Raw genomic sequence first — 144,179 nt, 5'->3', positions numbered from 1 at the left:
GGCTTAGATTCGCTACAATAGCAACAAATGGAAAATTTTCGCCGCTAAAAAGAGTATCCCACCATTTTAATATACACTTACTAGTAGTTGATCAATTGTGCATTGCAAAACACAAAGTTCAGATCAAATGTGCAACATACCAACAGAAAGTTAACTAGCAGTTTTACGAGCACATGGCGATATTAAGGTGATGAAGCAGTTAACTAGCAGAACAAGATCTCCTACTCAGGGATGCTCTTGGTGGACGCCGAGATATAGGTCGCTAGCTGTGCACGGAGATCCTCCTTCTCCTTGATAATCGCCTTAAGGACGGCGGTTTGTCCGCGCATTAGCACCCTCGAGATCTGCCTCTTGAGCTTTAATTTCAACTTCTGTTCCATGAGATACTTGATGAGGTTGCTTCCAGTATCCATCCATGTGACGCTCTTGTTGTTCAGTTCCACCCAGTAGGCGTTCTGCTGCTTAAGCTTGTCGACGCATTGCGCAAGATGAAAGGAGATCTCCTTCTCAGACGCCAAAACTCTGTGAAGACGATCACACTCCAGGGTGAGGGAGTGTTCATTCTCCAGCTGGCTGCCTATGTGGGCCTTGTTCTCCTCCTTTGCTACAACAATCATTGTATGAAAAAAAAAGAAATCAACCCATTCATATATGAGTATTAATTACCCGCAAACAATAGGAATACTAATTTCTAGCATGGATATTGATAAAGGAATGGACAACACTCGGACGCTCCACAAATACCACAGGGTTCATCAACACATAATAATCGGAAAGCAGTGATTACATAAACTATAAAAAAACAAGTGGACAGAGGCATATAGCCTACCTGGCTTGGCCGGGAAACGGGGCCGAACTTAGCTTCGGACGGCCGGACTTGGGGCACCACCATCGTTGTGGTTACCGGGGAGACATTTGAACCGCCGGCCCTGTGAGATGTAAATAAATGTAAAAACGGTTAGAAAATAAGAATCAACTGAAGGACACCCCGCTAGAAACTTACCCGGATGAACCCTCGCCCTTGATGGTGGTGTTTGCATCATCATCATTCATCAATGTGACGCTCTGGTTATGCAGTTCCACACAAACGCGGTTCTGCTCATTAAGCCTGTCGAGCTCGGCAGTAAAGGTATTGATGCCTTGCTGAAGATTATGGCAGATCTTGTTCTCGGACGCCAAATCTACGTGAACAGGCTCAAACTCTGGGGTGAGGGAGAGTTCATTCCCCAGCTGGCTGCCTATGTGGGCCATGTTCACCTCCATTTGCTGGCACGATCATTGTATGGAACAAAAAAGAATCCAACCAATTCATATATGAGTAATTACACGCAAAAAAATAGGAGTACTACTAATTTCTAGCACAGATCTTGATACAGGAATGGACATCACTTGGACGCTCCACAAATATCACAGTGTTCATCAACACATAATTAAAAGGAAAGCCGTGATTACATAAACTACTCCATCCTATCCCTTTTAGTAGTAGTAGTAAAACGGATTTAGTAAAGTTGTATTCTCCCTATGATCCCTTTTAGTTGACTCGGATTTAGTACAAAGTTGTACTAAATTTGAGTCAAATAAAATGGATCGGAGGGAGTACTAAATCTGAGTCTATTAAAATGGATTGGAGGGAGTATAAAAAAAAAGTGGATAGAGGCATACAGCCTACCTGGCTTGGCCGTGAAACGGGGCCGAACTCAGCTTCCGACGACCGGACTTGGGGCGCCACCGTCGTGGGGGTTACCGGGTAGACGTTTGAACCGCCGGCCCTGTGAGATGTAAATAAATGGAAAAAACAGTTATTAGAAAATAAGAATGAACTGGAGGACACGCCACTAGAAACCTACCCGGACGAACCCTCGCCCACTGGCTCGCTCTCCATCGAATAGAGGATAGACTGCTCTGCGAGAATGCTCAGGCGATCATAAGTGGCCATACAACGACGCGCTAGCTGGCTAGATGAGTTTTTCTCGGCGGTCCTAGTCCTCATCGTCTTCCCTAGGATATCCTGCCGCCGGGCCGCCCGGCTCAATGGAGCCATGGCTTGCGAGGTACGTAGTACTTTACTACTCAGTAGTTAGGGTGGAGGGCTGGTGAAGGCTAGTTACTAGCTACCAGCAGAACAGAAAGAGAAGAAGGGCGGAGGGCTGGTCAAGGCTAAAATCTTACATACACCCAGAAAAGACCATCGTGCCCTCGCGGGGCTTCTGAGCAATTATAGGGACGTGTGTTCTCAAATGGGCAAGATAGGGTACCTTCCCGAGGAAGCATCTAGCACCCAAGCCGATGGACTGCGCATTGAACAATGGTTACAGTATGTGTAAAAAGAAAAGATAACAAGGGAAATGCCTGGCAGGGTCCAGAGGTGCATTTAATCGGACATGGGATTCCATAGTATTTTACACCATAGAGTATGTGAACATAAACACAGAATACAATCAAGCGCTTAGTGTTTACATAAAGGGCCCTAACTGAAGATAGGAAACGCAAGCAAGTCCCTCTCCGCCAAATAAGATCATATATCGTCGTTAGGGCCGCCCTGGTGAATCCTCTGAATGAAAAAAACCCATAGTTGGCAACCTAAACCCGCCGCTCCGAATAGGAACTTCCGTCCGACGAGAACTTTCTGACAACAAAAATTAATTAATTCAGTACTGCATAAACCGCAATTTCAATTAGATAAACACGAAGATTAAGATAGGCGCATGTATCACCTGTCGATGCGAACCCAGATAGTCAGCTCCGTGCACGGTTGATACCATTGCAACGACCGCTCTAGTTCCGACCATTTGGCGGCGCCCGGCGTGGTCGTGCTGTTCGCCAGAATAGTGGCCGTATAGTTGGGGAGCATTAAACCAATCTCAGAGCGATTAAGTAATGGCTTGCCGTGCGACGACATACTCACCTTGTACTCCGGCCACACGCACGCCGCCGACCTAACGCACTCAACGGATAGGCTGGCCAGCACGCATCCATTTTTCGGCTGGACTTGCGTATATGTGTGCCAGACGAACACGGTACCATCGTTCCCGTAGAAGATGACCGGACGTCTTGGCTCTAGCGGTGCCAGCACCGTGATGAACGCCATCGCGGTGCCGTACGGGATCATGTCCACACAAATCGAATGGATTTCTCTGAGGTGGGCGATGAGCGCTGCTGGCGAGGCGGAGAAGTCGCAGCCGGCCTCTGTGCAGTCGCACGGGCCGTGCGGGCACGCGAGCTCGTGGTCGTGGAGCTCGTTGTAGGCGACCACGCTCCCGCACCCGTCGTGGGGGCACTCCATCCTCTTTAATCTGCTTTGAAGAGGATATTGATGGGGAGGGGAGGGGAGGGGCGAGTGGAGAAGAAGGATGGTGGTGGCTTTATTAATTTGGGCCTCACCGTCCCACCAGCTTGGCTAAGGGCCCTTTTGTTGTGGCTTTTTTTGGCTTTTTGGCTTTGGCAAAAGCTAGGTGCTTTTTTGGCTTTTGGATTTTGGAAGCCAAAAAAATAGGATCTTTGTTTTTGGCTTCCAAAATCCAAAATCCAAAAAAGCACCTATTTAGGTGCTTTTTTTGGGTGCTTTTTTGGCTTTTGCCAAAGCCAAAAAGCCAAAAAAAAACCACAACAAAAGGGCCCTAAAAAAGGTGACACTGAAAGTTTCACTGTCTATGTTTTCACACGCAGTACACCTTATATGATGGCCAAAAATGGGATATGAAGATTTTCTCGAAATATCAAAAAAAATAGATTGATGTTTGACATATGTGTGATGTTACTCAAAATTGAACTACATGTTACGAATGGACGGTCGGCAATTTTGAGGGAAGAAAATGAATTTTAAAATATTGAAATACTTTGAGTGTCTCTGTGTGAAGCCTTGCACTAAGATCATAGAAATTTCCATTACCCTTGTACGGATGGTGGGTCCTAAAAGTTGAAGTAATTTGAGTGCAACAAAAAGAACTTCAATGAAATTAAAAATGTGGACTAGCTTGTGTCGTCATATGAGATATAGATGGTATAAAAATAACAAACTACAATCCTAAGAGTGATTTATATAAATCAAGTTTGATTTCTTGCTTTTATGTATGAGTTAATTTATTAACATGGCTTTCTACCCCACCCCCCCTCCCCCCCCCCCACACACACACTCTCTCTCTCTCAAATGGGGGTGAGAGGAGAAGAAGGATGTTCGTAACTCATGCCTCACCATCCTACCAGACTTTGGTCGATGCCCAAGACATTCATGACCTAAAAAGGTGGCGTTGACTATTTCATAGTCTACATTTTCACAAGCATTATACAATGTATATTGGCCAAAATGTGATGTGTAGATTTTCTCGAATTGTACCTTATTTGGATTCATGTTTGATGTATGAGCGGTTTTACTCAAAATTCAACTACATGTTCAAATTGCCAGGTCGGAAAATTTGAATGAAGAAAATATAGTTTAAATATTGAAATAAGTGAGCATATGTGTGCGTGTGTGTGTGTGTGTGTGTGTGTGTGTGTGTGTGTGTGTCTTTTGTGCACTACGATACGTAAAATTGGCACTACCATTTTACGAATGTGGTGGGTCCTAGAATATTGAAGCAAATTCAAAAAAAAATGTGCTAGCTTGAGTCATCGTATGAGATAAAATTGCTATACAAATAACAAACTTACAACCTTAAGGTAATTTAAGAAAGATTTATTTTCTTGCTTACACATGTGTGGTCATGTTGATTGCATTGTATATTAGTATGAACTTACTAATAATTATCCCAAATATTGGCAGCAATGTGCATCTTACCGTTCACATATATTTTATTCAACTTCATTTCACACAAAAATACATTCTACTTTATTAGTGTAAAATAAGAGCTTTATGTGAGCTTTATTGTGAAGTGTCTGAATGAGATAAGGGCCAAATTTTCAAGGTAACAATTTCGAAACATGGCATACTTCATAAGATGACCATTTAGGTGATATATATGTTGATTATTTCTCGAGTTTGTAATATATGTGGACTTATGTTGGGTTTTAACCAATTTTAGTCAATTTAAAATTGCATGTTCTTTAAAGTTCGGCACGAGTTTTGGTAGAAAATATGCAGATTTTACCATGGTAAGGTGTTATGCTTCATGCATGAAAAAAATACAAAGAAAAGATGAACAATTTGTACGAATGGTGAAGCCGGTGAATTTGAAGCAAATTGAATGCAACCAAAGGAAATTCATTAAAACCAAAAAAAGATGAAGAGTTCACGAGGAAATGGTATGGCGATTTGAAAAGAAAATGAATCACTACATATGTGAATCTGGTCATAGTAAACGAAAATGCCAAGTAGAGTTTCCAATTTTGTTCATAAAAATAGATCAAATTTGAACTAGATTTGTGATGTAGATTGGTCATAGAAATCGTTATAAGCCATCGCAATGTACGGAAGTGAATAATTCTAGGCATCCATATTTTAATTACTTCATGTAATGTAATTGAACAAGCTAGATTGGGTATTGCCCCATGAAATTGTACCACACATGCCAACAATAGTAAACCTGATTGCTTACAAGTACGCCAACATTATGTGGCTTGATTAAATGTGCATTAAACTTAAAATGCCTATTTATTTATTTTGTTTTAGTAGTCGTATGACAGTGAAGGATCCAGAGTTGCATTAATCGGTGAATTGGGTTACATATTACATAGACTAATTCATGGTAAACATAAAATACATCCAATCCCTCAACATTTTTAGATAAAGGTCTAAGTAGTCCTTCCCCACCGAAGTAGATGACCACCTCCAACACTACGGCCGTCCTGACAAGAACCATCAGCAAAACGTCTCTTTTAGTCCTTGTACTGAGTACTTTGAAGCAGGAAGCCCCATACACACCCTTCCTTTTACGGTGATGAAGCAATATAAGAGCAGGTCTAACAGACCCCTTAAAAGGGCCAAACCCGTATAATAACTGCCGAAATAAGGGGTTGGACGCTACCCGGCCGTCTAGCAGACCCCGTAAAACAAGCCCCCGCATCGATTTTTTACAGTTTTGGCTACGGGGCGGCTCTTCGCCCCTTACTTGTAAGGGGCGGGAGGCTGAATACAGGTCCAACCCCTCATCCCATTTCACTATGGCGCGCGGACATTTCAGAAATCCCAACCGTTTTCCCCGCGCCGCCGCCATAGCCACCCGCGCGCCGCCACTGAAAACAGAATATTCCGTAGGATTCTGTTTTACGGGGTGAGGATACGGGGTCTGCTAGCTCGGACGAGTTTTTGGCCAGCGAAAATTGAATACAGGGCCCTCTACTCGTGTTTTAAGGGATAGAAAAATAAGGGGTCTGTTAGACATGCTCTAAACATCAAAAGAAGAGGCAGAACAAGATCTCCTACTCAGGGACACTTGGTGGACACCGAGATATAGGTCGCTAGCTGTGCACGGAGATCCTCTTCTCCTTGCTAATCGCCCTGTCACAAGAAAAACAAATTAATTCAGCATTACTTAAATCCGCATTAGCATCGTCCCAATAAGATTGAGGGTAGTGTTATGTTCACTCACTCCTTATCGATGCGCAAATAGATAGTTAGCTGCTTCGATGATTCATTGCCGCACAGGTACCGCGGCGGCACCGAGCGGAAGGAAGTGACATCTCCCAAAGAAACTGTGCCCGGAGTCGGGCTGCTCGTCGGCTCTAATACCGCCTTCACCACGTCAAACAAGTGTTCCCCGGTAAGCTTACGCGGCCCCGGCATCGGCGGGCCGTTCGCCCACATTGTCACCCTATACCGGGGCAAGTTGCACGCCGCCGGCCTGACGCACACGAAGGATACCGTGGTGTCCATGCCGCAAGGGTGGATGTGCAAGGCGAACACTGCGCCATCCGTCCCGTAGCCGATGAGCTGTCGTTTTGGCGAGCCCGGTGCCGGCACCTTCAGATGAACAAATCCGAAGTCCTCGTCGTACGGGAACCTATCCACAGCGGTCAAGTGGGCTTCTCTGAGGTGTAGGATGAACGGTACCTTCGAATCGGCGAATTCGCAGCCGGGGTGCGTGCAGAAGCAATAGCCGTGCGGGCACGCCATCATGTGCTTGTCTTCCTCGTTGTAAGGGATCTCCCTCCCGCACCAGTCGTTGATACACTGGATCGTCGGCTTCAGAGGCTGCTTCTTCGGCACAGGCAACTCCATAGTCTAAGGTCTGATGAGGGATCGGAAAGGGGCGCGGGGGGTTGTGGCGGCGGCGGCGCGAGCGAGGGGGGAGCAGTGAGAAGCTGAGAACTGAGAAGGGAGATTGATGTTTATGGAGATTGATGTTTCTTTATACGAGTAATAATATAGAGGGCTCTTCTTTTAACGGGAGCCTCTAGACTGGTGGACACATGACCTGTGCTCACTGAAGTGTGGGACCTCACGCATGGGAACCACACGTAAGTGACAGACCAATTGGTGTACTCGGGTGATTATTATAATGTATTAGTACTCCATAGTTTCCTATAGATCCAAGGGTAGGAAAGCCAAGTTATCTCATTTACAAGGGAGGTGGCGTTTTGGCACACGCGTGCATATGCACCCATTATAGAAAAATAAAAAAAAACAATTTTAAAAATGTCAAAAAAAACTGACATAATTTTTTTGGTATACATCGTGACATCGTATGTTCGTTCACAAGTTTTCGTGGAAAAACAACATTTTGTGTGATGTGTACAAAAAAGACAAAAAAATATCCTGTACGTAGTCGTGTTACAACATCAAAATTTGTCTTTTTCTACATGAGCCACAGAAAAATGTTTTTTTATTTTGAAAACTTGTGTACCAACGTTAAATGTCTAGATGTACATGTAAAAAATTAGTTTAGAATTTTTTAATACTTTAAAATGTGGGTTCACATAATGAGAGCATATGCTCCTATGAGCCAAAGTGCATTTCCCATTTACAAGACATTATTTTTTCCATGAAGCCAAGTTAACTCATCAATCAATTGGTATATTTTGGTTATATTCAAACTTTTACTTGAAACTAGTTGGTCATGCCATTCTACTACTCGCCTAAAACTTTTACTGGGGGGGTGGGGGGGTGGGGGTGATGCTACCCTGAATTTGTGGGACCCAAAAAAAACTCGGAAATACGAGCTAGCGATGCATCAAAAAAAAACACATTCATCCCCCTCCCCCAGTGATTTGACCTAGATTTGAAATCAAGGCACACGTGATTCAAAAAAGGCAATCTAAAAACATGGAGTATTCATCATTTTGTAGTACATATATCTAGGGAAAATACCAAACATGCCATACCAGTGTTTTAGAGAAGAACCCTCAAGTAGATTGGCACCATGTTGGAGTCCGTCCAGCTAAATTTCCTCCCACATGCATGTGAGCTTGGTACCACTACACAAGAACCATGCCAAACTTTTGAATCATGGCCCAATTTTATGTATATATTTGCAACTTTTCATCATGCACGCATGAATACTTTGCAAAATATGTGCATTTTGGGTTGTCGCCCATAAATGTGTTTTTGCTTGTCTGCCACCAATCAAGTTTTCATTCGCGGGGAAACATGCATGACAGGATGACCATTTCCAAGGTTTCATGAATTATCTCAATGTGCATCCATATATATACAATTTCTTGGGCTAAATCCGATAAAATGCAAATTTGACACAGTGTGTTGATGAAGTACAGATCAAACAAATAATTTAAAAAATACATGGGTGTGTGGCCTGAATGTGTGGATCGAGCCAAGTACATTTTATATAATAATGGCCAAACACATGCACCGCACCCTCCTACTAGAACAAATTAAAACAAGCAGGGTGAGAGCATCGTGAGATTGCTCGACCTAGCTAAATTTTAAAACAAGCCGAATTAATAAGTTATTGTGGGGATTGATAGAAAAGATCGAAACAAAGCATGCATAGTCATATCATTTGTGGTTTACATAATACCTCTATGAACAGTACCAAATAAACATGGCATATATACACTTCTATGTTTAGACAAGAACCCTGCATATTTTTTTGCACCATGTGTTTGAGGCCTCGCTTCCCCAGAAGTGTGTGTGAGAGCATTTTGCATGCTACGAGAAAACAATGCCAAACATTTGAATCGCATGACTCATTTTTTGGTAGTGATATATAGGTTTATGGTTTATATATATACAAGGTTTAGTGTTAGGGTCTAGGGGTTTAATATAATTAGGGTTTAGGGTTTATAGAGATTCACATCATCTGTTTCATTTCACATTTGTGATGTACAATACTACATACCTAAGTAAAATCGATCCTTCTTAGTCACTCCAAAATGGAGCTCGTGGCCGGGAGGTTTTTGGAATTTACATGTTTGAAACCCAATACCACTTCTCTTCATGCTTGACTTCATAATTAAGACAGAGTTTAGGGTTAGGGGTAGAGCCATTTGGATGAGGTCGAAAAAATTCTTGGATTAGAATCGTGTTGTTCGAACCCCGTAGTTGGATTTTTTTGAACCCTTGATCTGTAGAACTGGGCAAAACCCGAGTTTAGAGTGACTAAGAAGGATACATGCTTCCCTTTTCATTTTCATGTTTTAAACTTGTTTAAATTATCTTGGTCAAACCTAGGATTAGACAAGATTCAAATGGGCATCAAAATTGAAAAAAAAATCAGCAAAAAGAAAAACCAAAGCAAATAGTTTTCTTATGTCATACAGTAAGCATTAAAGTTGATAAACAAGGTCTAGACATATTCAAACCAGACAAATCATGTAGCTATACCCCCTAACCCCTAAACTCTGTCTTATGAAGTCAATCATGTGAAGAGAAGTGGTTTTGGGTTTCAAACATGGAAATTTCAAAAACCTCCCAAAAGCTTCATTTTAGAGTGACTAAGAAGGATCCATGCTTCCCTTTTCATTTTCATGTTTTAAACTTGTTTAAGTTATCTTGGTCGTCAAACCTAGGATTTGACAAGATTCAAATGGGCATCAAAATTGAAAAAAAAATCAGAAAAAAGAAAAAACCAAAAAAGCAAATAGTTTTCTTATGTCATATAGTAAGCATTGAAGTTGATAAACAAGGTCCATACATATTCAAACCACACAAATCATGTATCTATACCCCCTAACCCCTAAATTAATTAACTATGTCTTAATTATGAAGTCAAGCATGTGAAGAGAAGTGGTTTTGGGTTTCAAACATGGAAATTTCAAAAACCTCCCAAAAGCTTCATTTTAGAGTGACTAAGAAGGATCCATGCTTACATTTGCATTTTCATATTTTAAACTTGTTTAAATCATTATCAAACCTAGGATTTGACCAAGATACAAATGGGTGGGCACAAAATTCAAAAAAATCAGAAAAATGAAAAACAAAAGCACATAGTCTTCTTATATATGTCATATCGTAAGCATTCAAGTTGATAAACGAGGTCTAGGTATATCCAAACCCAGACAAATCATGTATCTACCCCCTGTCGATCTTATGAAGTCTAGCATGAAGAGATCGAAGTCGTTTTGGGTTTCAAACATGGAAATTTCAAGAACATCCCAAAAGCTTCATTTTAGAGTGACTAAGAAGGATCCATGCTTCCCTTTTCATTTTCATGTTTTAAACTTGTTTAAATTATCTTGGTCGTCAAACCTAGGATTTGACAAGATTCAAATGGGCATCAAAATTGAAAAAAACAGAAAAAATAAAAACCAAAGCAAATAGTTTTCGTATGTCATATAGTAAGCATTGAAGTTGATAAACAAGGTCCATACATATTCAAACCACACAAATCATGTATCTATACCCCCTAACCCCTAAATTAATGAACTATGTCTTATGAAGTCAAGCATGTGAAGAGAAGTGGTTTTGGGTTTCAAACATGGAAATTTCAAAAACCTCCCAAAAGCTTCATTTTAGAGTGACTAAGAAGGATCCATGCTTACATTTGCATTTTCATATTTTAAACTTGTTTAAATCATTATCAAACCTAGGATTTGACCAAGATACAAATGGGTGGGCACAAAATTCAAAAAAATCAGAAAAATGAAAAACAAAAGCACATAGTCTTCTTATATATGTCATATCGTAAGCATTCGAGTTGATAAACGAGGTCTAGGTATATCCAAACCAGACAAATCATGTATCTACCCCCCGTCGATCTTATGAAGTCTAGCATGAAGAGAAGTCATTTTGGGTTTCAAACATGGAAATTTCAAGAACATCCCAAAAGCTTCATTTTAGAGTGACTAAGAAGGATACATGCTTAACTTTTAATTTCCATGTTTTAAACTTGTTTAAATCTTGGTTGAACCTAGGATTTGACCAAGATTCAAATATATGGGCATAAAATTCAAAAAAAACAGAAAAATGAAAAACCAAACCACATAGTCTTCTTATGTCTATAGTTAGCATTAAAGTTGATAAACAGGTCTAGACATATTCAAACTAGAAAATCATGTATATATCTACACCCCTAACCCTAAACTCTGTCTTATGAAGTCAAGCATGCATGAAGAGAAGTGATTATTTTGTTTCAAACATGGAAATTTCAAAAACCCTCCCAAGAGCTACATTTCGGGGTGACTAAGAAGGATAGATGCTTATTTTTTCATATCCATGATTTAAACTTGTTTAAACCACATGGTCAAACCTAGGATTTTACCAAGATTCAAATGGGCATAATTTTTTAAAAAAAATCAGAAAATGAAAAACCAAGGCACATAGTCTTCTTATGTCATATAGTAAGCATTCAATTAAGTTGATAAACAAGGTCTAGACATATATTCAAACCAGGAAAATCATGTATCTACCCCCGAACCCTAGCTAAACTCTGTCTTATGAAGTCAAGCATGCATGAAGAGAAGTGGTTTTGGTTTCAAACGTTTAAGCCAAAAGCCCCTTTTCAAATATTTCAAACTTAATCAAATTTGGTTCAAATTTGAAAGACATACAATTTATAGCACACATAGTGCATACATTTTCACACATACTGCACTAGATACTAACCCTATAGTTTGAGGCCATTTGGATGAGGTCGAAACAATTCTTGGATTAGAATCGTGTTGTTCGAACCCCGTAGTTGGAATTTTTTTGAACCCTTGATCTGTAGAACTGGGCAAAACCCGAGTTTAACCTATTTAATTATAGATTCGTATATCGATTTTTCTACTACCTTTTTATTATTACTATGCAGCACATGGGTGTTTGCCCGTCGAGTGAAACTCGGAGGAAGAGGGATCACTCGGAAGGAGAGAAGAAGGGAGAGCATTATGGTGTCTCCCCTTTTTCGGGTGATGATGTTGACTTTTGTGTTGGGTTTGTCAGTGAGCAGGAGGTGCGAGCGAGCGAGCGAGCGAGTCGAGCGAGGCCGAGAATGAGGGAGATTTGTTTTTTTTGTGAGAGGGACAACCGAAGGATCCAGAAGGACCCACAGACTTCCAATACGCATCCTGATGCGTCTTCTCTTGACAAAGAAGATGGCTGGGAGTTTGCGTACCTATTGCACGTGACTTGTGCTCACTGAAGTGTGGGACCTCAAGCGTGGGCACCACACGTAAGTGACAGACCTGTTGGTGTAAAAACTCGAATGATTATTATAGTGCATTAGAACAAAGTTTCCTATGGATTCAAGCGTAGGAAATCCAAGTTAACTCATTTACGTGTTAAACTTGTCTAAATCTTGGTGAAACCTAGGATTTGACCAAGATTCAAATGGGCAGAAAAATAAAAACACAGAAAAATGAAAAACCAAATCACATAGTCTTCTTATGTCATATAGTAAGCATTAAAGTTGATAAACAAGGTCTAGACATATCAAACCATACAAATCATGTATCTACCCCCTAACCCCTAAACTCCGTCTTATGAAGTCAAGCATGAAGATAAGTGGCTTTGGGTTTCAAACATGGAAATTTCAAAATCCTCCCAAAAGCCCCTTTTCAAATATTTCAAACTTATTCAAATTTGGTTCAAATTTGAAAGACATACAAGTTATAGCACACATAGTGCATACATTTTCACACAAACTGCACTACATGCTAACCCTATAGCTTGAGGCCATTTGGATGAGGTCGAAAAAATTCTTGGATTAGAATCGTGTTGTTCGAACCCTTGATCTATAGAACTGGGCAAAACCCGAGTTTAGAGTGACTAAGAAGGATACATGCTTCCCTTTTCATTTTCATGTTTTAAACTTGTTTAAATTATCTTGGTCAAACCTAGGATTAGACAAGATTCAAATGGGCATCAAAATTGAAAAAAAAATCAGCAAAAAGAAAAACCAAAGCAAATAGTTTTCTTATGTCATATAGTAAGCATTAAAGTTGATAAACAAGGTCTAGACATATTCAAACCAGACAAATCATGTAGCTATACCCCTAACCCCTAAACTCTGTCTTATGAAGTCAAGCATGTGAAGAGAAGTGGTTTTGGGTTTCAAACATGGAAATTTGAAAAACCTCCCAAAAGCTTCATTTTAGAGTGACTAATTAAGAAGGATCCATGCTTCCCTTTTCATTTTCATGTTTTAAACTTGTTTAAATTATCTTGGTCAAACCTAGGATTTGACAAGATTCAAATGGGCATCAAAATTGAAAAAAAAATCTGAAAAAAGAAAAACCAAAGCAAATAGTTTTCTTATGTCATATAGTAAGCATTAAAGTTGATAAACAAGGTCCATACATATTCAAACCACAAAAATCATTTATCTATACCCCCTAACCCCTAAAATAATTAACTCTCTCTTATGAAGTCAAGCATGTGAAGAGAAGTGGTTTTGGGTTTCAAACATGGAAATTTCAAAAACCTCCCGGCCAAAAGCTTCATTTTAGAGTGACTAAGAAGGATCCATGCTTACATTTGCATTTTCATATTTTAAACATGTTTAAATCATTATCAAACCTAGGATTTCACCAAGATACAAATGGGTGGGCACAAAATTCAAAAAAATTAGAAAAATGAAAAACAAAAGCACATAGTCTTCTTATATATGTCATATCGTAAGCATTCAAGTTGATAAACGAGGTCTAGGTATATCCAAACCAGACAAATCATGTATCTACCCCCTGTCGATCTTATGAAGTCTACATGAAGAGAAGTCGTTTTGGGTTTCAAACATGGAAATTTCAAGAACATCCCAAAAGCATCATTTTAGAGTGACTAAGAAGGATACATGCTTACCTTTTAATTTTCATGTTTTAAACTTGTTTAAATCTTGGTTAAACCTAGGATTTGACCAAGATTCAAATATATGGGCATAAAATTCAAAAAAAAAACAGAAAAATGAAAACCAAAGCACATGGTCTTCTTATGTCTATAGTTAGCATTAAAGTTGATAAACAGGGTCTAGACATATTCAAACTAGAAAATCATGTATATATCTACACCCCTAACCCTAAACTCTGTCTTATGAAGTCAAGCATGCATGAAGAGAAGTGATTTTTTTTGTTTCAAACATGGAAATTTCAAAAACCCTCCCAAGAGCTACATTTCGGGGTGACTAAGAAGGATAGATGCTTATTTTTTCATATCCATGATTTAAACTTGTTTAAACCATGGTCAAACCTAGGATTTTACCAAGATTCAAATGGGCATAATTTTTTTTAAAAAATCAGAAAATGAAAAACCAAGGCACATAGTCTTCTTATGTCATATAGTAAGCATTCAATTAAGTTGATAAACAAGGTCTAGACATATATTCAAACCAGGAAAATCATGTATCTACCCCCGAACCCTAGCTAAACTCTGTCTTATGAAGTCAAGCATGCATGAAGAGAAGTGGTTTTGGTTTCAAACGTTTAAGCCAAAAGCCCCTTTTCAAATATTTCAAACTTAACAAATTTGGTTCAAATTTGAAAGACATACAATTTATAGCACACATAGTGCATACATTTTCACACATACTGCACTAGATACTAACCCTATAGTTTGAGGCCATTTGGATGAGGTCGAAAAAATTCTTGGATTAGAATCGTGTTGTTCGAACCCCGTAGTTGGAATTTTTTTGAACCCTTGATCTGTAGAACTGGGCAAAACCCGAGTTTAACCTATTTAATTATAGATTCGTATATCGATTTTTCTACTACCTTTTTATTATTACTATGCAGCACATGGGTGTTTGCCCGTCGAGTGAAACTCGGAGGAAGAGGGATCACTCGGAAGGAGAGAAGAAGGGAGAGCATTATGGTGTCTCCCCTTTTTCGGGTGATGATGTTGACTTTTGTGCAGGGTTTGTCGGTGAGCGGGAGGTGCGAGCGGCGACGGCAAAGTCGAGCGAGGCCGAGAATGAGGGAGATTTGTATTTAGTGTGAGAGGGACAACCGAAGGATCCAGAAGGACCCACAGACTTCCAATACGCATCCTGATGCGTCTTCTCTTGACAAAGAAGATGGCTGGGAGTCTGCGTACCTATTGCACGTGACTTGTGCTCACTGAAGTGTGGGACCTCAAGCGTGGGCACCACACGTAAGTGACAGACCTGTTGGTGTAAAAACTCGATTGATTATTATAGTGCATTAGAACAAAGTTTCCTATGGATTCAAGGGTAGGAAATCCAAGTTAACTCATTTACGTGTTAAACTTGTCTAAATCTTGGTGAAACCTAGGATTTGACCAAGATTCAACTGGGCAGAAAAATAAAAACACAGAAAAATGAAAAACCAAATCACATAGTCTTCTTATGTCGTATAGTAAGCATTAAAGTTGATAAACAAGGTCTAGACATATCAAACCATACAAATCATGTATCTACCCCCTAACCCCTAAACTCCGTCTTATGAAGTCAAGCATGAAGATAAGTGGCTTTGGGTTTCAAACATGGAAATTTCAAAATCCTCCCAAAAGCCCCTTTTCAAATATTTCAAACTTATTCAAATTTGGTTCAAATTTGAAAGACATACAAGTTATAGCACACACATAGTGCATACATTTTCACACAAACTGCACTACATGCTAACCCTATAGCTTGAGGCCATTTGGATGAGGTCGAAAAAATTCTTGGATTAGAATCGTGTTGTTCGAACCCCGTAGTTGGATTTTTTTGAACCCTTGATCTGTAGATCTGGGCAAAACCCTAGTTTAGAGTGACTAAGAAGGATACATGCTTCCCTTTTCATTTTCATGTTTTAAACTTGTTTAAATTATCTTGGTCAAACCTAGGATTTGACAAGATTCAAATGGGCATCAAAATTGAAAAAAAAATCAGAAAAAAGAGAAACCAAAGCAAATAGTTTTCTTATGTCATATAGTAAGCATTGAAGTTGATAAACAAGGTCCATACATATTCAAACCACACAAATCATGTATCTATACCCCCTAACCCCTAAATTAATTAACTATGTCTTAATTATGAAGTCAAGCACGTGAAGAGAAGTGGTTTTGGGTTTCAAACATGGAAATTTCAAAAACCTTCCAAAAGCTTCATTTTAGAGTGACTAAGAAGGATCCATGCTTACATTTGCATTTTCATATTTTAAACTTGTTTAAATCATTATCAAACCTAGGATTTGACCAAGATACAAATGGGTGGGCACAAAATTCAAAAAAATCAGAAAAATGAAAAACAAAAGCACATAGTCTTCTTATATATGTCATATCGTAAGCATTCGAGTTGATAAACGAGGTCTAGGTATATCCAAACCAGAAAAATCATGTATCTACCCCCCGTCGATCTTATGAAGTCTAGCATGAAGAGAAGTCGTTTTGGGTTTCAAACATGGAAATTTCAAGAACATCCCAAAAGCTTCATTTTATAGTGACTAACAAGGAAACATGCTTAACTTTTAATTTCCATGTTTTAAACTTGTTTAAATCTGGGTTGAACCTAGGATTTGACCAAGATTCAAATATATGGGCATAAAATTCAAAAAAAAAACAGAAAAATGAAAAACCAAAGCACATAGTCTTCTTATGTCTATAGTTAGCATTAAAGTTGATAAACAGGTCTAGACATATTCAAACTAGAAAATCATGTATATATCTACACCCCTAACCCTAAACTCTGTCTTATGAAGTCAAGCATGCATGAAGAGAAGTGGTTTTTTTTTTTCAAACATGGAAATTTCAAAAACCCTCCAAAGAGCTACATTTTGGGGTGAGTAAGAAGGATAGATGCTTATTTTTTCATATTCATGATTTAAACTTGTTTAAACCATGGTCAAACCTAGGATTTGACCAAGATTCAAATGGGCATCAAAATTGAAAAAAAATCAGCAAAAAGAAAAACCAAAGCAAATAGTTTTCTTATGTCATATCGTAAGCATTCGAGTTGATAAACGAGGTCTAGGTATATCCAAACCAGACAAATCATGTATCTACCCCCTGTCGATCTTATGAAGTCGAGCATGAAGAGATCGAAGTCGTTTTGGGTTTCAAACATGGAAATTTCAAGAACATCCCAAAAGCTTCATTTTAGAGTGACTAAGAAGGATACATGCTTACCTTTTAATTTTCATGTTTTAAACTTGTTTAAATCTTGGTTAAACCTAGGATTTGACCAAGATTCAAATATATGGGCATAAAATAAAAAAAAACAGAAAAATGAAAACCAAAGCACATGGTCTTCTTATGTCTATAGTTAGCATTAAGTTGATAAACAGGGTCTAGACATATTCAAACTAGAAAATCATGTATATATCTACACCCCTAACCCTAAACTCTGTCTTATGAAGTCAAGCATGCATGAAGAGAAGTGATTTTTTTTGTTTCAAACATGGAAATTTCAAAAACCCTCCCAAGAGCTACATTTCGGGGTGACTAAGAAGGATAGATGCTTATTTTTTCATATCCATGATTTAAACTTGTTTAAACCATGGTCAAACCTAGGATTTTACCAAGATTCAAATGGGCATAATTTTTTTAAAAAAATCAGAAAATGAAAAACCAAGGCATATAGTCTTCTTATGTCATATAGTAAGCATTCAATTAAGTTGATAAACAAGGTCTAGACATATATTCAAACCAAGAAAATCATGTATCTACCCCCGAACCCTAGCTAAACTCTGTCTTATGAAGTCAAGCATGCATGAAGAGAAGTGGTTTTGGTTTCTAACGTTTAAGCCAAAAGCCCCTTTTCAAATATTTCAAACTTATTCAAATTTGGTTCAAATTTGAAAGACATACAATTTATAGCACACATAGTGCATACATTTTCACACATACTGCACTAGATACTAACCCTATAGTTTGAGGCCATTTGGATGAGGTCGAAAAAATTCTTGGATTAGAATCGTGTTGTTCGAACCCCGTAGTTGGAATTTTTTTGAACCCTTGATCTGTAGAACTGGGCAAAACCTGAGTTTAACCTATTTAATTATAGATTCGTATATCGATTTTTCTACTACCTTTTTATTATTACTATGCAACACATGGGTGTTTGCCCGTCGAGTGAAACTTGGAGGAAGAGGGATCACTCGGAAGGAGAGAAGAAGGGAGAGCATTATGGTGTCTCCCCTTTTTCGGGTGATGATGTTGACTTTTGTGCAGGGTTTGTCAGTGAGCAGGAGGTGCGAGCGAGCGAGCGAGTCGAGCGAGGCCGAGAATGAGGGAGATTTGTTTTTTTGTGAGAGGGACAACCGAAGGATCCAGAAGGACCCACAGACTTCCAATACGCATCCTGATGCGTCTTCTCTTGACAAAGAAGATGGCTAGGAGTCTGCGTACCTATTGCACGTGACTTGTGCTCACTGAAGTGTGGGACCTCAAGCGTGGGCACCACACGTAAGTGACAGACCTGTTGGTGTAAAAACTCGATTGATTATTATAGTGCATTAGAACAAAGTTTCCTATGGATTCAAGCGTAGGAAATCCAAGTTAACTCATTTACGTGTTAAACTTGTCTAAATCTTGGTGAAACCTAGGATTTGACCAAGATTCAAATGGGCAGAAAAATAAAAACACAGAAAAATGAAAAACCAAATCACATAGTCTTCTTATGTCATATAGTAAGCATTAAAGTTGATAAACAAGGTCTAGACATATCAAACCATACAAATCATGTATCTACCCCCTAACCCCTAAACTCCATCTTATGAAGTCAAGCATGAAGATAAGTGGCTTTGGGTTTCAAACATGGAAATTTCAAAATCCTCCCAAAAGCCCCTTTTCAAATATTTCAAACTTATTCAAATTTGGTTCAAATTTGAAAGACATACAAGTTATAGCACACATAGTTCATACATTTTCACACAAACTGCACTACATGCTAACCCTATAGCTTGGGGCCATTTGGATGAGGTCGAAAAAATTCTTGGATTAGAATCGTGTTGTTCGAACCCTTGATCCATAGAACTGGGCAAAACCCGAGTTTAGAGTGACTAAGAAGGATACATGCTTCCCTTTTCATTTTCATGTTTTAAACTTGTTTAAATTATCTTGGTCAAACCTAGGATTAGACAAGATTCAAATGGGCATCAAAATTGAAAAAAAAATCAGCAAAAAGAAAAACCAAAGCAAATAGTTTTCTTATGTCATATAGTAAGCATTAAAGTTGATAAACAAGGTCTAGACATATTCAAACCAGACAAATCATGTAGCTATACCCCCTAACCCCTAAACTCTGTCTTATGAAGTCAAGCATGTGAAGGGAAGTGGTTTTGGGTTTCAAACATGGAAATTTGAAAAACCTCCCAAAAGCTTCATTTTAGAGTGACTAAGAAGGATCCATGCTTCCCTTTTCATTTTCATGTTTTAAACTTGTTTAAATTATCTTGGTCAAACCTAGGATTTGACAAGATTCAAATGGGCATCAAAATTGAAAAAAAAATCAGAAAAAAGAAAAACCAAAGCAAATAGTTTTCTTATGTCATATAGTAAGCATTAAAGTTGATAAACAAGGTCCATACATATTCAAACCACAAAAATCATGTATCTATACCCCCTAACCCCTAAAATAATTAACTCTCTCTTATGAAGTCAAGCATGTGAAGAGAAGTGGTTTTGGGTTTCAAACATGGAAATTTCAAAAACCTCCCGGCCAAAAGATTCATTTTAGAGTGACTAAGAAGGATCCATGCTTACATTTGCATTTTCATATTTTAAACATGTTTAAATCATTATCAAACCTAGGATTTCACCAAGATACAAATGGGTGGGCACAAAATTCAAAAAAATCAGAAAAATGAAAAACAAAAGCACATAGTCTTCTTATATATGTCATATCGTAAGCATTCAAGTTGATAAACGAGGTCTAGGTATATCCAAACCAGACAAATCATGTATCTACCCCCTGTCGATCTTATGAAGTCTACATGAAGAGAAGTCGTTTTGGGTTTCAAACATGGAAATTTCAAGAACATCCCAAAAGCATCATTTTAGAGTGACTAAGAAGGATACATGCTTACCTTTTAATTTTCATGTTTTAAACTTGTTTAAATCTTGGTTAAACCTAGGATTTGACCAAGATTCAAATATATGGGCATAAAATTCAAAAAAAAACAGAAAAATGAAAACCAAAGCACATGGTCTTCTTATGTCTATAGTTAGCAAAGTTGATAAACAGGGTCTAGACATATTCAAACTAGAAAATCATGTATATATCTACACCCCTAACCCTAAACTCTGTCTTATGAAGTCAAGCATGCATGAAGAGAAGTGATTTTTTTTTGTTTCAAACATGGAAATTTCAAAAACCCTCCCAAGAGCTACATTTCGGGGTGACTAAGAAGGATAGATGCTTATTTTTTCATATCCATGATTTAAACCTGTTTAAACCATGGTCAAACCTAGGATTTTACCAAGATTCAAATGGGCATAATTTTTTAAAAAAATCAGAAAATGAAAACCAAGGCACATAGCTAGTCTTCTTATGTCATATAGTAAGCATTCAATTAAGTTGATAAACAAGGTCTAGACATATATTCAAACCAGGAAAATCATGTATCTACCCCCGAACCCTAGCTAAACTCTGTCTTATGAAGTCAAGCATGCATGAAGAGAAGTGGTTTTGGTTTCAAACGTTTAAGCCAAAAGCCCCTTTTCAAATATTTCAAACTTATTCAAATTTGGTTCAAATTTGAAAGACATACAACTTATAGCACACATAGTGCATACATTTTCACACATACTGCACTAGATACTAACCCTATAGTTTGAGGCCATTTGGATGAGGTCGAAAAAATTCTTGGATTAGAATCGTGTTGTTCGAACCCCGTAGTTGGATTTTTTTGAACCCTTGATTTGTAGAACTGGGCAAAACCCTAGTTTAACATATTTAATTATGGATTCGTATATCAATTTTTCTACTACCTGTTTATTATTACTATGCAGCACATGGGTGTTTGCCCGTCGAGTGAAACTCGGAGGAAGAGGGATCACTCGGAAGGAGAGAAGAAGGGAGAGCATTATGGTGTCTCCACTTTTTCGGGTAGTGATGCTGACTTTTGTGCAGGGTTTGTCAGTGAGCAGGAGGTGCGAGCGAGCGAGTCGAGCGAGGCCGAGAATGAGAGAGATTTGTTTTTTTTTGTGAGAGGGACAACCGAAGGATCCAGAAGGACCCACATACTTCCAATACGCATGCTGATGCGTCTACTATTGACATAGAAGATGGCTGGGAGTTTGCTTACCTATTGCACGTGACTTGTAATCACTGAAGTGTGGGACCTCAAGCGTGGGCACCACACGTAAGTGACAGATCTGTTGGTGTAAAAACTCGATTGATTATTATAGTGCATACAGAAAAATGAAAAACAAAATCACATAGTCTTCTTATGTCATATAGTAAGCATTAAAATTGATAAACAAGGTCTAGACATATCAAACCATACAAATCATGTATCTACCCCCTAACCCCTAAACTCCGTCTTATGAAGTCAAGCATGAAGAGAAGTGGTTTTGGGTTTCAAACATGGAAATTTCAAAAACCTCCCAAAAACTTCATTTTAGAGTGACTAAGAAGGATACATGCTTCCCTTTTCATTTTCATGTTTTAAACTTGTTTAAATTATCTTGGTCAAACCTAGGATTTGACAAGATTCAAAGATACATGCTTCCCTTTTCATTTGACATGAATCCTTGTGGCACGACCATGTTGGGGTCACTCCTGGCTGTCTACCCAGCCGAGCATGCGGGCTCTATTTCCTTGTACGAATCCTCGTTTTAAACCAAGAAGAAGTGAACAAACTCTCCCCCGCCCCCCCGCCACGGACACACACACACTCTCTCTCTCTCTCTCTCTCTCTCTCTCTCTCTCTCTCTCTCTAACCGGCTTTAGATATCGCATCATTTGTCTGTCAGACTCCATTGATTTGCCCCAAGTTCAACAAGGTCGCCCCCTTTTCCTCTGAGAGTCCATTGATTTTTATTTGCTGGTGTCACTTGTGCTAAGCTGTCATTCCTTGTACTCCCTCCGATTCATATTATTTGATGGTAATATAGATGCATCTACACACATTATAGTTGTAGATACATCCATTTTACCATCAATTAATATTGATCGGAGTTGCAGCGTGGTATGAGGCCTGCCGCTTTGCCACCGTCGGCGAGGTTCCAAGTAAACGGCGCCAGAAGAAGAGTAGCGCGGCTCCGGATTCAACCAACTGGCGGCGATGGACGGCACTATGGAAATAAACGCTACGAATTTGGAGGCCATCGCGTACAACATCGCTGGAACGGCGCAGGTCATGTGCTCCCATGACGGCTGCGGGGTCATCGTCAGCTACCACGAGTCCCTAAGCCACCAGATCGCATGCCCGCATGGCCGGTGCAACTGCACGGAGCAGGGCTGCGACTTCGCCGCCCCACCGTCAGCGCTCCTCGTTCACCTCGCAGAGGCCCACTCGATTCAGGTGCACAGGTTAGAGTATGGCAAGTCCATAGAGTTCCGGGTGACCATGACGCACCCGTGCTCGCCGTGCAGGCTGCTCGTCGTCGAAGGGGATGACGGCTCCGTGTTCGTCCTGTACATCGACGCGCTCGGCCCGGCCATTGTCTTGTCTTTGGTATGCGTCAGTTCGGCCACATCCGTGTGGCCGCTCTACAGGGTGAAGATCTGGGCGCACGGCCCGCCGCCGTCCTCGAAATCGGACTGCAGGCGGGATGTCGTGAAGATGTCTGCCGATGCTTCTGGCAGCGCGTCGCCGGGCGCTGTCGTGTTTGAGGAGCTCACGTCGTTCCTCGTTGTGCCGGGGCCATACCTCGTTGGTGCTGGATCGTCCAAGGAGCTGCGTTTCTACATTCGCATATGCAAGCAGATGTAGCTACTGCTACTTTGCGTAGTTGAAAAAACTATCAATTTGTCATGAGGAATGATAAATTTCGCTGAAAAGTATTTGATTGTTCGTACGGCTGCTATTTTTTTATGGATTCCTCGTTTCATATTTGTGCTGAACTGTTTGTAGTAGTACTTATACTTAATAATAATGCAGCGTGGAAGTGAATACTCCTTTTTTTTGTGAATCGGAAGTGAATACTCCAACTATATGTAATTGTAACCCCTCCATCTGATTTATATAAAACTATGTGCACTTCCAGATCATTTCTCCTGTTTTTTAGATGTCCTTTCACTTACTATAAAAAACAAAGAAGCACTGCTGCTTTGATTCAAAGGAATGTGGAGAGTGTAGAAATAGGAAAGGTGTAGGATTGAAATTTTCCCATAGGAATCAAATCCAACATAATTCCTATGTCAATCCTATGAATCAAAGAAGCCCTAAGTGGTTACCGGTGCTTAATGCACAGTTCCAAAAAGTTCATCCCGCAGTCCAAATAAGTAATAATCAGATGATGTCAATTTTTGTGTATGTAGTTGTGCCTATTACCATCACAAATATAGTCTCAAAATGTATGATGGTGGAGATACACATTTTTTAACTACCATGATTTTCGGTAAATGCTTAGTCAATTTTGACATAATTTGACTTTCTAAAAATAATACTCCGTATAAGCCTTAAGCTTTGAGATGGAGGTACTATATTGGGTTTTCCTCGTCTTAAGCAAAATCCCTTCCCATCCCCTTAAATAGAGTACTCCAGCCTCGAGGCTAGGAGATAAGAGAGGCCATCGATAGGCCATACTCCTCGCGCGCTCGCAATGTTGGAAACTGTCACCGTTACCCTGAAGATGGACTCCACCGTGCTTCACTGCATTTTCTGCTCCCAGCCCCTCCAGCCCCCCGTCTTCAAGGTCGATCCCTTTCCCTCCCACACTCCATTGATGTTTCTTTTGTGGGTTCACTACTGCAAAAATGGGAATCCATGAACTTTGATTTGTGCAGTGCAAGGGTAATCATTTGGCCTGCGGCCGCTGCCTCAGCGAGCTTCCCGGGAACCGGTGCCATAGGTGCGTGGAACCCCGCGGCGGATTTGAGCAGGACCCGGCAATGGATGGCGTCGTATCAGCGGCGACGGTTGAGTGCCCCCACAGCAGCTGCGGGAGCTTGGTGGCCTACCACCAGGTCCACGACCACAAGATTGCATGCCCGCACGCCCCTTGCGCTTGCACGGAGCCCGGCTGCGACTTCGCCGCCCCGCCAACAGCGCTCGTCGCCCACTTCGCAGCGGCCCACTCGATCCAAGTGCACAAGCTCCCGCCGTACAACACGACCAAAGTGTTCCAGGTGCCGGTGCCGGTGCCGGGTTCGCCGTGCCTGCGGATCATCGCCGAAGGGGAGGACGGCGCCGTGTTCGTCCTGATCATCGGCGTGCTCGGTTCGACTTCGACCACCATCGTGTCTACCGTGTGCGTTAGGGCGGCCGCGTGCGTGTGGCCTCTGTACACGGCAAAGATGTGGGCGAATGGGCCGGCGTCGTGCTCGTTGGCGCACGCGAGGAGCAGGGCGGACACCGTGAGTGTGTCTTTGGAGGCGTCGAGCTGCGCCTTGCCGGGCGACGTCGCGTTTGATGAACTCACGTCGTTCCTCTCGGTGCCGCCACTGTACCTGGTGCTTGGTGGACCTTCCAAGCTGCTGCGTTTCTACATTCGCATCGAGAAGGAGAACAATTAATCCTCAAAATAAGTACTCCTACTCCATATGATGATACGTACTAGTATAGTGCTAATGCGGATGTAACCTCTAGTAAAGTACTAGTACTAACACTGTCTGAGTTGTACTATTATTTCAGTTTCGCTTCTATTGTTGGGTAACATCATCAGGAACATAACTTGAACTTATTGGTTTCAAATATGTGACAACAAAAGGAAAAGAACAAGAAAGGGAGTAACTGTTTTTCGTCCTGCTAATGCAACCTTGAGGTGACCGGGACAACTTTGTTCAAAGCATCGTGCTCATATAAATATACGTACTCTACAAAATCATCAGCAGTGGAGTACCTCGATAGGTGCCATGTCCATGGATCGACAAGACAAGACACACACATAGACTGGGTCACTGGGAGATGGATATTACTACTGGATAGCTGTCCTGACGTGATAGGATGCCTACATACACCCTACTCGGCAGGTGACGATACCTTCCCAACAAAGGTATCCAGTCCCATCCATTGATTATTTTATTATGGACGGAGAGCATTCTACTAGAAGAGATGTCATGTCTTGGGGCAGAGGTTCGGCTTAATCATGGTTTAGATATGGCCATGACTTTTGTCATTTAAGGCACCACCTATGGGAACCACAAGATTACTGAAACAGCAACTACATTACTTGACTCTAATGTAGATGTATCTAGACATATTGTAGCTATAGATACTTCCATTTTAGCATCAAGTAATGTGGATCGGAGGGAGTAATACTATACAATATACTCAGTATAAGGTTAAGTTTGGCACACGCTGGGACGCACATATTTGTTAGAAGTACACACATGCAAGACAGAGCACAGAGTAAAATAATTACTATTTACTTATGGGCAACCAAAAGCTTGTACGTGTCCACTATATATATGGGCATGGACTACACTTATTGCTTGTGGACGAGGATAGCTGTTGTGGACAACACAGTGGATGCTGTTAGAGTGAAACGACACACTTATTATGGATCGTAGGGAGTATGCAAGATAAAAAAAGATCTACCATACATATTAGTATTATTATCATCAGTTATGTACTCATGACACTGGGAGCATACACACACGATCGTACATACTACAGTAGTACTGTACTACTTTTAAAACTACTTGCAAGATAAAATATAGCTGGATGTACAGAACTACTTATCACTGGGTGCATACACACACGATCGTATACATACTAGTGCTGTACTACTTTTAACACTAGGATAAAATATAGCTGGATGTACAGAACTACTTATCAGTGGTCTTCCTCTTCAGCTTCCACAGCCTGTACCATGTTGCTCTTCTTCTTCTTCTTCTTACTCCCGCTGTCCTGGAATTCCGCCAATTTTTGTTGACCCTTCTCAAAGTTCACTATTCGCCTGTATACCTCATATGTCGCGTATGCGTCGATGCTTGCATACAGGATATGCTTCATGGACAAGGGCACCTGCTTCCACAGCTTGTGTTCCTCTTTCGTAAGTTTTTTCATGATAGATTTGTACTGGCTGTCTATAATGGCCGCAGCATAGTCAGCCAACGAATCCTTATTGTTACTAGTGGAATCGGCAGGCTTCCACCTTTTCTGGATGTCCACGAAGTTCGCCACTGAGAGGTTGCAACGCCCAAGCCTGGTAATGTCGTTGCCGATGTCAACACCTGCAAATGTTATGTCAGGCATGCCAAGAAAGTCAGCGAGTTTGGGGCAGGGCTGGTCGGCCGAGGAAATCTGGTACAGGAGGCAGTCTGTGCCCATGCACAACTGTATGAGGGCAGCCTTCTGTTCAGGCCCATAGGTGTACTCTACGTCTAGGCCAACAATTTTGTACGAGTCTTCTTTCTCCAGTATCAACTCGATTTTGTTGATGTGTTCCTCCACCTTAGACGCCATATTGGTATAGTTCGCCGTAATGGTGGTTGTTCCATGAGCGAGGAAAGTGTGTCCTTGGTAGAACGCTTCCATGGAGGGTAGCGAGAGAGGGGCACAGGCGAGAGTGTCAGGGAGAAGACGAAATGATGAAGACGAATGTTAACCGCCACGCCAGGGCCTGCAAACCGCCCGTCGCTAGATGCATGCATTTGGACGGTTTTGAAGATGACGGGCCATAGGGCACGAATGCAGTTTCCCTGTTAAAATAATAATAACTGCCCACGTACTTAATTAATTGTATGCTTATTTGTTTCTCGAGAGGAGCCTAGTTTTTTTCTACGAAACTCTGAAGATCTATTAAAAATCATCAACATTAGTACAAAGAGATTCAAAATTAATATTACCTTCGTCTAAAAGGAGGTGTCTTAGTTTTGTCTAATACGGATGTATATAGACATATCTTAGTTGTAGAAATTACAAATATGTCTTCTTTGCACCACTTAGCTACCACTACAAAGTACAAACACTAACGCAAGGTAGATCAGCATCATGCAATGTAGACATTACAGTATTTTTGTACTACTGTACTTGTCTTCCCTGGTCTATGATTCAATATCTAGTATACTGTACTGCTTATACACCAGGGAGATTCAAAATACGAGTTGAGCGCCAAAACTCCCGCCTCCATACACATATTTCGAATTCCCTTTCGACCCCTATTACCAATGACGCAAAGGCAGACAAGTGAAGCCGGCGTTGGTTGGGGTCTCGTTCGTAATTTACACATCCCCTCTGATATATATAGTCTACCGCCTTCCATTCGTCTTCCCCATTTCCGCAAAAAATCTGTCGCAATACTCCAGGCCCATCATCTCTCACCTGCCGGACCACCGCACCGGAATATCCCAGCCGTACTTAGCCGGCATACCACCTCACCTACCTGAGGCCACCGACTCCCTCGTCCGCAGCACCAGATCCGCTTCACCAACGCTGCCGTGTACTGCATCGGATCTGCTTCACCGACTGCTTCATCCGCAGCACCAGATCCGCTTCACCAACGCCGCCGTGCACTGCACTATCTGAGTTCACCGACTCCCTCGTCTGCCGTACCTGATCCGCTTCACCAACGACGCCGTGCACTGCACCGGATCTGCTTCACCGACTCCCTCGTTTCAGATCTGCTTCCCCGAACCCATCATCGACCGCCCCAGATCTGCTTCCTCGACGCCGACGCCCACCGCAACCGCAGCACCCCCGCCGTCGTCGATGTGACCCGCAAGGATGCCGAGTATGACTACACGAAGCCGCCGTCGAGGTAACCAGACCCCCTCCCCCCTACACGTTTTGGTCTGTTACCATAGAAGGTTCAAGCATGTCTTGGTCAACTAGAATGTGTCTATATACTGATTCATCCGTCTAAAAAAGCATCGACAGAGAAGTCCCATAGATCCAGCTCCGCCCCGCTCTCAATGCGTGTGGCAGATGGCAGGATCCTGCGCATTTGCCCATGCCACTCCTTGAGCTCTTTGTCTTGATGTGCTTCACACACAGGGCTTATAATACTAGGAAGCTTGTGCCTCACATACACTTACACACAGGGCTACTACTACTAGGAAGCTTTATTGGATATCTCAGTGGTACAAAGCTTACTTACATGGGATGGGTGATACTCTATTTAAACTTTTGCACATGACCCTTTAGATTGTTGCCATGTGCCAGAATCCAAACCCTATACCATGATTCTAGAATACTCTACAAACTCTAGATATTTCATACTACTCGTAAATATCTTACTCTAGAACATTCCCCATTCTACAATTCTCTCTACATACCTTGGATACTTCATGACTAAGCTAGCTCCTTTACTAGCCAACCACATTGATAAGATTACTACTAACAATCCCCCCCATAATCTTGTCATATAAACTATCTTTACTATTAAATTTAAAATAGGCCGCGGTGGTTGGTGATGGTACGTCAAACGTGTATACAACTCACCCCGAACATAAAAAGTAAGGTCAGCGTGACCGGCTCCATGAGGAGTTCTTATCAGGATTAGTTAGGTCACGACCAAAATCCAATCCGTAGCACTAGGTAGCAAAATCAGCATCCCTTCCCTAATTCTAATCGGTAAGACAAGCATAGATCGGTTCAGCCACACATCTTTTTCGTTCGCTCCCCTTTTTATTCTCTAAGGAACCCTCTCCTTAACGAGCGTAGATTGATGGAGATGGTTTTTGTACCGGTCAATCTTTATATCCTTTCTGGAATAGTTCTGTAAAAGATCGGCAGGTGATCCGTCCTTTCTCCTCTGCCGTAGTTCATCAACGCGTGTCCGGCAATCCCGGTTAGATCGACACAATCGGCAAAAAAGAAAAAGGCCAAAAGAGACCCATTGATTAGGCTCCTCTTGCCGTGCTACTTTAAATTTTCTAACTTTTCTTTCATTCGCAAACATACAGTGACAACCTATATGACTCTAGGTTTCTTTTCCTAATTTTTGCACGTGCATGCATTTTCCCTTTAAAATTCGTAGGACATACAAATCTCAACACTTATGCAACTAAAAATCCTTAAAAAAACAAAGCTTTCATACCCTGCAGCTTTTAAGAGGTTAGTGACAAGAATCAACCACATGTTTTGGAGCGCAGTGACATTCTCCCTAAAAAAAACCATGTTTCATGCGTGGGTGTTCCATTAATAAAGAGAAATATCTGTTCAGTTGGGGCCACGTTTCGACGTGTGTTCTCGACAAATCAGTTTTTCAGACAAAGTATCTCGAAGGTGTTCATAGAGATTGCATGTGCATTTGTGCGTTCGTAGGAGCGAGTATGCATTTAGTGAGCATTTATATTGTACCGTGTTTTGTTAAAAAAGATGGTGTAAAACGGGCACCTTTTACGATATACTCCCTCCGTCCCAAAATGTAAGGCGTCTAAGGATTGGTCAAAAGTCAAACCTTACAAACTTTGACCAAATATTTTAAAAAATATTTACATCTACAATATCAAATTGACATATTAAGAAATTATACTTTAGGGTGACTCTATTGATAATGATTTAGTATTGTAAATATTTATATTTTTGTGTGTAAACTTGGTCAAACTTTAAAAACATTGACTTTTAACTAATCCTTAGACGCCTTATTTTTGGCACGGAGGGAGTATCATTCAATAAATACTATGAATTATTCGATCGTTTGTTCAAACATGTTAATTAGATCGGTCGATTGATCAACTCGGATCGGTCGATCGAGCATCAGAGTTGTCTCAGTGATGACAAAAAATAGTGCACATTGTATGATACTGACGTACCACAGATTCTAAAGAAAATGAGGACCATGTAGCCACACATCCTGGACATAGACATTGCGATTATATTCCATTTATTCTATATTTGGAGGGAGCCATCTTTCGTTATTAACCCGTTGTAACACACGGGTATTATGCTAGTATCCCCTAATCTAGATCACATGGACCATGCACTTCATCTTGTGATGGCATCACACCGACTCACGTCAAGCAACGACGCCGCACCCTGCTTGTTAGCCTGACACCGACTTCATTTTAGATATCATGTAGTACATGTCAAGTACCAAATCACTGAGAACCAACCTGTGTTTGGATGGTTAGGAGGGCAGTGGCACCCCCAGATTTAACGCTTTGGTGTCTCAAAAATGGAGGAATATTCTTCTGTGGGATGCGGCGTTCCCGATGACATTGTGGTGCTAGTGGTGACTTCGTCAATCTCAATACCCGTCGGAACAGTTTCTTGGATGCAGTTTCCTGAAGGTGCTCGAAGGGGTAGTGTGTGTGCTTGAGTGATGAGTGTATGTATGTACATGTGAGCGTCTATGATTGTACTGTGTGTTGCAAAAAATAGTATTAATTTTGTCTTGTTCATACTAAGACTAGCAAAGCGTTCCCTGCTCTATAAACTCTCAAGAAACACCCCTATAATATCTATCTAGTTCGTCCTAATGTTAGAACAGTAATTGCATGCTATGTAATTCATCTATTTTTGTTAGGAAACCTACATGTTTGTTTGCTTTTCTTATTCTCAGGTGGCAGGTTGTGTGCTGGGACCATAGCCGCCGTCTGTTTTGTTCGTTGCAAAATGTTGTTTTATATTCCGCCATTCTTTGCTCTTCTGTGTTCACAAGGTTTTACATTATAATTTCCATCTGTTTTGTTGTAAACAATGACGGTAAATGCCAATTACTATTTCCTTTCTGCTATCCTTTTGCCATCCTATAGTACATGTGTGAACTCATTGCTCTGGTACATTTAAATTCTTCATTGTTTTTGTTCTTCAAGAGCTGCAACCCTAACTCTTTCTTTGTAATTTCATGTTGCACTATCACATGGAACACAGCAAATCGTGGAGTGAATCACCCCTATAATCCAGTAAGTACCTTTCATTTTTGTATTGATATGCTTATCGTCTTGGAACCAGTTTGTGTTTAACACATTTACTCTCCATATAGATAGGATAAGCTGGTTTGAAATAAATCATGCTATTTGTATGACCGCACGTCTTCGTTCATTTTCCTGCTAGCTTCTCAAACTTGTTCTATTGCCTGTCTAATCTTTTTTTGTTTGATCGTGATTAAACCAATTTAATTGTTCTGCTTAACTTAAATGATCTGGCATTTTATTCCAGCCACATAATGTTTGATTGCTCATGCACTTCCTCATACCGTTATGTCTTCTGAATTTCTTCCATAATGATAAGAATGTTTTGCTTGGTGAATATGAGTCAGATGATGATTCAATTGGTTATTAGTCCTTGATTCATTGAGTTGACTGATGATTAAAACATATAAACCTTGCGACTATCTGGCATGCTTGTTGTGGGATATAATGAGCATATTTGTTTTTTGTAAGACTTTTTTCGGATTTCACTGTTGATTACTCCAATGCCATCTTCGTAGTAGGAAATCCACCTTGATAGGTATCATAAATAAGATTTGTTGTTACTTTTTGGCGGACCCATCTTTTATTTTTAGGCACAAAATGGTTCATTTGTTTGTTTCTCCTTCCCTTATATTGCGCTCATGGGTTAAACATTGAAATAATATGTCAGTTTATATGAATCCCAGAATGGTTGCTGTCTAATCTGTCTTAATTGGTCCTGCTTGTTTATATTTGGCACCAAATGGATATATTTCTCTTTTATCTGAGGCATTCCCATGGCTGGCCGATGATTAAAATAATGAAATTTAGGGTGTTGGAGATTCTCCAACCGCACAATGTCCGGCTAGTTTTGTCCACATGACCACTTTTGTGGAACTTAAGGGATCTGAAGCACCCCTTCCAAGTGTCAATTTTAATAGACAATTTGTTATGCGATTTCTGGCTTATTTTATTAGGCAGACTGTCTAGTTACTTGATTTATTTTGTTCATATTTGCCATCCGGTTGCTCTGCCTGTTGCATTGGGGTTGATAGCTTGCTTTGTTATATTATGCCTTGTGCTTTGTGAAAATCTGCCATCTGTTTTGATGCTTTGCAAAAATCTGTGACAACTAATAATATGGTTGTTTTCTCAAATTGTATGGTTCTGTAACTTGCACTGTCTTGTTTTCAGCCCCTGAATAGAGCAAGGAAGGCAGATGGCAGGGCATGTACATCAAGTGTCCAGGTCTTTCCACAGCACAGCCGTGACAATGCCAATTCATCTGATTGTCAGATGATAGCTACTGTCCCAGCCATTCCAGCGCAAACAATCACTGCCTTTGCACACGAATCAATTGATATAATTCAGCAGCAAAGAGATGAAAGAGATTCAAATATCATCATAACAGTCAATGAGATACATGAATTGAAAAATAGGCAAGCTTGGATTGAGCAGATCCTTAATAATCTACTCACAGATCTAATGGAAAGCCAACTGTTACTTGCACTCCGATGAATTCTACCTAACAGAAATGCAGTTTTGCCGATGATGCCATTTGTATGGCTTGTATCATTTGAGTTATTTCGACTTGTTGTTGTATTTGAGAATTTTTGCTGTTATTGTAATCCTTGAGCATTTTTTCCTGTTATTGCTATAGTTTGCAATCATTGTAACAAATTTTCAATGTAATGATTATTTTATCTTGCACTCGGCCTTAAACAGAACTACTAGTATGGTCTCACAATTTTTTATCATTATACTATGCAACATTTAGCGGTCGCCCCAAATTCAGAGCACCCATAGCGATTTGGGGGCCGGCGTCGTTTTAGGGCTCGCAAGTCGCACCGGTGCGCTCCAAACGGCGCCGGCTATTTGTCGAGCCGAGTAGAATCGCCGGCATCCCCGAGCCGGCCCCTTCGCCAGGGGCGCGAATCAGGCGCTCCGGGTGCCTCGCGGAATGACGGTTTTCGCTGGTGGAGGCGCCTTGTCAGCGAGAGGACGTGACGGTTCGCATCGACTGGCCACGACGCGGGAAGGTTGGTCGTCGGCGTTTAAATGGCCTCCCGCGCGGAAACCGAGGCAGCGACTGGCCACGAGGGCAGCGACTGGCCACGTGGCGTCCAGTCGCCGTAAATGTGGGTAGTTGCCACCGCTAGATATATAGGACGTACGCCGTCCACCACCGCCGCTCCATTCTCTACTCTCCACATCAAGATGCCGCGCCGTCTGAAGACCACCTACTCGATGCTTGGCCTCAACGGCCGCGCGCTGCCTCCACCACCACGGCAGCCGGAGCCGGAGCCGGAGCTGCAGGCCGACGACGAGCACAGCTCCGACGAGGACGAGGACCCACGGTTCGAGTCCTGGCACGATGTCTACGTAGCAGAAGCGGAAGCAGAGGCGGCGGATCGAGGAGTCAGCGCAGTTGGGCGAGCCGCCGCAGGCCCCCGCCGACTGATGTCTACTTCCCCCTCCTTTTCCTGTAGACAGTGTTGGGCCTCCAAGAGCAGAGGTTTGTAGAACAGCAGCAAGTTTTCCCTTAAGTGGATCACCCAAGGTTTATCGAACTCAGGGAGGAAGAGGTCAAAGATATCCCTCTCATGCAACCCTGCAACCACAAAGCAAGAAGTCTCTTGTGTCCCCAACACACCAAATAGGTGCACTAGTTCGGCGAAGAGATAGTGAAATACAGGTGGTATAAATAAGTATGAGCAGTAGCAACGGTGCCAGAAAATAGCTTGCTGGCGTGTAGTTGATGGTGGTAGTATTGCAGCAGTAGTAACACAAGAAAAACGAAACAAGCAGTAGTAACTCAGCAGTATTTAGGAACAAGGCCTAGGGATTAGACTTTCACTAGTGGACACTCTCAACATTGATCACATAACAGAACAGATAAATGCATACTCTACACTCTTGTTGGATGATGAACACATTGCGTAGGATTACACGAACCCTCAATGCCGGAGTTAACAAGCTCCACAATTAGATGTTCATATTTAAGTAACCTTATAGTGTAAGATAGATCAAAAGACTAAACCAAGTACTAACATAGCATGCACACTGTCACCTTCATGCATATGTAGGAGGAATAGATCACATCAATACTATCATAGCAATAGCTAACTTCGCAATCTACAAGAGATCATGATCATAGCATAAACCAAGTACTAACACAAATGCACACACTGTCACCATTACATCGTGCAGGAGGAATAGAACTACTTTAATAACATTGCTAGAGTAGCACATAGATAAATTGTGATACAAAACACATTGCAATCATAAAGAGATATAAATAAGCACCTCACTATGCCATTCATCAGTGAATAAGTATTCTGTGAAATATAGCCTAAGAGACCCACACGGTGCACACACTGTCACCTTTACACACGTGGGACAAGGAGTCTCCGGAGATCACATAAGTAAAACTCACTTGACTAGCATAATGACATCTAGATTACAAGCATCATCATATGAATCTCAATCATGTAAGGCAGCTCATGAGATTATTGTATTGAAGCACATAGGAGAGAGATGAACCACATAGCTACCGGTACAGCCCCGAGCCTCGATGGAGAACTACTCCCTCCTCATGGGAGCAGCAGCGGTGATGAAGATGGCGGTGGAGATGGCAGCGGTGTCGATGGAGAAGCCTTCCGGGGGCACTTCCCCGCTCCGGCAGCGTGCCGGAACAGAGACTCCTGTCCCCCAGATCTTGGCCTCGCGATGGCGGCGGCTCTGGAAGGTTTCTGTGGTTTTCGTCGAACGTATCAGGGTTTTCGATCCAGGGGCTTTAAATAGGCGAAGAAGCGGCGCAGGAGGGTCGAAGGGGGGCCCACACTATAGGGGGGCGCGCCCCCCCTGGCCGCGCCGGGGTGTGGTTTGGTGGCCCTGTCCCCCTTCTCTGGCGGTTCTCGTGTGTTCTGGATGCTTCCGGTGAAAATAGGAACTTGGGCGTTGATTTCGTCCGATTCCGAGAATATTTCGTTACTAGGATTTCTGAAACCAAAAACAGCAGAAAACAGGAACTGGCACTTCGGCATCTTGTTAATAGGTTAGTTCCAGAAAATGTACGAATATGACATAAAGTGTGCATAAAACATGTAGATAACATCAATAATGTGGCATGGAACATAAGAAATTATCGATACGTCGGAGACGTATCAGCATCCCCAAGCTTAGTTCTGCTCGTCCCGAGCAGGTAAAACGATAACAGAGATAATTTCTGGAGTGACATGCCATCATAAACTTGATCATACTATTGTAAACACATGTAATGAATGCAATGATCAAAACAATGGTAATGACATGAGTAAACAACTGAATCATAAAGCAAAGACTTTTCATGAATAGCACTTCAAGACAAGCATCAATAAGTCTTGCATAAGAGTTAACTCATAAAGCAATAATTCAAAGTAAAGACATTGAAGCAACACAATGGAAGATTAAGTTTCAGCGGTTGCTTTCAACTTGTAACATGTATATCTTATGGATAGTTGTCAATGCAAAGCGATATAACAAGTGCAATAAGCAAGTATGTAAGAATCAATGCACAGTTCACACAAGTGTTTGCTTCTTGAGGTGGAGAGAAATAGGTGAACTGACTCAACAATGAAAGTAAAAGAATGGTCCTCCATAGAGGAAAAGCATCGATTGCTATATTTGTGCTAGAGCTTTTATTTTGAAAACATAAAGAGAGCATAAAAATAAAGTTTTGAGAGGTGTATGTTGTTGTCAACGAATGGTAGCGGGTACTCTAACCCCCTTGCCAGACAAACCTTCAAAGAGCGGCTCCCATTTTATTTTATTTTGGGTGGCACTCCTTCCATCCTTTCTTTCACAAACCATGGCTAACCGAATCCTCGGGTGCCTGCCAACAATCTCATACCATGAAGGAGTGCCTTTTTATTTTAGTTTTATTATGATGACACTCCTCCCAACCTTTGCTTACACAAGCCATGGCTAGCCGAATCCTTCGGGTGCCGTCCAACAATCACATACCATGGAGGAGTGTCTATTTTTGTTAATTAATTTGGGACTGGGAATCCCATTGCCAGCTCTTTTTGCAAAATTATTGGATAAGCGGATGAAGCCACTAGTCCATTGGTGAAAGTTGCCCAACAAGATTGAAAGATAAACACCACATACTTCCTCATGAGCTATAGAACATTGACACAAATCAGAGGTGATAAATTTTGAATTGTTTAAAGGTAGCACTCAAGCAATATACTTTGGAATGGCGGAGAAATACCATGTAGTAGGTAGGTATGGTGGACACAAATGGCATAGTGGTTGGCTCAAGTATTTGGATGCATGAGAAGTATTCCCTCTCGATACAAGATTTAGGATAGCAAGGTTATTTGAAACAAACACAAGGATGAACCGGTGCAGCAAAACTCACATAAAAGACATATTGAAAACATTATAAGACTCTACACCGTCTTCCTTGTTGTTCAAACTCAATACTAGAAATTATCTAGACCTTAGAGAGACCAAATATGCAAACCAAATTTTAGCATGCTCTATGTATTTCTTCATTAATGAGTGCAAAGCATATGATGCAAGAGCTTAAACATGAGCACAACAATTGCCAAGTATCACATTACCCAAGACATTTATAGCAATTACTACATGTATCATTTTCCAATTCCAACCATATAACAATTTAACGAAGAAGAAACTTCGCCATGAATATTAAAAGCTAAGAACACATGTGTTCATATGCAACAGCGGAGCGTGTCTCTCTCCCACACAAGCATGATGTAATCCAATTTATTCAAACACAAACAAAAACAAAAGCACACAGACACTCCAAGAAAAGCACATAAGATGTGACCGAATAAAAATATAGTTTCAAGAGAAGGAACCTGATAATTTGTCGATGAAGAAGGGGATGCCTTGGGCATCCCCAAGCTTAGACGCTTGAGTCTTCTTGATATATGCAGGGGTGAACCACCGGGGCATCCCCAAGCTTAGAGCTTTCACTCTTCTTGATCATAGTATATCATCCTCCTCTCTTGACCCTTGAAAACTTCCTTCACACCAAACTTCTCATAAACTTCATTAGAGGGGTTAGTACATAATCAAAAACTCACATGTTCAGAGGTGACACAATCATTCTTAACACTTCTGGACATTGCCCAAAGCTACTGGAGTTTAATGGAACAAAGAAATCCATCCCACATAGCAAAAGAGGCAATGCGAAATAAAAGGCAGAATCTGTCAAAACAGAACAGTCCATAAATACGAATTTTTAATAAATACTTCCGTTGCTCAAATTAGAAAACTCAAAACTAATGAAAGTTGAGTACATATCTGAGGAACACGCACGTAAATTGGCATATTTTTCTGATTTTTCTACAGAGAAAACAGCCCAGATTCGTGACAGATAGAAATCTGTTTCTGCGCAGAAATCCAAATCTAGTATCAACCTTCGATTAGATGCTTCACTTGGCACAACAAAACACAAAACTAAGATAAGGAGAGGTTGCTACAGTAGTAAACAACTTCCAAGACACAAATATAAAACAAAATACTGTAGCAAAATAACACATGGGTTATCTCCCAAGAAATTCTTTTCTTTATAGCCATTAAGATGGGCTCAGCAGTTTTAATGATGCACTCGCAAGAAATTGTATTTGAAGCAAAAGAGAGCATCAAGAGGCAAATTAGAAACATATTTAAGTCTAACATGCTTCCTATGCATAGGAATCTTGTAAATAAACAAGTTCATGAAGAGCAAAGTAACAAGCATAGGAAGATAAAACAAGTGTAGCTTCAAAAATTTCAGCACATAGAGAGGTATTTTAGTAACATGAAAATTTCTACAACCATATTTTCCTCTCTCATAATAACTTTCAGTAGCAACATGAGCAAACTCAACAATGTAACCATCACATAAAGCATTCTTATCATGAGTCTCATGCATAAAATTATTACTCTCCACATAAGCATAATCAATTTTATTAGTTGTAGTGGGAGCAAATTCAACAAAGTAGCTATCATTATTATTCTCATCATCAAATATAGGAGGCATATTGTAAGCATAATCAAATTTACTCTCCATAGTAGGTGGCAACAAAAGACTACTATCATTATAATCATCATAAATAGGAGGCAAAGTATCATCAAAGTAAATTTTCTCCTCAATTCTTGGGGGACTAAAAAGATCAAGCTCATCAAAACCAGCTTCCCCAAGCTTAGAATTTTCCATATCATTAGCAACAATGGTGTTCAAAGTGTTCATACTAATATGTTCCATGGGTTTTTTAATTTTCGGATCAAACCATCCATGTCATAAATCAGGAAATAGAGTAAAAAGCTCATTGTTGTCCATTATGCCTTACTAGTGTAAACAAGAAACAAAAAGATGCAATTGCAGGATCTAAAGGAAATAGCTTTGAGTACTTACGGCGCCGGAAAATAGCTTGGTAGCCAAGGTCCGGAGTGTGAGTACCTTTTACCTTTCCTCCCCGGCAACGGCGCCAGAAAATAGCTTGATGTCTACTTCCCCCTCCTTTTCCTGTAGACAGTGTTGGGCCTCCAAGAGCAGAGGTTTGTAGAACAGCAGCAAGTTTTCCCTTAAGTGGATCACCCAAGGTTTATCGAACTCGGGGAGGAAGAGGTCAAAGATATCCCTCTCATGCAACCCTGCAACCACAAAGCAAGAAGTCTCTTGTGTCCCCAACACACCAAATAGGTGCACTAGTTCGGCGAAGAGATAGTGAAATACAGGTGGTATAAATAAGTATGAGCAGTAGCAACGGTGCCAGAAAATAGCTTGCTGGCGTGTAGTTGATGGTGGTAGTATTGCAGCAGTAGTAACACAGTAAAACAGTAAACAAGCAGTAGTAACTCAGCAGTATTTAGGAACAAGGCCTAGGGATTAGACTTTCACTAGTGGACACTCTCAACATTGATCACATAACAGAACAGATAAATGCATACTCTACACTCTTGTTGGATGATGAACACATTGCGTAGGATTACACGAACCCTCAATGCCGGAGTTAACAAGCTCCACAATTAGATGTTCATATTTAAGTAACCTTATAGTGTAAGATAGATCAAAAGACTAAACCAAGTACTAACATAGCATGCACACTGTCACCTTCATGCATATGTAGGAGGAATAGATCACATCAATACTATCATAGCAATAGCTAACTTCGCAATCTACAAGAGATCATGATCATAGCATAAACCAAGTACTAACACGGATGCACACACTGTCACCATTACATCGTGCAGGAGGAATAGAACTACTTTAATAACATTGCTAGAGTAGCACATAGATAAATTGTGATACAAAACACATTGCAATCATAAAGAGATATAAATAAGCACCTCACTATGCCATTCATCAGTGAATAAGTATTCTGTGAAATATAGCCTAAGAGACCCACACGGTGCACACACTGTCACCTTTACACACGTGGGACAAGGAGTCTCCGGAGATCACATAAGTAAAACTCACTTGACTAGCATAATGACATCTAGATTACAAGCATCATCATATGAATCTCAATCATGTAAGGCAGCTCATGAGATTATTGTATTGAAGCACATAGGAGAGAGATGAACCACATAGCTACCGGTACAGCCCCGAGCCTCGATGGAGAACTACTCCCTCCTCATGGGAGCAGCAGCGGTGATGAAGATGGCGGTGGAGATGGCAGCGGTGTCGATGGAGAAGCCTTCTGGGGGCACTTCCCCGCTCCGGCAGCGTGCCGGAACAGAGACTCCTGTCCCCGAGATCTTGGCCTCACGATGGCGGTGGCTCTGGAAAGTTTCTGTGGTTTTCGTCGAACGTATCAGGGTTTTCGATCCAGGGGCTTTAAATAGGCGAAGAGGCGGCGCAGGAGGGTCGAAGGGGGGCCCACACTATAGGGGGGCGCGGCCCCCCCCTGGCCGCGCCGGGGTGTGGTTTGGTGGCCCTGTCCCCCTTCTCTGGCGGTTCTCGTGTGTTCTGGATGCTTCCGGTGAAAATAGGAACTTGGGCGTTGATTTCGTCCGATTCCGAGAATATTTCGTTACTAGGATTTCTGAAACCAAAAACAGCAGAAAATAGGAACTGGCACTTCGGCATCTTGTTAATAGGTTAGTTCCAGAAAATGTACGAATATGACATAAAGTGTGCATAAAACATGTAGATAACATCAATAATGTGGCATGGAACATAAGAAATTATCGATACGTCGGAGACGTATCACCGACCCGGAGCAGGCGGCGATCCTCGCGTCGCTGAACGCACAACGATACCAGCGGTTGAGGGAGGAGGAGCGCGAGTTCGTCAACGACGCGAACCTCGAGCACGTCCTCGAGATATCGCGCCAGCGAGCGGTCACGGAGGAGGCGGGACGCCGCCTCAAGGAGGCGGAGCGACAGAAGCTCGCAGAGCTCAACGCTCATCGCCACCAGGACGCGTTCGCTCGCCAGCAGGCGAGGCGCGCCGAGATCGAAGCTTCTCGGGAAAGGCTGGAAGCGCGGGGACAGCGCCGCCGGCAAGCCCATGCGACGCCGGCCGCCATGCTCCACCGCCAGATGCGCGAAGCAACGGAGGAGAAGCGGGCACGGAAGCAGGCGGCAATGGCGAAGAACAACGATGAGGCAGGGCCGTCGAGCGCCCCTACCGACGACCAGTAGACCAGGATTAAGTTTATGTTTAGTTATGTTTAAATTCGAGCTACTTTGGTATAAATTTCGTATGAATTTGGGTTTTTAGATGTCAATTTAAATTTTAAAATCTATCGGGGCTGCCGTTTTGGGGCCGCCGGTGTGGGAGCAGCGTCCCCAAATAGAGGATGCTGTGCCGGTGGAGATGCTCTTATAGATAGATAATGATCATGGTAATGTAAAAAAAATCGTCAACGTGATGATGATTTGATGTTGCACTCGACCTTGAACATAAGTACTAGTACGGTCTCACAATTTTTTTAATCATTATACTTTGCAACATTTAGCAGATGCGCCAAATTCAGACATAGATCATGATCATGGTAACAAATTTTCAGCATGATGATGATTTGATGTTGCACTCGGGCTTGAACAGAAGTACTAGTACGGTCACTCAAAATTTTAGCATTATACTTTGCAATGGATGCACCAATTTCAGATATAGATCATGATCAGGGTAACAAATTTTCAACGTGATGATGTTTTGATGTTGCACTCGGCCTTGAACTAAAATACTAGTACGGTCTCACAATTTTTTATCACTATAATTTGCAAGATCTAGGTGATGAGCCAATTTCAGAGATAGATGAGGATCATGGTAGTAACCAGTATTTAATGTGATGATGATTTGATTTTGCACTCGGCCTTGAACAGAGGTACTAGTACGGTCTCACATTTTTTAATCATTATAGTTGGACCTTAGCCAAATTCAAAATCTCATAGCGGCAAAACTTCCCGCCCACAAAATACAAAAATTTGACACGCTTCCAAATTCCCATTCTACCCCTGCGGAGATGACGAAAGGTCGGTTGGTGGGGGGTGGGGGGTATGCCCGTCATTTTTTGGATCACCACCTCCCTAGCTCGGAAACCCTCCCAGAAAAAAATCATTTCCCTCAGACCACCCACCGGAACTTCCCAAGTCCCTCTCTCCCACCTCCACGACCACCGCACCGGAACATCCCCGCCGGACTTCCCTGGCCTACCCGAGCCCTCGCGATCCTCGTCATCCGGCTGCCTGCCGGAGCCGCTTCATCGACGCCGTCATCAACCGGACCGGATCATCCCCGCCGTACCTCGAAACCATATGCTCATCCAGCAGTCTACCGCAGTCGCTTCAGCTTAGCCGCTTCGCCGGATCCGTCTTCCACCGCATCGGATCTTGCTCACCGACACCGCTGTGCATGAACCTGACCTGCGTGACCGCCGCCGTGCATGATCTAAACTCTTCGCCTGTCGCTTTTCTATTGCTTGCCTGCAAGTTCTGGTTTAATCTTGGGGGAACCTGTTTGTGCTAACGACGCGCGTTACTTTTTGCAGATGAGATGAGTAACCATGAAGTGTAATGGCCGTCTCTCCAACCCCAAGTAGCACATGTAGCGTACTTCATCACCGGATCTATCAACCCCAGGAAGATCTGTTGTGACTCCCACAGAGTGCTTCTCCTAATGTAAGTCCCTTGTTTTAGCGCCATGTTCGGGTTCGGATGCTTGTTTGTACGAAGCTCTTTTAGTTCATTCCTAGCTATGACCGTAACACGTTGCTATTTTCTACTTCATTGCTAACTTTAAGCGATTGAACATTTTGGTTTGCATTCCCTGCTTTCTGTAGATGTAGCCATCATAACTTCTATCTTGCGCGGTCGTTGTTACAAAAATTATAGGTATTATAGTAACATCCTGCTATTATTTAGTTCATGGCCAATTTTAAGTAATTGCACATGTTGGTTCGCATTCCCTGCTCTATAGCTTTTGGCATCGTAACTTCTATATTTGGTTTACATTCCCTGCTCTGTAGATCTAGCCATCATAACTTTATCTTGCTTTCGATCGTTGTTACAAAAATTATGGCCTGCTACTATGTTGTTTGTGCCAATTTTTTACTCCATGAACATGTTGGCTTGCATTCCGGTACTACGGGTGATGCCATTGTTTTGTATCTAGTTCATTGTAAGCTAACAAAGTAAGGACTTAGTTTGGCATGCTATCACTGCTATCTAGCTTTGTAGTACAAATAAACTTGTCATACTACTAGATAATAAATGTGCGTGCCATCTTGTTCGTCAAAAGCTGCATAATTGACTTGTTTCTCACGACTTGGCATGACGCTCACATATGGAAAGCTGAACATATTGGTTTGCATTCCCTCTTATACAAGTTCACAGGTGATCCCACTATATTCTGTATCTGTTCCATCCTAAGCTCCAGCATTAACTATCCTCTATGTGTTGCTCATTACAAGTTTATATCCCGAAACATCTTGATTTGCATCCCCTTCACTATAAGTTGGGAGTATTATTTAGTTCACGGCCAAAATGAAGTAATTGCACTTGGCACATGTTGGTTCACATTCCCTCCTCTTTAGCTTTTGCCATCGTAACTTCTATTTTTGGTTTACATTCCCTGCTCTGTAGATGTAGCCATCATAACTTCATCTTGCTCAGTCGTTGTTACAAAATTTATAGCCTGCTACTATGTTGTTCATGCCAATTTTGTACTCCCTAAACATGTTGGTTTGCATGGGACTCGACAGTAGTAAGTCTGCTGTTTCATTCTAACATGCTCTGTTATATTGGCTGTTGGTATGCGGCATGCACTCTTTGTTTGCTTATTGTGCGCATTACAATGATCTTGTTATAACGACGAAATGATGAGTTCCAAATTCTTTGGCAAACAATATTGTAGTGTCTTTGCCTTTCCATTGTTGCTGTCTTAACTTGTAATGTCTTTGTTTCGGATATAGGTGCTGCATGGACAACTTAAAAGATTGCCGGATCCCTTCATTGTATTGCTAGGTTTAATTACCATTCAATTTCTCAGGGTTCTGTAATATTTTTTCAATGCCTTGCAGCTGATGTAATATTTAGTTAGTTTTTATAGTTCTTTCGCGCATTTTTTCTTTGGTGCTTGAGGTAAGTGAGGCTATCCGACAGAAATCAATGCTGCGTAAATATTCTCAATATCTAAATCACGAATTCCCATCCCTTAAACGGCCCAATTAAGCGAAATCACATATGTGCCGGCCCGCAAAATCCTAAAGCGCCTATTACGCCGGCATATAAACAGCAACTAAACGGGCTGGCCCACTTACTTATTGGGCCAGCCCACTTGATTTACTGTGGACCGCACACATTTATTGGGCCGGCCCACTTGCTTTGAGGTGGACCCCACCCACTACTGGGCCGGCCCACTAACTAGTTGGGCCAGCCCAATTGCTTTTGTGGTGGACCCCACATACTAAATGGGCCGGCCCTTTAAGACGAAAGTGGGACCCACCTGTGTTTCGGCCCGGCCCACTAGCGTGTTGGGCGGCCCACTTGCTATATGGTGGACCCCACATACTAAATGGGCCGGCCCTTTAACAGAAAGGGGGACCCACCTGTGTTTTTGGCCCGCCCACCTAGCGTGTTGGGCAGGCCAACTTGCTATCTGGTGGACCCCACATACTAAATGGGCCGGCCCTTTAACAGGAAAGTGGGACCCACCAGTGTTTTGGCCCGGCCCACTATCTTGTTGGGCCGGCCCACTTGCTATATGGTGGACCCCACATACTAAATGGGCCGGCCCTTTAACTGGAAAGTGGGACCCACCTGTGTTTTTGGCCCGGCCCACTATCTTGTTGGGCCGGCCCACTTGCTATATGGTGGACCCCACGTAATAAATGGGCTGGCCCTTTAACAGGAAAGTGGGACCCACCGGTGCTTTTGGCCCGGCCCACTGGCTTGTTGGGCCAGCCCATTTGATCAAATGTGGACCCCACATAATAAATGGGCTAGCCCTTTAACAGGAAAGTGGGACCCACCGGTGCTTTTGGCCCGGCCCACTGGCTTGTTAGGCCAGCCCATTTGATCAAATGTGGACCCCACGTACTAAATGGGCCGGCCCGATAGCAGGAAAGTGGGACCCACATGCTAATTGGGCCGGCCCAATAACTTCTTGGGCCGGCCCAGTTGCTTTAATGTGGACCCCACTTTGTAAATGGGCCGGCCCGATACCAGGAAAGTGGGTCCCACATGTCTTGTGGGCCGGCCTTTTTGCCTGTTGACCGGTCAAACGAGTGCATTCGGCCCGGCCCACATACTTAGTGGGCCGGCCCATTAAAGTTTTGACCAGTCAACCTTAGAGGTTAGGCCCGGCCCACGTAACTAATGGACCAGCCCAGCCATATAGTTGACCGGTCAATCTAAGTCAGCTGGCCCGGCCCGCAAACTTAATGGGCCGGCCCGCTTAAGACGTGGCAGGCCTCGTGTGGGCCTACCATCTACCACGGGGTTTCAGCCGGTTAACGTCGTTAATCGCGATTAACGGCGTACGCACGTGTCAGTTTGCATGACGTCAGCAGTCAACGGGCTCCCGGAAACACTTGGGCAACGGTCCGATTTTCCGTGGCGGAAGGGCGCCCAAGCGCGACGGACCGAAAAAATCGTCGTAGGACTTTGCCTGACGCAGTTTCCACAACAGAACCCATATCGTCGGGTTAGGCCCATAGGCGACGAAAAATACCCCTTAGCGGACGATTTTGAGACGTTGTCTATCAGAACTTTTCTTGTAGTGAAGGTGCTTACGACCCGGCTGCAAGCCTCCATCCACGCACTTGTCGATGCCGACCAAACTGGTTCCTCTCTGGACAACGTATCTCCGAGAACATCGTCTATGCAGCCGACCTCCTTCGTTGCTACCACTCTAGACGAGCCCCCACCCTCGTCTTCAAGATTGATTTTCGAATATCCTTCGAATTGGTAAACTAGTCTAGCCTCCTAAGAATCCTTAGAGCCCGGGGTTTTGACGAGCGTTGGTTTCTCTGGATGGAGCGAATCCTTGATACGGGGCATACTGCAATCCTCCTAAATGGAGTCCCGGGATGTTGGATTCGGTGTCGAAATGGCCTTCGCCAGGGCGACCCCCTCTCACCATACGCAATGCTTGGGACTCTGAATCCCTTGCCCACCCGCTTTCCCCCGAGACACCATGCCCAGTCCTCCAATACGCCGACGACACCCTTATCCTTTGTAAGGCCTCCGTGGAGGCTGCTTCCTGCCTCAAACGGGTCTCGGATGACTTCTCCTTAGCCACAGGCCTTGAACTTTCACAAATACTGCTTCATTCTCATGCACGTTGGGCCGGAAGATGCTGCGGCTATGGCGTCTGTGCTTGGGTGCCCAATCTCCTCCTTTACCCAGCCTTACCTTGGGCTGCCGCTCTTGCCCACCAAACTTCCGGCCTCTGATTTTGCCCCCCTCCCTGATGCGCGTGAAACACACGTCCGTTGGGAACCCCAAGAGGAAGGTATGATGCGCACAGTAGCAAGTTTTCCCTCAGAAAGAAACCAAGGTTTATCGAACCAGGAGGAGCCAAGAAGCACGTTGAAGGTTGATGGCGGCGGGATGTAGTGCGGCGCAACACCAGGGATTCCGGCGCCAACGTGGAACCTACACAACACAACCAAAGTACTTTGCCCCAACGAAACAGTGAGGTTGTCAATCTCACCGGCTTGCTGTAACAAAGGATTAACCGTATTGTGTGGAAGATGATTGTTTGCAGAAAACAGTAAAACAAGTATTGCAGTAGATTGTATTCGATGTAAAAGAATAGGACCGGGGTCCACAGTTCACTAGAGGTGTCTCTCCCATAAGATAAATAGCATGTTGGGTGAACAAATTACAGTCGGGCAATTGACAAATAGAGAGGGCATGACAATGCACATACATGATATGATAAATATTGTGAGATTTAATTGGGCATTACGACAAAGTACATAGACCGCTATCCAGCATGCATCTATGCCTAAAAAGTCCACCTTCAGGTTATCATCCGAACCCCTTCCGGTATTAAGTTGCAAACAACAGACAATTGCATTAAGTATGGTGCGTAATGTAATCAACAACTACATCCTTGGACATAGCATCAATGTTTTATCCCTAGTGGCAACAGCACATCCACAACCTTAGAACTTTCTGTCACTGTCCCAGATTTAATGGAGGCATGAACCCACTATCGAGCATAAATACCCCCTCTTGGAGTTAAGAGCAAAAACTTGGCCAGAGCCTCTACTAATAACGGAGAGCATGCAAGATCATAAACAACACATAGGTAATAGATTGATAATTAACATAACATAGTATTCTCTATCCATCGGATACCGACAAACACAACATATAGCATTACAGATAGATGATCTTGATCATGTTAGGCAGCTCACAAGATCCAACAATGAAGCACATAAGGAGAAGACGACCATCTAGCTACTGCTATGGACCCATAGTCCAGGGGTGAACTACTCACCCATCACTCCGGAGGCGACCATGGCGGTGAAGAGTCCTCCGGGAGATGATTCCCCTCTCCGGCAGGGTGCCGGAGGCGATCTCCAGAATCCCCCGAGATGGGATTGGCGGCGGCGGCATCTCAGTAAGGTTTTCCGTATCGTGGCTCTCGGTACTGGGGGTTTCGCGACGGAGGCTTTAAGTAGGCGAAAGGGTAGGTCAGGAGGCGACGCGAGGGGCCCACACAACAGGGCCGCGCGGCCAGGAGGTGGGCCGCGCCGCCCTGGCGTGTCGCCGCCTCGTCGCCTCACTTCGTTTCCCTTTCGGTCTTCTGGAAGCTTCGTGGCAAAATAGGACCCTGGGCGTTGATTTCGTCCAATTCCGAGAATATTTCCTTTGTAGGATTTCTGAAACCAAAAACAGCAGACAAAGAATCGGCTCTTCGGCATCTTGTTAATAGGTTAGTGCCGGAAAATGCATAAATATGACATATAATGTGTATAAAACATGTAGATATCATCAATAATGTGGCATGGAACATAAGAAATTATAGATACGTTTGGGACGTATCAAGCATCCCCGAGCTTAGTTCCTGCTCGTCCCGAGCAGGTAAACGATAACAAAGATAATTTCTGGAGTGACATGCCATCATAACCTTGATCATACTATTGTAAGCATATGTAATGAATGCAGCGATCAAAACAATGGTAATGACATGAGTAAACAAATGAATCATAAAGCAAAGACTTTTCATGAATAGTACTTCAAGACAAGCATCAATAAGTCTTGCATAAGAGTTAACTCATAAAGCAATAAATCAAAGTAAATGTATTGAAGCAACACAAAGGAAGATTAAGTTTCAGCGGTTGCTTTCAACTTATAACATGTATATCTCATGGATATTGTCAATGTAAAGTAATATAACAAGTGCAATATGCAAGTATGTAGGAATCAATGCACAGTTCACACAAGTGTTTGCTTCTTGAGGTGGAGAGAAATAGGTGAACTGACTCAACATAAAAGTAAAAGAAAGGTCCTTCAAAGAGGAAAGCATCGATTGCTATATTTGTGCTAGAGCTTTTATTTTGAAAACATGAAACAATTTTGTCAACGGTAGTAATAAAGCATATGAGTTATGTAAATTATATCTTACAAGTTGCAAGCCTCATGCATAGTGTACTAATAGTGCCCGCACCTTGTCCTAATTAGCTTGGACTACCGGGATCATCGCAATACACATGTTTTAACCAAGTGTCACAAAGGGGTACCTCCATCTTTGCTGTACAAAGGTCTAAGGAGAAAGCTCGCATTTTGGATTTCTCGCTTTTGATTATTCTCAACTTAGACATCCATACCGGGACAACATGGACAACAGATAATGGACTCCTCTTTAATGCATAAGCATGTAGCAACAATTAGTGTTCTCATATGAGATTGAGGATATATGTCCAAAACTGAAACTTCCGCCATGATTCATGGCTTTAGTTAGCGGCCCAATGTTCTTCTCTAACAATATGCATGCTCTAACCATTAAGTGGTAGATCTCCCTTACTTCAGACAAGACGGACATGCATAGCAACTCACATGATATTCAACAAAGAGTTGATGGCGTCCCCAGGAACATGGTTATCGCACAACAAGCAACTTAATAAGAGATAAAGTGCATAAGTACATATTCAATACCACAATAGTTTTTAAGGCTATTTTGTCCCATGAGCTATATATTGCAAGGCGAATGATGGAATTCTAAAGGTAGCACTCAAGCAATTTACTTTGGAATGGCGGAGAAATACCATGTAGTAGGTAGGTATGGTGGACACAAATGGCATAGTGGTTGGCTCAAGGATTTTGGATGCATGAGAAGTATTCCCTCTCGATACAAGGTTTAGGCTAGCAAGGTTATTTGAAACAAACACAAGGATGAACCGGTGCAGCAAAACTCACATAAAAGACATATTGTAAACATTATAAGACTCTACACCGTCTTCCTTGTTGTTCAAAACTCAATACTAGAAATTATCTAGACTTTTAGAGAGACCAAATATGCAAACCAAATTTTAGCAAGCTCTATGTATTTCTTCATTAATGGGTGCAAAGTATATGATGCAAGAGCTTAAACATGAGCACAAAAATTGCCAAGTATCAAATTATCCAAGACATTTTAGAATTACTACATGTAGCATTTCCCGATTCCAACCATATAACAATTTAACGAAGAAGATTCAACCTTTGCTATGAATACTATGAGTAAAGCCTAAGGACATATTTGTCCATATGCAACAGCGGAGCGTGTCTCTCTCCCACACAATGAATGCTAGGATCCATTTTATTCAAACAAAAACAAAAACAAAAACAAACAGACGCTCCAAGCAAAGTACATAAGATGTGACTGAATAAAAATATAGTTTCAGAGGAGGAACCTGATGATGTTGTCGATGAAGAAGGGGATGCCTTGGGCATCCCCAAGCTTAGACGCTTGAGTCTTCTTAAAATATGCAGGGGTGAACCACCGGGGCATCCCCAAGCTTAGAGCTTTCACTCCTCTTGATCTTAGTATATCATACTCCTCTCTTGATCATGTTAGGCAGCTCACAAGATCCAACAATGAAGCACATAAGGGGAAGACGACCATCTAGCTACTGCTATGGACCCATAGTCCAGGGGTGAACTACTCACTCATCACTCCGGAGGCGACCATGGCGGTGAAGAGTCCTCCGAGAGATGATTCCCCTCTCCGGCAGGGTGCCGGAGGCGATCTCCAGAATCCCCCGAGATGGGATTGGCGGCGGCGGCGTCTCAGTAAGTTTTTCCGTATCGTGGCTCTCAGTACTGGGGGTTTCGCGACGGAGGCTTTAAGTAGGCGAAAGGGTAGGTCAGGAGGCGACGCGAGGGGCCCACACAACAGGGTCGCGCGGCCAGGAGGTGGGCCGCGCGGCCAGGAGGTGGGCCGCGCCGCCCTGGCGTGTCGCCGCCTCGTCGCCTCACTTCGTTTCCCTTTCGGTCTTCTGGAAGCTTCGTGGCAAAATAGGACCCTGGGCGTTGATTTCGTCCAATTCCGAGAATATTTCCTTTGTAGGATTTCTGAAACCAAAAACAGCAGAAAACAGCAACTGGCTCTTCGGCATCTTGATAATAGGTTAGTGCCGGAAAATGCATAAATACGACATATAATGTGTATAAAACATGTAGATATCATCAATAATGTGGCATGGAACATAAGAAATTATAGATACGTTTGGGACGTATCACTCCCTTATCCTCTCCTTTGATCGTAGACTCTTAGGTTGGCGTGCGCATCTTTTGTCTTCTGGAGATAGGCTTGTGTTGTGTAATGTTATTCTGAACAATCTTGCTACCTATTACATGTGCTCTTATTTGCTTCCCCATGGTGTTATTGAGAGTATTGATAAGAGACACGGTGCTTTTTTCTGTACCGGGAAGGATTCCTGCTCTGGTGCTCGTTGTCTAATCGCTTGAGATAAAGTTTTGTTGTCTAAGTAGGAGGGCGGTTTCGGCATCAAGGATCTCCACCGGCAGAACAGGTGCTTGCTTCTCAACTTTGTCCGTAAATTACAACAAACTAACCCCCTTCCTTGGAAAACTTGGTTCTACTCCCATACAGGTCGTGACTTGGGGGATCCATCCACCTCCCCCTCGTTCCTTGAGAGGATCATCGACGAGTGTCTTCCTCTTTACCGTTCCATCACCAGGGCGACGGTGGTGGACGGCCGCTCCACTTCCTTCTGGATGGACAAGGGGCTCCCTAGGGAGCCGCTTTCGATACGCTTACCCGCCCTCTTCTCCCAAAGCACCCGCGGCCATGCTACGGTGCCCACGGTGGTCTCGCAGGGGCTAGACCTGCAGGCTCGCCTTACTACCGGGGCGGCGTCCGAGCTCCTTGTGGTCCGACGCTTCATCGACAACACCTCGCTTCGAGGGGGCCTAACCTCTGTGCCATCGACTCTCCCTCGAGCCCCAGCTTCTCCTCACGCAAGGCTTACCGTGCCCTCACACCATCGCGCCCCATCGACACTGCGGCCCGCTTGACCTGGTCCCTCCGGATCCCTACCAAGGTCATCGTCGACATCGACCGTCTGAGCACGCGGGCGAACCTCTTCTACAAGAGTTGCGCCCCCTCCGATGTGTGCCGCCTGCACCTCCCCCGAGACTGGGAGACACCTATTCTTCGACTGCCCCATGTATGCGTCAATTTGGACCCGACTGGATGTCCAATCCCAGGGGCAGCTTCTCCATTTGGGACCTTCCGGCTCCTGCCTAGTCACCCCCCGACGCTTGGCAGTTCGGGTTGGCGGCGATCCTCTGGTCCATTTGGAAGTCCCGCAACGACCTTGTCTTCAACATGGTAACCCACTCCACCACCTCGACTCTCCGGAGGGTGTGCGACGACCTTGCCCTTTGGAGATGGCGGCTTCGCCCTTCTGATCGCGCGCCACTCGACGGCCTACGGTCCTTCATTCTTGCTAGTAGTGTTGCTTGATACTCCCTCCCCCTCCCCCTGTATATCTCACCTTTGTACATGGACCGGCTGCTTGGCCACTTTCGGGAATGAATAACAAACGGTGGGGATCCCCCCCCCCCCCCCCCTCCACCTCGGAAAAAAACAGAAACTTGAGTACATTGCATGCAAGCCCAACCGACTGCCAAAGCTCTTTAATTCGAGCCATTGGAAACGGGGTTGAACCACATGGATATTATGTTCCTTTTTCTCCGCTTAGAGCATCCTAGCTGATCCTTGGAATTTTAGAGAGGTACTAGTAAGATTGGACGTGCACTGCACGCCTGGGCTAATATAAATGCAGTATAGTGCAAAAAGAACAAATCAAACATACCAAACCACATGTAAGTTGGCCACATATTTGAATGCAATAAACAAGTGATTGCTTGTAGGAAAAATGGAACATTGGGTAGCAATGCCCAACCATGTTATGAATTGTAGAGTAACTTCAAATTTGACTCACAGGTAACATCTACTCCGAAGTGAATAATGCATGAAAAATATATCGTAAGGAAATTACAGACACTAAGCAAGAAATTTTGCTATCCCCTTGGGCAGCACTTTCCGTCTCCCTTGAAGTATGCAACACCTTTTTCTTCCTAGAAATATTTTGTTATTGGTCAGCACAAAACATCAGAAATAATACGTTTGATATAAAACAGTATTTAGAAAAGGCACTTTGCATGCATGTCTTGTATTATCGTGTACTTATAGCCCCTACTTTGCAAGTTGAATTTACAACAAAAATCAGGCAAGGTTATTACACAGTGAACATACTTTGCAAGTTGCATTTTATATTTTTATTAGCTAACAATTTGAAACTATACATCTCGACTGAAAAAATGATGTGCATAGTCGATGAAATGCCTATTCAACCTCACACTGGCAACAACCAACAAAAAGGGGTTCCTAACCCCTGCAAAATAGATGATATAATCAATATTTAAATGACATATTTGATTCTTTTTTCTTGAAGTAAAGTTGTCCAAGATCCATTCCAGGGCTTTAAAAGTTTTATCCTAATGGGAAAATAAATGTATACGGACATACCTCTATAATGAGTGCATGAGCAATTGGTCATTGTTGAATATAACTGAGCCAACCTGTTTACCTGAAATAAGATTCAACCTACTGCGACATCAAATGTCTGATGTAAAGTTATGAAATGGAAACATGTAGGGAAACATTTTGCTGGGTCAAACAAGAGCGAGAACAACAATTCAAGACGTCCTTTATGAAGAATTATACTCAGCATCCAAGCATTAGATAATTAATGTAAGTTTTTCTACTATACACCCTCATCCCAATGATATCATATGTACAAATATAAATCTTGTTTCATTCTTGTAGTGATTCAACCACCTGCATGCAAAGCTCTACAAATACACTAATTGTATCTGTTACTATCAAAATAATTCAAATGTCAGTCGAGATACAAGCTACCTTTTTTTAATTATAATGCACATTACTGAAAACGGTCATGGATACAAGCTACCTTTTTTTTATAATTATAATGCACATTACTAAACAACAGTTCATGTAAAAGGAGGATAGAAAATCTACAGGTAGTCAGCACTGACACGGAAGTCAGGTTTTATAGGCATCCAGCTTGAACAAATTGTTCTGTTCATACATCAATCTCATACGTCAATCACAGAGATAAAGTTTCACCCACAGAAGCAGGAGGACTACATACAACACCTTCCGAAATTTATGTGTTTTTGGACTGCACCAGCCAGTGATTTCCGGCGGAGATACAGATAGCCCATGCGGCTTGGAAGTAAATCCAAATGACAGTCATTCTACATAAGTATTATAGATTCAATTAGTAGGGTGCACGCGACAAGATTTATATGATGTCAACACAGAAAACAATATAAATTAGCAATGAGATACACAAACTTGCATTGAGGTAACTGCTTCCAGATTTGAAGCTCCATCTTCATAGCGGCCTTACAAAGAAGGGCATTCCGTTGGGTTGAGAAAGAACTTCACTGAAATATGTTCACTCGAATCAAATGTCCTACAAAACTATTAACCAAACATTACAATCTGAAGCTATGAAACTTGCGTATATCTATATCTGTCGACACTACGATATGAGGATCAATACTGCAATTTTCTTTGCAACTTATCAGCCAAAATTTCCTCACTTAGAACCTGAACCAAAAAGAAATAAATATGAATCTGCTGGAATTGAAGTAATACTGAGCTGAGGTGTTAGACTTGACTTGAAACATAATTAGGTCAGTAACAACCTGTATCTGCAGATGCAGGCTATTGCAAAGTAGTGCTACATCATGAGGTTGCTTTAAGGTTAGTGGGAAATAAATAAAAAAATTCTGTGCAAGAATGCTACCAAATTATCTACACTAATTAGAAGAGCGTAGCATGTGCAGATCAGCACAGGTCCTGTACCCGCACTCTTCTAGGTACACTAATTAGAAGAGCGTAGCATGTGCAGATCAGCACAGGTCATGTACCCGAACTCTCCTAGGTGTTACCGGGAAGGAACGGCGCACCTTGTCGCAAGTAATAATAGAGGATGAACCAACCAACATAAAAAAATCTAAAACACTACTTTCAGAATGCAACGAACAGAAGTAAAAAAGGCCATCGGCACCTCTCAGAAGTCGTCGCCTGATGCGACCCCAGAGTTTGCCCTTCTGGAGGCTTGCTTGTAGTCTGCGACGGCAGCGTCCCCACGTACAGCTGACGTGTTCTTCCCGACCTCCGCATGCAGCAGGACCCAGGATGAACGTGACTGCGGCGGCGCCACGGATCTGCCTTTTTTAATTCTACACCTGAAATGTATTCTCGAAAAAATTCTACACCTGAAATATGTTTGTTGCACATCGAGTTTCAAATCGCGAAAAATGATCATAGAAATAAGTTAGATATAATTCGATTCGGAAACCATAATAATTAAATCAAATGAAAAGGGAATGGGATGTGCACAGCAGCATCGTGGGATTGAACTCCATCATCTCCACTAATTCCTTAGGCTTTTGGAGGAACGTCGTTTAATTTAGAGGAGTGGTGTCGCTGGGGTGTGTGTTGAAGTGGACGGCCGGGGAGGCCTCCACGTACGGGTGTGGTGCCGAGCCGATGGAAACTCTGGAGGGAGCGCAAGGGGAGGATCGAAAATAAGGACACCCCGCGCGCGCGAGGGTGCGAGGAAAATCCGGAAGAAACAGAGGAATTAGCTAGCAGCATTAACTGATTAACGTGATTTGGTGGGAATTGATTCACGGATGGAAGGCATTTCGGTTGACGGAATCAGGTGTTGCGAGCGTGGGTACGCGGAGCGAGACCGGAATGTTTGGCATACCTTGGCAGACGAAGGTGCTTCTTCCCAGCGGTGTGGACTGGTTCAGACGACGGGCGGGGGCGGGGGCGGGGGAGGATGGCGGCGGCGTGCGGGTCATCTGCTGCAGGCGGCGATGCGAGAATGCAGTGGATGACGGACTGGGGCGCGCGACGATGGGCGTGGATGACTGCGTGAGATGGTCTTGGATCGCGCCTCGGCGGGTGCGGTTGCGGGATGCGGCGGCGTGGGTGATTGCGTCAGAGAGAGAGAGTCGCGGTGGCCGGTGGGATCAGAGCATCTCCAAGGGCGCTCTATCCGGCGGTTGTATCCAAAAAAGTGATTGGTTTAGCGCCCGGACGTAAATTGATACTCCAATAGATACTGCAACCATCGCTGTAAAATAGAGTTTGGGGCAAAAGCTCTATATCGTGCACTGTATCTACCGCGTTGGAAAGAGCGCGCGGTATAAGCGCGCGCAGAAACAACTACCTATTTTTACAGCTCTAAATTTTAGAGCTTCTGTTGGAGGTGAATATGGCCTCATGCGCAAAACATGGATGAAGCGCGCTGCAAAGTGCTTTTACAGCGCCAAGATTTAGCACGGCTGTTGGAGATGCTCTTAGTGACGATGCAGGACGGGGAAGCGTTGTCCGCTGCGTCAAGGGCTAAATGTGAATCTTCAGATAAATCGAATCGTACGATTATTTGCGGCGCGTTTTGGTAGGCTGAGCGGCCCTTTTTTTTGCATGGGTGGAGAAACAATACGGCTCCGTTTTGTTGCTAGGTTCACCCGCGGTGTTGCATAGCACGGTTTTTAAAGCAGTGTTTTACCTGCATATAGAGGAACGCTTGAATCGGCAGTTTTTCCCACTCTCCTTTACACTACTTCACACACTCTCTCTTCAAATCAACAAAACCATACTCCTAATCACAATAAATTGTACATGAAAAAGATGTCTGTCGATGATACGAATCAATTACCACAATCAGTTTAGAGTTTCGTGAGTCGTAAATCGTCAATTTCGTGTATTAAATTTTAAGCGAATTTCGTCAAATTCGTCGCACACGCTCAACGTTTTAAATTTTCTTTGAGGAATAGGTTCACCTCACCATTCCGCATGACTTTCATGTTGACAAGTTTTTGTTTCGGTGTACATACGCGGAAAGATAAATGACTCGCTAGTATAGTGTAATCTGTACGTATGTGTGAGTAAGGTTTGAAGTACTTTTGCTCAACTTCTCGCTTGTCGTCTTCACAGACAGCGACGTGGTGATGATATGTGAGAAGTGAGAAGTGATAATGATTATGACGGGCGTGACCGGCGGTGTTGTGGTTGTATTCAGCTTCGTGCTCGGCGACATGGTGATGTTTGTGATGGGCATGAACAGCGGTGTCATGGTGGTGTTCGTCTTCGTGTTCGGTGACGTGGTGATGCCATGGTGGTGTTCGGCGACGTCGTCGGCGACATTGTAATGGTATGACGGGTGTGAACGACAGTATCATTATGGTGTCCCTCGACGTGGTGATGCCTGTGACGGGCGTGACCAGCGTTGTTATAGTGGTGATGGTTATGGTATGTGATAGGCAGTAATCCATGGCGATAATCTTGTAGGTGTAGGCAGTGACGGTATCATGGTGGCACCGTTCTTGTTGTGCTACACCGAAAGCTTTGGCCTATCATATTCAGCCTAGTCTTGCGCACGCCGCCTTGGCCATCATCGGCGAGAGTGGCATCGTGGTCTTTCCGTGCACCGGCGTGGTGCTAGGCTTCGTGATAGCGACGTCAAGCTTTGTGATACGTGAGGAGGTGAGAGGTAAAGTCACCATGTGGATAAGTGGTGAGGCTAAAGCTGGGCTTGTTGAAACCAAACAAGCCCTTCGTTTCTGCTGGGCCAAAAAATTCTACACAGACTACCAAACGAGTGGCGTTTTCTGGCCTATGGCCCGTTCTCAACGCGCAAGCATTCCCATCTCGCTGGCGCAGTCATGGGCCCAGCCTACCAAACGGGCATGTGTGTGGCTGCAGCTGAGGGGGTCTGAATGATGCAGTTGCGGATAGCATGCCAGCTCATGAAAGGAGAGGCCCGATGCGCTGGATGGCGTGTCCGAACACTGCTCGGGCTGGAAAAATTATTAGTTGCTGCTTATTAGTTCCTTGGCATTGCGGTTTAAATTGAATTTTTGGCTGTAGAACTACCCCTACTTTCCAAACAGATAAATTAATGGAGAGTATTGATAAGGACGGGTTTGTGGTGTAACAAAGTGTTTTGGGTGGTAGGAATGTTTTCACCCAACCCTCCTGAAAATATACACTCAAATACTCTATGATAACGGTTTGGCCCGGGCGGATGTTGCTTACCATATGCAGTAGCCTAAAAAAAGTGTTGCTTACCTAAACTTTTTTGTTTCTTTAGGTTGCTCACCGCATATTCCATGTGATGGTGCTTATCTAAACTAGCCTTCTTGATATGTATAGCATATTCATGTACATCCGCGATATTGCAATAAAAGAGTTGCGTTTTCCCTTAGAAAAAACATCGTCACGTGAATATGGATGTTGATAGGCAAGATACATTTAGTTTTAGAACTATTGATTATCTTACAACTTTCTTTTAACAAAAATAAATAATGTAGTATTTGCAAAATGTGGTATTTGTGTTTTCATGTTCTTTTTTTTTGCGAAAGAGTGTTTTCATGTTCTGATAGGAGGGTTTTCAGAAACTGCGGATTTAAAATACAGTACATTCAAAAATAGGATAAGTGCCTTGGGGCACGTAGTAATGCCATAGTAGTAAGACGATGGTGAGTTCAATAGGGAGAAATAAAAGCAAGTGGTTTCTCTTCAGTTAGCTAAGAGAAATAACTAAGAGATGATATGCAATTTTGCTTTCATCTCTTAGTCACACTTTTCTAGTCTAATTTTATTTATGTCACTTTTTTTTGAACTGGTTGTGTCACATAATTTTAGGAGAATGTAAATATTAATCATTAGACATGACACTAAGATATAATCCATTATCTAACAATCCTGTATATGCCCTTAGTTTAGTTGAAATATATGTGTGATGAAATCAATATGATTGATATTTATTATGCTCTGTGAAGTGAGTAAATACATGTAGTGGTGCGACGTCGAAAATCATCCATTCAGTCCCCTTTGTGATTAATTCATTATGTTTTAATATAGATTAGGAATCCAAAGTCCTTTGTTGACATATCACCACAGACGCCACTGCTATAAACAACCAACTCCTTTTTACTATATTTTAAGTAGTACCATTTAGAATGAATAAAAGTAATGAATATGAATGTTAGAAAATAAATAATATTTTGGCCCTTTATTAAAAGGAAGATTTAATAAATACAGAACAAATAAACAAATAATGAATAAACGGTTACAACGCCATGTGAAGGCGAAATCCGCACTAACGAATAAGTGTTACCACCATGACCTGGCTGCACTGCTTAACGCCAGTCATTAATCACCAGTTCATCACCAGTTTACCATCCTGCAGTTAAGCCTAACCTCCACCGGTGTCTCCTTAGACGGTGATATGTTACCCATCTTTATCATGGCTTTGGCGAAGTCCTTCGCAAACACCCCTCCCTTTGTGCTGTACATCTTCACGAGATCATCTTGCCGCCCACCAGAGCCGTAGAGCGCCTGGTCCGAGCTGAGAAGGCCACGTCGCGCTATCAGATCCTTGTAATAGGCGTTGTCAAATCTCATGGGTGTTTGTTCATCAAACGGCGTCATGCCACCTTCACTGTAACCGGTCGGACGTGTCTTCCGCCTGGTCTCGGCGAAGGAGGCGTCGATGTCGATGTCATCATTGACGCGATCTCTATAATTTTTGCAGTTGGCCATCCCGACTGTGTGCGCGCCGGAGAGCGCGGTCATGTCGTGGGAGTTGAGGCCGCGCTCTCTGAACGTGGAGACAAGCGCGGTGAAGTTGTCGTGTGGGCTGGGGAGGTTCTCGGCACCGTCTTTGTCTGCAGTGCGCGAGTCCTTACGGCCGAGTGACATTGTCCAGCTGGGCCCTCCGAGCATGCCGACGGCGTCGCGGGAAGCGAGGGCGATTATGTCGGAGCAGGAGACGGTGGCCGGGCAGTTGTGCTCCAACACAGATTTGATCTCGTCGATCACCTCGTAGCCGCGGACGGAAGTGTTCGGCACCGCATCCTTCTCGCTCTCGAAGAAGGGTGTGCTATCCAGAAGAACAGAGGCATCGCATCCCTGCCGTAAACCAACATTTACCAATTTCAAATTTGACGTCCTACGGATTAGCAGGAGAACATGACGTACATGGGTGTACTTAGCAGCTGGTAGTTAATAAGGTGCATACGTTAACGAAGCAGTCGTGGAAGAAGAGGCGAAGGATGGCGGGTGACACCGTCGGGTCTCGGGCGACCGTGTTCGCCATGACTGTCTGAACGATGCGCTGCACGTTGGGGCACGTCTTATCGTAGTACCTGGCGGAGAGCTTGTGGTCGCCATTGACGGAGGACACGAGAGCAGCGAAGAGGAGCAAGGCAAGTGCGACCCAAGAGCCCTTGGAGAAGGACATGTCTTATGGTGCCAACACGCCGATCACTCGATCGTCTAGTGCTTGCAGCAGGGATCTACGCTGAAGCAGAGAAGCTGAGAAATTCAGAGACGATTTAGTGTAGGTAGAAGCAGGCTAGCTTGGTTAATTGCTAGCGGTGGATGAGTACGTTGAATCATGGAATGCGTGCTTATATAGCTTGGAATCGAGTATGAAACAGTGCTAATTCTTGCTTTGCTACCCCGTTCTTGTTGCTTGGAATCCTGACGAGGTCAAGACTCATGACGGCCGTAAGAAGAGAACAAAAGAGGATACAAACTAGTAGTAATTAATGATACACTTGCAGCAAGCGGGGGTTCGTTAATTTGGGTCATGCGACCGCACGTCACATCCTACACTTGCAGCTCCAGTCGGCACGAGGTTCTTCCTCTTCAAATAAGGAGCTCTTGATTATTTTTATGGAGTGGATCCTGTCATTCTGACTTTCTCAAATCACGCATGCGTGCGTGTTCATATGAACTCGTTTCTAGAGACTGTTCGATATGTTGTCAATGTTGATGACCAGCTTCGAAAATAATAAATAAATAAATAAATAAGCTCAAGTCAGCTCTTAATAGGTTTCGGGAAAAGTTGTTTTGTCAGTTGTTGACCATATTGACCAAAAGCACTTGATACCTTAGGCTGGTGGTAGGGGCTAGGGTTCTACCGGGTCTAGGGCTGAGATTGTAAGGGTGGAAGTGAGGGCGGAGAGGTTGGAGAGCTCGGCGGCTGGGCGCCGGCGTGGAGGAAGGAGGCGGCGGCTAGGGTTGGTGCGGCGGGCGCAGGGGTCTCCCGTCTCCCTTCAGGAGACGAGACAGTAATGATACTGAATTATTGTCTGGTTAATCTCGAAGGGATACAAGTGTTTATATAGGAGGACGGCCTCCTCGAAACCCTAATTTACTTGGGCTAAGCCCCTAATTTACTTGGGCTAAGCCCACAACTAGCCACTAGTGGGCTTCCTGCGTGTATAGGTCAGACCGACCATAACATCTCTCCCCGCCTTCTCAAACAGCTCGTCCCCGAGCTGAACTTCTGGAAACTGCTGGCGGAGATCTTCAAGCTTCTCCCAAGTCGCCTCGTCCTCGGGCAGGCCGGTCCAATGCACCAAGACGTGCCAAACACCACGGCGTTGCTGGGCCTTCAACACGCGAGCCACACTCGCCGGGGCAGGCTCGAGACGCCCATCCGAAGTAGGTGGAAGAGCTGGTGGTGCAAAAGGAGGGTCGCCCCGGTAGGCCTTCAGGAGGCCGACGTTGAAGACGTCGTGGAGGCGCGAGCCCGCAGGCAACTCAAGGCGGTAGGCGAGTGTAAGAGCAAAATTCATACCCCAAGTTTTGTGTGTTTGATGACAACACTTGAGTAATCTCACCGTGTGCCTTGAGTATCATTGTTAGATTTGCAAGTACACGGTGACCTCGCCGGACGCGTCAAGATCAGAAGACTGAAGCGTAGTTGATAGGTTTTCCGGTTTTGTGTGCGTTTAGCGAGGTAACAAAGTTGGAGAGAAAAAGGGAAGAAAACCAGTTTTAGCCAGGCCGGTGCTACCGGTACCTGTAGCGGTAGTACCACTACCCCTATAGGTACCGCCCTCGGTACCGCTCTGAGTTCTGAGCCGATTTTGTCCCGCAGAACGAGTTGCGGTACCCCTGCAGTACCTAGGACAGTAGTACCGCTCACGAGCGGTAGTACCGCTCACGGTACCGCTCGAGGTACCGTAACGCGTTACGGCAGTACCGCTCCGGTACCGCTCTGGTACCGCTTCGAGTCCAGTAAGGTCTGGACCCTCTTGCGGTACCACGAGCGGTACCGCGGGCGGTAGTACCGCTCTGTGTCGTTTGACCAGATCTGGGGAGATTTCAAACTCAGGGCGGTAGTACCGCTTGCACCAAAGCGGTAGTACCGCTTAGGCCAAAACTGGACATAACGGTTGGATTTGGAGGAGCCTATTTAAGGGCCCCTTCTTCCCCACCCGATTTTATCTCTTCCCCTTCTCTCTCCTCCATTGTTGCTGAGCTTAATCCTTGAGGATCTCCTTCCCCCTCCAACCAATCTTGCCCTAATTTTGAGGATAGGTGGAGGAGACCCCGATCTATAGTTCTACCAAGAGAGATTTCACAAATACTAGCTATTCCTTAGTGGATCTTGGTGGTAGGGTTCCTTTGGTGGATCTTGGAGAAGAGTTCCTTTGGTGGAGCATTGGGGAGTTCCTTTGGTGTAGCCTTGGAGAGTTTGTTGGTGGAGCATTGGAGGAGTTCCTATGGTGGAGCATTGGTGATGGGTTCCTATCGTGGAGCATTGGAGATGAGCAGCTATGGATTCTAGATTTGTGATGTACTAGCTCCATAGGGTGTTGGGAGCATCCTTGTGTGTGTGGAGCTCGCCCCAACCTTGTGAAGGAATCACCGCCTCGACCGGTGCCTTAGTGGAAGAGGGAGAGCACCTCCGTGGAGCTCTCTCGAGGAAGAGGGTGAGGCCTTCCTTCGTGGTGTGGCAGCCTAGTCTCTTGTGTGAGACTAGCACCTCCTCAACGCAGACGTACCTCCTTTAGTGGAGGGAACTGCGGGAAACAAACCTCGACTCGCCTCGCGCCCCCCCCGGTTGTCTCGCTCCTTACTTTTACTATCTTGTTGATTCCTTTACTTGTTGCACATGCTCTAGCTTCATTGTAGGATCAACCCCATTGCTAAAAGTCACACCTTTACCTTCCGTTGCATAAAACTTGAAAAAGACTAAAAATTGCTGTAGCGCCATTCACCCCCCCCCCCCCTCCTCTTGTTCGCTACGATTCATTCAAGTGGTATCAGAGCAAGGTTTTCTTGCTCGGGCTTTACCGCCTAAGAAATGGCCGAACAAGTGACGGTTGTGAATGGGTCACCTTCCCTTGAGCCACCCGCTCCATCATCTCCCATCGATAGCACTACGGCTACATTGGATGACCTCAAGAAATTGGAGTCATCCATCGTTGCCCAAATGAAGGCGATGATGATGGAGTTGGTGGTTCAAAAACCAAACTCTCCACCAATAGCAAGTGCCGAGGTTCCACCACCAAAAGCTAACACCCTTCCTCTTGTTGATTTTGTCGCGGAAGCAACAAAAGATTCACAAAAGGAAGGGGTTGGGGATACCGGCACTTCATCAAAAGGGAAGGATGATGACACACCGGTAGCGGAACGTCAAGGGGGTTATCATGCGGTGCCACCACCAAATGATTACACCATCAACGTTTCGATACCGATGCCGCATGTCTTGTCACATGGTTCTCCACCGTTACTCGAGTCAAACAACCTTGAGAATTGGCAATTCTTAATGCGTTCACATGTGCGCAGCGCTTCTACCGAGCTTTGGCGTATCATTGAGGAGGGCTATTCACCACGAGATCCCAAGAAGATGACAAGAAGAGATGTGGTGGATGACCAACTCAACGCCACCGCCATCAACATGATTCATATGGCCATCTCCCCCAAGGACCGCGCTCATATCCGCTCGATCAAGACCGCCAAGGAAGCATGGGACAAACTTGAGAAGATCTTCCTCGGCAATGCAAGCATCCAAAGCTCTCGTTTTGATGAAGTGAACAACATGGCCGACAATTTCGTCATGATTGAAGGAGAGACCCCCGAAGAGATGTATCGGCGCCTCATCGCTCTTGCCGTACAAATGCAAGATCTTGGAGCAACGTACGTGGATGACCATTGGGTCAGGCGCAAGTTCTACAATGCTCTCCTCCCTTATGAGGAAGTGAAGTTGACGGCCATCCGCCAAAACGCCTCTTTCCGTGCTATGACATCCGATGAAGTTCTTAGCGAAGTCATCGTTTTGGACATCTCCAAGAAGAATGCGGAGGATCTTGTTGCTCGCGCCCACAACTCCCGCAGGCCCAACCTCGCATTGAAGATGAGGGTGCATGAGGCTAGTGAAAGTGATGAGGATCCCGTTGAGTGGGGTTCGGATGATCTCAAGTTCAACTACCATGAGCACATGGCTCTCGCCGCCAAGAAGTTTTGGGATGGAAACATGTCATCAAGCACAAGACCAAGAAGATCACGTGATTCTCCAAGAAGACCCTCCAAGAGCCCAAGAGAAAGGACAAGGGGAAGAACATGCTACAATTGCGGCGACAAGAATCATTTTGTCGCGGATTGTACGTTTGAGAGAAGAGAAGATCATGGTGGAAGGCTTATCCCAAAGGATAGGTACAAGCCACACTCCAAAGGATTCTCCAAGTTCTCCCCAAGGTCCGATGACGACAAGGTCTCCTCCAACAAGAAGCCTAGAGCCTTCATCATCCGTGAAGAGTATACCTCCGATGAAGATGGGGAGCATGAGGACAAGCACTCCAACAAGGAAGGAGAGGGAGTGGCCGCCATCGCCATTACCACTCCCTCTACCTGCCTCTTCGACTCTCCAAATGAGAACCTCGCCACCAACAATGCACGGTGTCTCATGGCAAAGGTATCCACGGAGGTAAAATCCCCTTCCAAACCATCATCCTCTACTAATGCCTCATATATTGATGATGCCACTAGTCTCACCGTTAAACGTGAGATTATGGGTTTGGATTCCTTGGATTCTTTTCTCACTAACATGAAGGGGGACACCAAGATTCATGTTGGGGCTCTCTTAGCCCAACTTGGTGCGGCACAAGATCTTATCGAGAAGAGGGAGAAGTTGGAGAGGGAAGCGGCCTATGAGCTTGCCAATCTCAAGGAGGAGCTTGATGATGAAAGGAACCTTCGTATGTCTCTTGAAGCTAGTGTCATTGTGCTTGAAGACAAGAATGAAGCTATTGTTTCACGTCTCACCAAGGATCGAGACCATGCTCTTGAGTTGGTTGGTGACCTCAAGAAGAAGATGCTCTTGCTCGAGGAAGCCAACAAAGCAAAAGACGATGAAGACCCCGATTCTTCCCATGATGAGCTTGTGGATCAAGTTACTTCCTTGAGGAGGCACAATGCCCTCCTCTTGGAAGTCAATGCTCTTCAAGAAGAAGCCTTGGATGAGTACTATCACTTGTTCAAGGAGAAGACCGCGTGTTGCAACCATGAAGAAGAAATTGCCGCTCTTGAGATCACCAAGGCCAAGCTACTGAGATTGAGTAGCAAGCAAGAAGAGTCGTTGGAGGAGTGTCTTCGTATGAGCAAGGAAAAGGATACATGTTGTGATCATGAGGAGCAAATTGCCACCTTGAAGAGAAGGGAAGTCAAGCTCATGGAGATCAACTCCATGCAAGAAGAAACATTGAAGGAATACTTTCCCTTGAGCAAGGACCGCGCATGTTGCACTCATGAGAGCGACATTGCCAAGATGGAAAATGACAAGCACTTGCTCATGAAGTTGAACGCTCTCCAAGAAGAAGCTTTGATGGAACACTTCCGGGTGAACAAGGCAAAGGAGGTCCAAGTGTTTGATATTTGCCATCCACATCCGGAGCATGAATATGAAGTCAATCGCTTGAAGGCCAAGGTTGATAGACTCCAAGTTCAAGCCAAGTACTTGGAAGGAATCATTGAAGCAAAAGATGGAGCCAAAGAGGGCTTAAGCAATGAAGGAGGAGTGGCTACCAAGCCAAAGAGGAAAAGGAAGAGGAGGACCAAGAAGAAGATGGACAAGAAGAACATGGAGACCAACCGTGAAGGGAGCAATGCTAGCTCAAGGAGGGATGGAGTACCCAACTCTACCTCGACGTGTTTCGCCGGCTCTAACAACCCTTCTCATGTTCTTTTTGTTGATTACTATGGACATATTCGTGCTCGCTTTATTGGTCCTCAAAAGGACAATGTCGATTGGACTATTTGGGTTCCCAAGCCCCTTGTTACTAACATGCTAGGACCCATTGAAAAATGGGTACCTAAATCCAAGACTTGATTCCTTGTAGGACTATGCTTCCGGTGGCACTAAATGGGTGGTTGATAGTGGAGCCACAAGTCATATGACCGGAAGCAAGGATATTGTTGTCGACCTCGGGCCTTCTCTCTCTACCGTTTCATATGGCGACAACACGTGCTCTAAGGTATTGGGTCTTGGCAAGGTGGTGGTAACACCCGACATCTCACTTGTGAATATCCTCCTTGTCGAGACCCTTGGTTACAACTTACTCTCCGTTCATCAAATTGCTCGTATGGGATTATGCACATTCTTTGATGAACACATGGTGGTCCTCTTGTGGAGCAAGACACTCAATGTAGCTTTTGTTGGATATGTAGAGAACGGTTTGTATGTTGTTGATTTCTCCGGAAAGACAACATCTTCCGCTCTTTGCCTATTCGCCAAAGGTGACAAGGGTTGGTTATGGCATCGCCGACTAGCCCATGTCAACATGAGGACTTTGCAAAGTCTCCACAAGGGTGGCCACATTCTCAGACTAAAAGAAGATGTCTGTTTTTGCAAGGATCGTGTTTGTAGGGCTTGCGTACAAGGAAAGATGCATGGAGCTCCTCACAAGGCCAAGACTATTATCTCTACCACAACATGCTTGGAGCTCCTACATGTTGATCTCTTTGGTCCACCATCTCATGAAAGTCTTGGAGGAAAGAAGTATTGCCTCGTCATCGTTGATGACTATTCATGCTATTGTTGGGTATTCTTCTTCAAGTACAAGAGTGAGACTCAACGGACCATGATGGAGTTCGCCAACCAAGTTCAACGCAAGTATGACAACAAGATTCTTGCAATAAGGAGCGACAATGGAACGGAGTTCAAGAACTACACATTGGATGAATTCCTCGGCGAGGAAGGAATCGAACACCAATACTCCACGCCATATACTCCCCAACAAAATGGGGTCGCCGAAAGGAAGAATCGAACCTTGATCGAAGCCGCTCGAACCATGATGATGGAATATAAGTCCAACTACAATTTTTGGGTGGAAGCTATCTCTACCGCTTGCCATGCTACTAATCGCCTCTACTTCCGCAAAGGTCTTGAGAAGACACCATATGAGATCCTCACTGGCAACAAGCCTAATGTGTCATACTTCAAGGTCTTCGGATGCAAATGCTACATACTTGTCAAGGACACACGCCTATCCAAGTTTGATTCAAGAGCTCAAGAAGGAATTTTCGTTGGCTATGCTACGGACTCTCACGCCTATAGAGTCTTCAACAAGTCAAGTGGACGTGTTGTAGAATCTTGTGATGTGACGTTCGACGAAGATGATAGATCTTTGGAGGAGCGAAGTGCTTCTTGTGAGAAAGGAGATGCAATTCCCCCGGATACCATAGGAAGGATGGGTGTGGGCATCCGCCTACCTCAAACGCTACCTTCTATGAGTACCGGGGAAGGACCAAGTTCCACCCAAGTGGAGCCATCTACACCACAAGGCCAAGCTTCTTCCGTTGATCTAACAAATGCAAGCCAACCGCTACAACAACCTCAAGTTCAACCTCAACCTCAAGATCAACCTCAACATCTACAACAACAATCAAGTCCAAGTTCGCCTCAAATAGGTCAAGAACAACGTACACCGCAAGCTCATCTACTTCAACACCCAACATCAAGTGACCAAGGTCAAGCTTCAAGTTCTTCTCCGCATGGCTCGGGGACAATCTTCATGGACAATGATACTCCCTATTCCCCCGAGCCGTCCGGATCTCATGACAAGGTTGCCTCTTTCAACAACAATGGAGGTCAAGGCAAGGACCTAAACCGTGATGAAGGCCAAGAAGACTCTCAAGAACCATCTCCTCAAGCCGACACTCACCGTGAAGATCCTACTACAAGACACTTGCTTCTCAAGTCTCATTCCTTGCAAAACATCATTGGTGATATAAAGAGGAACGTCACCACTCGGAGGCAACTTGCAAACTTTTGTGCACACCATGCCTTTGTCTCTAGAGTGGAACCACTCAAAGTTGATGATGCTCTTCAAGATCTCGATTGGTTGAATGCTATGCAAGAGGAACTCAACAACTTCAAGAGAAATGATGCTTGGACTCTCATGAAGCGACCCGATCATTGCCGCAACGTTATCGGCACCAAATGGATCTTCAAGAACAAGCAAGATGAAAGTGGCACGGTCATCCGCAACAAAGCAAGATTGGTGGCACAAGGGTATTCTCAAGTCAAAGGCGTGGACTTTGGTGAAACCTTTGCACTCGTTGCAAGGCTCGAGTCCATCCGTATCCTTTTGGCCTTTGCCTCACATCATGGCTTTAAGTTGCAACAAATGGATATTAAGATTGCTTTTCTTAATGGTCCTCTACATGAGGAAGTGTATGTGAAGCAACCCCCGGGGTTCGAGGATCCCCATTTTCCGGACCATGTCTTCAAGCTCAAAAAGGCCCTATATGGTCTCAAACAAGCTCCTAGAGCTTGGTATGAGCATCTCAAGGAGTTGCTTGAAGACCGTGGTTTCCAAGTGGGGAAAATCGATCCCACTCTTTTTACTAAGAAGGTCAATGGGGAGCTTTTCGTATGCCAACTTTATGTAGATGACATCATATTTGGCTCTACTAACACAAAATTCAACGATGAGTTTGCTATGTTGATGACAAATAGGTTTGAGATGTCAATGATGGGTGAACTCAAGTACTTCCTCGGGTTCGAGATCAAGCAAATGCGACAAGGCACCTTCATTAATCAAGCAAAGTACCTCCAAGACATGCTCAAGCGTTTCGATATGAAGGACGCCAAGGGGATCGGAACTCCGATGCAACTCAAGTGTCAAATCACTCTTGATGAAGGCGGCAAGGCGGTGGATACCAAGCTCTACCGTTCGATGATAGGTTCGCTTCTCTACCTTTGTGCCTCTCGCTCGGATATCATGTTGAGCGTTGGTATGTGTGCACGGTTTCAAGCAAGTCCGAAGGAAAGCCACCTTGTGGCGGTCAAGAGGATCTTTCGATATTTAGTTGATACCCCACACTTCGGACTATGGTACCCAAGGGACACGGACTTTGCATTGGTTGGTTTCACCGACTCCGATTGGGCGGGCGACAAGATTGATAGGAAGTCTACCTCCAGAGCATGTCACTTTCTTGGAAGATCTTTGGTGTGTTGGTCCTCAAAGAAGCAAAATTGTGTCTCCGTCTCCACCGCGGAAGCCGAGTATATTGCCACGGCGAGTAGTTGTGCTCAAATCTTATGGATGAGGCAAACCTTGCGGTACTATGGACTCGAGTATAGCAAGGTGCCTCTTTTATGTGACAATGAGAGCGCAATCAAGATCGCCTACAATCCGGTTCATCATGGCAAGACGAAGCACATCGAGATACGGAACCACTTCATCCGGGACCACATTGCTCGCGGAGACATTGTACTATCCTATATTGGCACCAAGGAGCAATTGGCGGACATCTTCACGAAGCCCTTGGATGAGAAGCGCTTTATTGAGTTGAGGCATGAGCTAAATATCATTGATCCGTCGAACTTTTCTTGACCGTCGTGCGCACATACCAATCTTACCGTCATATCTAGTTGAAAGGCACGCATGGACATAGGGGGGGTGCGGTTTAAATCCATTGAGCTATCACTCCCCCATAATGCATAAAGAAATCCAAAAACATTTCCTATTTGTCAATTAAGTGACTTATGAGCTTCATGTTGAGTTGTAGTCCGTGAGTCCTAGATACATCTACGCGACCTCACAACTACTATACTCTTACACGGTGGCTTCGGCCACCAACACCCCCCTCCTTGAGGGTTTTCCGGTTCTTCGTGACCTTGTTTTGTCTTTCTTCTTTGCTTTCTTCTTCTTGTTTTAAGAACCTCGATCAAGCTTGTTTTCTCGTGATTTTTGCAAGCTTGGTTGTATGTTCTTTTTCTCCATCTCTCTAGTTCGTTACCCTCCTTTTTGGTGTTCCGATGCCAAAGGGGGAGAAGTTCCTAGGTGGATGGAGACCGTTGTTGTTTGTAGCTGTTTGGTTCTAGTTGCTCATTTTGTCTCTTGGCTACATCAACAACTCCATGGAGGCATCCTATCGTGAGTTTGGGTATTCTCAAGGCTATGGTATGATAACTTCACCCAAATCTCCGTATATGATCTTATGTTGCCTCCATGTTGTACATATGCCTCTTGAACATGTCATCTATCTATGTTGCATATGTGCTTGGTTTGTAAAAACTAGGGGGAGTGATGTCTCTATAACTTGTGTATTTGTATTCAAATACATATTCATGATATGCACATGTGTAGGGGGAGCTCCGTCTAGTTTTTGCAAATCTAATGTTCTCATCATAATATCGTATGTTTTTGTCAACTCTTGTGTTGTCATCAAACACCAAAAAGGGGGAGATTGTAAGAGCAAAATTCATACCCCAAGTTTTGTGTGTTTGATGACAACACTTGAGTAATCTCACCGTGTGCCTTGAGTATCATTGTTAGATTTGCAAGTACACGGTGACCTTGCCGGACGCGTCAAGATCAGAAGACTGAAGCGTAGTTGATAGGTTTTCCGGTTTTGTGTGCGTTTAGCGAGGTAACAAAGTTGGAGAGAAAAAGGGAAGAAAACCAGTTTTAGCTAGGCCGGTACTACCGGTACCTGTAGCGGTAGTACCGCTACCCCCATAGGTACCGCCCTCGGTACCGCTCTGAGTTCTGAGCCGATTTTGCCCCGCAGAACGAGTTGCGGTACCCCTGCAGTACCTAGGGCGGTAGTACCGCTCACGAGTGGTAGTACCGCTCACGGTACCGCTCGAGGTACCGTAACGCGTTACGGCAGTACCGCTCCGGTACCGCTCTGGTACCGCTTCGAGTCCAGTAAGGTCTGGACCCTCTTGCGGTACCACGAGCGGTACCGCGGGCGGTAGTACCGCTCTGTGTCGTTTGACCAGATCTGGGGGGATTTCAAACTCAGGGTGGTAGTACCGCTTGCACCAAAGCGGTAGTACCGCTTAGGCCAAAACTGGACATAACGGTTGGATTTGGAGGAGCCTATTTAAGGGCCCCTTCTTCCCCACCCGATTTTATCTCTTCCCCTTCTCTCTCCTCCATTGTTGCTGAGCTTAATCCTTGAGGATCTCCTTCCCCCTCCAACCAATCTTGCCCTAATTTTGAGGATAGGTGGAGGAGACCCCGATCTATAGTTCTACCAAGAGAGATTTCACAAATACTAGCTATTCCTTAGTGGATCTTGGTGGTAGGGTTCCTTTGGTGGATCTTGGAGAAGAGTTCCTTTGGTGGAGCATTGGGGAGTTCCTTTGGTGTAGCCTTGGAGAGTTTGTTGGTGGAGCATTGGAGGAGTTCCTATGGTGGAGCATTGGTGATGGGTTCCTATGGTGGAGCATTGGAGATGAGCAGCTATGGAGTCTAGATTTGTGATGTACTAGCTCCATAGGGTGTTGGGAGCATCCTTGTGTGTGTGGAGCTCGCCCCAACCTTGTGAAGGAATCACCGCCTCGACCGGTGCCTTAGTGGAAGAGGGAGAGCACCTCCGTGGAGCTCTCTCGAGGAAGAGGGTGAGGCCTTCCTTCGTGGTGTGGCCGCCTAGTCTCTTGTGTGAGACTAGCACCTCCTCAACGCAGACGTACCTCCTTTAGTGGAGGGAACTGCGGGAAACAAACCTCGACTCGCCTCGCGCCCCCCCGGTTGTCTCGCTCCTTACTTTTACTATCTTGTTGATTCCTTTACTTGTTGCACATGCTCTAGCTTCATTGTAGGATCAACCCCATTGCTAAAAGTCACACCTTTACCTTCCGTTGCATAAAACTTGAAAAAGACTAAAAATTGCCGTAGCGCCATTCACCCCCCCTCTTGTTCACTACGATCCGTTCAGCGAGCTTGTCGATGCGCTCCAGCACACGGAAAGGACCGGCGTAACGAGGTCCCAACTTGCGCCTGGAGCGCGGGTCCAAGGACTGGGTCGTCCGGTCAAGAAGACGTAGCCAGACCCAGTCGCCCACCGCAAACTCCGCCTCGCGATGGTGTGCATCATAGTACTTCCTGGTCAGCTGCTGAGCCTGGAGAAGTCGCTGGCGCGCCTCAGCCAGTATCTCGTCGCGGGTACGCATCAGGTCATCCGCCGTCTTAGTACGGGCCGTGCCAGGCGCATAGGGAAGCATCGCCGGTGGTGGCCTCCCGTAGACCACCTCAAAGGGAGTAGCGTGCAGCGCGGAGTGGTAGGACGTGTTGTAGCAGTACTCGGCCCACGCCAGCTGATGTCTACTTTCCCCCTCCTTTCCTGTAGACAGTGTTGGGCCTCCAAGAGCAGAGGTTTGTAGAACAGCAGCAAGTTTTCCCTTAAGTGGATACCCAAGGTTTATCGAACTCAGGGAGGAAGAGGTCAAAGATATCCCTCTCATGCAACCCTGCAACCACAAAGCAAGAAGTCTCTTGTGTCCCCAACACACCTAATAGGTGCACTAGTTCGGCGAAGAGATAGTGAAATACAGGTGGTATGAATATATATGAGCAGTAGCAACGGTGCCAGAAAATAGCTTGCTGGCGTGTAGTTGATGGTGGTAGTATTGCAGCAGTAGTAACGTGATAAAACGAGTAAACAAGCAGCGATAGCAGTATTTAGGAACAAGGCCTAGGGATTACACTTTCACTAGTGGACACTCTCAATATTGATCACATAACAGAATAGATAAATGCATACTCTACACTTTTGTTGGATGATGAACACATTGCGTAGGATTACACGAACCCTCAATGCCGGAGTTAACAAGCTCCACAATAATGCTCATGTTTAAGTAACCTTATAGTGTAAGATAGATCAATAGACTAAACCAAGAACTAACATAGCATGCACACTGTCACCTTCATGCATATGTAGGAGGAATAGATCACATCAATATTATCATAGCAATAGTTAACTTCGCAATCTACAAGAGATCATGATCATAGCATAAACCAAGTACTAACACGGTGCACACACTGTCACCTTTACACACGTGCAGGAGGAATAGAACTACTTTAATAACTTTGCTAGAGTAGCACATAGATAGTAGTGATACAAAACTCATATAAATCTCAATCATGTAAAGCAGCTCATGAGATTATTGTATTGAGGTACATGGGAGAGAGATGAACCACATAGCTACAGCGGAGCCCTCAGCCTCGGGGGTGGATTACTCCCTCCTCATCATGGAGGCAGCGATGGCGGTGAAGATGGCGGTGAAGACGGCGGTGGAGATGGCTCCGGGGGCAATTCCCCGTCCCGGCGGCGTGCCGGAACAGAGTTGTCCCCGAATTGGAGTTTCGCGATGGCGGCGGCGCCCACAGGTCTTTCTGAGTTTCATCAATTGGTACTGCGTTTTTAGGTCGAAAAGGGCTTTTATAGGCGAAGAGGCGACGCGAGGGGCACACAGGGCGCCACACCCTAGGCCGGCGCGGCCTAGGCCTGGCCCGCGCCGCCATGTGGTGTGGTGGCCCCCTGGCCCCTCTCCGACTCTTCTTCGGTGTTCTGGACGCTTCCGGGAAAAATAGGAGGTTTGGCGTTGATTTCGTCCAATTCCGAGAATATTGCCCGAACAGCCTTTCTGGAACCAAAAACAGCAGAAAACAGGAACTGGCACTGTGGCATCTATGTGCTGAAATTTTTTAAGCTACACTTGTTTTATCTTCCTATGCTTGTTACTTTGCTCTTCTTGAACTTGTTTATTTACAAGATTCCTATGCATAGGAAGCATGTTAGGCTTAAATTTGTTTCATACTTGCCTTTTGATGCTCTCTTTTTGCTTCAAATACTATTTCCCGCGAATGGATTATTAAAACTACTAGCCCATCTTAATGGCTATAAAGAAAGAACTTCTTGGGAGATAACCCATGTGTTATTTTGCTACAGTACTTTGTTTTATATTTGTGTCTTGGAAGTTGTTTACTACTGTAGCAACCTCTCCTTATCTTAGTTTTGTGTTTTGTTGTGCCAAGTAAAGCCGTTGATAGAAAAGTAAGTACTAGATTTGGATTACTGCGCAGTTCCAGATTTCTTTGCTGTCACGAATCTGGGTCCACCTCCCTGTAGGTAGCTCAGAAAATTAAGCCAATTTACATGCATGATCCTCAGATATGTACGCAACTTTCATTCAATTTGAGCATTTTCATTTGAGCAAGTCTGGTGCCATTTTAAAATTCGTCAATACGAACTGTTCTGTTTTGACAGATTCTGCCTTTTATTTCGCATTGCCTCTTTTGCTATGTTGGATGAATTTCTTTGATCCACTAATGTCCAGTAGCATTATGCAATGTCCAGAAGTGTTAAGAATGATTGTGTCACCTCTGAATATGTTAATTTTTATTGTGCACTAACCCTCTAATGAGTTGTTTCGAGTTTGGTGTGGAGGAAGTTTTCAAGGGTCAAGAAAGGAGGATGATATACTATGATCAAGAAGAGTGAAAGCTCTAAGCTTGGGGATGCCCCGGTGGTTCATCCCTGCATATTTCAAGAAGACTCAAGCGTCTAAGCTTGGGGTTGCCCAAGGCATCCCCTTCTTCATCGACAAATTATCAGGTTCCTTCTCTTGAAACTATATTTTTATTCGGTCACATCTTATGTGCTTTACTTGGAGCGTCTGTATGCTTTTGTTTTTGTTTGTGTTTGAATAAATGCTTGTGTGGGAGAGAGACACGCTCCGCTGGTTCGTATGAACACATGTGTTCTTAGCTCATAATATTCATGGCGAAGGTTGAAACTGCTTCGTTAAATTATTATATGGTTGGAATTGGAAAATGCTACATGTAGTAATTTGCTATAATGTCTTGGGTAATGTGATACTTGGCAATTGTTGTGCTCATGTTTAAGCTCTTGCATCATATACTTTGCACCTATTAATGAAGAAATACATAGAGCTTGCTAAAATTTGGTTTGCATAATTGGTTTCTCTAAGGTCTAGATAATTTCTAGTATTGAGTTTGAACAACAAGGAAGACGGTGTAGAGTCTTATAATGTTTACAATATGTCTTTTATGTGAGTTTTGCTGCACCAGTTCATCCTTGTGTTTGTTTCAAATAACCTTGCTAGCCTAAACCTTGTATCGAGAGGGAATACTTCTCATGCATCCAAAATACTTGAGCCAACCACTATGCCATTTGTGTCCACCATACCTACCTACTACATGGTATTTTCCGCCATTCCAAAGTAAATTGCTTGAGTGCTACCTTTAAAATTCCATCATTCACCTTTGCAATATATAGCTCATGGGACAAATAGCTTAAAAACTATTGTGGTATTGAATATGTAATTATGCACTTTATCTCTTATTAAGTTGCTTGTTGTGCGATAACCATGTTCACTGGGGACGCCATCAACTACTCTTTATTGAATATCATGTGAGTTGCTATGCATGTTCGTCTTGTCTGAAGTAAGAGCGATCTACCACCTTATGGTTAAGCATGCATATGTTAGAGAAGAACATTGGGCCGCTAACTAAAGCCATGATCCATGGTGGAAGTTTCAGTTTTGGACATATATCCTCAATCTCAAATGAGAAAATTATTAATTGTTGTTACATGCTTATGCATAAAAGAGGAGTCCATTATCTGTTGTCTATGTTGTCCCGGTATGGATGTCTAAGTTGAAGAATAATCAATAGCGAGAAATCCAATGCGAGCTTTCTCCTTAGACCTTTGTACAGGCGGCATAGAGGTACCCCTTTGTGACACTTGGTAAAAACAGTGCATTGTGATGATCCGGTAGTCCAAGCTAATTAGGACAAGGTGCGGGCACTATTAGTATACTATGCATGAGGCTTGCAACTTATAAGATATAATTTACATGATGCATATGCTTTATTACTACCGTTGACAAAATTGTTTCATGTTTTCAAAATCAAAGCTCTAGCACAAATATAGCAATCGATGCTTTTCCTCTATGGAGGACCATTCTTCTACTTTTCAATGTTGAGTCAGTTCACCTATTTCTCTCCACCTCAAGAAGCAAACACTTGTGTGAACTGTGCATTGATTCCTACATACTTGCTTATTGCACTTATTATGTTACTCTATGTTGACAATATCCATGAGATATACATGTTACAGGTTGAAAGCAACCGCTGAAACTTAATCTTCTTTTGTGTTGCTTCAATGCCTTTACTTTGAATTATTGCTTTATGAGTTAACTCTTATGCAAGACTTATTGATGCTTGTCTTGAAGTGCTATTCATGAAAAGTCTTTGCTTTATGATTCAGTTGTTTACTCATGTCATTACCATTGTTTTGATCGCTGCATTCACTACATATGCTTTACAAATAGTATGATCAAGTTTATGATGGCATGTCACTCCAGAAATTATCTGTGCTATCGTTTTACCTGCTCGGGACGAGCAGAACTAAGCTTGGGGATGCTAATACATCTCCGACGTATCGATAATTTCTTATGTTCCATGCCACATTATTGATGTTATCTACATGTTTTATGCACACTTTATGTCATATTCGTGCATTTTCTGGAACTAACCTATTAACAAGATGCCGAAGTGCCAGTTCCTGTTTTCTGCTGTTTTTGGTTTCAGAAATCCTAGTAACGAAATATTCTCGGAATCGGACGAAATCAACGCCCAGGTTCCTATTTTTCCCGGAACCATCCAGAACACCCGAGAGCCGCCAGAGGGGAGCCCTGGGGGCCCCACACCACACCCTGGCGCGGCCAGAGGGGGGGCCGCGCCGCCCTATGGTGTGGGCCCCCCAGAAGCCCTCCTGCGCCGCCTCTTCGCCTATATAAAGCCCCTGGATCGAAAACCCTGATGCGTTCGACGAAAACCACAGAAACCTTCCAGAGCCGCCGCCATCGCGAGGCCAAGATCTGGGGGACAGGAGTCTCTGTTCCGGCACGCCGCCGGAGCGGGGAAGTGCCCCCGGAAGGCTTCTCCATCGACACCGCTGCCATCTCCATCGCCATCTTCATCACCGCTGCTGCTCCCATGAGGAGGGAGTAGTTCTCCATCGAGGCTCGGGGCTGTACCGGTAGCTATGTGGTTCATCTCTCTTCCATGTACCTCAATACAATAATCTCATGAGCTGCTTTACATGATTGAGATTCATATGAGTTTTGTATCACTATTCATCTATGTGCTACTCTAGCAATGTTATTAAAGTAGTCCTATTCCTCCTGCACGTGTGTAAAGGTGACAGTGTGTGCACCGTGTTAGTACTTGGTTTATGCTATGATCATGATCTCTTGTAGATTGTGAAGTTAACTATTGCTATGATAATATTGATGTGATCTATTCCTCCTACATATGCATGAAGGTGACAGTGTGCATGCTATGTTAGTACTTGGTTTAATCTGTTGATCTATCTTACACTATAACGTTACTTAAATATGAACAAATTGTGGAGCTTGTTAACTCCGGCATTGAGGGTTCGTGTAATCCTACGCAATGCGTTCATCATCCAACAAAAGTGTAGAGTATGCATTTATCTATTCTGTTATGTGATCAATGTTGAGAGTGTCCACTAGTGAAAGTCTAATCCCTAGGCCTTGTTCCTAAATACTGCTGCGTTACTACTGCTTGTTTCTTGTTTCAACGTGTTACTACTGCTGCAATACTACCACCATCAACTACACGCCCGACAAGCTATTTTACGCACCGTTGCTACTGCTCATACTTATTCATACCACCTGTATTTCACTATCTCTTCGCCGAACTAGTGCACCTATTAGGTGTGTTGGGGACACAAGAGACTTCTTGCTTTGTGGTTGCAGGGTTGCATGAGAGGGATATCTTTGACCTCTTCCTCCCTGAGTTCGATAAACCTTGGGTAATCCACTTAAGGGAAAACTTGCTGCTGTTCTACAAACCTCTGCTCTTGGAGGCCCAACACTGTCTACAGGAAAGGAGGGGGAACGTAGACATCAGGCGTCCATGGAAGAGTAGTCCCTCGTCCAGGCGCCATGGCGCGGCCAGCTCACCGTCGGCCAGGCGCTGGCGCAGCTGCTGCGCATCCGCAGGCGTGGCAGTAGCGCGGCGAACCTCGTCGATGAAGGCGAAAGATGGCCCGGAGTGGATGCAGAGGGCTGCACCGACTGTTGGCGCGTCCGCAGTGTCGTCAACGTCTTGGCGGGACAGGGCGTCGGCGACTGTGTTGAGGCGGCCGGGGCGGTACTCGACGGTGAAGTCGAAGCCGAAGAGATTGCTGATCCACTGGTGTTGCGGCACGGTGGAGAGGCGCTGATCCAGCAAGAACTTCAGGCTGTAGTGGTCCGTGCGCACACGGAATGTCCGGCCCCAAAGATACGCCCGCCAGTGGCGCACCGCCTGGACCAGCCCGATCAGCTCGCGCTCATATGCGGCGAGCTTGTGGTGGCGCGCGGCGAAGGGGCGACTGAAGAAGGCGAGTGGACCCTCGCCCTGGTGAAGGACGGCGCCGAAGCCAATGCCGGAGGCGTCGCAGTCCACCACGAACGGCTCGTCGAAGTCTGGCATCTGAAGAACGGGACCCGTCGTGAGTGCCCGCTGCAGGGCGGCGAAGGCCGTGGCCGCATCCTCGTCCCAGGAGAAGGCGTCGCGGCGAAGCAGGCGCGTGAGGGGCGCGGCGATGAGGCCGAAGTCTTGGATGTATGCTGTCCAGGACTGGCGCGTGGTTGACGAGGGAGGAAATCTCTGTTGTGTAGCTTTTCGTTCCCCGGCAACGGCGCCAGAAAATAGCTTGATGTCTACGCACACTCCTTTTCCTGTAGACAGTGTTGGGCCTCCAAGAGCAGAGGTTTGTAGAACAGCAGCAAGTTTTCCCTTAAGTGGATCACCCAAGGTTTATCGAACTCAGGGAGGAAGAGGTCAAAGATATCCCTCTCAAGCAACCCTGCAATTATGATACAAGAAGTCTCTTGTGTCCCCAACACACCCAATACACTTGTCAGATGTATAGGTGCAATAGTTCGGCGAAGAGATAGTGAAATACAAGTGGTATGAATGAATATGAGCAGTAGTAACGACGCCAGAAAATAGTTGATGTCTACAACTGGCGTGCAGTCAATGGTGGTAATATTGAAGGAAGTACAGATGTAGTAGAACAGTAAACAAACGATGATTGCAGTATTTGGGAATAAGGCCTAGGGATCATACTTTCACTAGTGGACACTCTCAACATTGATCACATAATAAAACAACTCTACACTCTCTTGTTGGATGATGAACACCATTAATTGTGTAGGGCTACAAGAGCACCTCAATGACGGAGTTAACAAGCTCCACAACATTAGATGTTCATATTTAATTAACCTTAGAGTGCATGATAGATCAACACAACTATACCAAGTACTAACATAGCATGCACACTGTCACCATCACGCTATGAAAGGAGGAATAGATCACATCAATACCATCATAGTAATAGTTAACTTCATAATCTACAAGAGATCACAATCATAAACTACGCCAAGTACTACATGATGCACACACTGTCACCATTACATCATGAAGGAGGAATAGAGTACTTTAATAACATCACTAGAGTAGCACATAGATGAATAGTGATACAAAACTCATATGAATCTCAATCATGTAAGGCAGCTCATTAGATCATTGTATTGAAGTACATGGAGAGAGATTAACCACATAGCTACCGGTACAGCCCCTTAGCCTCGATGGAGAACTACTCCCTCCTCATGGGAGACAGCAGCGGTGATGAAGATGGCGGTGGTGTCGATGGAGATGCCTTTCGGGGGCACTTCCCCGTCCCGGCGGCGTGCCGGAACAGAGACTCCTGTCCCCCAGATCTTGGCTTCGCGATGGTGGCGGCTCTGGAAGGTTTCTCGTACCGTGGCTTATTCGTCTCGAAGATTTAGGTCAGGGGGCTTCTTATAGGCGAAGAGGCGGAGTCGGAAGGGTTACGGAGGCGCCACACAACAGGGTGGCACGCCCCCCTCCTGGGCCGCGCCAACCACCTGTGTGGTGGCCCTGTGGCCCTCCTCTGGCCCCTCTCGGGTGTTCTGGAAGCTTCGTGGAATTATAAGATGCTGGGCGTTGATTTCGTCCAATTCCGAGAATATTTCCTTACTAGGATTTCTGAAACCAAAAACAGCAGAAAACAGGAACTGGCACTTCGGCATCTCGTCAATAGGTTAGTTCCGGAAAACGCATAAAATCATCATAAAGTGTGAACAAAACATGTAGGTATTGTCATAAAACAAGCACGGAACATCAGAAATTATAGATATGTTGGAGACGTATCAGCATCCCCAAGCTTAGTTCCTACTCGTCCTCGAGTAGGTAAACGATAAAAGAATAATTTCTGAAGTGACATGCTACCAACATAATCTTGATCATACTATTGTAAAGCATATGAGATGAATGAAGTGATTCAAAGCAATGGTAAAGACAATGATTAAACAACTGAATCATATAGCAAAGACTTTTCATGAATAGTACTTTCGAGACAAGCATCAATAAGTCTTGCATAGGAGTTAACTCATGAAGCAATAGATTCATAGTAAAGGCATTGGAGCAACACAAAGGAAGATTAAGTTTCAGCAGTTGCTTTCAACTTTCAACATACATATCTCAAGGATAATTATCAACATAAAGTAAAATAATAAGTGCAATAAGCAAGCATGTAAGAATCAATGCACAGTTAACACAAGTGTTTGCTTCTAAGATAGAAAGAAGTAGGTGAACTGACTCAACATAAAAGTAAAAGAATGGCCCTTCGCAGAGGGAAGCATGGATTGCTATATTTGTGCTAGAGCTTTTATTTTGAAAACATAAAGAGAGCATAAAAGTAACATTTTGAGAGGTGTTTGTTGTTGTCAACGAATGGTAGTGGGCACTCTAACCCCCTTGCCAGACAGACTTTCTAAGAGCAGCTCCCATGAGATATTTTTATTTTTGGGTGGCACTCCTTCCAACCTTGCTTTCACAAACCATGGCTAACCGAATCCTCGGGTGCCTGCCAACAATCTCATACCATGAAGGAGTGCGTTTTTATTTTAGTTTTATTTAGATGACACTCCTCCCCACCTTTGCTTTCTCAAGCCATGGCTAACCGAATCCTCGGGTGCCGTCCAAAAATCACATACCATGGAGGAGTGTCTATTAAGGTTAATTAATTTGGGACTGGGAATCCCATTGCTAGCTCTTTTTGCAAAATTATTGGCTAAGCGGATGAAGCCACTAGTCCATTGGTGAAAGTTGCCCAACAAGATTGAAAGATAAACACCACATACTTCCTCATGAGCTATAAAACATTGACACAAATAGGAGGTAATAACTTTTGAAGTTTTAAAGATAGCACTCAAGCAATTTACTTTGGAATGGCAGAGAAATACCATGTAGTAGGTAGGTATGGTGGACATAAATGGCATAGTTTTTGGCTCAAGGATTTGGATGCATGAGAAGTATTCCCTCTCAATACAAGGCATAGGCTAGCAAGGTTATTTGAAGCAAACACAAGTATGAACCGGTATAGCAAAACTTACATAAGAACATATTGCAAGCATTATAAGACTCTACACTGTCTTCCTTGTTGTTCAAACCCTTACTAGAAAATATCTAGACCTTAGAGAGACCAATCGTGCAAACCAAACTTTAACAAGCTCTATGTAGTTCTTCATTAATAGGTGCAAAGTATATGATGCAAGAGATTAAACATGAGCCATATGAGCACAACAATTGCCAAGTATCAAATTATTCAAGACATCATACCAATTACCACATGCAGCATTTTCTGTTTCCAACCAAATAACAATGAACGAAGCAGTTTCAACCTTCGCCATGAACATTAGAAGCTAGGAACACTAGTGTTCATATGAACAAGCGGAGCGTGTCTCTCTCCCACACAAGCATTTATTCAGAGAATGAAAATAACAAAATGAAAATAAAAGAACACAGACGCTCCAAGTAAAGTACATAAGATGTGACCGAATAAAAATATAGTTTCAAGAGAAGAAACCTGATAAATTGTTGATGAAGAAGGGGATGCCTTGGGCATCCCCAAGCTTAGATGCTTGAGTCTTCTTAAAATATGCAGGGATGAACCACGGGGGCATCCCCAAGCTTAGACTTTTCACTCTTCTTGATCATATTGTATCATCCTCCTCTCTTGACCCTTGAAAACTTCCTCCACACCAAACTCCAAACAACTCATTAGAGGGTTAGTGCATAATCAAAATTCACATGTTCAGAGGTGATATAATCATTCTTAACACTTCTGGACATTGCACAAAGCTACTGAAAGTTAACGGAATAAAGAAATCCATCAAACATAGCAAAAGAGGCAATGCGAAATAAAAGGCAGAATCTGTCAAAACAGAACAGTCCATAAAGACGAATTTTTTAGAGGCACCATACTTGCTCAGATGAAAATTCTCAAATTGAATGAAAGTTGCGTACATATCTGAGGATCACTCACGTAAATTGGCAGATTTTTCTGAGTTACCTACAGAGACTACTGCTCAAATTCGTGACAGCAAGAAATCTGTTTCTGCGCAGTAATCTAAATCTAGTATGAACCTTACTATCAAAGACTTTACTTGGCACAACAATGCAACAAAATAAAGATAAGGAGAGGTTGCTACAGTAGTAACAACTTCCAAGACTCAAATATAAAACAAAATTGCTGTAGTAAAATCATGGGTTGTCTCCCATAAGCGCTTTCTTTGTAGCCATTAAGATGGGCTCAGCAATTTTAATGATGCACTCGCAAGAAATAAGAGTTGAAGCAAAAGAGAGCATCAAAAGGCAAATTCAAAACACATTTAAGCCTGACCCACTTCCTATGAAAAGGAATCTTGTAAATAAACAAATTCATGAAGCATAATACAACAAGCATAGAAAGATAAAACAAGTGTAACTTCAAAAATTTCAGCATATAGAGAGGTGTTTTAGTAACATGAAAATTTCTACAACCATATTTTCCTCTCTCATAAATATTTTCAGTAGCATCATGAACAAACTCAACAATATAACTATCAAATGAAACATTCTTATCATGAGTCTCATGCTTAAAATTATTGCTACTCCCAACATAAGCATAGTCATTCTTATTAATTGCAGTGTGGGAGCAAATTCAACAAAGTAGCTATCATCAAATATAGGAGGCATATTGTAATCATAATTAGATTTATCCTCCATAGTAGGCGGCACCAAAAGACCACTATCATTATAATCATCATAAATAGGAGGCAAAGTATCATCAAAGAAAATTTTCTCCTCAATGCTTGGGGGACTAAAAATATCATGCTCATCAAAACCAGCTTCCCCAAGCTTAGAATTTTCCATATCATTAGCAACAATGGTTGACAAGGTATCAACTTGTCAATGCCTATGGATTGTAGGCTAGGGTTTAGTTAGAAGTAGAGGGCAAGTAGATCTCGAAGGTTTCAGCCGAAAAGTACTCGACGATTATGAAAACTAGGGTTCGTAACAATGATTCGATGATCTCTTCGTCCCTCGACTCCCCCTTTATATAAGAGGCGGAGCCGAGGGCTTTGTTTTGTACAAGTTACAGAGTCCGGGACGGTTTCTAACTCATCCCGCCAGATTACAAATAACACTTCCTATTACAACTCTAACTTTCCTCAATATATCTTGGGCTCCCGAATCTTCTTATTCTTCGGGTATCGGGCCTTCAGTAAACCCCGGGTACTATCTTCGGCAGGCCCATTTGGGATGCCTATGTCAGTAGCCCCCGAGATTTTGCTTGAATCGTAGAGTCAGGGAAAATCTCCACTGTTTATTTTTATTCAAGAGCTTTAACTTTTTTATATTTCTTCACATAAAATTCTATATTGTACAGGGATATTGGTAGTTGGGGCTAGTTCATCTGACGGATCAGGTACTAGTTAACTGCTCTAGTGGCAATCCGCAAAAACCTACTTCAAAACCATGTCCCTGGACATGATCTCGGGATACTGGTGTAAACTTCGACAGGTGCCGCTTAAGGTCTTACCATTCTGTCGAGTCCCAGTCAAATTTATCGAGTACCTAACGCGTCCGTTAGGATTTTTCTTCGTATCTGTTGATACGGATAAAAATGTAGCGCGATCTTTGGCGATGCCACGCCCAGCAGAACGGATCTGGGGTCTTACCTTCGCAAATTTGCGGCATTCAGAAATTGATCGCAACTTTGGCGTTCTGAGAATATATTGTCGAGTGCTTTTCCGGCTGTTGGAATGGCACATTTTATCGAGTCAAATATGACTTATATTGCTCTCCCGATGGGAGTATATGTAGAGTTAATTATAACTCGAAATATACTCTCTTGCTTTTCTATCTTTTTCTTTTTTAATTTCATCGGGCACGCGAACAGCGTTCCCGATGGGAGTAGCCCCCGAGGCTACAGCCAAGAACTTGTGCTTGGTTGTAGGCTCAACATTTTAGTCCACCTTGTCGCTATATTGTCACTATTTCCCAATATGATCTTCTTCTTCTTTTTTTATCTCTCGGGTGCGCGAACAGCGCTCCCGATGGGAGTAGCCCCCGAGGCTACAGCCAAGGACTTGTGCTTGGTTGTAGGCTCCCGCAATTTCTATACTGCCATACTCGAAATTTTACTTTTTATCGAAGTAGCCCCCGAGCATTTGGGCAAAAACTTGCATTTGATCAAAGGCTCCCGAAGTATTTAATAACTTCTCCTGTCGCCACTCTTCTTTTATTTTTCTTGTCGGCATGCTTCCCTTAATCAAATTTACTTCATCTCTGTTAATAGTCGTGATTTTTCTGCCTTATGGGTCCATTGTTTCCACCACGTTGACACGTCGTGCAAGTGGGGGACACACGTCCTCCGCTTTTCCTGGCGCACGTACGGTAACGCCTATCGCAGTAAAAATACCTTTTTACCCTTTTATCTAGAAGATCTTTTTTCACCACACGATTTCTTCATCCAACGGTGCATTGCTTCGCCCGATTCTTATATAAACCTTTCTTCAACCTCCGTTCACTCCTTCGCTTGCGCCGCACATCTGTTCCTCTTTGCAAAAACTTCCCCTGCGCCCAACTCTCTTTGCTCTTCCGCACTCACGAATATTGCTTTTTCCAGTGCCGTTGATGCCACCGCGCACGCGACTCACTCGCCACAGCACTCCAGAGTCCAAGATGGCCGCTGAAGATCTTGAGTGGGAGAGATCTAAAATCTCCAACCAAGACATCAACACGCTGAAGAGGCTTGGCCTGATGAAGAAAGAGGACGCCATCCGCTTTCCCAGCGAAGAAAGCTACCCAAACCCTCCAATGGAGTACCGGGTTAGTTTCGTTGATCACCTCATCCGTGGCCTTTCTGCCCCAATTCACGATTTCCTCCGCGGCCTTCTTTTTGTTTACGGGATTCAACTGCACCAGTTGACCCCCAATTCCATCCTCCATATTTCCATTTTTATCACGCTATGCGAATGCTTCCTTGGAATCCCTCCTAACTGGGCTCTGTGGAAACGCATTTTCTGCCTCCGCCGCAATGGCTCCCACAACGCCACTTATAACATAGGCGGCGTTGTTATCTGTGTCCGAACTGACGTTGATTACTTCGACGTCAAATTTCCTGATTCTGTCCAAGGGTGGCGCAAAAGGTGGCTCTACATACACGAAGAAAGTGCCAACTCTGTGGAACACAACATAGTCCCTTTCGACGGAAGTGCCAAAATTCAGCGCCGCCGCTCCTGGGACGCTGAAGCTTCCGAAGAAGAGAAAAAGGCGACAGAAGCACTTATGTCTCGTATTCATCAGCTTCAAAATACTCGAGGCAAAGAACTGTCTGGTGTTCAAATCACTGCCTACTTCCTTAGGATTAGAGTGCAGCCTCTCCAGGCTCACAAAAATCCCCTTTGGACGTATTCTGGTGAAAACGACGCCAATAGAATCTCCAGTGATCTTTCTGCAAAGGACTTGGAGAAGTTGATTCGAAGAATTTCCCGCTTGGCCAAGAAGGATCCTATTCCCTCCTCTTGTCGCGTGGAACCATACAGCTCCGCCAATCCTCTCCCCGAGGTATTTTGTCTTCTCGAGTTTCTGTCTTGTTCCGAACTTTCCCTGCATCTCATTGTATTGATATCTCTCTAATTTTTCTTTTGTCGCTATTTTCTTGCAGAACCATCCTACTATGGCTTCCCTTCCTCCTCTTCCTGAGGATGGAGAAGTCGAAGAACAGGCTATCGTTGCCGAAGACACCCAAGGTTCTTCTATTCCTGAAAGTGAAGTCGCAGGTTCTCACAAATCTGCGGCTTCCCATGAAAAAGAAGTTGAATCTGAAGCCAGCGAGTCGACGCAATCCCTTCCTCCTGCTGTTTCCCCAAGGAACAAAAGGAAAAGGAATGATGCCGAGGATTCTGGCACTTCTAAGGCTGAAAAAGTTGTTCCTTCTCATCCGAAGGCAGCTTATGATCCTTATATTGAATCCCTCGTCAGCTCGTAAGTCATCTTTATTTCTCCCTATTTCTGTACTCGAAATGTTTATCTTGTCTTGCTTTTTATGCTGCCGATTTTTGATCAACAGTGATGACGAGGAAGAAGTACCAATTGTTGACGTGGCTCCTCGGACAAGCACGTCACATACTGTACTTGCCTCAGACACGCTAGTTGAAGGAGAAGAATCCTCGCCTCCTCAACAAAACGTCGTCACCACAACTCCGCCAGCAAGCCCCCTTGCTCCTTCACCAAAAAGGACAAGGATTGAAACGATTGTTGAACCTGCCCCTCAATTGGGCAGCTCTTCGACTCTGCTCTTAGATGATGTGAGTTTGTCGATATCTATATTTCCTCTATTTTGCTTTTTCACGCCTTCACTCTCTTTTTCATGCCGATGTTTCTCTTGCTGTGTTCTTCTTTAACAGCCCATGATCAAAGAGCTTCTCCGCATCGGATCCCAATTTATTGGGTACCGTGAGTATGCTAGCAGAGCCGAAGGTAACAACTTTTATACTTGCCGTTTTTTCTTGACCTTTTGCTCCTGTTGCTTGTCGCGATTTTTGATCTTTCTTCTTTTTTTTTATATCTCGACAGAGAAACTTGCAGAGGCCAACAAACGTGTCGATGCACTTGCTCAGAAACTTGAGCAAAGTGAGGCGGCTCGCAAGAAAGCCGAACTTGTTGCTAGCGAAGCCAAAGCCGAGGCTGATGAAGCCAAAGCAAAAGCTGCTAGTGTCGAGGAACTACAGAAAAGACTTGAGGATGCTGAATCTGCCTTAAACGAGCACAAAGCTGCACAAGCTTCTCGTGAACAGGGGATCCTCAAGCGCCTGAAATCACAAAGTCGACGCACTCACAGTAATATTATTGATCCCTTCTATTTTTATGAGAACCGCTGTTTCTTGTTGTTGACCAACGTTTTGTTTCCTTGGCAGACCAAACAAACCAAGATTTTGATCTGGAGAATCCTGTCAATGACCCTCTCCTTGACGCACTTACTTATCTGGAGCTTCATGGGTCCGAAATTCGTGAAGGCGTGGCAAATGCGAATGCAGGATTGTCGGCACTGTTCCCCTACTTCTTTCCGAAGAAAGAGGAGCCCCCGACTTTCCTTACCCTTGCCAAGATTTTCAATTCACCAGAAGACCTTGGACTAAAGATGCGTCAGGAAAACATGAAGATTGCTGTCGAAAGCACTGTTGCTCTGGTTGCTGACAGCCAACAGACTGTTGATTGGACAAAAGTTGGCGACACCGATCAGATAGAGCAAACAAGATGGAGATCCCTGATTAAGGCAGCCAAGCCCAACACGAAGAAAATCTTGGCTTATCTCGGGATCAAACCAGCTTCGACTCCTAGCTCATCAAGGCCGGAGGTCTAGTTGCATGCCTCTTTGTTTTTCTTTCTCTGTTTCTTTTGCTCTTGTCGCCAAAGTAGTTATTTGGCGACACGTACTTCATTAGCTCCACTGTAAGGCCTTTGTAATTATTCCGAAAGATTAATGAAAACTCTATCTTTTGCTTGTTGATTGATGTTGTCTTGTTTTATTAAATTTCAGTTGGTATTTGATAACTATACTCCATCTTCCGCTCCTTCCAATGTTTCGCCTTCTTCTTCTCACTCAAGGAGAACTCTTGTTGATGCTACACCTGTCGAAGATTCCTTGCCGCGAGAATTGGATGAACTTCGGCAGCAACTTCAGTATGCAAAGAAGCAAACACTTGTGATGATGGAAAAATCTCGTAAGTCATCTGAAGCCGAAAAAATTGCACTTCAGCAAGCTCGCGAGGCCATGGCTGCTAAGGAGATCGCTGCTTCCGAGGCTGAAAAGGCGAATACTCGAGAAAATTTCATGCTCGAGTTGATGAATGAAGCCAGTGCGGATATGTCGGGTATGCTTGTTTCATCCTCAATATCTTTCGTCTTCATGCTTCATCTCTTACAATTTTCTGCTCCGTTGCTTTTAATAGGTTCCTTTACTGATGTTGTTGCCGAAGAAGAGAGGGTAAATACTAGGACGAACCTCCTTGTTAACCTTTCCCTTAATCATGGTTCTCTGTTTTGGGCTACCCCGGAGAGGACCCGCCAGATTGTCAGATTTCAGGATCGCGCCCCTCAAACTCGCGATTTCCTTGACTTCTGTACCAGGACCCTTTCGATGGTTTATAACTCCATGTTTCCTCGGAACGTTCAACCAAAAACTCTTCCCGAGTTAATGGAGAAATTCAAGGATGCCCACAGGATCCATGACTTTGTCAGAGCTCAACTGGTAGCTGGCGCCAGATTTGCTCTTATCATGATTCAAATCTGCCACTCAAATCTTGACCTGACCCAAGTTGTTGCGAAAGTTCATGAGAAGGTAAAGCGCCGAAGAGTTGGTGTCGACCGAATCAACACGAAGGTTTCGCCTATAGCCGAAGAAATGATTGAAGACCTTCTTCGGATGGATGCCGACTTTTTTGCAGATGGTCATTATGCTGATTTTCTTGGCGCTGCTCCTGAAGAAAACAGAATTACCCTTGATGACATACTGAATCATGACTAATTATTTTCCTTTGGTAGATAACTCTTCTTTGTGACCCATGATTGTGATTATATTGTGAAACAATCATCATATTTCTATATTTGTCTAGCCCCCGAGTGTTTCGGTGGCTATTTACTGTATTTGTATATTGCGAGGTTTTGAACCAAGGCATTTAGTTAATATGTATTTATGGCGAATATCAGCCCCCGAGCTTCTTTATTGAGTACTATTTTGTATTTTTATTGACTCACGAGGTATTTTAATACCAAGGCAAGGTTTTTCTTTTTTGAGGAACTATATTGAAATTCGTCGGGTCAAAGACTTTGAGCATGTCGATAAAGAAGAGTTATATTGACACTATCTTTATTATATTGCAGCACCGCGAGCCCGCCTCATTAAAAACCTTTCCCGGCCCCACTCGGTGCCCCGGAAAAGGAAAAGAGTGCGTCTGAAAACTCGCGGGCGTTTCAGTACATTGAAGTTTTACAAGGACTATATTTCGACTCTAGGCGTAGAACCGCCTGAGTTGCGCCACGTTCCAGGGGTTTTGCTCCTCCACCCCTGTCTTCTTGTCCTTTATCCTGTATGCTCCTCCTCCGATTACTTCCGTGACAATGTAAGGGCCAAGCCATGGTGACTCGAGTTTTTCATGACTTTTTTGCGTGAGCCGAAGAACTAGGTCTCCCACCTGAAATGATCTCGGCCGCAAACGTCGACTGTGGTAATTCTTCAAGTCCTGTTGGTATTTGGTTACCCTTGATAGTACTTCGTCTCGAGCTTCGTCGAGTGCGTCGACGTCGTCTTCCAATGCTATCTTGGAAGTTTCTTCATTATACTCTGTGACTCTGGGGGAGTCGTGCTCTATTTCTATTGGCGATGCGCCTCTGCTCCATGGACCAGGAAAAACGGGGTCTCCTGTGTCGCTGTATTTGGTGTTGTTCGGATGCTCCACAAAACACTTGGTAGTTCGTCTGGCCAGGTATGTCGAGCTTTTTCCAGTGGTCCTAACAGGCGTTTCTTGATGCCATTGCAGATGATGCCATTGGCTTTCTCGACTTGCCCATTGGTTTGAGGATGTGCAACTGACGCGAAGTGCAATTTGATACCCACTTCTTCGCAATAATCTTTGAATTCGTGGGATGTGAAGTTACTGCCATTGTCTGTGACGATGCTGTGGGGCACTCCAAATCTGAAGACGAGTCCTTTTATGAATTTTACTGCGGATGCTCCATCTGGTGAATTTATCGGCTTCGCTTCTATCCACTTTGTAAATTTGTCGACAGCTACTAGCATGTACTCCTTTCCTCCTGGCCAGGATTTGTGTAACTTGCCCACCATATCAAGTCCCCATTGGGCAAAGGGCCATGACAATGGTATTGGTGTTAGTTCTGCTGCTGGAGAGTGGGGTTTTGCGGCAAACCTTTGACACGCGTCGCAAGTTCTTACTATTTCCTTAGCGTCCTCGATTGCTGTCAACCAGTAGAATCCTGCCCGAAAAACCTTGGCTGCAATAGCTTGACTACTTGCGTGGTGGCCACATATTCCTTCGTGTACATCCTTCAAAATTATTCTTCCTTCTTCGGGTGTAACACATCTTTGCAGGACGCCTGAAATACTTCGCTTGTACAATTCTCCTTTGACCACCGTGAAAGCTTTGGAGCGTCGAATTACTCGCCTTGCCTCAGCTGGATCATCGGGTATTTCTTTCCTGAGGATGTACGATATGTACATCTGCATCCATGGTATCTGTATCACCATGACCAGGTCCTGATCTTCTTCTTCCTCTTGCTTTTCCTTGGTAGCCCCCGAGGGTTTCTTCTCCTTCTTTTTTGATTTTGTCGATTTGGTGGACCTCTCTGTTATCTCTTCCCAGAATACACCTGGCGGAACTGCAAGGCATTGCGACCCGATGTTTGCAAGAACGTCGGCTTCGTCGTTGCTCAATCTACTAATATGATTTACTTTGCATCCATCGAACAACTTCTCGAGCTCGTTATACACCTCCTTGTATGCCATCATGCTATCATTGACTGCATCACATTGGTTCATGACTTGCTGAGCCACCAATTGTGAATCGCCAAAGATTTTTAATCGGGTTGCACCGCAAGCTTTTGCCATCTTCATCCCGTGTATGAGAGCTTCATATTCTGCTTCATTGTTAGATGCGTTAGGGAACGTCATCCGAAGGATGTACTTCAACTTGTCGCCTTCAGGTGATATGAGTACTACTCCTGCGCCAGCTCCTTCTAGTCTTTTGAACCCATCAAAATTCATGGTCCAGGTTCTCGACAAGTCTGGAGGTCCTGTGTTTTGCAACTCCATCCACTCTGCGATGAAATCCGGCAGAACTTGCGACTTGATTGCTTTTCTTTTTTCATACGTGATGTCCCGAGGGGAAAGTTCTATTCCCCAAAGGGAGACACGACCCGTAGCTTCTGGATTGTTTAGTATATTTGACAAGGGAGCTTCATTGACCACTATGATCGGGTGTGCCGAAAAATAATGGCGCAATTTTCGTGCTGTTGTGAGCACTCCATATGCTAGCTTTTGGTACTGAGGGTACCTTTGTTTTGATGGCGATAAAACTTCGTTGACGAAGTATACTGGTCTCTGTACTCCGTGGAGTTTTCCTTCTTCTTCTCTTTCGACAACTAGCACCGTGCTCACCACTTGGGACGTGGCTGCAATATACAACAGGAGAGGTTCCTTTTCCTTCGGCGCCACCAGAATTGGTGGTGTCGAGATTGTGCGCTTCAAATCCTCGAAGGCTCTATCGGCCTCTTCGTTCCACTGGAATTTATCTCCTTGCTTTATTAGAGCGTAAAATGGTAACGCTTTTTCTCCCAACCTGGCGACGAATCTGCTCAAAGCTGCGACTCGCCCAGTTAGCGGCTGTATTTCTTTCAACTTTGTTGGCTTCCTCATTGTTATGATAGCTTGTATTTTGTCGGGATTTGCTTCAATCCCTCTTGCTGAGACTAGAAATCCCAGAAGTTCTCCTGCTGGGACGCCAAAGGAACACTTCGTCGGGTTCAACTTGAGGCATAATTTGTTGAGGTTGTCGAAGGTTTCCTTGAGATCCTCGATCAGTGTTGCCCCCTCTTTTGATGTTATGACGACATCGTCGATGTATACTTGCACGTTTTTCCCGATCTGTGTCGCCAAACACTTCTGCATCATCCTCTGATATGTTGCTCCCGCGTTTTTTAAACCGAAAGGCATTGTTCTGTAACAAAACACGCCGTAAGGTGTTATGAACGCTGTTTTGGCCTCGTCTTCTTCTTTCAATCTGATCTGGTTATAACCAGAATAAGCGTCCAGGAAGGAAAGACGTTCACATCCAGCCGTGGAGTCGATAATTTGATCGATCCTCGGGAGGGGAAAGTGATCCTTTGGACAGTGTTTATTGAGACACGTAAAGTCGACGCACATGCGAAGGACTGTCGTGTGTTTCTTCGGCACCATCACTGGGTTAGCTACCCATGTGGCTTCTGTAGATATCTCTTTGATAAAACCAGCTTCCTCAAGTCGATTTACTTCTGATAGCATAGCTTTGCGGTTTGGTTCCGAAAAACGCCGCAGAGGTTATTTGATTGGTCTCGCTAGTGGATCCAAGTTTAGGTGGTGCTCGGCAAGTTCCCTGGGTACTCCTGGCATGTCAGCTGGACACCATGCGAAGATTTTCCAGTTCTCACGGAGGAACTCGACGAGCGCGCTTTCCTATGCGATATCCATGTCGTTTGCGATAGATGTCGTCTTTTTCGGGTCTGTCGGGTGAATCTGCACCTCCTTAGAATTTTTCTTGGTATTGAAAGTTGATTCTTTATTTGGCCTTCCAACGTCTGGCAGTACGTCGTAATCGGTCATGCTTTTTGACGCCAAATACTCAGCTTGCATCCCAAAAGTTTCTGATAGCCGATGAAAATCCTTATCACACTTATCGGCTAAGGCAAAGCTTCCTTTGACTGTGATTGGTCCCTTTGGTCTAGGCAACCTCCACAACAGGTATGTATAGTGTGGCACCGCCATAAATCTAGCATATGCTGGTCGTCCCAACAGAGCGTGGTACTGCGACGGAAAATCTACGACTTCAAATTCCAGCCTCTCGATTCTATAATTTTCTCGGGTCCCAAACTGAACGTCGAGATTGATCTTCCCCAATGGATAACTTGGTTTCTCCGGTGTGATGCCGTGGAACCTTGTGTCTGTTGGCTTCAAGTTTGCTAAGGATATGTTCATCTTCCTCAATGTATCTGCATACATAAGGTTTAGGCTGCTGCCGCCGTCTATGAACACTCGGGAGACATCAAATCCCGCGATAACTGCTGGCAGAATAAGTGCTGACTACCCTGGTCGAGGAACTTGCTGCGGATGATCTGCTATGGTGAAGCCAATATCTTGTCCTGACCAATTGAGATACTCCACTGTTGGTGGAGGCATTTTTTCTGCCATAAACACCTGTCGTGAGATTACTTTCTGAGCTCTATTGGATGGCCTTCCCTTCTGAATCATCGACACCGCTCCGTTGGAGTTAGGATCAACATAAGGTGGTGGTGGAGGTGCTGCCACTATTCTGAGCTGATGCCGATTGTCGTCTGTAATCGCGGGAGGAGGCGGCAAGTGAATCTCGCTTCTGGGTTCTCGAGGATTTCTCTGTGTTGCCCGCGCGTTAGCGTTCTCTGCATATCTTAGCATTGCCTGAAAATTTCGACAGTCTTTCTGCAGGTGCCCTGACTGTCTTTTACCGTTCTTTGTCGAGGAAAAAGTGCATTTGACACGGCCCATTCATCACCCCTTCAGGGGACACGAAAGGCCTTGGGAACCTAGGCCCGCTATTTTGCCTGTTGCTGCGAGAATCATCCCTGTTATCGCCTCGCTGTTCACTGCTTCTCTGATAATCATCTCTGTTGCTTCCTCCTGTGTTTGCCCGAAAACCTGCCGAAATTTGCCCTGGAGCGTCATAGTTCGGGTACTGCCGAGGAAATCGTCGCCTCGGTTGATAATTTCGGCCACGGTCCTCCTCTGGCGACCTGTGCCGTTTGTTGTGGACAGCGTCTTCTCCATCTGCCCATCTGTTTGCTATCTCCATTAACGCAGATACTGTCTTTGGATTGGTCCTTCCTAAGTCCTCGACAAAATCTCCACGCCTGATTCCTGCGACAAACGCATCTATTGCTCTCTCGTCAGATATATTTTCTGCCGAGTTTTTGATGATATTCCACCTTTGGATGTACTTTCTCATTGGCTCATCTGGTTTTTGTCGACATGCTCTTAACTCCTCTAACGACGCAGGTTTTTTGCACGTGGATCTGAAATTCTTGACGAACACATCCTCGAAACTTTCCCAGCTGTCGATAGATCCTGGAGTGAGTTTCTTTATCCAAGATCGTGCGGCTCCACTCAAATGCACCTGGATGCTTTGCATAGCTGTTGCCCTGGTTCCTCCTGTGAGCTTTACTGTCTCGAGATAATCAACTAGCCAATCCTCTGGATCTTGAAGGCCGTCGAATTTCTTGAAGTTGTTGGGTAACTTGAATCCTGAGGGGACTCGAGTTTTTCGGACTCTCCTCGTGAAGCATGGCAAGCCGCACATATCTTCGTCATTAAGCTCCGGAGATTGCCGATGATCCCTTCTGCTTTGCCGCGCTCTGTCGACCCTTGCTTGTGCTGCTGTGTCTCTTGCTCCACTTGGTCCTTCAGGTGCTGCCGCTGTTGCTGCTGCAGGTCATGGACTATTTTGCCTTGCCGCTCCTTCGGGAGGCGTTGATACAAACCCTGTCCCCATAGCTCCAACTCCTGCTACCGCCATATTGTATAGTGTTTCCCTTGGATCACCTGGAGGTGGTTTAGATGCAAGGATAAAAGCATGTGTCGCCATATACCCAGCCTCTGGTGTCTTAGGGATGATATTTCCTCTTGTATCTATCGACATGAAGGACATGTCGAGGTTTTGGACCAAGTGCTCTCTTTCAGCCTCGGGTATATGTTGCAACCTTGATCTTGCTCTGTTCCGAGCCTCCCTGTGGCTATCACCCGAAGTTCTAGACTGTCGACTTAGATCTGCCCTTCTCCTGCTGGATGCAGAAGCTGCCTCCTTTCTCCTGTTTAACTCGGCTGTCTGTTTTTCCAATTCTCTGGCAGCTCGTGCGAGCCTATATTGATATGCTTGTAATTCCTCTGGTGTGGCCGTGGTAGCCATTGGTTCTGTACCATTCATAGCTCTCGCGGCTCTGTCCCACGCTGCTTGTGAAAGTTGAACTCTGTCTCGCGGCTCTGGCCCGACGTATTTGTTGCCCAGGCCTTGTCGCAGATTGGAGGGATCGACGTATGGATTTCCCAGATCGTCGAAAGCCTCAGATGTTTCCTCTTGATCCTCAATGGCATAAATCTGATGATATTTTGTATTCAGATCTATGTTGGGTTTGGTGACATCATCGTTGAGATTGATGAAGACCTTGCCCACTGTGATAGATTTGTCGATGAAGTCGTAACTGTCGACATCGCTTGAGCCATCGCTTATATATGAGTCCGCAGATGACTCAAACGACATGTCGTTGAAGATCTTGGCGAGTTTCTCTCTTGCTCTGGTGCTGACGTAGCATGTCGACGAAGTTTCTTCTTCTCCTGACTCAGTTGACGATGTATAGCTTGAAAAATCGGAATCGATTGCCGACGATCCCGACGAAATCGGAATTTCGACACGATACGATCCTTCCTTCTCGACGCGAAAGTGAAATCTTCCGAACGTCATCTCCATGGGCTCCGCCAGATACGCATATGCATCCAAACGGGAGGGTGGGTGAGGAACAAAATCGACAGGACCAGCAGCGATCTGTTTACCTCGATCCATTGCGTTGCTTGCGGTTGATGATGTCGAAGATCTTGAGCGTGCCATCGAGATCAGATCCTTACGCCTCTAGTTCCCACAGACGGCGCCAATTGACAAGGTATCAACTTGTCAATGCCTACGGATTGTAGGCTAGGGTTTAGTTAGAAGTAGAGGGCAAGTAGATCTCGAAGGTTTCAGCCGAAAAGTACTCGACGATTATGAAAACTAGGGTTCGTAACAATGATTCGATGATCTCTTCATCCCTCGACTCCCCCTTTATATAAGAGGCGGAGCCGAGGGCTTCGTTTTATACAAGTTACAGAGTCCGGGATGGTTTCTAACTCATCCCGCCAGATTACAAATAACACTTCCTATTACAACTCTAACTTTCCTCAATATATCTTGGGCTCCCGAATCTTCTTATTCTTCGGGTATCGGGCCTTCAGTAAACCCCGGGTACTATCTTCGGCAGGCCCATTTGGGATGCCTATGTCAATGGTGTTCAAAGCGTTCATACTAATATCATTGCTACTAGCATGCAAATAAGATTCCATAGGTTTTTTAATTTTTGCAGCAAACAATCCATGTCTTAACTCAGGAAATAGATTAAAAACTTCATAGTTGCTTTCCATTATGCCAAACTAGTGATAAACAAGAAACAAAAAGATGCAATTGCAGGATCTAAAGGAAATAGCTTCGAGCACTCACCCAGAAAATAGCTTAGTTGCCGAGATCCGGAGTGTGAGTGCCTTTTACCTTTCCTCCCCGGCAACGGCGCCAGAAAATAGCTTGCTGTCCAGGACTGGCGCGTGGTTGACGAGGGAGGAAATCTCTGTTGTGTAGCTTTTCATTCCCCGGCAACGGCGCCAGAAAATAGCTTGATGTCTACGCACACTCATTTTCCTGTAGACAATGTTGGGCCTCCAAGAGCAGAGGTTTGTAGAACAGCAGCAAGTTTTCCCTTAAGTGGATCACCCAAGGTTTATCGAACTCAGGGAGGAAGAGGTCAAAGATATCCCTCTCAAGCAACCCTGCAATTACGATACAAGAAGTCTCTTTTGCCCCCAACACACCCAATACACTTGTCAGATGTATAGGTGCACTAGTTCGGCGAAGAGATAGTGAAATACAAGCGGTATGAATGAATATGAGCAGTAGTAACGGCGCCAGAAAATAGTTGATGTCTACAACTGGTGTGCAGTCAATGGTGGTAATATTGCAGGAAGTACAGATGTAGTAGAACAGTAAACAAGCGATGATTGCAGTATTTGGGAACAAGGCCTAGGGATCATTCTTTCACTAGTGGACACTCTCAACATTGATCACATAATAAAACAACTCTACACTCTCTTGTTGGATGATGAACACCATTAATTATGTAGGGCTACAAGAGCACCTCAATGCCGGAGTTAACAAGCTCCACAACATTCGATGTTCATATTTAATTAACCTTAGAGTGCATGATAGATCAACACAACTATACCAAGTACTAACATAGCATGCACATTGTCACCATCACACTATGAAAGGAGGAATAGATCACATCAATACCATCATAGTAATAGTTAACTTCATAATCTACAAGAGATCACAATCATAAACTACGCCAAGTACTACATGATGCACACACTGTCACCATTACATCATGAAGGAGGAATAGAGTACTTTAATAACATCACTAGAGTAGCACATAGATGAATAGTGATACAAAACTCATATGAATCTCAATCATGTAAGGCAGCTCATGAGATCATTGTATTGAAGTACATGGAGAGAGATTAACCACATAGCTACTGGTACAGCCCCTTAGCCTCGATGGAGAACTACTCCCTCCTCATGGGAGACAGCAGCGGTGATGAAGATGGCGGTGGTGTCGATGGAGATGCCTTCTGGGGGCACTTCCCCGTCCCGGCGGCGTGCCGGAACTGAGACTCCTATCCCCCAGATCTTGGCTTCGCGATGGCGGCGGCTCTGGAAGGTTTCTCGTACCGTGGCTTATTCGTCTCGAATATTTAGGTCAGGGGGCTTCTTATAGGCGAAGAGGCGGAGTCGGAAGGGTTACGGAGGCGCCACACAACAGGGCGGCGCGCCCCCCTCCTGGGCCGCGCTAGCCACCTCTGTGGTGGCCCTGTGGCCCTCCTCTGGCCCCTCTCGGGTGTTCTGAAAGCTTCGTGGAATTATAAGATGCTGGGCGTTGATTTCGTCCAATTCCGAGAATATTTCCTTACTAGGATTTCTGAAACCAAAAACAGCAGAAAACAGGAACTGGCACTTCGGCATCTCGTCAATAGGTTAGTTCCGGAAAACGCATAAAATCATCATAAAGTGTGAACAAAACATGTAGGTATTGTCATAAAACAAGCATGGAACATCAGAAATTATAGATACGTTGGAGACGTATCAATGTATCGCCGGTAGTATCCTGCGAGGCCCAAAAATCCGCGAAGAGCTCGTGGCGACTGGGGCGTTGGCCAGGCGGCGACGGCAGCGACCTTGTCCGCGTCCATCGCGACACCGTCGGTGGAGATGACGTGGCCCAAGTACGCGACGGAGGTCGTGCCAAACGAGCGCTTCGAGCGCTTGAGGTGAAGACGATGCGCTCGAAGCTCGTTGAAGATGATCGCCACGTGCTGCAGGTGCTCCGCCCAGGATGCGCTGTAGATCAAAAATATCATCAAAGAAAACAAGCACAAAGCGGCGTAAGTAGGGGCTGAGCACGTCGTTCATCAGAGCCTGGAAGGTCGCCGGTGCATTGGAGAGGCCGAACGACATCACCAAAAACTCGTAGTGGCCATGGTGAGTGCGGAACGCCGCCTTGGCGATGTCGTCCGGGTGCATGCGCACCTAATGATAGCCCGAGCGCAAGTCGAGCTTGGTGAAGAAGCGCGCGCCATGCAGCTCGTCCAGGAGCTCATCCACGACGGGGATGGGGAACTTGTCCTTGGACGTGATGGTGTTGAGGGCGCGGAAGTCGATGCAGAAACGCCACGTGCCGTCGGTCTTGCGCACAAGGAGCACGGGGGCGCAGAACGGTGACGTCGAGATCCGGATGATGCCCTGTGCTAGCATGACCGCCACCTGGCGCTCGAGCTCGTCCTTCTGCAGCTGGGGGTACCGGTACGGCCGCACAGCTACGGGTGCCGTGTTTGGCAGCAGGTGGATGCGGTGGTCACAGGGTCGCGAGGGAGGGAGGCCCTGCGGCTCGTCGAAGAGGTCGCCGTGCTGCTGCAGTAAGTCGGCCAGGAGCGGATGCGCCTCGTCTAGCGCGGCGGCCATCAGGTGGAGCTTCGGGGATGTGCCAGTGCTGCCCACGCCCGTCCAATGAACACGGCGGCCGCCCTCGCGCCAGAAGATGAGGGACAACACGTCGAGGTCCCACAGGATGGGGCCTAAGGTGCTCAGGAAGTCGAGGCCGAGGATGAAGTCGTAGCAGCCCAAGTCGATGCCGACACAGTCGATGGACAACGGCTCTTCGCCCTGGCACGTAAGACGATCCCCGTTGGCGACGGTGATGCTGTACTTCTCCGATCCCGCCGGCTGGAGAGCGAGGCGGCGCATGGCGGTGTTGGACAGGAAGTTGTGCGTGGAGCCCGTGTCCACCAGTGCAGTGAGACGCTCCCCATTGATCGTCACCAGGAGCAGCATCGTCTTTGCCGTCTTGATGCCCGTGATACGCGTACAGCACGCGTCCGTTGGGAACCCCAAGAGGAAGGTGTGATGCGTACAGCGGCAAGTTTTCCCTCAGTATGAAACCAAGGTTTATCGAACCAGTAGGAGCCAAGAAGCACGTTGAAGGCTGATGGCGGCGAGATGTAGTGTGGCGCAACACCAGGGATTCCGGCGCCAACATGGAACCTGCACAACACAAACCAAGTACTTTGCCCCAACGAAACAGTGAGGTTGTCAATCTCACTGGCTTGCTGTAACAAAGGATTAGATGTATAGTGTGGATGATGATTGTTTGCAGAGAACAGTAGAACAATTGCAGTAGATTGTATTTCAGATGTAAAGAATTGGACCGGGGTCCACAGTTCACTAGAGGTGTCTCTCCCATAAGATAAATAGCATGTTGGGTGAACAAATTACAGTTGGGCAATTGACAAATAGATAGGGCATGACCATGCACATACATGATATGATGAGTATTGTGAGATTTAATCGGGCATTACGACAAAGTACATAGACCGCTATCCAGCATGCATCTATGCCTAAAAAGTCCACCTTCAGGTTATCATCCGAACCCCTTCCAGTATTAAGTTGAAAACAACAGACAATTGCATTAAGTATGGTGCGTAATGTAATCAATAACTACATCCTCGGACATAGCATCAATGTTTTATCCCCAGTGGCAACAGTACATCCATAACCTTAGAGGTTTCTGTCACTCCCCCAGATTCACGGAGACATGAACCCACTATCGAGCATAAATACTCCCTCTTGGAGTTACTAGCAAAAACTTGGCCAGAGCCTCTACTAATAACGGAGAGCATGCAAGATCATAAACAACACATAGACATGAATTGATAATCAACATAACATAGTATTCTCTATCCATCGGATCCCACCAAACACAACATATAGAATTACAGATAGATGATCTTGATCATGTTAGGCAGCTCACAAGATCCGACAATGAAGCATAATGAGGAGAAGACAACCATCTAGCTACTGCTATGGACCCATAGTCCAGGGGTGAACTACTCACTCATCACTCCGGAGGCGACCATGGCGGTGTAGAGTCCTCCGGGAGATGAATCCCCTCTCCGGCAGGGTGCCGGAGGTGATCTCCTGAATCCCCCGAGATGGGATTGGCGGCGGCGGCGTCTCTGGAAAGTTTTCCGTATTGTGGCTCTCGGTACTGGGGGTTTCGTGACGAAGGCTATTTGTAGGCGGAAGGGCAGGTCAGGGGCCACACGAGGGGCCCAGGAGACAGGCCGGCGCGGCCAAGGGCTGGGCTGCGCCGCCCTACCTCCTGGCCACCTCGTGGCCCCACTTCGTTGACTCTTCGGTCTTCTGGAAGCTTCGTGTGAAAATAGGCCCCTGGGCGTTGATTTTGTCCAATTCCGAGAATATTTCCTTACTAGGATTTCTGGAACCAAAAACAGCAGAAAATAGCAACTGGCTCTTCGGCATCTCGTCAATAGGTTAGTTCCAGAAAATGCATAAATATGATGTAAAGTATGCATAAAACATGTAGATATCATCAATAATGTGGCATGGAACAGAAGAAATTATCGATACGTCGGAGACGTATCAGCATCCCCAAGCTTAGTTTCTGCTCGTCCCGAGCAGGTAAACGATAACAAAGATAATTTCTGGAGTGACATGCCATCATAACCTTGATCATACTATTGTAAGCATGTATAATGAATGCAGCGATCAAAACAATGTAAATGACATGAGTAAACAAATGAATCATATAGCAAAGACTTTTCATGAATAGTACTTCAAGACAAGCATCAATAAGTCTTGCATAAGAGTTAACTCATAAAGCAATAATTCAAAGTAAAGGTATTGAAGCAACACAAAGGAAGATTAAGTTTCAGCGGTTGCTTTCAACTTGTAACATGTATATCTCATGGATAGTTGTCAATGTAAAGTAATATAACAAGTGCAATATGCAAGTATGTAGGAATCAATGCACAGTTCACACAAGTGTTTGCTTCTTGAGGTGGAGAGAGATAGGTGAACTGACTCAACAATAAAACTAAAAGAAGGGCCCTTCGCAGAGGGAAGCATCGATTGCTATATTTGTGCTAGAGCTTTGATTTTGAAAACAAGAAACAATTTTGTCAACGGTAGTAATAAAGCATATGTGTTATGTAAATTATATCCTACAAGTTGCAAGCCTCATGCATAGTATACTAATAGTGCCCGCACCTTGTCCTAATTAGCTCGGATTACCTGGATTATCATTGCAATACATATGTTTTAACCAAGTGTCACAAAGGGGTACCTCTATGCCGCCTGTACAAAGGTCTAAGGAGAAAGCTCGCATCGGATTTCTCGCTATTGATTATTCTCAACTTAGACATCCATACCGGGACAACATAGACAACAGATAATGGACTCCTCTTTTATGCATAAGCATTCAACAATTATTAATTTTCTCATATGAGATTGAGGATATTTGTCCAAAACTGAAACTTCCTCCATGGATCATGGCTTTAGTTAGCGGCCCAATGTTCTTCTCTAACATTATGCATGCTCTAACCATTTTAGTGGTAAATCTCCCTTACTTCAGACAAGACGGACATGCATAGCAACTCACATGATATTCAACAAAGAGTAGTTGATGGCGTCCCCAGGAACATGGTTATCACACAAGCAACTTAATAAGAGATAAAGTGCATAAGTACATATTCAATACCACAATAGTTTTTAGGCTATGTGTGCCATGAGCTATATATTGTAAAGGTGAAGAATGGAAATTTTAAAGGTAGCACTCAAGCAATTTACTTTGGAATGGCGGAGAAATACCATGTAGTAGGTAGGTATGGTGGACACAAATGGCATAGTGGTTGGCTCAAGGATTTTGGATGCATGAGAAGTATTCCCTCTCGATACAAGGCTTAGGCTAGCAAGGTTTATTTGAAACAAACACAAGGATAAACCGGTGCAGCAAAACTCACATAAAAGACATATTGTAAACATTATAAGACTCTACACCGTCTTCCTTGTTGTTCAAACTCAATACTAGAAATTATCTAGACCTTAGAGAGACCAATTATGCAAACCAAATTTTAGCAAGCTCTATGTATTTCTTCATTTATAGGTGCAAAGTATATGATGCAAGAGCTTAAACATGAGCACAACAATTTCCAAGTATCACATTGTCCAAGACATTATAGCAATTACTACATGTATCATTTTCCGATTCCAACCATATAACAATTTAACGAAGAAGATTCAACCTTCGCCATGAATATTATGAGTAAATCCTAAGGACATATTTGTCCATATGAAACAGCGGAGCGTGTCTCTCTCCCACACAAAGAATGCTAGGATCCATTTTATTCAAAAAAAAACAAAAACAAAAACAAATCGACGCTCCAAGCAAAGTGCATAAGATGTGATGGAATAAAAATATAGTTTCACTAGAGGAACCTGATAATGTTGTCGATGAAGAAGGGGATGCCTTGGGCATCCCCAAGCTTAGACGCTTGAGTCTTCTTGATATATGCAGGGGTGAACCACCGGGGCATCCCCAAGCTTAGAGCTTTCACTCTCCTTGATCATATTGTATCATCTCCCTCTCTTGATCCTTGAAAACTTCCTCCACACCAAACTCAAAACAACTCATTAGAGAGTTAGTGCACAATCAAAATATACATGTTCAGAGGTGACATAATCATTCTTAACACTTCTGGACATTGCACAAAGCTACTGAAAGTCAATGGAATCGAAATATCCATCGAACATATCAAAACAGGCAATGCGAAATAAAAGGCAGAATCTGTCAAAACAGAACAGTTCGTAAAGACGAATTTTATTGAGGCACCAGACTTGCTCAAATGAAAATGCTCAAATTGAATGAAAGTTGCGTACATATCTGAGGATCACTCACGTAAATTGGCATAATTTTCTGAGTTACCTACAGAGAATTTTGCCCAGATTCGTCACAGCAAAGAAATCTGTTTCTGCGCAGTAATCCAAATCTAGTATGAACCTTACTATCAACGACTTTACTTGGCACAACAATGCATAAAACTAAGATAAGGAGAGGTTTCTACAGTAGTAAACAACTTCCAAGACACAAAATAAAAACAAAGTACTGTAGTAAAAACATGGGTTGTCTCCCATAAGCGCTTTTCTTTGACGCCTTTCAGCTAGGCGCAGAAAGTGTGTATCAACTGTTATCAAAAGACGAAGTGTCAACATCATAATTTGTTCTAATAATAGAATCAAAAGGTAGCTTCATTCTCTTTCTAGGGAAGTGTTCCATACCTTTCTTGAGAGGAAATTGATATTTAATATTACCTTCCTTCATATCAATGATAGCACCAACAGTTCGAAGAAAAGGTCTTCCCAATATAATGGGGCAAGATGCATTGCATTCAATATCCAAGACAACAAAATCAACGGGGACAAGGTTATTGTTAACGGTAATGCGAACATTATCAACTTTCCCCAAAGGTTTCTTTGTAGAATGATCAGCAAGATTAACATCCAAATAACAATTTTTCAGCGGTGGCAAGTCAAGCATATTATAAATTTTCTTAGGCATAACAGAAATACTTGCACCAAGATCAGATAAAGCATTACAATCAAAGTCATTGACCTTCATCTTAATGATGGGCTCCCAACCATCCTCTAGCTTCCTAGGAATAGAAGCTTCGCGTTCTAGTTTCTCTTCTCTAGCTTTTATGAGAGCATTTGTAATATGTTTCGTGAAAGCCAAATTTATAGCACTAGCATTAGGACTTTTAGCAAGTTTTTGTAAGAACTTTATAACTTCAGAGATGTGGCAATCATCAAAATTTAAACCATTATAATCTAACGCAATGGGATCATCATCCCCAATGTTGGAAAAAATTTCAGCAGTTTTATCACAGGCAGTTTTAGCAGTTTTAGCAGTTTTAGCAGTTTCAGGCAGTTTTTCGCACTTTGCATTTGAAGTGGAAACATTGCCAACACCAATTATTTTACCATTAATAGTAGGAGGTGCAGCAACATGTGTAGCATTAGCATTACTAGTGGTGGTAATAGTCCAAACTTTAGCTATATTATCTTCTTTTTCATTTTCTTCTCTTTCCCACCTAGCACGCAATTCGGCCATCAATCTTATATTCTCATTAATTCTAACTTGGATGGCATTTGCTGTAGTAACAATTTTATTATTATGATTTTCATTAGGCATAACTTTCGATTTCAAAAGATCAACATCAGCAGCAAGACTATCGACTTTAGAAGCAAGTATATCAATTTTCCCAAGCTTTTCTTCAACAAATTTGTTAAAAGCATTTGTGTACTAATAAATTCTTTAAGCATGGCTTCAAGTCCAGGGGTGTGTTCCTATTATTGTTGTAAGAATTCCCATAAGAATTACCATAGCCGTTGCCATTATTATAAGGATATGGCCTATAGTTGTTACTAGAATTGTTCCGGTAAGCATTGTTGTTGAAATTATTATTTTTAATGAAGTTTACATCAACATGTTCTTCTTGGGCAACCAATGAAGCTAACGGAACATTATTAGGATCAACATTAGTCCTATCATTCACAAGCATAGACATAATAGCATCAATCTTGTCACTCAAGGAAGAGGTTTCTTCGACAGAATTTACCTTCTTACCTTGTGGAGCTCTTTCCGTGTGCCATTCCGAGTAATTAATCATCATATTATCAAGAAGCTTTGTTGCTTCACCAAGAGTGATGGACATAAAGGTACCTCCAGCAGCTGAATCCAATAGGTTCCGCGAAGAAAAATTCAGTCCTGCATAAAAGGTTTGGATGATCATCCAAGTAATCAGTCCATGGGTTGGGCAATTTTTAACCAAAGATTTCATTCTTTCCCATGCTTGTGCAACATGCTCAGTATCCAATTGTTTAAAATTCATTATGCTACTCCTCAAAGATATAATTTTAGCAGGGGGATAATATCTACCAATAAAAGCATCCTTGCATTTAGTCCATGAATCAATACTATTCTTAGGCAGAGATAGCAACCAATCTTTAGCTCTTCCTCTTAATGAGAAAGGGAACAACTTTAATTTTATAATGTCACCATCTACATCTTTATATTTTTGCATTTCACAAAGTTCAACAAAATTATTGAGATGGGCAGCAACATCATCAGAACTAACACCAGAAAATTGCTCTCGCATAACAAGATTCAGTAAAGCAGGTTTAATTTCAAAGAATTCTGTTGTAGTAGCAGGTGGAGCAATAGGTGTGCATAAGAAATCATTATTATTTGTGGTTGTGAAGTCACACAACTTAGTATTTTCAGGAGTACCCATTTTAGCAATAGTAAATAAAGCAAACTAGATAAAGTAAATGCAAGTAACTAATTTTTTTGTGTTTTTGATATAGCGTGCAAACAAGATAGCAAATAAAGTAAAGCTAGCAACTAATTTTTTTGTGTTTTGATTTAGTGCAGCAAACAAAGTAGTAAATAAAATAAAGCAAGACAAAAACAAAGTAAAGATATTGGATTGTGGAGACTCCCCTTGCAGCTTGTCTTGATCTCCCCGGCAATGGCGCCAGAAAAAGAGCTTGATACGCGTACAGCACGCGTCCGTTGGGAACCCCAAGAGGAAGGTGTGATGCGTACAGCGGCAAGTTTTCCCTCAGTATGAAACCAAGGTTTATCGAACCAGTAGGAGCCAAGAAGCACGTTGAAGGTTGATGGCGGCGAGATGTAGTGCGGCGCAACACCAGGGATTCCGGCGCCAACGTGGAACCTGCACAACACAAACCAAGTACTTTGCCCCAACGAAACAGTGAGGTTGTTAATCTCACCGGCTTGCTGTAACAAAGGATTAGATGTATAGTGTGGATGATGATTGTTTGCAGAGAACAGTAGAACAATTGCAGTAGATTGTATTTCAGATGTAAAGAATTGGACCGGGGTCCACAGTTCACTAGAGGTGTCTCTCCCATAAGATAAATAGCATGTTGGGTGAACAAATTACAGTTGGGCAATTGACAAATAGAGAGGGCATGACCATGCACATACATGATATGATGAGTATTGTGAGATTTAATCGGGCATTACGACAAAGTACATAGACCGCTATCCAGCATGCATCTATGCCTAAAAAGTCCACCTTCAGGTTATCATCCGAACCCCTTCCAGTATTAAGTAGAAAACAACAGACAATTGCATTAAGTATGGTGCGTAATGTAATCAATAACTACATCCTCGGACATAGCATCAATGTTTTATCCCTAGTGGCAACAGTACATCCATAACCTTAGAGGTTTCTGTCACTCCCCCAGATTCACGGAGACATGAACCCACTATCGAGCATAAATACTCCCTCTTGGAGTTACTAGCAAAAACTTGGCCAGAGCCTCTACTAATAACGGAGAGCATGCAAGATCATAAACAACACATAGACATGAATTGATAATCAACATAACATAGTATTCTCTATCCATCGGATCCCACCAAACACAACATATAGCATTACAGATAGATGATCTTGATCATGTTAGGCAGCTCACAAGATCTGACAATGAAGCATAATGAGGAGAAGACAACCATCTAGCTACTGCTATGGACCCATAGTCCAGGGGTGAACTACTCACTCATCACTCCGGAGGCGACCATGGCGGTGTAGAGTCCTCCGGGAGATGAATCCCCTCTCCGGCAGGGTGCCGGAGGTGATCTCCTAAATCCCCCGAGATGGGATTGCCGGCGGCGGCGTCTCTGGAAGGTTTTCCGTATCGTGGCTCTCGATACTGGGGGTTTCGCGACGAAGGCTATTTGTAGGCGGAAGGGCAGGTCAGGGGGCCACACGAGGGGCCCAGGAGACAGGCCAGCGTGGCCAAGGGCTGGGCCGCGCCGCCCTACCTCCTGGCCACCTCGTGGCCCCACTTCTTTGACTCTTCGGTCTTCTGGAAGCTTCGTGTGAAAATAGGCCCCTGGGCGTTGATTTCGTCCAATTCCGAGAATATTTCCTTACTAGGATTTCTGAAACCAAAAACAGCAGAAAACAGCAACTAGCTCTTCGGCATCTCGTCAATAGGTTAGTTCCAGAAAATGCATAAATATGATGTAAAGTATGCATAAAACATGTAGATATCATCAATAATGTGGCATGGAACATAAGAAATTATCGATACGTCGGAGACGTATCAGCCCGCCATAGCATGGAGAGAGATGATGAAGGCGGACGCGTCGACTGGCGCGTAGGTCGTGACACCGGCCTCAGTGACGGTGGCGGCTGCGAGCTCGGCGGTGAGGGCCTCAACGTCGGCGTCGTCGACGGTCTCCAGGTAGAAGAGGCGGGCGCACGTGTGGCCCGGCGCGTACTTCTCGTCGCAGTTGAAGCACAGCCCCTGGCGGCGCCGCTCAAGCTGCTCCGCAGCCGTCAGCCGCTTGAAGGGGCGAGTCGGCGCAGGAGGGCCTGCGGGCGCAGCGGCCGGTGCGGGGCGCGGCGGGGCGGTGGGCGTCGGGGCGGGTCGGGGCGCGGGACGAACGCTGCCACATTGCGTGTAGACCTACTGCATGGCGAGGGCACGCTGCTCGTAGGCTCGTGCGTAGTACATGGCCGTCTGCAGGTTCGTCGGCTCGCGCATCTCGACGTCGACGCGGATGTAGTCGGGGAGGCCGCCGACGAAGAGATCGGCGCGCTGCCGTGCCGAGACGCCTAGGGCATGGCACGCGAGCGCCTGAAAGCGGTCGGCGAAGTCCTGGACCGTGGTGGTGAAAGCGAGGCGTCCCAGCTCGGCGAGGCGGCTACCACGGAGGGTCGGCCCAAACCGCTGGAGGCACAGGTCGCGGAAACGCTCCCAGGGCGGCATCCCGCCCTCGTCCTGCTCGAGGGCGTAGTACCAAGTCTGCGCGGCGCCCCGTAGGTGATAGGAGGCGATCCATGTGCGGTCGGTGCTGAGCGTCCGCTGCCCCCGAAAAAACTGCTCACACTGGTTTAGCCAGTTTAGGGGGTCGGTGGCGCCATCGTAGGTGGCGAACTCCAGCTTAGTGAAGCGGGGCGGCTGCTGTGCCAAAGGCGGGACCTCGGGGGCGCCCTCCTGGCGGCCCGGGTTGAGGGACGTGCTCGCGGCGAAGGGGCCCGCAAACCCGCCAGGACCGCCAAGGCGGTGGGCGGGCTGCTGAACCGTCATCCGCGCTGCAGTATGAGTGTAGACGGGCGACGCGTCGGTCCATGTGGGAATCGGCGAGGGCGACGGCGGCCACCACGCGGGGCGGCCATTGCTGACGGCGGAGGCGGGCGGTGGGGGCGGCGGCGGAGCGGCGGGCGGTGGGGGCGGCGGCGGGAACGGCGGCCGGTGGGGCGGCGGCGGAATGGCGGCCGGTGGGGGCGGCGGCGGAACGGCGGCCGGTGGGGGCGCGGGTGCTGGCCGGCCTTGATCTCCGCGAGCTCGAAGCGGATGGCGAGGAGGCTGTCGGCGAGGTCCGCCAAAGTAGTGGGCATGAGGTCGAGGCCCGTGGGGACGGCGGCGGCCTGGTCTCCGTTGGCGGCGGCGGCGGCCCCCTGCAGCGCGTGCTATCCAGGAGAATGGAGGCGTCACATCCCTGCCCATATGTAACATTTCGCACACTGTAATTAGCAAGCTAGGCATTACCATGAATAGAGGTCGTACATGATGGTAATACGCATTTATGCACGTACATTGGCGAAGCAGTCGTGAAAGAAGAGCCGAAGGAGGGCGGGTGCCACCGTCGGATCGCCAGCGACCTTGTTCGCCATGACCGTCCGCACGACTCGCTGGACGTTGGGGCACGTCTTGTCGTAGTACCTGGCCGAGAGCTTGTGGTCGCCATTGACGGAGGACACGAGAGCAGCGAAGAGGACCAAGCCAAGCGCGACCCAAGAGCCCTTGGAGAAGGACATGTCTTATACTCTTATGATGCACACACACGCTGATCAGTCGATTGATCAAGTGCTTGAAATGATCGAGTGTAGAAGAAGCTGGCTAGCTTGGTTAATTGCTGCCAGTGGATGAGAGTACGAGTTGAATCATGGAAGGGATGCATGCTTATATAGTTTGGGAGTACATACGTAGTGCTTCGCTTGGCATGGTCTACGGTCTTTGTGATACCTCGTGCTTGTTGCTGGGAATTCTGACGAAGTCAGGACTCACGACCGGCCGGAACAAGAGAACAAAACATGATACTAGTAGTACAAATTAGTTGTAATACACTCGCATCTAGCGGGGTTCGTTAATTTGGGTCATACGAGTATACGACCGCGCGTCACATCGTACACTTGCAGCTGCAGTCGGCACGAGGTTCTTCCTCTCTAAGGGTGTGTTTGTTTGGGCTGCAGCTGTGGAAAATCAGCTGTGGAGAATCAGCAGTGTAGAATCAGCAGTGGAAAAGCAGCAGTGGAAGTGGAGATTTGGTGTTTGGCAAATCAGCTTTTGACGACTGCTGTTGCTGTTTGCAGAACTGAAATGTCTGGAATGCCCCTGATGCAATCAATTTTGTATATCTGATGCAGTAATTATCATGACTATTATATGAGGCTATTTGAAATATAAATGTACTTCATATTACATCTGAACATAAAACACCATATATTAGAAATACGATGTCGTTGTGGTAGTTATATTACAAAGTTGTCCCAAAGTATCCAAACGAGATACAATTTTTTCATGCCTACAAGACACCTCCTCTAGCAATGAACAAATCATCGGCTATGTTATCACGCATGTTGTTCATGCTAACATGGTCGTCTCCCAAATCATTGCCTACATTACCTCCTGATGTGGAAACAACATGGCCTGGAGGCATATAGTTCTCATCATTGTCACATCGATAGAAGTGGAGATCAAACAACTGACTATCCCTAATGAAGTTATGGAGACCCATACACGCAATGATAATCTCTGTCTGCTTCTCTAATGGATAACTTGGCACACCACGCAAGATGCGCCATTTTTGCTTCAATACACCAAATGTTCTCTCAATAGCATTCCGCAGAGATGAATGGGCATGGTTGAATATTTCTTTCTTCCCAGTAGGTGGTCCAGCAAGTCTGAACTCAGGTAGATGATACTTGGTGCCTGTATATGGTGAAAGATAGCCATCCTGATTGGGATAACCCGAATCAACTAGATAGTACCTTCCTGAATGAAATATGGTGAAGCACAAGTGAGTGATAGCATAGATGACACAAATATGATCATAAAGAAGAATGCACAAGTTTAACTACCTGGAGGAGGATGCGGAAAATTTGCTTCAAACTTAAACAATGTATCTTTGAATATCCTTGTGTCATGCACAGAACCTGGCCATCCTGCAACTATGGAGGTGAACCGCAAGTCAAAATCACACACGGCCATAACATTTTGTGTCGAATATCCATAGCGACCAACATGGTTAACCATATGAGCAGCTGGCACAGTAACCGGTATGTGCGTCCCATCGATGGCACCAATAGCACCATCGAAATGAGGTGTGAATCTAGAGTCCCGTAGCCTCTCATGCACCGTTGGGAATAGTGGATCAATAGGCTTGATGATATCTCCCGCTAACTGATTCACACAGTATAGCACCTCCGCAAACTTTCTATTGATTGTCTCCTTGCTTCTTTTGAATCTGTTCTGAACTTGTGACACAGATTGAGGACTACCAAGAGTCCACAAAAACATTCCAAGTGCCTCCTCGGAACACATGTTGGTTGATCCCTCCAGACCATACTTTTCAACCAAAGTGTCATGCAAAGAATCAAAACATGGCCTATGCATTCTAAACATGGCATAGCAATCCTTCGAGTTGCCCAAATTATCAAATACCCATTGTTGTCCAGTGTACCTTGGTTCCACCCTTGGTTTCTTCTCAAGATGCTTCTCAGAATGTGACAGAACTTGATACATAATTGCAGTATTCAGCCGTCGACGGCGTCTTCTTGCATCCATAAGTGCAGACTCGATGCCATCCTCACTTTCACTGCTGTGGCTGCTACTCATCTAAAAAAAACAGCAATAGCATCAGCACAAACAGCAATATATATGATGAAAACAGAACACAAACAGCAATATATATGATGAAAACAGAACACAAACAGCAATATATATGATGAAAACAGAACACAAACAACAATATGACGAAAATAGCACAAAGATACAATCTCAAAGTACATTATAGATACAATCCAGAACTTAGTAGTCATTACATGCAAGCATAAAGATACAATCTCAAAAGTACATTATGAGATAGGCATATAAAGCATAAAGATACAATCTCTAATTTCTCTTCCTATCCTCATATTGCATCTTCAACCAACGAAGCCGACCCTCCGATGTCTTCATGGTATGGAAGAAAGCTCGGTTTTCAAGTTTGCTAAACAATTTAGTTGCCATGTAATGCTCAACACTACCCTCAAGGGCTCCACAATCCACAACTTCTTTCATGATGTCTTCAATGTCTTGAACAATTTGGGTTGAAGATGAGACAGCCCGATCTTCATTAATGCAATGGTCAATAAAACGCTTAAAGTCTTGCTGCATTGGACTCTTCTTTTTCTTCCCCGGGCTGGCTGCAATCCTAGCAGCCCCACGCTTTTTATTCGGAGGTGTTGGTGTTGCCTCTTCGTCATCGACAATATTAACCAAATCAGCGGGCACCTCTTTTGGCACTCCCGGCATGACAGCCGATGTACCATCAACATGGGCATCCTCAAACATCTGATCCATCATCTCCAGGTTGTCCGGAGGACCTCTCTTGAAACCCGCAATAAGCTTGTTAGCCTGCATAACATTTCACAAGTTAAAAACCATAATATAATCCATCTATTTCAAAATGTACATATGACATAAACATGGCATATAACATACCTTGATCAGTTCATCCCACTGTTCCTTTGACGCTGTGATTGTTTGTTTGACCGGATCCCAACCAAGTCCAGTTGCTTTCGTTCTATAATACACCCATGCTTGGTACAATGATTTGGTTGAATCCCATTTATTTTTGAACTGCGGCCTCGAATAGGTTTTCCCTGTCCTACGAGCAAATTCGATACCTAGAATCTTGTACCCCTCCGGACTAAGAAAAGCTGTAGGTCTATTTCCTTTTTCTTTTTGATCGGCGCAGATTTCACAAAAAACTGTGGTGGACACAGCATCCCAATGTGCTTTCGGTATCTTATCATGATCCATCTAGTTACATGACCATAGAACGAAATTAACAACAATCTATCCATGTGTGAAAATATGTAAAGCACATGTACGTATTGCTATCTATATGAGCAAATAGTAAACAGCAAATTCTATTACTTATCTCCAGATTACAATGGGCCAATAAATTGCTGTTCTCCATTATCATCACAGTACAAAGAATCAAAAAGGAGGGCAGAGAGCCTCACCTTGCTGCTGGATGTGCTTGACAGGTCGGAGAAGAGGCGTCGGGGTTGGAGCTGGCCTTGGGCGCGTCGGAGTAGGTGAAGAGGACGCCAGAGAACGTAGTACGGTGAGTCGGCGGCTGCTCGAACAGCTCGCTTCTCCGGCAGCCGACGGAGACGACGCCGAGGCGTCGTTGCACGGGAATGCGTCAACGGGGCGGGAGAGGCAGAGCACGGGGCGGGAGAGGCACGGGGCGGGAGAGGCAGAGCACGGGGCGGCGGGAGTACCTCTGCTTTGGCGGCCGGGACGGGCGGCGGCGGCGGCGGAAGGCGTCGACGGGGCGTGAGAGGCGGAGCACGGGCCGGGAGGGGCAGAGCACGGGGCGGGAGAGGGAGAGCACGGGGCGGCGGGAGGAGCTCGCCGGCGGCCGGGACGGGCGGCGGCGGCCGGGACGGGCGGCGGCGTCGACGGGGCGTGAGAGGCGGAGCACGGGCCGGGAGGGGCAGAGCACGGGGCGGGAGAGGCAGAGCACGGGGCGGCGGGAGGAGCTCTGGCGGCGGCCGGGACGGCGGCGGCGGCCGGGACGGGCGGCGGCGGCCGGGACGGGCGGCGGCGGCGGGGAATTTCCTAACCCTACCTATCGCCTTCCATGGCAGTGCAGAGGAGAGAAAAAGCTGAGGTCGGGGAACGAATCGACCGGGGCACTGGGCAATTACGGGCGGACGCGCGGTGGCAGTTTTTTTGTAAAAACGGGGAACTTGCGAGGATAGATACGTCCACACCACCCGGGAAGCGGCAGAAAATCTGGAGAAGCTGCCCTCGCCCCGCTTCCCGCAAACCTGCTCCCGCAGTGTATTTTCTATCCCGCTTCCGGCCAGCGCGGTTCAGAATTTAGCTGTTTGTTTTTTGTTACCGATTCTACAAAGCAGAAGCGGGGAAAAAGCAGTAACAAACACAGCCTAAATAAGGAGCTAGCTCTTGATTATTTTATGGAGTGGATCCTGTCATTCTGACTTTCTCAGATCACGCATGCGTGCGTGTTCATATGAACTCGTTTCTAAAGACTGCTTGGTATGTTGTGGTTGCCAATGTTGATGACCGGTTTCGATAAAAAAACGCAAGTCACCTCTTAACAGGTTTCGGAAAAACTCGTGCAGCTGCATGGCTTGAAGGAGAGAGCTCACGTCACCTCGGGACCATTTTCTTCATGCATACTTGATAGTTGATACCTTATGCTCAAATTTCCAATTTAGTGCTCGAGGGAGCTCCTGTATGCCGACCATGGAGGCTAGTACGGCGGGCACCACACCCACTCACCAACACCCACTCACCAGGTGGCGGATAGTTGGGCCGCGGCCCAACAGTAGCAGCCTAGCAAGGGTAGTTTTCGTTTTTTTTTCCTAATACCGGTTCCAGAAACCCTTGTGACGCTGAAATGGCTCGTGTCACATCTTGACCATTTTTCTTCATACCCATTTGTTGCCTTATGCTAAAATTTTATAAAACCTCCCACGCTCGGGGGATAACGTCCTCCAACGCAGAGAAAAAAACGTAGCGGTAGAGAGCAGCGATGCCACTTTGAAGCCAAATAGGCACGAGATTATTGCTCTCCTTGTGCCATGACCATCATGTTTCAAAAAAATAATTATGGGGGCATCAAACCCCATGCCTGATTTTGAAAAGTATGGGGCGGAACCAGGCCCGAGCGTGTAGGTGTGCGGGCCTCACAGGGCCCTAGAATTTTAGGGGCCCCAAAGTTTGGCAGCCCATTAAGCAGCTACACTGTCAATTCTAAAAAAAAAAACAATGCAATGTCGCGGAGTCTGGGAAGTGGGAACTAGATCTCATAGTCGGGCTGCCCTGCGTATTGATTGGTGATTGTTCTACCGAAGACCGAAAGGAGCGACCGATGGCATAGTGGCAGGAGGGCCCTACTAGGTAGCGATGTAGCATCGATCCAGTAGATGATTTGACTCCTGTCTCGCGATATACCGAGTAGTGTCATGAACCGTCGAGCCAACGAGGCATCACCATCGGGACTCAAGCCATGGAGGCATGGATCCCTAGGCCGCCGTCAGGCACGTCTTTTCCCCATTCTCGGCCGATTGTGAAAACTGAATCGAATCCAACTAGGTGTGTGCACCACTGCGTGTCTTCTCCCGCCCTAGGTTTGTGCGTTTTATAAGTTTGCTCCAATAGTTATCAATTTGTGTTTTAGTAACCCAATGATCCAATCCTGATCAACTTTAGCATGGATCAATCCTTGTGTTTTCGGTCATTGGTGCACCTGTTCGATCAGACTAAGAAATGAGACCATGTGAGTTTTAGTTAGCAATTTTGTTAAATATTTATTGATGATGCCGCATTCATCCTATAATTTTAGCACCCCATCAAAATCTATGCGATAAACTTTTCTTATGTGATAGGGCATGTGTTAGAGTTTCTCACAGGCCCCAAATAATGTCAGACCGGCCCTGGGCGGAACCCCCTATCTTAGGGCATGTTTTTGAAAAGTTGGGATATCGAACACCATGCCCTTTTCCTCTCTTTCATTTCCTTTGCTCTCCAACTGAGGTTGTGGTGCACACATTGTTTGATACCGATTTCACACAACTTCAACGTGATAGAGCGGGCTCCAAGCACGCACAAAAAAACATAGCGTTTTCTTCCGGATGCCAGTGACTCAGTGTCACCGAGGGCGTGGTGCCCATGTTGTTTATTTGCTCCCACTAAAACCCAATTGATTATGGTACACACTTGCTACTAGCTGGATCCGTTAATTTGAATGCTACGAGCACGTGTCACATTGAGCACTTGGAGCTTTAGTCAACGCAAGTTCTTGCTCTCGAAATAAGGGTGGTCTTTGTTTTTTCGAGAAGTTGATCCATTGATTTTTCGGTAATGCGTTGATCCATTGATTCCACTCGTTGACTCTCTATTATTACGCATACACGTACATATGAACTCGTTTCCGCAAAATGTTTGATATTTTCAATGTTTGTACTTTGTTATAACGGTGCAGCAGAAGCTTAAGGCTTTATTGACAAAATTTCTGATATTTTGAATCAAAGCGTGTGCCTTTTATTTTGTTGTATACATTTTTGTTCTTCGTCAACTAATGGCCTTGAAAACAAAGAGAGAGATGGAGATTGGTTTGGATGGCACAACGCTCCGGTATACACACATAGATATGCAAACAACCAGTGCTCCCTCGGATCTATGATAACTTTCATGGTTTTACTTTAAAGGAACTTTAAACTTTATTAACGGTGGATGAGTGTGTGATTCGGAGTCTGCGGCGCCGCGGAGTAGGCCCAGTTAAAAGCAGCCACCCACGGTATTAAAAAAAAATAAAACGGCGTATGTGGGCGAGCCCGCAGATGCCGCATCTCGCCTCCTTTCTCAAAGTGACCAGGAACTGACCCCGTCCAGCCCGCTGCCACGCACGCCACCGTGTGCATCCTCTCCTCGCGCTGCCAAGCCGCGCAGCCGTCAAGCTCCACCTCCTCGGGGACGTCGTTGAGCCTTCCGCGCGAGCGCGACCGCCTTCTCCCGTTCTAGTGCCTCAACTATCGCCGGCCTTCTCCGTCGTCCCGGCACCCTCTGGTTCTGTCTCCGGCGACGCTGCCCCGCCGTCCTTCTCCTGATCTCTCTAGCTCCTCAGCGGACGCCACCAACGCCTCCTCTCGGGATCCTCCCCACGCAGATTCTAGCCCCTAGTGAGTTGGGTCGGCCGCAGGCATAGTCCGGTCCTCTGCTCAGGTCGTGAAGGTACAGGAGCAATCTTAGATGGAGCTCTCGTCGGCGCAACGCGGCAATATGTGGGCGTGCGGCTGCCACTACTAAGACATGTTATTTAGAGGGATTCTCGCGTAAGCCTACTTAATTATGCAGGCATGTGCGGCATGATGCCGGAGCCTAAAGGGGAGATCCCTTCTGAAAAAAAACAGAGCTGTACTTCTAGCCAGGCCGGGCTATTTTCCGGCTGAAAATAGAAAGCCCAGGCCCAGCCCGAAAGTGCTTCCGGGCCGTAATTGGAGCCCGAGGTCGCCACGGTCTCCTCGTCTTCCTCCATACCACATTTACTCCACTCTGACACTTGCTCCGCTCTCGCTCAGGCTGCTCGATCGCCATGGAAATGGCGGCGATGGGGAAGAAGCAGCGGGAGGAGGTGCTACTCTACGCCGCCTTCGAAGGAAACATCCGCCTCCTCAAGAGTAACCCCGCCGCTTCCTTATACTCCTAGGGTTTGCTAATAGCGTGATTAGTACTTGACTTGACTCCCAATTTTTTCTCGCATTGCGTGCGTACTGTGAAGAGATGTCGCGGGGGCTCGACTCGGGGGGACAAGGCGAGGCCTCCGTCCTGGCGGCGGTGGCTGATAACGAAGGGAACTGCGCTCTGCACCTGGCGGCCGCGGCGGGGAGGGTGGATGTCTGCAGGTACATCGTCGAGGACCTCCGCCTCGATGCCAATCAACCCAACTTCAAAGGTTTTGTCCGCTTCCCTAGTTCCGTTGTTCCCGTCGCGTCAATTTTGCAGCTCTTCAACTTTTATTTACTTCGTTATCTGTGTTGGTGACTAGTCAGCAGTCACTACCAAGTGACTCAGTTTTGTAGCTTAAGCTTCAAATTTAATACTCCCTCCAATCTAAATTAATTGACTCAGTTTTGTATGGATATGAATGTATCTAGACATGTTTGAGTCAATTAATTTGAATCTGAGGAAGTATTACATGTTGGTGTGCATTTACAATTAAGTTATAAATCAAATATATGCAATACAGCCATGAGCCATGCCTAGAAAGTCCATGCACCACATCACAGATATTGATCTTTCTTCAGGCATGTTATATGTGCAAATCGATATTTGTGGAATGTATCTAAAGTGTCTCTTCTATCAGTCATAGTGGAATCTTGGCACCTCTTCAATTGTCAACAGTAAACATATGTCAGATGGAAAGGCACTTGATGCTTCGTTAGCGAATTGTTAACACATTTGGTTCTTTTGTCTATAGCTGACCAGATGCCTTGTCTATGAATGCATTTTTTCGGTAGAGGGCTGGAATGATGTAAGTTTTGTGACCTGGTGATTCTTTTTCTTGGGCTGTTGCAGGCGAGACGCCACTGTTTGCTTCTGCCTATTGTGGGGGAGCTGCTGCTGCAAGATATCTTATTGATCATGGTGCTGATCCATTAGCTGGCAAACTGTGGTCACCTCTCCATTGTGCTGCAGCGAAAGGTTTCTCTCTTTCTCAAGAAGTATATTTGGAATTGATACATTCATCACATATTTTAGGGCATGCATTGTCGCTTTGATCTTTTTTGTTAGAAGCCAACATCGTTTAATAGCACCATTTGAAAGCTTGGAATCAGAAATGCTTGCTGGTGTCAAGTCTAATCCTATGTTTGGATGGAAGGAATGAGAAAAAAAAAAGATCCTATGTTTAAATGGTGGAAATGAGAAAGAAAAAGGACTTTGATTTGTGTAAGGATATGAGAGGTTCATATCCCCATGTTTTGAACCCAAAGGGGAAGGCGGAGTTATGAGGTGGACATGGGAATGGAAAGCCAAAATTACTAGAATACCTTTGCTGCACACATGCATTATATGGTAAACTGAGCTGTCCCATAATAAAAAAATTCCCATCGATTGAGAAAAAAAGAGCAACTAGGACTTGCCCTTTGTGGCATTTTTTATGAAGACTCTTTAGATACATTCTAGAAATTCGCTCCCGACGGGATTTGAGCTCTGGTTGTTGTGTGAGTCACTGCTACCTCAACCACTAGGCCTCTGCCCGGTCCTCTTGATTGAGGAAATAGACACCCAAATGCATTCCTTAATTGATTGTTTCCTTTAAATGTGATATTAGTTTGCTTTCGATAAGACCAGTCTTCCTTTTGTTAAGATTTGGTTGCTACACCCTCTCTGTTTGGGTACAAGACTGCAAACTTTGCTGTTGGTGACAGACTGACAGTTAACTACCATGACACCTCTCTTGGTAACATGATACTTGATGCTTCTATTTCAGCATCCTTGCCATATCATTATTTGTGATGCCTTTGGGTGATGGAAGAAGAAACATTCTCAAGTTTCCACAGAACAAATTTTCAAGTTTGGAACTAAATGCTCGATTTCCATTTGTTTTCTTGTTCAAGGTGTTGATTATAATCTTATAAGTTTAAAACTTGATGATTTTTTCCACCAACGAGGCTTAGATACAGAAGTAGTGAAAGTAAAAACAGTCCCAGTGCGACCAGTTTTGTGAACTTTGTCCTTGATGAGATCAGTGGTAACCAAAGGACATGTAGCCTTGTCTGGAGTTCATTTTCAATGCAGATCTATCGTCAAAGACAGCTATTGCTACATGTCACATTTTATTAACTTTCTTTTTCAGGAAATTGTGAAATATTAAAACTGCTGCTTTCAAGAGGAATCGACGTGGATTTATATTCCATACGTGGGACGCCATTGCATGCAGCAGCTCTTTATAAGCAAGATTGCACGATGAAAATTTTATTGGAGCACCATGCTGATGTAAGACACCGGTTTCTTTGTTCTCTCCTTGGCTGTGTGCAAAAGAAAACTATGAAATGGAAATCCTGTGGTCAGTTGCATTTGTGCTTCATCTATATTTCTATTTGGGAGTACGATGAATGTAAGATCTTGTGGCCTATGGTACGTGGCTCCATTTAAACCAAAGAGTTCACGTTGCACGAAATAAACACAAATCCAACACAGACAATAATTGTTTATTAATCCTAGAGAGAAACTTGCTCATTTTCCTATAAGTGCGTGTTATATCTAATTTCTATAAATTTATTTGTTTCTCTTTTCTTCAGAAATGAAAATATAGTTAACATACTATGAACTGATTTTATTTCTGTTGGTGTATCCCAATTGAAATAATCTATTTATCTATTGGCCCTTTCTTTGACAAGTGTAAGCTATTGTTTCTTCCATTTTCCTCAGCCTAATAAGGTTTGCAGTCTTGATTATACCCCATTGAGTTGGGCCGTGCGGGCCAGCCCGACCATACCTACTGTGTCGCTAGAATGTGTGAAGTTACTCATTCAGGTCAGTATTCTTTCTTCATGTGGAACTTTCATTAAGTGTACTCTGTGCCAGCTTCATTTTCTCCGTGCCTACATCTTTTTATATTTTGTGGCTGAAATTTCAAGCATTAACTCAAATGATCAAATAGTTGTTCATTTACACAGGCAGGCGCTGATGTGAATTTTGTTGACTCCAGTGGCCTTACTAGCCTGATGTTGACAGTGCAGTCTGGCTTACCTGACACATTGACGTGTTTACTAGATGCTGGTGCTAACCCAAATATTCCAGATGAATTGAGTTATACTGTTATCCTCTTTTGCTGTTATCACTTACGAATTGCCATGATCTACTTCATGCATGCACTCTGTTGGTAGGTAGTTGAACATTGTTTTTCTAAGGGTCACGTTAGGCTGTAGACTCTTGAGACATTAGATAGTCTGGTTGTCCACACTTCTTCTGAACAAGTGTACCCATGTTGCCAGGAATAGGCTTGGATGAGGAGCAAACGCATTGCTTTATCAAATACATATCATACCTACCTGTTTAGCGTCGTCCAGCCTGTAGGTTATGTCCCCAATTATCAGTACAGATCTTCTGCTACTGCAGTTCTTTCAGGTGTCATTTTCAATTTCTTTTTTCCCTTTTTGTAAGTGGAATCCTTACTCTTCAATAATTATGATGTTGAAACGTTGTAGGTTAAATCTCCTGCGTTGTAAATTGCAGAATATTTTATCAAAATGTTTGTTGTCTAGTAAACTATGCATTGTGGAAAAACTCCAGCTTCCTCATAGTCCTCTCTAGAAGTAAAAAAATCTCAAAATGCCTGTATCCGCTAAGATTTCTTTTTCCACTTCCATGTTTTTGTGTTAATATCACCTTCAAAACTTTATCCAATACAAGCATAGTAGTCAAACCTTTAGGTTATTACTGTTCCAGTACTTGATGTAACTTTTGTCAACATTTGAAGAAAAATGTAACGTTTGTCTTGCAAATTTAGTTTGGAAGGATGAACGAGGCTCTCCCATCACTTGTCCTTGTATTTGATTCTCTGTGATGTCCATCTAGCCATTTGTTTAGATGTTTAGACTTTGATTTCTAATTATTAATGATCAAAGTCTTACAAGTATATGTAGTATTTGTATTGTGTGATGATTAAATGTAAAACCAACCATTTCTGTTACTCTTGCAGTTTGGTGTAACACCAATTGAATTTGCTGCCTCTAAGGGCAGAAGAGACATGGTTGAAATGTTATTCCCTTTAACTTCTCCAATTCCAACGCTGCTGGAATGGAGTATTGATGGAATCATTTCTCATGTGAAATCCTTTGGTTTGAAGCCAAGGGTATGTGTTTCCTTCTATTCTCCTATAGTTGTATTATCCTGCAGTTCTGCCTGTGCCTGTCATTCAGATAAGAAGTGGTTTTAACTTGAGATTGTCATAAAATTCAATGTCCAAACAAAGTATGCCATGCCAAATTTACTTTTGACCCCTCTCACCTCTGCTGTGAAAATTTCAATCTTCGGGTATTACCTATGATCAAATAGTAATGTGCTACAATCAACAAGTTATCTTGTATGCTATTGTGCAAATTTCTGCAGTTTTTTTTTTGCTCCGGGCAATAGTTTTTATTATGAATTTATGGTAAGCCCTGCAAAACGTCAATAACACAATTATTTCTTGGTATGAACTAAGTGATTAATTAGGCTATATAGGCTGAAACTTACAAATTGGCACATTTTTCATGAAAGGCTAGTTCTACATATTTGTTCTAACCACAAATATTCTGTGCTCAGGATAAATGTAAGTGTGAAAAGAGAAGAACTGGACTAAAACAGAAAGCTAAGGAGGCCTTTCAGAGAGAGGAATATTTTACAGCGGCAATTTTGTATAGTAATGTAAGTCACCGGGGCACATCTTTATTGCCTGAATGAATGACAGATGTTTTCTATACTTCTAAACAATTGAACTCAGTCAACACTGTAGTTTTGTTGAAAGCTAATAATACATCTTTTTTGGTAAAGTGTACTACTCCATTCCGAAATGTATGACGTTTTGGTTGGCTGTTTTATCCTACCAAAACGTCTTATATTTTGGAACATATGTAATATGCTGTTAGATGCTCCCTCCACTCCACAATGTAAGGCATTTTAGTCAAACTTTACATATGAAAATAAGATTGGCATTTACAGCACCAAATTAGTATCTTCATTAGATCTATCGTGAGACATGTTTTCATGGGATGTTTTATTTATATTTACTATAACATACATTTGTAGACAGTGTGTAATGTTGTTCATCCGATAAATGGCATTCTATCTTAGTAATTATGACATAGCTGAGCGGTTTGTGTTCAAAGGGCTGAGGTAACGCAGTACTAGTTTCTACTTTGAAATGTACCAGCTTATGCAATACAATTGCTCGTTTCATGTGCAGTCTCTATGTCAATCAGTATAACATTATTTGAATGTTATCCTCATTGGTATATTTGTTGTCTTAGTATAGTGTTTTAGTTACTGCTATAAGTTTTATGTGGTTGGTGTATTGTAGGCAATGGAATTTGACCCTAGTCCAGATGATTTTGCAACCATGTTGGCAAATAGGAGTCTTTGCTCGTTGCGCGCCGGGAATGGAAAAACTGCTCTCTCCGATGCTACTATGTGCAGATCGGCACGACCTCATTGGCCAAAGGCCTGTTATCGGCAGGGGGCAGCTTTTATGTTAATGAAGGTAAACAAGAACATATTGACATTTTTTTTTCAAGCATCCATGGTACCATAGAATTGATTATCTGCTAGTATCTACTTATAGGACTATGAGAAAGCATGTGAGGCTTTTGCAGATGGCTTGAAGCTTGACCCTACAAATGGTGAAATTGCAAAAGCTTTAAGGTAACTGGTCTATGTTTGCATGATGTGAAGCATGGCATGCATTTCCCTACACCATTAGTCTGGTGAAAGGACAAATGATACTTGTAGAAGACAGATGATTATTTCCTCTCTTGATAGGCAATTGTATTGTTAGCGTGATCTGTTCAGGTGCTAGCTGACTTGGTCCTCTCCCTGTAACTCCACGATCACACGTCCCTGTACACCATGAGCTCAACTGCTCCTGCACACGTTCTGTGCACACGATGTACATGTAAAGCTATATAAGCTGATCAATACAATGAGAAGCACTTAAGGTGCATTACCATATCTGTCTTCATGGTATCAGTTGCTCTCTCCTCCTGAGACCTGCGACGCTCCTCTTCCGCTGCCTCCTCGCCGTCGAGTGCGCCATGGCCACCCCTCCCCCAGGCTTTGTCCGCGATCTCGCCGGCGCTTTCAACCAGGCTGGTGCGCCCGCCGCTGCACCTGCTGCGAGTGCTGCGCCTCCTGCCCCAACCCCTGCGGCCACCGGCGCCGCTGGCCCCTCGGCTCTCTCTCCTTCCGCGGCCACTGCACCTCCACCAGCTGCGGGTGCATCTGTTCCTCTGGCGACCATGCCGCCGGCCACGGCTGCCCTCTTCCTACCCCCTGCGTCGGGCCCTGTTTTTCAGGCCACCGTCGCTGCTGCTGCGCCGGCCCCCGCACTGGCCAGCGTCTACATCAACCAGCATGTGCCCGTGGTGCTCTCCCTCAACCCGTCCAACTACTCCACGTGGCGCACCCTGTTCGAGCTGACGTTCTGCAAGTTCGGCGTTGCCGAGCACATCCTCGGCGCCCCCCGTCCGCACGATCCTCAATGGGTCCAGGACGACGCCTTTCTCTGCTCGTGGCTGTACAACCGCGTCTCGCCGGAGATCCTCGGCCTTGTCCACCAGCGTGCTCCGACGGCTTCCAGCGTCTGGCGCGCCATCGCCACGCTCTTCCTAGACAACGCGGAGACGCAAGCCGTCTTCGTCGGCACCGACTTCCGCAGCCTGATGCAGGGCGACATGCCGATGATGCGCTACTTCGCGCGTCTCAAGGAGTACGCCGATCAACTCGCCGACCTCGGCTACCCCGTCGACGACAAGGCTCAGGTCATGAACATGTTCCGCGGCCTCAACCCGCGTTACTTCTATGCCATTCCCATTCTGACCATGCAGCTCCCGTTCCCATCATTCCTGCGCTGCCGTGCCTTCCTCATCCTCGAGGAGTCACGCCTCAACATGGCCACCGCTCCGCCGTCTGACACGGCTCTACATGCTGCTCGCGCTCCGCCGGTCGCCAACAACACCAACACCGGCGCCAACGCCGGGCACGCCAACAACAACGGGCGCAACGGCAACCGCAACCGCGGCAAGGGGAAGGGCAAAGCCCCCAGCGGCGACTCCGGCGGCTCCTCCAGCGGCACTACCGGCACCGGCGGTGCCACCGTCGGCCACATCGCGCCTCTGCCCAACCCTGGCACGAACCCGTGGACTGGCATGGTCCACGCTTGGCCCATGCCGTGGCGCCCGCACGCCCCTGGTGCCGGTGTCCTCGGCCCTCGTCCCGGCGCGCCGTCGCCATTCGCCGGCCACGCCGCCTAGTACATGCCTGCACCTCCTCCACAGTACCAGCAGGCGTACCAGCAGGCGTCACTCCCGTACCAGCAGCCTCTGCCGGCGCCCTCTGCTCCAACATACGGCGGCGCCGCCTGGGACCAGAACGCGCTCGTGCAGGCCCTCAACAACATGAGCCTCCAGCAGCAGCACGCCACTGCTCCGCCCGCTGGCGAATGGTACCTCGACACCGGCGCCTCGTCGCACATGTCGAACTCCTCCGGTATGCTCTCTGCCCTCACACCCTCTCATTCTCGCATTGTAGTTGGCAACGGCTCCACGCTGCCGGTCTCGCACTCCGGCCACCTAGCCATTCCCACCACCGCAAAACCCATCCACCTCCACAACGTCCTAGTCTCTCCATCACTCATCAAAAACCTCATCTCTGTCAAAACCTTGTGTCGTGAGTCGTGACAATCCGGTTAATGTTGAGTTTGACAATTTTGGCTTTTCTGTCAAGGATCGGCGAACCAAGACGGTGATCCTCCGATGTGACTCCACCGGCGATCTGTACCCCGTCCGTGTGTCTCCTCCAGCTCGAAGCCTCCACGCCTCCACCATCACCAGCGCCGACGTGTGGCATCAGCGGCTTGGGCACCCCGGACGCACCGCTCTAGCTCGTGCCCTACGCGCCATAGATCCTAGCTCGTCTAGTCTACTGTCACACACTTGTCAAGCTTGTCACATAGGCAAAAATGTTAGATTTCCCTTTCCAGAATCACAACACATTTCGTATTTTCCCTTCCAGCTTGTACATTGTGATGTCTGGACATCCCCAGTTTTAAGTTCATCAGGTTTTCGCTATTACCTCTTGCTGTTAGATGACTACAGTCACTTCGCCTGGACGTTCCCCTTACGCTTCAAATCTGATGCTTTTGCTGCCATCCGACGCTTCCACGCGCTGGCTGCCACGCACTTCAATCTTCCCATACTCACCTTGCAGGCCGACAATGGCCGCGAGTTTGACAACCATGCTGCTCGCGATTTCTTCGACAGTCGCGGCATCTCACTTCGCATGTCCTGTCCCTATACCTCGGCGCAAAACGGACGTGCCGAACGCATGCTTCGCACGCTCAATGAGACGGTGCGCGCCCAGCTCACCCACGCTTCCATGCCGCCTGAGCTCTGGGCTGAATCTCTCGCCACGGCCACCTTCGTGCTCAACCGTCGGCCATGCCGTGCCCGTCAGCTACTGACGCCGTTCGAGCTGCTCTACTGCACTCCGCCTGATTACAGCAACCTACGTGTGTTTGGGTGTCTTTGTTTCCCCAACACCACTCCCACCTCCCCACACAAACTCGCGCCGCGCTCAGCTCCATGCGTCTTCCTCGGCTACTCAGCTGAACACAAAGGTTACCGGTGTCTCAATCGAGCTACTGGGCGAGTGCTGATCTCCCGGCATGTCTTCTTCGATGAACAGCAGTTTCCGTTCTCGCGTGCTACCTCATCTACACCAAGCCCTGTCGAGCTTGATGATCTCGTGCCACCGCCCCTCGCACCCACCGTGCCCCACCGTCCTGCACCTATGAATGCCTCGTCGCCCCTCGCCGCGGCCTCCTCACCTGTCGAATCCTCGCGCCTACCGGATGCCGCACCACCGCAGCTTCGCCTCTGCACCCCATCTACCACACACTCCCCTCCACCCACGGTGCCCGCGCCCACGCCTGTCGCCCCAGCCACCGTCGCTCCGCGCGCCTGCTCCCAGCCAAACCCTGCTCCCGTGCCCACCCACACCATGGTCACCCGTGCTCAGCGTGGCATCTTCAAGCCCAATCCCAAATATGCCCACATTGCCACCGCTCCATCACCGATATCACCCATCCCAAAATCCGTGCGGACCGCGCTACGTGACCCGTCGTGGCTAACTGCTATGCAGGATGAATACAGGGCGCTGATGAGCAATCGTACCTGGGAGCTGGTGCCACGGCCGCTGGGCGCGAACATCGTCACCGGCAAGTGGCTGTTCCGCCACAAGTTCCACGCCGATGGCACGCTGGAGCGGTACAAGGCGCGGTGGGTCGTCCGGGGCTTCTCGCAACGCCCTGGCGTGGACTTCGCTGAAACCTTCAGCCCAGTGGTGAAATCGGCAACCGTGCGCACCGTCCTCGCCATTGCTGCCGCTCGGGACTGGCCTGTGCACCAGATGGATGTCAATAACGCATTCTTGCAGGGACACTTGCGCGAGCGCGTCTACTGTCAACAACGGCTTCGTCGACGCCGATCGCCCCGATCACGTCTGCCTACTCGACAAATCGTTGTATGGCCTAAAACAGGCCCCGCGCGCCTGGTACGAGCGCTTCTCCCAGTTCCTGCAGTCCATCGGGTTCATCGCCGGCAAGACGGATAGCTCCCTCTTTGTGCTCCGGCGGGGTCACGATACTGCCTACCTGCTGTTGTACGTGGACGACGTGGTGCTCACAGCGTCGTCCCCTACCCTGCTCCGCAGCATCATCAACCGGCTGCTGTCCGAGTTCTCCATGAAGGACCTGGGCCCCCTCCACTTCTTCCTCGGCATCAGCGTCGTCCGCAATGCCCACGGCTTCTTCCTCTCCCAGCACAAGTACGCCGACGAGCTGCTGGACCGTGCCAACATGATCGACTGCCGCCCCGTCTCCACGCCGGTCGACACGCGCGCCAAGCTCTCCGCGGACGCCGGGGACCCTGTGGCCGACGCCTCTGAGTACCGCAGCCTCGTCGGCGGTCTCCAGTACCTGACGATGACGCGACCTGACCTCAGCTACGCCGTGCAGCAAGCGTGCCTGCATATGCATGCCCCGCGCGCTCACCACCTCGCCATGGTCAAGCGCATCCTCCGGTACATCAGTGGCACTGCTGGACATGGGCTTCAGATTCACCGATCCTCCTCGCTCGACCTCCTCGGCTACTCTGATGCTGACTGGGCTGGCTGCCCGGACACACGCCGCTCTACCTCTGGCTACGCCGTGTTCCTCGGTGACTCCCTCGTTTCGTGGTCATCGAAACGCCAGCCCACTGTCTCGCGCTCGAGCGCAGAAGCGGAGTACCGTGCCGTCGCCAACGTCGTCGCTGAATGTTGTTGGCTGCGACAACTCCTCGGCGAGCTACACATCCCAGTGCCCAAGGCCACCATTGTCTACTGCGACAACATCTCAGCGGTGTACATGGCGGCCAATCCAGTTCACCACCGGCGAACGAAGCACATCGAGCTCGACATTCATTTTGTTCGAGAGAAGGTCGCGCTCGGTCAGCTCCGTGTTCTTCATGTACCCACCACGCAGCAATTTGCAGACATCATGACAAAAGGTCTGCCCACCGCTGCGTTCCAGGAGTTCAGGTCCAGCTTGTGTGTCCGGCCATCGGACACAGCAGCTGCGGCGGGGTGTTAGCGTGATCTGTTCAGGTGCTAGCTGACTTGGTCCTCTCCCTGTAACTCCACGATCACACGTCCCTGTACACCATGAGCTCAACTGCTCCTGCACACGTTCTGTGCACACGATGTACATGTAAAGCTATATAAGCTGATCAATACAATGAGAAGCACTTAAGGTGCATTACCATATCTGTCTTCATGTATACTTTGAACTCATCAGTTCTAGCAGTTTACTCATGGAAAGAGCACCTACTTCACCAGCCTAGTGCATTCTTTTGTTATGATTAATCTTCTGGAACAGGAGTTATACACAAATTTCTGACAATGCTTATGTTCGAAATGTGGTCACAGGGAAGCCCGCGAGGCAGCGAAGAATGCTTGTTGACCGAAAAAGTAACTGACGTCAGTTGTACCCGCAGAAATATTAGGCTTTGTTTTGTTGCTAGCACCAGGATAATTGCGCAGCTGTCCTTTTGCCTAGTCTTAAAACTCTCGGCAGGAATATATATGCAAACGTTTTGCGCTTTTGAAGAATTCTGTGGCACTCATCATGTGCAAATATGCCTGGATGAACCCTCTAACTGTAGTATGTTAGTTCCAGTTTACCCAGTTAAAATCAAGTGTTGACAACTTTACCGTCAACAAAGCATTAAGCTTGTGAAGGTAAGGTATTGTTTTTCGCTGGTTTGTTCATAAAACGAGCTCAGTCGAGATGCTTTTGCTGGTGGGCATGACGTCCTTTTGGTGTTGCTGAGCTTGATTCTGGATATTTTCATATCGGAATGCTGCATTTGGATAGAATCTAGAAACCAGAAACCGAGTTTTGGTGCTGATGTGCACAATCTGCTTAAATTGAGAGCATCTCCAGTCGCGTCCCCCAAAGCGTTCCCTAAACCGCGCCGGATTGAGTGTTTGGGGGACGTCGCTCTCCAGCCGGCGTCCCCCAAACGCCGCCCCCAAACATTAAAAATACTTTTTTGGCATTTTTATTTCAATTTTCACAAACTAATACATAATTGGGAACGTGGTTTACACGAAGACATAATTAGGAACATGGTTTTTCACAAACTAATACATAGTTTGAACCATGGTGGACACAAATATAAAATATTGCAAAAAAACTAAACCTAACTAGGCTGTGCATCGAAGGTTTCGTGTGTTCGCTGCCAAGAAAGAACACTCGAGGGCACACTCAGTCACCTAAACTGGAAAATCCAGCTGGTGACGGTGCCCCTGTTGGTTCTTCCGAGGAAGAACAACCAGAGACCTCCGTGCACGTATTCGCTGCGAAGAAACAACACTCTTCATCAGTCGTCCTCCTCGTCGATGTTGTCACCGTGGTAGTTCCGGCGGCAGCGCGTCTCGTCAAAGACCTTGACGCTCATGTCCCTGTCGCCAAAGTAGGAGAACAGGAGGACGAAGCCGGCTTCGAGGCTGTGGTGGCGCGCGAACTTCTCTCAGCCGATGTGGAGGTACATCTTGTCGCGCGCATCGTAGATCACGTCGACGATCCACCGGTAGTAGCCGCACGTAGCCTCCTGCAGATGCAGCGTGCCTGGGTGGTCGTCGCCGGCAACGTAGGCGGCGAAGGAGTCAGGGAGCCTCTGGATGCCGCGTGGGTCGCCCTTGAGGACGAGGACGAACTCGAACTGCACGGGGCCCTCCACGTCCATCTCCGACGATGAAGACGACGGTGTGGCAGGCGACGGCGAGCGTGCAGCTCTGCCGCGGCCATGGCCACGACCACGACCGAGAGCTCGGCCTCCGCCTCTCCTAGCCATGACGTCGACTCTTGTTGAGATGGTGACGGCTAGGGTTGGGGAGAGAGGCGCTAGGGTTTGTGTGTGAGAGGGACGATGAGAGGCGGCCCTTTTTATAGGCCGGAGGGAGGCGGGGGAGCGGTGGCGCTCATTAACGCCGGCACGCAGAGCAAGGCGCGACGAGACGCGTCGCTGCGCCTCTGCGGGAACTGCACCGTCGCTGCGCGCCAATAACTTTCGTCGCGAGGTAGGCGACGGTTAGGTTAAAATTTATTGTGCCGCTGACGGGTCGGGCCCGTGTCGCTTCGCCTCGCTTTTCGTTGTGTCCGGCGTCCCCGGTGCGTCTTCTGTGGGGCGGGGACGGGCTCGGGGCGCCGGACACCGTATCGAGACGCGCCGGACAAAAAACAGGTTTGGGGGACGCAGCTGGAAGCGTTTTTTTGTCCGGCGCGCCCCAAATAGCTTCGGAGGACGCTTTGGAGACGCGACTGGAGATGCTCTGAGTATTGTTCTCGAGGAGGAGAGGCCAGCCGTCCTGGCGCTGGGATGGAGCAGTGGCGAAGCAAAGTGACGGGAGATCGAGAAGAAAATTAAGGTCATGGGGTTTCAGCTTAATGAATTGACAAGGCAGGAAGTTGCCTACTGAGTGCATCACATACGGTTTCCGTAGAGAACAGCGCGATGTGCTAAAGCACAGGGGTGACCTAATTTCGTGAATTTTGTTAGAGATAAAATAGCAGTTAGCAGTTAGCGTTAGATATAGGCTAACTTGTCAGTTATTATCTAGCGTTGTCCAAACGCTGCCCATACCGAAACGACACCACGTCTATTCGGAACAGCCGTGAGGCTTTGTAACCGACATGTAAACGACTCTTGGGGACCTATAAATACCCAGCAGTCCCTTTCAATAAATCATCCATTCACTTCATTCTCACTCGATTCTTCTCACGTTATCAGGCTGGTGCCAACGCGGGCGGCAGCGCGGGCGGTACCGCCCGCCGCCGGCGAAGAGGCGGGAGTGGGCGGGACGGGAGCGCGGGCGCCGGGGCCGGGCGCCGGGCGGTACCGCCCGCCGCCGCCCGGCCTCCGCCCGCGTTGGCGGCAACAATGGGCGAGGGCGATAAGCGGAAGCGGCGCAGTGGCGGGCGGGCGAAGCGAGAGAGGGGCGAGAGAGAGAGAGGGGTGGCGGAATCGCCGGCGAGCGGCGGAGACCGGCGGCGCAGCCGTCGGCTTGGCTGCGTGCTGGAGGAAGAAGAGAAAGGGGGTTTTGCAGAAAACCCCCTAGACTTTAGGATTTGCTTAGGAAAAATAAAAATATGGTAGGATTTAGCATTTTGGGGTGTTTTGAGCCAAATTTTGAGGGGCTTTTTGCACACAAATTTAAATAGAGCAAACAACCACATTGGCAACATTGTTGCAAACCTTTTTAGTGCAAATTTTTATGTAATTTTTTTTATGATTTAATCGGTAACAATTTTAGTTCAATAAAATAATTTCCTTGTATTATTTTTAATGTTGTAATCTCAAAAAGAAATGATGTCGAGGAGAGAGAAATGGTGATGTGGAGGAGAGAGAAGTGAGAGTGGGGACTATAGCCCGTGCATTGGCACCGTGGGGTGAGAGTGGGGTGAGAGTGGGGTGAGAGTGAGAGAAAAGCTGACGTGGCGGGGCGGGAGTCGGGCGGTGCATTGGCACCAGCCTCATGCACGCGCCCTGCCAAAAGCAATAGGCCACAGTAGAAGAGACAGAAAGGTGAGTAAAAAGATGTCTTCCATCTCAGACCTCGCTTTTTCCTTCGCTCGGTTTGTGGCAAGGGAACACCATCCTCGCCGGGCTTCCGCTCGCACTGCCGCTCGCCGGAACCACAGAGCCACAGCCACTGGTACTTCGGCCCTCGCCGTCATGGCCGCCCAGACTGGAATGGTGGCCTCCGCCACCGCGGCAACCGCTGGGTACCCCGACGCGGTGGAAAAAGACGAGGCCTCAGCCTCCGTGGTGGTGGCCTCCGCCGTCGCCTCCACAGCAACCGCCTCCGCGGCAACCGCCTCCGCAGCAACCGGCGGACGCCCCAGCACCACAACCGCCACTGGATGCGGCGCCACCGCGCCCTTGGAGACCCGGGGCCAAGCACCACGGCTGTTGTGCGCCGGGAACAAACCCCGGTGGTCGCTGCCGAACCGGCCGTCGTCGTCGCCGCGCCGGCGGTCGCTGCCGAAGAAGTGGTTGATGCAGTGTACGAAGACGAGGCCTCAGCCTCAAACATCAGCGCGGACATCGACGAACTGATGCCCGTGCCGCCGGAGTTCGCCCTTCCACCCATGGAGTGGCTGCTGGGCGGACCAAGCGCCGGCTGGCTTGTCGACGACCCCGAGCGCGACTTCGGCGACGAGGAACTCCTGGTGCCACCGCCACCGCCGGCATCGCCTCCAACGATGTACTACTGCATGCGGCATGGATTTCAGCCATGCCTCCCATCCCCGACGCCCTCCGACGAGGACCGCGCGCACTTTGCTCCGCCGGGTTACGACCCCGTGCCGGAGTTCTTCGCGCCACCCAACGCGGTCCAGCCGGAGGCAGCGATGGAGGAGGTCGAGGCCGTGGCTCCCGCGCCGGCCGCCCCGGTGCTCCCCGACCTCAATCTCCCAGCGCCGGAGAAAGAGGAAAACGAGCCGGTGCTCGCCCTTCCCACGCCCTCGCCGGAGGCCAGGGTGCTCCTCCGCCGCTTCGCCTCGGCCATGGCGGCCCGCCCTGTAGGCATCCGCAGAGGGACTTGGTCCCCCGAGGCCCTCGGCCTCACCGGCCGCGTCGCAGAGCTCCGCCTCAACGAGGCCTCCCATCACTCCTCCTCATCAGCGGAGGGGCCGCGCCGCTGCTGAAGAAGTACTAGTCGGTCGCTGGTCAGGTGAAGAAGGATGTAGAGGATAATGCGAGGAGGACGATGGGCCGGAGGGGATTTTATTTTCCCCAAGTCGCTCCTCCCAGACTCTAGTCCCTATTTTTCTATTGATGCAGCGATGTGCTCAGACAGTCGGTGTACTGAAAAGTCTGGAAAGCTATGTGTCTAGTTTACTACTGTTACGTGTAGTACTACTGTGAAAATCTCTGTTTGCTTTACTCAGATTAGCAGTGTAGTGTGATGTAAATACATCTATTCTAGACCTTATGTTTATTAGAAGTCACAAGTATGTAATGTGCCATGTTATTTATATATGTGCCTGTAGCATATTCTAACATGTCTATTTGGTACAATAATTTTATTTTTGCATTTGAAATTTAAATTTCGTGCAAATTTCTCATTAAGAGATAAAAATGTGACTATCTCGAATCATATTTGCGAATCACAAGGTAATGGCATCTACTGTACAAATACAGATTATCCATTACTGTGAGGTATATTCATTTGTCGTTACAATGAATGATTATCTCCAAAGTGCTCTTCCAAATATATTATAGTCAAAGTATAACACAGGGTGCTAGATGGGCGTCTACTGACATACGTCAGATTATGCTTCCTAGTACTGAGAGATGTACTCCATAAAATGGAGATTATCTACAATGTGTTAACTTCAAATTCGAAGATCTACACATATTTGGTTTGAAAAGCATCAGCTTAAAATTGTTCCTCTAGAACAAAATTTTTGTTTACCAAAATAATTTTACTATCAAGTAAAATTAATAAAATGCATGATTATACATGCAGGAAAAATGGCTGGCATCAATAAGAAAGAATTCGAAGAACTACAAGTTGATGGAAGTAACTATCTATCATGGGCCATGGATATGAAAATAAATTTGACTGGACGTAACCTTGGCCCTTGCATTGCCACACCCCCTGAAAATGCTCCAGAAATACCACAAGTGGTAAAGTATGTGGCATTGCATTTCATAAGGCACCACCTCCATCCTGATTTAAAAACTGAATATCTGATGGAAGAGGACCCACTAGCTTTATGGAACTCCCTAAAGGAGATATGACCAACAAAGAGCAGTAATGTTGCCAGAAGCCCAGAGAGAATGGTCTCTCATAAGGTTCCAGGACTTTAAGTCTGTGGCTGCATACAATTCTGCAGTGCATAAGATTAATTCCAAACTGAGATTTTGCAATAAGCAAGCTTCAGACGAGGACTTAATAGAGAAAACCTTATGCACTTTCCACCCCTCGATGAGGATATTGCAACAGCAATATCGTCAACAAAAATACAAAAAGTATTCTGAGCTTATATACACATTACTTCAGGCTGAGAAGCATGATGAACTTCTCATGGAAAATCACAATGCTCGCCCAACGGGCGTCATGCCAATCCCTGAAGCACATGCTAATGCTCATTTTACTAGTAAATTTGGAAACCGTAAACGGAACTTCCGAAAATTCAAGGGAAAGTGGAAACCGAACAATGGTCAAAAGACCAACGGTCCATCTAAGGGAAATGGTCAATTTAATAAAAATAACCAAAATGACAACTCTCAAACTTGTCAAATGTGTGGATGTACGAATCATCGTACTAATGAATGCAGTATGCCCGACCACCTCGTGGAACTATACATGAAGTATGGCAAAGAAGTCAAACAAGTTCATGGAAACAAAGCTGAAGCTCACTTCAACGACATACAAGACAACTCTCAAGTTGGTCCATCTCAAAGTTCTATTGAAGAATTCGAGCCAAAAGACGATAAAACACTTGATGTCATTTAGCCATTAAATTACTACAAACTGTTATATTGTATAACAATACGTAGAATAAAGTCTATCAGACTATGTAGAATAAAAGTCTATCAGACCATGTATATTGTATTATGTGAATCAGACATAATATTGCAATGTATTTATATTTGATATTTGTAACATAAATACTATGTTGGTGAATATATGAGTAAAAATATATTCTATACATTCAATTCTATTTACGGGAAACAATCCGATGAAAAAAAAATCCTATTTAAGTGAGTGGTACCACCACTTCTATCATTTTTAAGGGAAACGAAACATTTCCAAACTCTTACTAAGAGTAAGGACGATGTTATGACCGTAAATAGGCATAACACAACAATTATTGGTTCCTAAAGAACCATATTCATACTCCCTATAGGTACTATTATTGTAGATCAGAATGCACTCTTGTGTCCTGATTATACCTTCATTCGGATTATGTTATACATACATAAAACCCGTACCTTATGTTACAAGATAATTTTCAAAATCTTGATAAATTCAAGACTTGGCAAGATTGTCTTGATCATCCTGGAACAGGTATGATAAGAAAATTATTAACAATTCTGTTGGTCACAACTTAAAAGTTGCAAATCTCAAGTCATCAGAATTTATGTGCACCACATGTGCCATGAGAAAAATAATTTTAAGGCTCTCTCACCTTAAAATTACAATGACCACTTTATACATAATCTTAATATACCAACATCTTGTTGGAGACCTGCGGTCTTACACGCGCAGATCTATTCTAGATCATTCCAACTGCATATCATACTGCTTCCCCTTGCAGTAAGTACGTGGAAATGAAACAAGTATTTCCTAATGGCGATATTTTGGTTCTTACCAATATCACCACTCCAGCGTATAGGATCTATGTGAGATATTACTATTTATTTATTGTCCGTCAATCATGAATATCTCAAGCTCCTATCAGGAGAATAGCTTATAACCCATACGCTGATTACACTTAATATAAGGACATTTTCGGCATTAGGGGGAGATTCGTACCACAAAGAATGCCGATAAATTAGAAATGCCATCAGACATTCAGTCCTCATATTCACGTACTTATTAACTGAACATAAAGTTCAATATATTTGCAACACATTGCAAATCTGCCACATACATTTACCTATGACAAAAACGTCATGAAATTACATTATGCATGCATGCATGCAATGTACCATAAAAGTGGAAGTATCTCGTACCACCACTATTCTCCCCAAATGAGAGCATTAGGGGGAGAAACATGGTCACATGAGAAATGAGTTCTCCTATGTATCCGCGGAAATAGAGGAAATTATATCCTCAACTAGTAAATGTAGTTCAACCTCAAGTTGAATAAAACATAACGGATGCTCATCATCCAAACCCAACATATGTGCACACTATTTGAAGTGTTGGGAAATCGAAACACCTTGACTCCATTGTTATGGGAAATCACGAGGAGTTATAAAGATGTAAATATTATTTCCATAATTTTCATTGATTCAACAGAATCATATAACATAAAGACTACATTTGTCGACAAATATTTTATCCTTAAATTGCTAAAACCTTTAGGGCCCTGAACCAAAATCCATGGTAGAGTGCCTCATGCACTCATATATTGGTTCAACTAGAAGGAGGCAATTAGGAATAGCATTCGCTAAACAAAAGAGATGTATTTACCACAGTAATACATTCTTCTCATAAGCATCTTCCCTTTTGGAAAACTTAATGAATTTTTGTTCATAATGAAGTGGTGAAAAAGCGATGCTTGTAGCACAAGGGTTCACGCAGAGACCCGACATCGATTATGATGTAACATACCCTCTTGGTATAAGTGGAATTACGTTTCGATATCAATATTATTGGCAGTACAAATAAACTATCCATGCAGTTCATAGACGCGGTGATTTCATACTCATATGGATCATTCATCTCGGATATCTATATGGATGTCCAAAAACAAATCACAAAATATATTGTGTAAAACATCAAAAGTCACTCCATGACTAAATAAAGTCGAAAATTGTGTGGTACAATCGACTATGAGAGTTCCCTATTAAAAGGATACTCAGATAAAGATTGCATACATGCAGTTATTAAGAAAATCCCTCCCTGGATTCTACATGACCTATGTATATGCCGATGATTTTATAATCGAAGTCTATACAACACTTGAAAAGTGTTCGCAATCATATCAAGACGGATATTTTGTAGTTAAGATTCAACAGAATCATCTACTATTATCTATCAAGAAAATACCATTTGTATTATTCAAATGCATATGATTTATATATAGAACAATATTGCAAAATGAATGCAAAGTTCAGGGGGAGAAACTCCTAGAACTGAACTTATTAATTATCATCTGATTTATAAATAAGAAATATTGTACTCTCTTCCTTATGAGTTCTCCAACGGATTTCTCATATAGGTTTTAATGAGACAAATACTATACCTACGGTATAGCAAAATTTCTATATTTCCTTCTTATATTTTTTCACAGGATTTAGAAGGATATCAAAGCTTCTCAAGATTCACAAGATCGGAGAGCATCAAGATCAACCAAGGGTTTTTCAACACTCACGACTATGTGAAGATTCAAGACGATGGCGTCACAATGGAAATTGGACAGCGTTGTCCAAGGGGGAGTGTTAGAGATAAAATAGCAGTTAGCAGTTAGCGTTAGATATAGGCTAACTTGTCAGTTATTATCTAGCGTTGTCCAAACGCTGCCCATACCGAAACGACACCACGTCTATTCGGAACAGCCGTGAGGCTTTGTAACCGACATGTAAACGACTCTTGGGGACCTATAAATACCCAGCAGTCCCTTTCAATAAATCATCCATTCACTTCATTCTCACTCGATTCTTCTCAAATTTCACATTGACTTTAAAGATTCCATTACTCCTTATTATTGACCTAATCTTAGTAAGACCCCTCATATTCCTCTCATTACTCAGTGTCATTGCATGTTTTAAGGATGCAGACATGATGATCACAGTAGGACTAAATGTGTTATCTATGTGTATGTATCTAAGATGCAGACTATTTCAAGGATGCATGCATGAAGACCAGTTTGCATTATCTGTATATATCTAAGATGTAGCCCAGTTTGCACTATGTTATTAGTATGTAGCTCAATTTGCATTATTTACCTTCTTTCTCGGCATCATTACCACCATTTGAAGTTTCATATTCACCATCCTTATTGCTATCACTTGCATCCTCACTATTATTATTGCCGGCTGCATCCTCTTCGTCCTCCTATTCTTGTTGTTGTTGTTGTGTCCCCGATCCTCTTCCTCTTCCTCTTACTCTTCCTAAAGTACTTGTCCATCCTAAAACATAGGTTCATCCTCAGGCACATCAGATAGTAGTCCATCCTGCATCTGGAATTTAAGTGCAAATTAGAAACTCCTCATCTTCATTGTTGAATAAATTCAGTTAGGCAAGAATGCACACCTCATCTCCAACGTTATTCTCTCCCGGAACAACTGTTTTTTCTTAGGGCGGCCTTATAAGAAATTGCTTTCCTCGAGTTTTATATTGTCCGCTTCTATGCATTCTAATATTCGTTGTTCATATTCTGGTAGCACCATAATTTCTTGTTGCTCCGAAGAAAGCTTGGACTTTTTCTTCCCTTTACGTGACATCTAGTTACTTGCAAATCCGATTAACATATGGGTAAGTGATTTGGTTAGAGCGCCAGGTCCAAAACACATATGGAGTACGCATGGGAGCATTGCCCTTACCTCGGTGACAATGGTGAAGTACGTCGCATGCGAACTGAATGAGTTGACTCGCAAGGGCTTCCGTGCGTGTAGGCGGCGGGTCATGAGTATGACAGCGGTAGACAGGGTGGCTTTTGGCTGTCATCGACCACTATAGACGGCGAATTCGGTCAGTGGCGACGATCAATGTTTAGGGTTTAGTGTGAAAGAGGAGAATGGTGGATTTGGGAAAGGGGAGGGGAAAGATACTCATTTCTAGGCGCGTGGCAGACAAATATCAGACGGGACTAATCCAAAACTTAGTGAGACCAACGAAAACATTATGGAAACACCAAAAACCATGGTGGGACCCTCGTATACATGCTTTGTGGAGCATTTAGTCGCAACAAATGACACCATGGCGACGATTATCAAAACAACGTACTTGCAAAAAAAAGATTATCAAAACAACGTACTTGTTGGTCACCGGGAATACTCATCCGCTAACCAAAAAAAAAACTTTTGTAGGCGACTGTGGCTTGTATCGGCCAAAACATTTTCCGGGTAAGGGGACTTTTTTTTTGTAGTGGCCGGAAATATCATCGTCATGATGTGCAGCCACCTCTGCCCATTTGAGTCAACCGTCAAACAAAGGCCACCAAGATTGTACTCTAGAGAGTGGTATCCCAACTCCAGGAAACCTTGACGTTGGAGCTGTAGACGCCAACTTGCCACGTCCACGAAACCTTGACGTTGGAGCTGTAGACGCCAACTTGCCACACGTCCCCAACACCGTTGTGATGAGTAGAGAGCAGAATTGCTTCCACCAACACAGACCATGATGAGCCGAGCTGAGGAGTTGTCAGTGTCCATGCTCCTCGATCGTCGCATCCTTATCGAAAAAATGCTCCTCGTCGCATTCTTCCATGACCATGGGAGCACCGCCACGAGATGCAGGAGCCCCAACCCGCACCAGACCCGTCCTAGAGGATCTGGAATCAACTCCTCAACATGAAGCCGAGACACAAAACTAGTTACCTTTATGGGATATAATATATACAACCCTAAATCCATGTAATATCCCAGTATTTGGGGTTACAAAAATAGAGAAAACAGATGTGTGCATTGCATTCATGCATAGAAAATCCGGGGAATTTTCGCGCTTTAAAGTAAAACAGTCACAGTAACTGAAGTTTCACTTGATCTTGGTGGAATTGAAGTAGCTCATCAAGTCAAGCGCTATAAACCTCAATGTGACTTTGTTAAAACCTTGTTTTGGGTAGAGATGATTTAATTTAAGGGGTTAGATCAAATGGAACTAATAATCAACACAACAACACTTTACTCAATGATAAATTGCTTGATCTTATAAAAGATTATAATATGGTAATCCTTGTCATAACATATGAACACCTATTCAATTGCAAATCAAGTAACAATAAAATGGAGAAACTATTCTAGACTTATCTTTTCCCTGTCTTAATTCTACATTATTTTCCCTCATGGTATTCATTATACTTAATTCTTGGATACATAACAAGGAGATCCACTCTAGAAATTTACATTCTTCTATATTCCAAATCATTATACTTTAAACCTAGAGAGGTGATAGTTCTACATTATTTATTAGAGAAACAATGACAAACTTTGAGCTAAATCTTGAGTATGCATCCATGTATTCAAATAATCATCTTTAAGAGAATCCCTAAGATATTATTCAAGACAATCCCTAGAGAGAGATAACCATTTGTGTTAAACATAGATATTGATCGATGATCACATCAACCTCTATGGAGCCTAACCTTAGGTTAGTATTAAAGACCTTCCCAAATGAGAGAGACCAATCATACTAATCCTATCTTTACCTATTTAAGAATAAAGGACAACCATTGAACTAGAGTATTAGGAGTATACCATACCCTAGAATAAACTATTCCTATGAGAGAGAGAGCTCAAGCTAAGGTGTTACACTCAAGAAAGTTAAGCCAACACTTGATTGTGAGGGAGAGAACTATCCATATACCCAAATGATTATATCAACATTGTTTAAGTAAAACCCTAACAGAATATCTCAGGTATTCTCCTGGGATATAGATTATTGAGGCAACCATAGTAGTCCCATCCTAGAAAGTAAAATAGAAGTGCTATACCTTAGTTGATCAAGACAATGCTTGATCATGGGAGTGAGAAACCAAATTCTTGAGAGATAACTTAGGAAGCCAAACCTTGATCATTATAAATTGTGTAGTGATCATAAACCCTAAGAACTTGAAGTAGAGGATATAAGCACATAAGAAAAGCTTAGAGTTAAAGCCTATAATTTATATGGTGAGAAACCATTCATCACTATAACCAAAGTTAACTATAAAAAGAAATATAGCTACTTTAGTTACTTTAACAATAGATTAAGGATATAATAGAAATCTATTGGTATAAGATAAAAACACCACTTCTCAGACCCTTAGTATCTAAAGGAGCACATGAAATATTAAGCAAGTAACCATTTTATCATGCATTGGGGAGAGTAAACCTAGCCAATGCAATATGATGTCATATCATTTCTACAATCTAGAATTGCTCATTAGTTAAACCTTATGCTTCAATAATTGAACCTAAGATTAACCTAGTGCTAAGTCCTGTAGCTAAAACCCATAGGTGGTGATCAACCACTTATCCTCATAAACCAAGACCAAACCATGATTAGAATAATATCCACTCTAGGTATTTCAAGCCAGATTAAATATAATAATAGTAGTAAACTTGGAATAGATTTAACCTAAATCTCAATTCCTTACCAAATGAATGAGCACCTAAAATAATGTTATGAGACCAAATTCCTAAATAAGAAATTAAGTAAAAAGCCATGTGTTATAAATTACTTCTTACAAAGTAATATCAAATAAAATCCTACCTGCCATTAGATATATAATTAGAATAGCTTTTGAAATAATATTTGAATACTCAATTTTTTGTATTCAAACAACTTTACATATTGGAATATTTAACTCATATTCCAATAGCATTTAATAAGTAAATATAGTACTACCCATTTAAACATCACCTAATACACCACGAAAGTATTTGAAGAATCTTGGACTAATTCTTAAATGATTCAAATAAGCAAAACCTGCAAAATAGAAAAGTATTCAAATCTGAATTCAAAACAGAATTCAAAATAAGAAATAAAAACAGAAAGTAAAAGGGAGAAAAAGGGGCTCACCTAAACCTTACCTGCCGCAGCAGCCCAGCTGGGAAGGCCCAGAAGCAGCCAAAGATCAGCCTAGCCCCACAGCTCAACCATGGTCCAGCGCCAGCCCGTAACCCTTCGTCCAAAATATCGATGAGGAGGTCGTCCTCATCCTCTCCAGCACGCATGCTGGATAGCACGACGGCGTGCTCCCTTTCCCCTCTCGCTGGCGACCTCTCCTTGCTCCACTCCGTGACGATGCGCGTCTTGACGCAGTATAAAGGCCCGCGACGAACCCTAGTCCCCGAGTTTCTTCCTCCTCTGCTCCATTTCTTCCAGACGAAACCCTAATCGACCCGGCCGACGACCATCACCGTCGATTGGGGAAGCCCTAGACCCCGCCGTGACCACCATCGTCTCCGCCGTCCTCGATATGCTCTTGGTGCAAAAGGAATCGGGGCGGGGTGAATTGTAGCCTCGCCGTCGAGCTCGTCTCTCCGACGGCCGACGACACCAAATCCGGCGAACTAGGCTATCTCCGACCTCGCCGTCACGCGCGTCGTGCTCCTGGTGAGCCACTGATCTTCCTAGCATGCCTAGCTCGCTCGATTGCGTACCGTAGCATGTCTCGCGCCGTGTGACCGTGTCCACCGCCGCAGTACCTCGCCGGCGAGCCCGCTCCGGTGACCATTAGGGATCGGCGCCACCACCACCACCATCGCCTCGTTGTCCTTGTTCCAACGCACCCACGCAGGACCCCGCGGGAACCCTATATCAGCGGCGACCATCGCCACTGTCCGCCGGCCACCGTGCCCGTTGCCACGTCATTAATTTTGACTTGGTCAAACACTCGTGGCAGTTGACGTGGACGTAGCCCCACCAGTCAGTGACTGTGTGGGTAAACTAACCGTGTAGCTTTAGTCATTTTCTGTTTTAATTCAAATTCTATAAATTGCTGCAACTTTACATGAATTCATAAAATCCATTACAACTCAGAAAAATACAAATGAGATATCAAAATGATCCTAAAAATAAGATCTATCCAATAAAAATATAATATGAAACTTTTATTTTTAATAAAAATTTAATTGTTTTAAACTTAATAATTAAGCCTTTTCTTTTATTCTTAATTGAATTAAAAATTCAATAATTAGGAAAAATCCAAATTAAATAAAAACTAGTAAATAAATAAAGAAAACATTAAAATTAATTTTCTTTATTTTGATATCTTATTAAATCCTTATTAGAATGATTTAAACCCTAATTAATAATTACCTTAATTATTAATTCATTAAAAACAATAAAATGTCCAATCCAATATTATTTTTATTTAAAATATATTAATAACTTCAACTTGATAATGAAGTTAGTAATCATAGAACTATATGGTAAATAGCAAACCCTAATTCCATATTGAATGATATTACAACCCTATCATTTCATGTGATCCCTAAAACCCTAATTCCATTAGGAACACTAGCTCCACTATTTTATGTGTGAACCCTAAATAAGTTCAAAACCCTAAACCCTACATATAACATGAGATTATGTACTTCCTTTTGATCCATAGAACCATAATTAGCAATTAAATATTTGACATGTTCACATGAAATGTAGGAGCCCTATTATCCATAATTTAGTATTCTAGGCATGCATCCCTATCCAACCTAAATGATCAAATTAGGATCAACCAAGTCTAAAACCTAGTTTCTAATGCCAAAACCATCATCCTTATTCATCCATGCTTAGCATCACACCATTGTGATGAACTCCAATAGCAACCATGCCAATATGGTGCATCCTATTCCATACACACTAAACCCTATTAGTGTGAGATAATTATTAAACATCCTATTTAGGAAACCACCATTCCTTACTTAGTGAATCCAATAGCAAACCTTAGACAACCTCAACCCTAATTGCAATACTTCTTATTACTTAAGAAGTAGGTTCTTCAAAAGTTACTCTTTTGAAGTAAATAGGGAGTAGTCATCAACCCTGCCTAACAGGACCTATACATCCTAGCTAGCTATTACCACTAAGATATATCACCATGATAGCAACCAATAATTGCTTAAGATACTTGTGCTTCACTAAAACCCTACAAGCCCTAGTTATTGATGAATCCAATTTGGTTGTGATCCATCTAATACTTACTCAAGAAACTAGTTGAAACCATAGTCAACCATAGAACCCCAACAACCTAATTATCATACTTGTTCTTTATTAAAGAACATATTCTTCAAAAGTTATTCTTTTGAACTATATAATACTTAATCATCAACCATGCACTACAGGACTTAAAATTGGCAACTGCTCTTTACTTATCATACAACCCCTATTCCTTGATATATATATGATTGTTACTATGCATCTTACCACTTACTTATGATTCTAAACCAACACAAACCTGAATAAGAACCTTGTTTGTGAATCACTCTAAAAGTGCAACACACCCGAAACTAATCATTACAACTCACTAATCCTAAATCATCGGGGTTAAGTCACGCTTAGAGCGATTGCATCTCATACCTATGCATTGTTGCATCCTTGCAATCTTTTAAACATCGTCCTTACCGGACGATGATGCTATTTCAGAATTTGGAGTTATTGCGTATCGAAGACCTTGTCTGCATAATCTTGCAGTCAAGAAAGGCAAGTTCATCGCTTGCTCATGTCATTTAAGTATTTTTACCAAATTACTTGCACAGTACTATGTTTATCACTCTTGCATAAAAAACAAAACCACTATTTTCATAACTATGAATATGACTATGTGGTGGGCAGTGGAACCATGGTATGTGTTGATATGGTGGAGGTTCCATTGCTAGGGTTTATATCCATCTAGGATTAAACAACAAATGTCGTCCAGTGATTCTTATACCGTAAAACTCGTGTTAACCATAAGATCTGGAATGGGACGGACTAGTCAATTGTATTTCCACCTCTTGTACATCAACGGATGCACTTACCGTAGTGGTTGTGTCTGGCGGCGCAATTTGAGGGTGGAGATCCCACTCTAATTCCCCACGGTAATGCAATGCTTACCGTAGCGGTTGCGGCTTGCGGAACAACTTGAGGGTGGGGATCCCACTCTAATTCCCCACGGTAATGCGGTCTATGATGGGTTGCATCTACCGGCGAAGGAGTTTGGCACTAGCCATTCTGTCGTCGTGGTCGGGGTCCATCCTTAATTGGTATAAGAGGACCGGCGAGGACCCAGGGTCGGGGTATGCAACAACGGGTGGGTGTGCGAGGTAGCGGAGGAATATAATTGGCTATGACCTTATACCGGGCCTCACACCAAAGTAAGTGTGGACGGGAAACTCGAGCCCGGTTGGCACCAAGGTTAAGATCTCTTATGGGTAAAGCAACACACCTCTGCAGAGTGTAATGAATCGTGACCAGTCACTCCCTGTTCCGGGTTTTGGAACTGCGAACGCTGCCGGAAAGGAACTCCATGAAGTTCTAGTAAACCGGTGAAGGCTGACGGACATAGTTCTGCTGAATAAAAGCAACCTTTTGAAGAAATGATTATGAAAACCTGCATTGGTACTAGACTTTCTGGTCTAATGCCATAGCTAGTGCATTAAACACCTCTTTCCTATAATGAACTTGTTGAGTACGCTCGTACTCATCCCACTCTTAAATCCCCTGCTTAGATATGGAGGCATCATAGGAGGATCTACAGTGCAACTCGAAGGCCGAGGAGTCAATAACTACTTCAAGGGACAGGACCCTGCCAGAGGAGTCAGATACCACACCCAACAAGGAGAAAACCTAGATTAGCAATAGAAAGGAACTAGCTTCCTAAACCTAGCTCCTATTTAGCTAGAATCTATTCATAGCCCCTATAGCTAGTCAATTACTCTACAAATAGAGT

At 44.8% G+C, this 144,179-nt stretch overlaps 5 protein-coding genes and 1 long non-coding RNA gene across 7 annotated transcripts; 2 read left to right on the top strand and 4 right to left on the bottom strand.

The window, feature by feature from the left end:
• Positions 1-51,981: 51,981 nt before the first annotated feature.
• On the bottom strand, positions 51,982-55,167 carry LOC127314059 (uncharacterized). The gene is made up of 3 exons (XR_007859318.2): positions 54,206-55,167; positions 52,633-53,613; positions 51,982-52,181 (listed from the first exon to the last, which is right to left on the bottom strand). It is a non-coding gene; the product is annotated as an uncharacterized lncRNA (long non-coding RNA).
• Positions 55,168-58,386: 3,219 nt separating this feature from the next.
• LOC127314057 (peroxidase P7-like) lies at positions 58,387-108,622 on the bottom strand. Its single transcript, XM_071824247.1, has 3 exons — positions 108,352-108,622; positions 108,222-108,254; positions 58,387-59,097 (listed from the first exon to the last, which is right to left on the bottom strand). Exons 1-3 carry the CDS (start codon positions 108,571-108,573, stop codon positions 58,387-58,389), a joined length of 966 nt encoding a protein of 321 aa, XP_071680348.1. The 5' UTR covers positions 108,574-108,622.
• A 612-nt stretch (positions 108,623-109,234) lies between these two features.
• LOC127312176 (uncharacterized) lies at positions 109,235-110,653 on the bottom strand. The gene is made up of 2 exons (XM_051342636.2): positions 109,897-110,653; positions 109,235-109,810 (listed from the first exon to the last, which is right to left on the bottom strand). Exons 1-2 carry the CDS (start codon positions 110,651-110,653, stop codon positions 109,341-109,343), a joined length of 1,227 nt encoding a protein of 408 aa, XP_051198596.2. The 3' UTR covers positions 109,235-109,340.
• A 185-nt stretch (positions 110,654-110,838) lies between these two features.
• Positions 110,839-112,908, bottom strand: LOC127312175 (uncharacterized; the record flags this gene model as incomplete). Its single annotated transcript, XM_051342635.2, has 3 exons — positions 110,839-111,433; positions 111,521-111,841; positions 112,048-112,908. Coding segments are annotated over 3 exons (1,686 nt in total), but the record flags the coding sequence as incomplete, so codon positions are not given.
• Positions 112,909-116,105: 3,197 nt separating this feature from the next.
• On the top strand, positions 116,106-127,537 carry LOC127314054 (uncharacterized). 2 transcript variants are annotated; one of them, XM_051344534.1, is made up of 11 exons: positions 116,106-116,241; positions 116,343-116,516; positions 117,140-117,265; positions 118,422-118,561; positions 118,997-119,101; positions 119,245-119,375; positions 120,272-120,422; positions 120,875-120,976; positions 121,629-121,808; positions 121,890-121,969; positions 127,289-127,537. In XM_051344534.1, the coding sequence occupies exons 1-11, from the start codon at positions 116,157-116,159 to the stop codon at positions 127,320-127,322; spliced, it is 1,308 nt and encodes a 435-aa protein (XP_051200494.1). In that variant the 5' UTR covers positions 116,106-116,156; the 3' UTR covers positions 127,323-127,537. The 2 variants fall into 2 exon arrangements, with proteins under 2 accessions (XP_051200494.1, XP_071679652.1); XM_071823551.1 differs by lacking the exon at positions 119,245-119,375 and having other exon boundaries at positions 120,270-120,422.
• Positions 121,971-125,739, top strand: LOC127314055 (uncharacterized). Its single transcript, XM_051344535.2, has 2 exons — positions 121,971-123,811; positions 124,049-125,739. Exon 1 carries the CDS (start codon positions 122,359-122,361, stop codon positions 123,574-123,576), a length of 1,218 nt encoding a protein of 405 aa, XP_051200495.1. The 5' UTR covers positions 121,971-122,358; the 3' UTR covers positions 123,577-123,811; positions 124,049-125,739.
• Positions 127,538-144,179: the final 16,642 nt, after the last annotated feature.

The sequence above is a fragment of the Lolium perenne genome, chromosome 7 (genome assembly GCF_019359855.2).
Source record: "Lolium perenne isolate Kyuss_39 chromosome 7, Kyuss_2.0, whole genome shotgun sequence".
NCBI classification, from domain to species: domain Eukaryota; kingdom Viridiplantae; phylum Streptophyta; class Magnoliopsida; order Poales; family Poaceae; genus Lolium; species Lolium perenne.
This window is presented reverse-complemented; position numbering and strand designations above follow the sequence as displayed.

Bases quoted from the DNA above. Each gene is read 5' to 3' on its own strand.
- LOC127314057 (XM_071824247.1), bottom strand. From the start codon at position 108,573: ATGTCCTTCTCCAAGGGCTCTTGGGTCGCGCTTGGCTTGGTCCTCTTC. The intron at 108,255-108,351 runs GTACGTGCATAA...ACATATGGGCAG, and splicing joins TTCACGACTGCTTCGCCAAT to GGATGTGACGCCTCCATTCT. The intron at 59,098-108,221 runs CGCTGCAGGGGG...CTGGATAGCACA, and splicing joins CCATTCTCCTGGATAGCACG to CCCTTCTTCGAGAGCGAGAA.
- LOC127312176 (XM_051342636.2), bottom strand. From the start codon at position 110,653: ATGAGTAGCAGCCACAGCAGTGAAAGTGAGGATGGCATCGAGTCTGCA. The intron at 109,811-109,896 runs GTAGTTAAACTT...TATTTCATTCAG, and splicing joins TTTTCCGCATCCTCCTCCAG to GAAGGTACTATCTAGTTGAT.
- LOC127314054 (XM_051344534.1), top strand. From the start codon at position 116,157: ATGGAAATGGCGGCGATGGGGAAGAAGCAGCGGGAGGAGGTGCTACTC. The intron at 119,102-119,244 runs GTCAGTATTCTT...TCATTTACACAG, and splicing joins GTGTGAAGTTACTCATTCAG to GCAGGCGCTGATGTGAATTT. The intron at 120,423-120,874 runs GTATGTGTTTCC...TTCTGTGCTCAG, and splicing joins CCTTTGGTTTGAAGCCAAGG to GATAAATGTAAGTGTGAAAA.
- LOC127314055 (XM_051344535.2), top strand. From the start codon at position 122,359: ATGGCCACCCCTCCCCCAGGCTTTGTCCGCGATCTCGCCGGCGCTTTC.